The 144,179-nt window shown below is 36.3% G+C and overlaps 1 protein-coding gene and 1 long non-coding RNA gene across 4 annotated transcripts; both read right to left on the bottom strand.

The window, feature by feature from the left end:
- Positions 1-46,539: 46,539 nt before the first annotated feature.
- On the bottom strand, positions 46,540-63,580 carry LOC138328129 (protocadherin-9-like). 3 transcript variants are annotated; one of them, XM_069274775.1, is made up of 5 exons: positions 60,487-63,580; positions 52,853-52,940; positions 49,224-49,550; positions 48,457-48,617; positions 46,540-47,090 (listed from the first exon to the last, which is right to left on the bottom strand). In XM_069274775.1, exons 1-3 carry the CDS (start codon positions 63,142-63,144, stop codon positions 49,531-49,533), a joined length of 2,766 nt encoding a protein of 921 aa, XP_069130876.1. In that variant the 5' UTR covers positions 63,145-63,580; the 3' UTR covers positions 46,540-47,090; positions 48,457-48,617; positions 49,224-49,530. The 3 variants fall into 3 exon arrangements, with proteins under 3 accessions (XP_069130876.1, XP_069130874.1, XP_069130875.1); XM_069274773.1 differs by having other exon boundaries at positions 52,737-52,940; positions 60,487-63,578; XM_069274774.1 differs by having other exon boundaries at positions 46,540-47,087; positions 52,737-52,940; positions 60,487-63,578.
- A 34,229-nt stretch (positions 63,581-97,809) lies between these two features.
- LOC138328133 (uncharacterized) lies at positions 97,810-103,137 on the bottom strand. Its single transcript, XR_011209166.1, has 3 exons — positions 102,940-103,137; positions 99,941-100,606; positions 97,810-98,343 (listed from the first exon to the last, which is right to left on the bottom strand). It is a non-coding gene; the product is annotated as an uncharacterized lncRNA (long non-coding RNA).
- Positions 103,138-144,179: the final 41,042 nt, after the last annotated feature.

The following is a 144,179-nucleotide window of genomic DNA, read 5'->3' as shown; positions in this document are numbered from 1 at the left end:
CCAATTATTGACCCTTCGAATAGCGACACTGCTGTCAGAGGCCAGCTCTAACAAATACGTCTTTTTGGTATACGCCCCGGAAAGGTCAGATGAACAACACGTGTTTTTGTGACCGCAGATGTTATCAGTAAATGTTAACAAAGTCTGGACACGCCTACATTCATCTCCCGTTTGACGATAAAACAGCTAAATGCATTAAGAGATGGCAGGCGAAATATCATATTTTTGTGAACATGATAATTATTGTGTATAAAAAACTTCAATAATCAATTTCTGTTTTGAGGTCTGTTTTTATGACCACCTCTTCCATGTACATAATTAATCAACACTTTAATCCCTTGTCGCTATTGTCGAGTCCAGAAAGACCAAAACAGCTGTAGAACGATGAACTCTTATGATGCCTTTTTATATTTTTCTAAACGTTCGAATATCGCATCTTTAGTACAATCCTTTCAAACATCATTGGATGCTGGAATATATGACCAAACTGCATCCGAATGTACGCGAACCAATCTGTGCATTGTCGGTACGCGTTGTTTTATATGACCAAGGGCAGACAGGATATACATGATAACAATTTCCCATAAGTCCTGTATTACTTCAGTAATGCTTTAGGTGTCCCAAAGGTAATCTTTCCACGTCTTAGGAAATATAATCAATGGAATTACGTCGGGACCAACCGGTATTCTGGCAAGATCACGACGAATTCCATGAAAACAGTACTCCAAACGATGATTAATGAAATGAAACAGGGAGAGAATTATATCCAACCTATTTTTTTTCACATATCCTATTCAAATTAACATCGCTATTCATTCACGAATCGTAAATCATTTATATATGGTGAGCGATTTTGTGTTTATGTGCTGCTATTGTTTCCCGGCGAGTAATCATTGAACATAGTTCTGATGGAAGCTTATAAATTAACCACGTGACGTATTAATAAATCACGTGTAAATGGACGTGCTCGATTAACCTGCTGTGTGAAAAAATGATTGACGACATTTGTTTGATTCGCAATCATCCATCATACAGCGCATGCGCTGGATGAACACCATACCTTTAAAGGATCCAAACCGAGGCTGATACATCTGGATTCTGCACCAGGTAGAGAGGCCATTTTCATTCTTCGGTGTCGTAAAACTAGTATTGACATCTTATTGTCTAGATCGAGTGAAATGTTTAACACTCGTTCGGGCTGGTGTTACATAGTATAGCGTTTTAATGACCATGATCGGCGCACTTGGCACATATGGATCCCTGCTAGTTCTGGGAACACGCGCTCTTTCGTCACTCCTTCCTCGTTAGTTCATGGCTGACAATAAATTTTCTGCTTTATCACAACACATTCCTAGAAAACTAATCAATCCGAAGCGAGAGAAGATTACTCCATTTAAACATGGAATGAAGGATGCGCCGGGTGTGAAATGTTATTATGTTTTGTTTTGTTTTTTTATATAGGTGAGAAAATTACATTTATTGGGTACTGGTGTTACGTGTACACGTAGTTTGCTGCATACGAGCACAGGGATCTGAGAATTAGTTACAGATTATATAATCATGGACCCACCAGAGTGCCCTAAGACCGTTTTTAATCGTTTTAGAGGTCTAGATCAAAAAACGATAAAAATAATATTCTACATGGTACTATATATACTTTAATTGTCTTTTACGGAAACTGGCGAATGATCCGGCTAGAGAAGCGGAATGTTTACGAGGCGAGGGGTGTGGAGAGATATTGACCTTATTGAGCAGGTATAGACAGAGGTCACGGCCAGAGACGGAACAAAATAACGGAAAACAAAAGTGATCATGACATCTGACACCGCTATTGAAACTCGCACCTGATTTACATGCACTTGGGCGCGAAATATTGAGAATCGAACAGACGACCACTTCATAAAATAGTTCTCGTCGACTCGAGACCAGACGGAATTAAATGTATCAATGAATGGGGCTCGGGTAGTTGAAATACTCCACGTTTAATGACTGTATGTGTTTGAGCGGGACTCATTCACCCATACCATATGCCCGGGGTAATTAGCTTGGTGGAAATAACGCGACGAAATGGTCTGAAAACGATCTGTTGAGCGGAGCCTATTCATACAGCTTCATTGAGAATCTTAATACGACGAAAATGAAGATAAAAATCTGTGAATCACAATTCGGGAACAGCTTGACATGCGCTGAAGGAAGCGATCTTCGTTCGTTGTTGAGTGGTTCCAATTTACTCCCGCCATTGTACTCTAAGTGTATTATACTTAGAGTGCGACCGTCTCGGGAGTAAAAAAGATTTGACGTATAGTGGTCAAGTTGTGCCATATATGTATTTTTCAAATGAATTTCGGTTCCAATAGCCTCAACGGACGTGCTTAAAATTAAAGTTTAATGGGTACGTTGAATATCTAAGCTGTAAAACCAACTCCGGCTACGGAACAACGCATTGCATAATTATCCGGAACCATGTTTACATGTTCACTGACATTTTTATTGCTGAGCAAACGGTATGCGGTTTGTCCTGACAGTAAGTAAAAGCTCATGTGCTCTGCCTCACTAAGTTGTAGTCATTAGATACGCTTGTGGTGTACGGTTGTAAAGGTATGCGTTAATTTCCTGCTATTTGGTGCACTAATTTATGACCAGATCGTAGACATGCTTACAAAAGTACTGACGAAAGGATTCTGTTTTCGAAGCTTGTAGAACAAACAAACAACATGGCACTATCGCTGCAAACCCATTATAGGCATTACGAAGAGCCTTTTTTACTGTCTGTACTTTGCTGGATCAGCGACTATCTGCTGTAAAATTGTATTATTTAAGTCACAAATATTTCTTAAGCAGATTATACATGGTAGGTTGAAGTGTCGGGATTTTATCATTATTTATCAATTAAGTGAGATATGGAGTTTTTGGTCGTGTATTGCAGTAGTACATTTAAAACATAAGGTCGGTATGTAGAGGTTTCATGATCAATTATATACTGCTTATGTGGAAGGTCGATGTGTGAGGTTTTTATCAATTGTTGCTGCTTACATGGAGAGTTGTTGTTAAAATACAAGACCGAAATACAGAGGTTCCATTATCAATTACTATTTAAAAGGCGAAGGTCGAGATGATGGAGTTTCCTTATAGTCACTAACGTAGAAGGTCGAAATATACTTTTAATATAGCCAGTTTTGTAATTCATTTTTGCTAAACTAGAAAGTCGAGATGCGGGGGCATGTTTATCAATAACTGTGAACGAGGAAGGACGAGATAAAAGTTGATATTCAATCATCAAGATACGTGGAGATTTCGTTATCAATTACTGTTAAACGGGAAGGTGGAGATATAGCAGTTTTGTCAGTTTTCTACTGTGTTTATACGGCACTGCCTAATGGAACACATTTAGGTTCTGCCAATATGGCGGCGCCCATACAAAAATGCACTCGAATACATATTAAATAAAATTTCAACGAATATAAATCTATGACGTCTTGTTTTCATAAAATAAAACCCGATGACAAATGAAATACATTGGATCCGCTATCTTGGATTCAAGTAGCACGCTTCAAGAAACGAATCACTTCTACCGGTTTGGTTCGGCAGGTACAGCGCGTTCCAATACAGAATATCTGCACCGGTACATGTACAACTGGTACGAACCCGCAAGTGGAACGCACGGTAGATTGCTTGTTTTCTGGGGTTATGATCCATTTTTCAACTCACAACTTGGTAGCGTTGTATGGGTCAATGAACTCGCATAATAAAGAAATTTTAAATAAATGTCGGAGGCGATCTGCAGACGAACACCTTTAACGAATCCCACATTTAAAATTTGAACTCGAATTATCAATAGAAATGTCATGATGTTAAATATCTGCGAGAAAGTTTACCGATTTATAAGTTGACTGAAGGAATTTCTTAAATCGATGCCAAATAAAGCATGCATATCAATGTTTATATTTGTTCCCGATGTTCTGATGTGACAGATAATTGGATGTAGCTGAAAAATTGTAGCATTTTGTTGATGTTTTTGTAAGTTGTTGTTGATGACACAGAAGCTATCAAAACATCTCTGCTGTAATGGCCGTCAAATCGGCAGCTGCATTTCATTTTGTATTGCTTCCTGTGGGTCGATGGTGTGGTAGCATGTTTTTGGTGTAGGTGTTGGTTCAGTGAGTGTACGAAAATCGAAAAATAAAGTAAAGCGAACTGAATAATTGTACAAAGTCAACTGTAAATAGTTAAAATGTCTATTATCACAAATTACTATCGCTGTAGATGATTCCGTACACGACAAACGGTTTAAATTTTGAACAAAACATAATCTATGATATTACAAAGCGAAACATTGGAGCCTATATGAGTATTACGACAATGGGTTAAGAGTACACATACTTGTGTGTATGTATAATTTTAATGGTTGGTTGGTTAAATTACTTTCGTAACGGGGCTTCCCCTTAATGCAATGAGTTGACTTGAGACTTGATGCATTTGTGTTTCTTTACACTGGCTTCGGACCGGCTACGGCGGAGTTCTCTATACAATAGTGGAACGTTTATCTCTTTTATAGTAGTATCTCTCTGAAGCATAATGGCTGACACACAGAACAAAAAATACCCCACCCGGTCACATTATACCGACAACGGGCAAACCAGTCGTCCCACTCCCTTTATGCTTAGCGCTAAACAGGAGCAGAGACGACCACATTTATAGACTATGGTGTGTCTCAGCCAGAGGACAGAACCTAGATAACGTTGGATTATACCAGTTTATAATACATTAGTAGAGTGACCGATACACTAAAGTAAAATATTAACAACATGATTTGGTTTAATGTCCCCAACTAGTTCATAAATTAGATTTCAAACAATTACACGGAAACTGCTACCAATATCAAACTGTACCATAGGGATAAAAAAAAGGGAAGAAATTGCTGGAGGGTGATAAATGCTATAGCATTATCGAATCTCTTATAGCATATATCATTTTGAAGGACAAGCTCGTATCACCCATCATGGAGGGAACATTCGGACATAAAAGACCATATCAGACGTAAGGATGGAGCCAGAACGACCCCAAGGAGGTGTTAACGCTGCCGTATCTGTATAATCGTCTTGGTATCAAACTGATATATCCCTATGAATGGTATACAAAAATCAAATAAGAACAAAAACGTTTTAAAGGCATCGTCTGTTTAAGATAATTCGTAAATAAAGTCACCACTTAAATAGTTCTCTGTAGTTCACTCACCTGCCATTTATAAGTTGTTGAATTTTAATTTCTTTTTTCTTCTTCTAATTTTTGATTGGTTAAGATGTCCCGATATATCATTTCACAAACTTTCTACCTCTTACTAACAGCTGTCGATGTTTCTTTCTCCGGCCACTCAGGCTTGTCCTTACTATCTTAATCTGGCACATTCTTAAATGATTCTGGCTGTTCATAGGACATCGTCGAAATTGTCTACCGCTTAGCAGTTATCGAATGTAAGCTCTCCAGAATTGTACCTGCTGTTCTCCATTGCATAATCGTTAGAGACTCGACAAAATTTAGGATTTGATATTTTTACATCTTCCTTATATCTTTTCTTCTTCATAACGTCTCCATTGACACCGCCTTATTTCTCATTGCATGATCGTTAGAGACGCGACTAAACTTAGGATCTGGGTACCGTTTCACAAAGCATACGTAACTTTACGGGTACACGTAGGATTTACGTGCACGTATCTTTACGTGTACGTAAATTTTAAGGGCGTTTCACGACGCCGTACGTAACTTTCCGCACTTACGTGCAGGTTTACGTGCACGTAACGTAGACCGGAAGTGGATAATGTCAAAACAATCAATCTTTATTTTCTCAGATATAGATGTGAAAACAATTTGCTAGTGCCCATCATTTGCTTCTTGCTACCGTTATCCAGATTATTCTCCAAAATAATCAAAACCACACGATTTAGACGATTACATATACATGTATGTGAATAATAAACTGAGATACATACAATCTATGTGTGTAGCATTAATAAAAACAGAACGAATTAAATAATTCGATGTGTCTATATACCTATATACCGTAATTTTTAGAACGAATATACGTACCTGGCCGCCTACTACACTTTTCGGCCAGTGTTACGTTGAAAATTGACCCCCGTTGAAAACTGACCTCGGGTCATTTTTCAACGTTGAGAAATGACCCCGAAAACCATTGAAAACTGAACATTAAGCGCACTTTTTACACCGATCCGTTGAAAATAGACCCCGTTGAAAAGTGACCCCATTAGAACTCGTTTTTACACAACACGACACCACAATACCACGAAACCACACAGCACATCAACACACCAACAACACTACACAACACAACACCACACAACAACACATCACACAACACAACAAAACACAACAAAATCACACAGTAAAACATCGCACAACAACACGTCACACAACACAACAACACAAAACACAACCACACCACAACACAACACCACCTAACAACAACAATACACAATAACACAACAATACACAACAACACAACATCACACAACATAAAGCAACAACACATCACAAAAACATCACACAACAACACATTACACAAACACGGAACATCAACACAACACACAATAACACAACACAATAACATTACAAAACCACACATAACAACACGACACCCAACAACACAACATCAAGCAACACAATATAACACAACACAAAATCACGCAACAAAACATCACACAACAACACATTACACAACACAACCACACCACAACACAACAACAATACAACACCATCTAACAACAAAAGCACAACAATACACAACAACACAACACCCGACAACAACACAAGATAACGCAACAACACATCATAAACACAGAACACAACAACAACACACAACAAACAACACAATGACACACAACCACAAAACAACACAACACAACCATACGCAGAACACAACATAACTGATCCATACGCAGATATGTAATACATGTATTCTTATATTGCAGGGAATAGATATATATTAAAAATTACCGAATACCTGACAAACGTAAAATCGTCAAAACATAATAATAAAAAAATCATTAAGAAACAAATTAATTATATCACATAATTATAGTTTTGTAACACTTTCCACTGGTACTCGGAAGTGAACACCACATAGTACAAACTTTTCAAAAGACCATCCGTTGATAGTTTGCCAAGGTCATTTTTCAACGGTCATTTTTCATTTTTCAACAGACCTGCCGTTGATAATTGACCCTAGACACTGTCAATTTTCAACGGCATGTTCAATTTTCAACGGCATTCGGGGTCCGTTTTCAATGTTGAAAACTGACCCGAGGTCAATTTTTAACGGAGGTCCATTTTCAACGTTACACCGGGTATACGTACGAAATGGTGTCTATGTGTTACTGAGCACTGCCTCAGAAAATCACTCTAGTATAATGTGACCTGTGGAGTATGCTGTTTGGTGTTTTGACGGCATGATTCAGTATGATAGCACTATAACTATAAAAGTCCCACTATTCAAAGGCAACATAACATGAGTATACCACAGCTTCCCAAAATATACAAACCTTCATACCCGCAACATAATGTATACAGAGGAGGCCGCCATTAAATGATCACAGCTGTTAATAGGACGCTAAGCCTAAAGATCACCTAGTCAACCAATCTCCCCTAGACATTATCTTCCATAGCAAAGGAAGCTAAGCCTAGTAATCACCTAGTCAACCAATCTCCACTAGACATTATCTACCACAGCAAAGGACGCTAAGCCTAGTGATCACATAGTCAACCAACCTCACCTAGACATTATCTACCATAGCAAAGGACGCTAAGCCTAGTAATCACCTAATCAACCAATCTCCCCTAGACATCTTCTTTTGTTAAACAGGTATGGAATGGTGGTCTATCATTTTTAATTTCTCTGATATTTCGTCTTCGTTTTTTTGGTGTATTGCCTACCATGTATAAGTTCTTGATGGGAGGTCTTACAATGTAAGTAGAACAAGGAGAAATACTCGTGGCCGAGTAGCTATAAGACATAATAGTCTTTTGGTCACATAAAGAATCGAACCCCCGTCGACGTTCCTGGAGGGGTTTAAGTTTGTGTCAATCGATCACCGATATCAACTACAGGGGCTTCGTAAAATATGCCTTAGAAACCGCCTATGTTTAAATATGGTTGAAAAGATCATTTTTTGGGGGTTTAAATGGCCAATTGCAACACATTATGGCATTTGTGGAAAGACCGCGTGGCCATATTTTCTTTGTCACTTGAGTGTTTTTTTGTATAGAAAAGTTTAACACTAATAATATCTTATGGAAAAAACGACATCGACTCAACAATCTTCTTAATTTCTAAATTTTCCTTAGCTCAGCATCCTTAACTTTTCAAACCGAAAAAATTCGAATAACTTAGAAATTTCTGATTAATACGACTTTTCCGAGAGAAAAAACAGTGACACTTCGAGAAGAAGGAAAAAAAACAAAAGAAAACAAGGCTGATATGTTTATTTAAATTTGCATTTATAGCCGATAAAACTGTTTAACGGCCATACAAGAATTCCTCTTGGGACTCCTTAATTGTTCTATAGCGTCAACCCAGTGAAATGTTACTTTCTGACGTGTGATCATTGACCGAAAGCGCGCCGAAAAACTCGCCGAGATGTGCAATATTTAAATGTTACCAGAGGTACAACAAATATTCGGTGATCCCACGGATACCAATATAACAGAATTAAACCCCCATATATACTGTTTTCTCCACTTGGTTCTTCACGGCCGTATAAATTGTCAATTTGCAGTTTTTATGTCACGTTCCTCGTACTGGAACGAACTGTTTCAGGATAAACGAGGTTCTTGTTAGGAGTGAAACATTGCCATAAAAACGCAATTTAACGTTTTCCTTGTAAACATACAAATGATATACGTACACATACCACTGAGATATATTGTGTTGGCTCACTTAGCTTAAGTGTGCGTAATTGACAAAAAAACGCCATAAAACATCGAGTTTGAGGAAGCATTGAATTGGCCGATATTGCCATAGCTATACGTTCTACGGCCTTATCGGAACCTCGTCTCTTTTGATGGAGACCATCGAACACAACACTATTGTTTTTATGAGTCCTTAATGAAACCGAACGCGATAAGAGCGGATGTTGCTGATTGGACAACGATAGAACCTCATAGACACCGATCTGGTGCAAGCACCAAATTGAATTGGACAATATGAGACGATCATGATCACTAGCTGTATCAGAAAAGTGGGCTGGCGAACCTATCTATGACTTAATGTAAAGCGGCAGTGTGTTTATACTTTAACGTTGTTACTGTTTGCTCGCCGCTGTACTCATTTATCTCCCCTTATCTCGCTATCTTGATTTGTATTATTCTGAAGTGATGGTAACGGACAGCCATATTGGATTCGATCTAAATGGAAAATATCATAGATGTAGCGTATTTGAATGCACTGCCTGATATCAATAAGATAAAATTTTGCCGATTAAAATTTATTTCGAATAGTTAAGACGAAATAATTGTTACTATATTGAATAACATCGTTCCCTGTGGACGAGTAAGGCTTTGTATGCTGTTGAAATTGGAGCCAGCTTGCTTTCAAAACAGCCCTTATCGCTAAAGCAACAAAGAAATCTCATAAAAATATTGCCAATTTAAATAGATCGAGGTCTACAAATAAAATAATCAGATGTATAAAAAATACATTTTTCATTTCCCAATTGATCATTCCGCTTCAATCAGCTCACAGTTATATTTTGGCAATTAACAAGTAATCATGCATGCTTCAAACTCAGGATGTGTTAGATTTTGCCTTTGAGAATCCCTGCGGCGTTCGTCGTAAGTTGAAACATATAATTCTCATGATTTCACGTTTTCTCAGGAGAAAAATATGGCACAGAAAGGGATTGCTCCGAGTTAGCCTACAATGGTGATAAGAATCCTTGAAATCTAAATGAACAACTATAGTTTCCAATTAGTGTCCTACAGACTCTAGGCACGTGCAAAAATGTTTAAGATTTTAATTTTTTTTCTTAATTTTGTAAGGCTATGTAAGATCGGGCAATGCTTTCAATTCCTTCACGAACAAGTGTCATGGTGCCGGTTTTGTCTAAAAGGATAGTCGATTTGCGCTCCTGGCCACTGCAAAAAGACCGAATGTAGATCCGTATCGGGTCTGTCTATTAGTGTTAATTTCTGGACTAGTCTGTGGCCTTGCAGGCTTGGCGTGGATTTCGATCCGATTTTCAATACAATATACATTTACATCTAAGGCAAACTATTAGTTTTTGCTTTTTCGGTCTTTCAAAAGGCCAGCTAACGTACGGTAAATGTTTTAAAACCAAATGTAATGTTTTGACATATTATTTTCTTCGTCTTCAGTTTTAAACGTTTCTTGGTGGTGTTTTAAGATTCTTTTGTATCCACAAAAGAAAAAGTAATTTCGCGTATGTTACTAATTACTTTTGGCAAAAGGCACCTTTTTAAGGGTCAAGAAAAGACAAATTTGTGAATTAGCTGAACAAACAACTAGTGAACTTCTGACAACAATACCGCCAGATGGCGTTCATCACGGTTAATAAACTGCCACGGCCCCATAACGTCATCGTTTACGTTGGCGTAAACCCGTGGGGATGTCACCGGGAGCAATTGACCCCCGGGTCCGGGGTCCTAAGGGTGAAATGAGTGGCGGTTAACTGACTGGCTTAAAACCTTTCCCCTATTTATTACGTGTGAAAACCCCTGCAGGGTACGCTACCTGTCCTGACACAGCGTTAACCTCTACATAAGGGTCAATTGTGATGGCTTTCTGCACAGGTACAGTCAACGTACAGCTGTATTAGCTGCTCAAGTATTTTATTTGTTGTGTTGAACAACTGTGGTCATTTAAGGACATGCGGAATGTTTCAGTTCTGTAGAAAACTACATGATACACACTACTTATTTGTACACATTTATACACTTCCCTCCATAACGGTATGGCCCATAACATGTTCCAGTTGTTCTGGTACGTACCCAATGGATGGAAAATGACGTTCCACTCGAACGAACCGGTTCGTTTTGCACGTCTCATTTATTGTTTCCAAGTTGGAACCAATATGACGGTTTGTGAAAGATCGAGTTCAGTTTTCCAAAATGTGGTAAATATGGATTACAACATGATGTGGAGTGGTCTTTTTCGTTTACAGGCTCACAGTTTGGAATCGTAATGTTTTGCATGGCTTGGTAAATAAAAAAATGTTCAAAGGAATGACCTTCATCTTCAATCAATTCCATTCGGGTTCAAACATGCTAAAATCTTAAACAAAGTCGATAGCATTGCTTACTCGGACGATGGCCTGCTAAAAATTGTTCAAATGAATTTCCTTCACTCTCATTTACGGTTACGTGATTATGCTTAAGTCGATACATAATTTTGTGCCCATAGCATCCCATGATTGTTAGAATTACATTGACCTTCATTGAAGGTTACGAGGTTTAAACATGTTAATATATTTGAATGACCTCATCTTGCTAATCAGAAGGCCCAGATATCTGATATCTTGCCCGTAACAGACAAACGACACATCCAACGCAAACACATTTCAATATCAATTTGAATGTAAGTGATACCATATAGAATTCTGCTTTGGTCTCTGAAATCTGAATGCTGCCTGTTTTGTGCTAATAGAGAAACAAGCGATAGTAGGTATACATGCTCCACCGTCTCTCCAACGAATGTCCACGATAATGCACCGATGCCTTCCTGATAAGTTAGCATGTATACAAAGCTATGGAAATACATGTATAAACAAAATGCAACAAATGCCATTGATTTTAACTACAGTGATATTTATTCCGACATGCATAACATATATACATAACCGAAATGTTGCATGTTTAAAGTATATTTTTGGTACACGTGTACTTGTGCTTTATATAACTAATTTCATTGGCACTTGAAATTGAGTATTGCAATTTTGCAAAATTGCAAAATAATGGTTCCGGCTTTGAAATTACTTAACACACGTAATTATGCCTGGAAATTATCAAAAGAATCAATATATGATGGAAGAACTCGCGAGTATCCTCAAAGATTTATAAATACACAATTATTTCTCTAACTGTTCAAGTTGTGAAGCGGCAATCGAAAGAGATCCCTATCATAATCGGAAGTGCTTGAATGGTGCTGACGATTATTGAAGGAAGTAACTTTTTGACGCATGCGCCTTTACATTTTTTAAGCATTAAGGTAGTAAAACAATTCGTATCATTATTATCAGCGGAGGAAGCCAAGAATACCGAAAAAAGACCAATCGTCGTAATATCATTTTGATTAGCTTTATCGTAACACTCGCTATTGTTTTTTTCGTATTTCACATGGTTTGCAAATGTTATCGTTGTTCCACCAATTATAATTTCCAACCTGTTTAGATCCATGTGACCAATGATACCCAACGACTCTAGTTGGTACCGCCCTCCTTCCACAACACACATGGTCATCCCTCTCCATGTAAAATGGTATCGTCCTTCCACTTCACAAATGCTCATCCCTATCCTTGTAATTGGCTTCGTCCTCGGACCACAAAGACGGCAGTCACGTGGTGTGTATAGTTATATGGTTTTCTAGCCACAAACCGTTAATCTGTTATCGACGGGTTATCTCCGGGAACTCCGCTTTTTGTTCATCATCATTATGTCCGGAAATTACACTGTAAACATGTTTTCGCGTACGATATAATTGTGCGTATTTCGCGGATGTGTAAACTATGCGAAAAGAAAATGTAGCGAAAATGTTCAAATACAAACCAGTAGAGCTTTTTATCATATAATCCGCCTGATATCCAGTGATTTCGCCCGTGTAATATTTTTGCGTGTGTCACTAGTGTAATATGACATGTAGCGATTTTCATTGGCTGGAAATTCATTGTGAAGTCAGACAGAAACAATAAAATGACGTCAGGAAAAATGACGTGACGTCAGGATTACGATGACGGCGGGACAAAATGGCGGCCTCTGCTGGATTTTCGGAATACATTTTGACGTGAAATTCTTTGTTATGTAGGTATTTGTAGTTATTTGATATACAGTATGAAATGAACGCTCATGTAAGATCCTATATTTAACTGAAAAAATTGCAAAATCATAAAAAATGCCATTACATGTGAAAACGCGAAATTTAATATCGCTGGAAACCAATTTGTTGTACGGCAATGTGACGGAAAACAAAAGTGGATTTAGGTTTTTGCTTAAAGATACGGTACACAAGTACATATTTGTATGGAATTTGAACGAGTGAAAATAGATTTTAGAACACAGAAGTCAGAAGTCCCACGGTCCTGTTAAATCTCGTTTGTTTATTGATAGCCGAAAATGAAAAACGAATTTAAACGGTTTAACCTTGCGTTTGAACTTCATAAGTATTGATATACAACATTCAATTAAATGTTTTCTAAAAAAAATCTTTTCAACATTCACAGAGAAAAAAATGTCCCATCAAGTGTCATGATAACAACTATCAGTTTCCACCTTTGTGTGATGTTTTCCGCGAGCTTTGTGTGAAAGTAAATAAATATACATTTGTACAAAATGTAAATATTCATTTGTAAATGTCAGATAGTTATTGAAGCGAGCACGGCCGCTCTTTGTATCGACCCAGGTAAACGATTACCCTCACTTATAATGATACAAAACCAATTCAATTCTGTAGGTTTTGTTGATGGGCATATTTTTTCTGGGATATGTAAGCTTAAAAATGACAGCTTAACACGCAAAAGATGGGGGCTGATACGAGACATACAGTACCATGCCAAAAGTGGTCACAATGGCGGCGTGTTAATATGACGGCAAAAACGAAACGAATTCTAAATTAATTTTACTTATATACTAAACAGTTAATTGCAACGGTATTACACACTTACCTTCAGTATTTTGTAAGATGTCCTTTCAATCTGATTACGTTTAAAATTCGTTTAGGGATCGTGTTGTACAAGCTTTGAATGTAGCAAGGTGTGATCTCCGTCCAAATCCTCTGAATCTCGGAGAACAAGTCATTTGCCGATTTCACAGCTGCTACTCGAGACTGAAGTTTTCTTTTTATTAATAACCAAAGATTTTCAATTATGTTTAAATCTGGAAAAAATAGCCACCAGTAGGAAAATGTGATTGGACTGGTATTGTTACAAATATCCTTGTAGCGAACCTAGCTATGACATCGCAACGAGGGTTAAATATGATTAATAAGGTATGTGTCTTTGTAGTCCAGGAGACAGTTACAAACCGCCCTAAATCGCGCTAGGGATTCGTGATTCAGCAAAAGCGATTCGTCATCATTCGCGTGGAAAATATCATGACCTGGTATAAAAAAAACAACAAGTGTTATCAAACAAAAAACCTTGTAATGTCTCATAATTCACGCAATAAATCAAAAAGTTTGTATTTACAAAAACGAAGTGGTTTTTCATTTTCAATCCAGAAACAAATAAAAGAAAATGCATTTATAATATTGTCAAATTTGTAAGCGCCAAAGTGATTTGTTATGGATATTTAAGTTGATATTGAATTTGGATTTCTGTATGGGTTTTTTTACTTACATTGATACACGTTTGTGTTATCTCTTTACATACATAGATAATTGATTATCCGTATATCTCTGTATTCTATTTGTATGTTTCCTTTACATTGTATGTGTAAATTTGAACAAAGAAGGGCAAACATTCTTATCATACATATATCACACCGATCTCCAAATAATTGTAATTGTGTTATTTTTGTTCCAGAACCATCGATGGTCTATATCCTTTTTCTCAAAAGCATGTAGGTAGATAGAAATCAATAAATCGATAAGACATCATTAATTAAAATCATCACATTTATATCTATGTAACTGACGCACCTGACAATGCTCCGCCCACTTCTCGATTCGTTGCAAAGCGATCCCAATGTGGCCCCGCCCCTTTTAGCGGGAACACGAGGGCGGAGATTTACGAGCCGTTGAGAAGTCACCCCGGTACTGTAGACCAAACAGGCAGGTGATTCCATGTTTATTCCTTGGTTATAAACAGATTTAAAACAGGTTTTATTATCTGGAAAGTAGTTAGGATTCCTTGTAATGTTGCATTTGGAGCGTTGGCGTAAAAGTTTGGGAGGACAGCATGGCTTCTGGGAACAATACTGCTGTTGTAGGAAAGTCTCGTAGACAAGACTAACTTGGCAAAAACACTACTTTCTACATCTGGATAACATTTCTGCTGATGTGAAATGTTTGTGAAATATTAGTTACCGACGTATTGTTGTTCATATTGGTTCTGAGGAAATGCAAATTCAGGAAACATTCTATAACTTGTTTAATTGGATTTTAAAAGATCATAAAAATGTACATCTTAATTATGTGTTGATATTGCTATATATGTACGATATCTGTTATATTTACTGAGAGAAGGCGTCGATAACAGTTGAAATCTTTTGTGTCTCATCCCTAATTGTTGAAAATATTTTCAACTGTTATAAAAATACAATGCATGTTTTCTCCTTCTATGTGGCACTTGATGAATGTTGTAAATATTTGAAGTTTGAGCTGAATCAATGCCCCTGGTATCTGTTTCATTGTACTTTTCTCATCAATGATGATATAATTATTGAAGACTTGCGAGGAGCCAAAATTGACGTTTCACGTTTAAAAACAAGATAGATCACTCTTTCAAAAGGAAGTTTCTAGCTGGTTAGAGTAATGCTAGAATTGTAAAAGTAACGTTTCACAAACATCGTGTCGCAGTTTAAAACCCAAACATATAAAGTTATCATTGATACACTTAGAGTTCCGTTACACATGTATATAAACGCTGATGGTAGTATTAATTAAGGCAATGGAAATAAAACGATCAGTAACTGCTTAGGTGGACATGAAACTCGTGATGCTTCCTAATTTGGCATGTACATGTAGATACAATGTACAATGTACATATTTGGCCTTCAAAGTCAGATAGGCAATTCCTGTAGACAAGTTAACTGACAAAAATTGACAAAAATATCTTGTGTTCTTGACTTCATTCTTGCCCCATTCACACGAAGCGGTCTCTAAACAGTCAACTGATCTTCTTTCTTTTCGTATTATAGCTTTCAACTCTGATAGAATATCTGTATTTGCATATTACAGAGTTTTCTGCCCTTGCGGGTAGATATTGATTGTGACGTCATGTATTTACGAGTGTAACGTCATACTTTTCGGAGGAAATGACGTGAATTGCGCTCACAAAATAATGACGTAATAATCGATACCTACCCACAAGGGAACTAACTCTGTAATATGCATAGACGGAATAGTGTACCTTTTAATCGTTAAAAGTACATGCAGTATCATTTATGTAAAGGTGAAGGAGCCAGTTGGTTGGCTGAATTTTCTAAATATCCTATGGACAGCTACTGCCATTTAATAACCGCTGTACTATACATTATTTGTTGCGTATGGTGTTTTGTTTTTGAAGACTGGTAAGATCATGTTGTGTCTCCTTATGATAGTGGACATTTTTGGATATTTTATAGTGCTGTCTTACCAAAGCTTACTACCACAGACGACGAACTACTCAACCCATGCTGTGTCTGGACTCCCTTAGTGAAGACATTCACTTTACTTAAAGGAATGGAAACGGAGTTCCGGTTTCTTACATTTCCGAAGTGTCATTTAGTTTGACGGGGCCATTCGTCTTTTTCTCAATTCGGTCTGGATTGAAAATCAATGTCCACGGTAGAAGATTTTTTGTGGTTTAATCACCAGTCCAAATTGGTTTCAGTAGTATGTTATGTAAGTGTCGTTAGCTTCAAGGTCATCTGCGTCCAATTTATTTAAATGATGAATCGATTTGAGCCAAAGGTCAACGAACTTACGTGCAAAGATGTTTCATCGTGACTGTTCGACTGGGTGAAAATGAGTGACCTCGGGACCACTCTCCCAATCACAAGGTTTCAGTGTGTGTAATAGTCGAAAAACTTCTTCTAACTAACTATAAAGCCTCCAGCATACGCGAATAATGGACATTCAAATTGGGTTAAATAAACTATTCCGGCACATTTCGAAGGTAAATAAGTAAACTAAGCGAATAAACATCTAACACAGATCGATAAAGACTATCGGTGAAGAGGTTTGCTGTCGTTTTCTCGTAGCTAACATAATTCCATCTCCGCCCGATTCCGAGATGAGGGTGCGCCCTTAGCAGTATATGTTAACAGGTGAGATACGACGCCAATGCGACTGCATTGTGATTGCAGAAACACATTAACGCAGTATTCTCGTCGTTCCGGATTTATAATCCAGTTACCACTTTATGTTTAGATAACTACATGACGTCACATGCTATAATTCGGTTTTCTCGCACATGTTCCTCTAGCAGTTTTAGGAGGCCTCGGAGAATTCTTTCGGTCTTCCTTGGATTTTTTCTTTTCGGTTGCATGGAAACAGCCAAACTAATCAACTGTCAAAACTTTAAATCAAACATAATTTCTAAATAACATTGGTGACAATCTATGTAATATTTTCAAAGAGATAACAGGGAATATAACACGACCAAGAACAAACTACATCATAACATGTCTCTTTACTGTGTTTGATATACTAATTGTCAGAAAAATGAGTGACACGATATACTGTACAAAATGTAGTAAAGTGTACAGTTAAATTTCTTTCTGTTGCGACATCAACACGGAATCGTTTCCGACGTTTGAAGTATTAATAGGGAGCACGAGATATTTTATTTCCAGGCAAACTAGTCGATAAATCGATTTTAAATGACATTTCGCAAGAGTATGGCTACATTATATATATTATATATTTGAACTGTAATCCCGGCTTAGACCAATCAGTAATATTATACGATTCAGTTTAGATAACAATAGTAATTTCCATCGATTATTTACCATTCACCAACATTAAATAGAGAGCAGAAACAAAACTCCGCGTCGGTATTGGATTCTAAATGACGTGCCTTAACTCTATCTTTATAACGCCGGCGATCTTTTGTTTCTCGTCTACGTTCAAGGGAGCTGATTAAAACACCACATATTACGTCATACATATTTGTCGTAGAATGTAGGACTTTAATAGAGTCAATATTCTGTTGTATATACTTTAAATCAGCAGCTACCTGTTATAAATGCAATTTGAAAGAAAATTTGCTATGAAAGTAGCATTAAAGTCGAAAGTCTTATGCAACCAATCAGAATCAAGAAAGGCTGGAAATGACCAATGAAAGGGCCGTAGGTGGAGTACGGTATGTAAACAAATGCTTTAAACATAAACAAAAACCAACTGCTATATCGAGTTAATCACGTGATGTTTTTATGTTTTATTTACAATGGCTGCACATTGTAAGATATATATTCTTAAATCACAGATTGCATTTCTGTTTTGTTGTCAATCCTTGAGCTGTTGAGATAACTTTGAACAGAACGCCTTAGTGTAATATATTAACTAATGACAACCGCATCCCACTATAAACTCGGTGTCTACTGCATGATATTCAGAGTAAAATGCCAAGTGTTCTGAACTGAAATAAGCAGACATGTAATCATTCTCGAAATTCCAGGGGTTCCGATCACTTACGATCTCTACACAATATCCTAAGTGATCGGAACCCCTGGAGTATCGAGGATGACATGCAATGTGTAATGTGTTCAGAAAAACTTCCTTAGTGAAAACCTCTGTATGAATTTTTGGGTTCGTAAAAAGGTCAATTTTAACCATCTTTGACCTATGTATAAAGACTTGATTTCTATGTTATTTGGGTAGTCTTAATACGGAAAAGTTTAACTGTAATTGTCCATTTGAACGTTCGTTAATGAATAGTCATTTTATTTCCAGGTTTGTCCATACATTGATATATGCAATATGTTTAGATGAAAAATACGATAAAGAGAATTGATAAGATGTCAAGCTTAAAGATGCTCGACCGCTGACAAATGGTAATTTTTCACTATCAAAAACAGAAGCAGACGATTTAGTATTTTTCTTCAAATACAAAAGTTACTTACTTTACACTTATATATACATAATTGAACACCAATTATTGTTCAAATGATGAATATCATTTATGCTCTGTCGGCGGTGGAGCATCTTTAAGAATGTCTATACAATTATTAAATACATTTTACAATATTCCTTAGCATCTTTGAGAACACAAATCGTCCTGACGATAGCTTGGACTCATCTTTGCCAGACGAACGTTGTCGCTACTCCTCAATTTCGGGACAAATTCATCCATTAAAGATAGCACGATGCCACAAGAATATAAGAGTACACTGGGATGAAACCAAAAGAGCGTTAAATATTTACAGTATCCGACACTGCTTTCGGAATTAAAACTTACAGAACGCACATGATCGATTTCAGCTGCTGTTTCGGTAGGTTTTCGTCGTCTGCGACAAAGTTTTAATAACACAAAACATTCTGTAAAAAAATATTCTGGAGCGTGAAGTCGCGTGTTTGTGAAATGAATCAATGCTGACAGTGAAATATCTGTTGTTAGGAATACACTTTAGAATATGTTTCTTTCACTTGTTGATCAGATAGATAGCCGAGTCCATGTCCACTTATTTATACGATTTTAACGTTTTGTGTATACATAGTTCATTCCATCAATATGATGTTTTTGGTTGCCTTTGGTGGGCAGTTAAATAGCACTATAAAAAGGGCAAGAAACCAACATACTGCAGACTTCCAAAACGCGCACACTTATACTCACACAACACTTAACATACTTGGAATGTAGTCCTTAAAAGACCTTTAGATATCTGTTTATAAATATAGAACGTTAAGGCCAATAGGCCAAACAACCAATTCTAAATACTCTGAAATAGACGTATAGGTATCTCAGAATTTTCGATTAACTCAGAATTTTCGATTAACTGGTGTTTGTGATGATACCCTTCAACATTTTATGGAACAATCTTGAAAACGCCATTTAACCTGAACACCGTCAAACGACGTTAACATGATCAGGTGTTGCAGTTCCTAATATAGGCGCTGTGTTGCATTTAAAAACAAAACAAGAATTCTGGAATCCGGAACCGAAATAGGTCAATATACAGACTAATAGGTATTATTGATATCATTGAATCTGACAGTACAAGTTTCCTGGGGACGAAAGTTCACTTGGTGCAGTCGTCATATCTAATACTCTGTAATGACTATAGTGCGTTGTGTGTATACTGACACCAGTAGAATTGGTTGTTGAATCGTTTGATTTCGCAGATTTTCCCCGCAACAGTTACCAGATATTTTGTATAGCTGGAGTACACCAAGCAAGCTAAAATGGGTTTGTTTCCCTTCTGTTCGTTCTCTTGTTCTTTGGAATTCGTTGGTTTTCATTTGATTGTTTTGTTGTCACTCAATTGTTTGTTCATTGTTCGATCATTCGTTCGTTTGCCAGTTCATACATGTAATACAATTATATGTTCATTAATCGTTCATTGATTTGATTGAACTCTCGACTTTCGTTTGTTGAATCATTTTATATACATGTATGTATTGTATGACGTGTATGTTTGTTTTGTATTTTTTGAGGCCAATTGTGCCGTTAATATCGCGTAATTTTGAAGAATTGTTTTTAATTTCAATTTCATTGCATTGTTATGATATTTCAGCTGTGGTTGTGAGTTAAATATAAACATGAACAGAAAGCAATCGTCTTGTGGAGTCCCACATTTTGAATTCACTCCAACTAATTTACTAATGGATATACATGATTGTATACATGTATATGGAAATCTTAAGTGCATTTTCTATGGCAGATTAAACAGATCTGGCAAGTAATTAACATTTGGCCCGTACATGTACATCTATAACAACGAAAAATGAGAAAATTGAAGAAAAAAATAAGTCTGAGAGAAACTAAATATTAAAAAGTGATCAATTATTTGTGAATAGTCTTTTAAATATTCGTATTTAACAAAGCTGCTATCAAAACGGTAACGAGGACATCATAGAAACCTGCAAATAAATAAGGAAGGAATGTCTCGATTACTTAAACCGAAATTAGAAAATCGATAAAATCCACATGCTTGTGTGTATCTAATTGAAAATAAAATGTTTTTGTTTAAATACTAAAACCTCGTCTTGGATTGATCATTTCTTAACATGACTCACAACAGATATATGATTTCAAGTAGTCTATTGAAGGCACGTATCCGGCATTACAGGTTTTAAAATCAGTTTAAAAGGCACTTTTCAGCGAGGAGCTAACCAACGACTTGGCACACTGGTAGCTTTCTCGCCCTAGATTTCATTTTCGTGTATTGACCATATTATCGGGATCGGTAACGGAGCCCAATACGGCTTCTATGTACCGGAAATGAGAGAGGAAAAATAAGATGAAAGGACAGAGTCGCATACCTTTGATCAATTATCACGCTTACACTGACGAAGGGCTTCCAATCTTGCTGAAATTACCTGACGTAATTGCAGAAAGCGCGTGCCAAAGAGGAAGAATGTGTATTGTAGCTATCTTTTGTCGCCTTTTCGGTTCGATAAGTTTGTGGTTTACACGTGGTTAGGGTAGGTTATCATGGTGTAAATAAAGTAATGCGATAATTATACAAAATTATATATCATTAAACATAACACACCAGTAATGTGGCCTTCGTGTTTCGTACTTATACTTATAATCTCTATGTCTTTTAGAATAAATGCAGCTTTAATTCAACTGTTGATAGGGAAAGAAGTCTTGGTGGAATAAATTCACGTTGTATTTTCGAGAGTAAAAAGTCAACCAACAAGGTCCCAGTTCTTTGTAATTCGCATTGGTGATGACGTTACAAGTTCTGAAAGTGTTGTTTGCAATGAAATCGACAGCTTGTCGTGACAGTAAATATTAGAGAAAAGCCAGAGTTTACAGAGAGAATCCATCGACCACCGGTCAGTACTTGTAATTATTTAACATCCGCTCATGTAGTCTTGCCATACTCTTTTTAAACAATCCTAAAACTACATAGCATTAATGATAATTAAAGCATAAATATTAGGTGAGCACAGACTTACATGTAATCAGATATAAATGCGGGGATTCCAAAACAAGAAATAAATGAAAGTTATTACGTCATAAACAAAATGTGGACTTCCTGGTCTTAAAAGTACAGGCAGTATTAATTTACATCTAATAAAAAGTAGATCAAAAATACAGTTAACTTTAACAAAGACGTTATTTTATCCCTTAATTCACCCGATACCCAGTGATTCTGTCCGTGAAATACAGTATTTTTGCATATGTCACGAGTGTAATATAAACTGGAGCACTTCTGTGACAAAAAGCGTTCATTTCACTAAGTAAAATCAACAGTCACCATTATACCACTGGAAAGATCAAAATACATCACATGATGTTTTGGTGTATCAGGGGAGTTTCCATTAAAGTAAATTCATTCTAAAGTCCTCAAAATTCGTAAAGGATGTTTCGGATGGCTGCCATGACATAACGGTTGATTGTGCAGTTTTGATACCCTCCCCATATATATACTGTATATATATCCCCCACTCCTGTATTTCCCCCTATCACCACCTTCTAAAGTTCGCAGTGACAAACAGAAGTATACAGATATCAGATTAACTCAGATAAAATTGCATTTTGTTTTTTTTTCATTTAAGTATTTAATTGCTTTCTTAATCGGTATAAAACCAAGGTCGTTTTACATTTCGTGAATATTTTCAGCACGCGATCTATAGTCTAACCAATGAAAATTACACAATCACACGACAGATTTAAAAGTATCGCAGAACTTTGATTAAGATTGGAATTCAAAAGCGGGTTTTTTTCTCTAACAAATTATAATCTCCATGTTAGATGCATAGCTATTCATAACAAATAGATATACACAAAAAAATGTTAAGATTACACAACTATGAAGATCTAGAATCGGATTAAATTTAACAGGGTAGAAATGAAAAGTTGGTCAAGTATACATGATTGAAAGACATATCGGTATAGACTAACACAGCCTGTCAGTTGATCTATGCACTGATTTTTATCACGGTAGTTTGTTCACTTGTATTTCGTTGATTACAGGTGAGTCAGGGTAACCATCCCGGTGGCTTTGTCACTTATTTGTGGTTTGGTTGGCGGGAGGATAGTTAGAGGTGTCGAGAAAATCAGTCGGCGAAAATTGTCAGATAGGCATCGGTTTATAACAAAAGTCAGCCACTTCTTATCTATAATACTTCAAATATTCACGAGAAGTCAGGGAATCTTGAGATTGCGTTTCTCTATCCACGTAAATTATTTTTATCTCCTAAATTGGTTTATAGCCGATAAAACTAAGGCTATACATTAACTTTACTAATGGGTAGTCAGGACTTACAATATTATACGAAATATATATACTTACCGTTTTACCTATGTAAGGGAGATTACTCTTCTAATACTACAGGTACAAAATTTACCCACTTACATTATGTAGGCTACAACCAAGTATCCTGAAACCAGTCATAACAAAATGCATGGATTATTTTTGATGTGTAATGATGTAATCATTGTACTATGGGGTTGAAAATAAAACCATCTGGTTTTTGTTTTGTTTTGTAATTAGAGAATAACTTGAAATTTATTCGATAATGAATTACAACGAAATTGAAAATAATGTATCCCCATTTCACAACAGGGAGATAGTTAGTGTTCAAGTACTGTAGAATATGTGTTCAGAGAGGGAAATCATTTATACAGTGATGGCTGTCGGGAGGGTAAGGAAAAGAAAACTGACACCGCGGTTAACTCTATCTTACGACCTACTAAATCATTCCGCCTTCCCTATTAAAATCAATTTTGTTGTCGAAACGTACACGAGTACGCGACCTGTCGTATGACCTGGAAGCAATTATACTGTCAACAGAGTGCATGCTTACCAACCCAGTGGTCTCGCGATATTTTAGCGGTTTTCTGGCATGCAGCTATCATAGAAGCGATGTGGTTTTGAATTGTTTAGGGCTTTGTCAACAGCTATACGGTCAGCAAACGACTGTATGACACAGATGGTTGCTACCTAGACGCCAAAAAATGAGACAAGAGGGGATTTTTTTCACGTTCATTTGATTCAATAGAAATATGTATTTTAATGAAAGGTCAAAGGGTTAAATGCTCAACAAAAAAAAAAAAAAAAAAATGATAGTTAAAATTCAGAGTGGCAACCAAAAACCCCAAGTTTTTATAAGAATTTCTCAGTTGACTAATAAAACAAAGATAATCTTTCCTTAGTTTGAACATGTAAAGACAAAAAGTATCAAGAAACATCAGATCTTTGTTTTGTTAAGATAATTTATCAGGTGGATAATAGAATAAGACCATCCTTTCCTATCTTAAACATTTCGTAAAGACAAAAAAGCATCACGGGCGCCGGGCATTAGTTGCTGATAAGAAATTTAGGCTAAATTCTAATACTAGATTATCTCCCTTAGTTTGAACATACATTTGTTTTGTAGCGATCAAATTATCAAGCCAAATTTTAGTGATACTTTCATATTATAGAGACCACTGGAGACTGGTGGAGAATCTTGTTGATACTTAGCATGGTTTTTTTTTTATCTCAGACCTTCAGATACTTTATATACACTGTAGGTCAAGATCGTTCATTTAAATAAACCCATGTAACCTTATTCTAGCGCTTGCTGTACTGGTCCGTAAACATGGTTATCATGCATGGACAACACAGACAGACATATTGTTTAAAAGTAGAGAACTAGAGGAAAACAGTGGCGACATCGTATCAATGTCAACGTAAGTGATGTACCTCCTTATGTTTGTATTTTGTTAAACATGTAAGCGACCCCCACGTCTCGTCAAGATTTTCAAATCCAATTTCACTTGGAGCTTTACAAAGCAAAATCACTTTTTAGTAGCAACCTTACGGAGGTAATAAAATGAAGCAGTTCAAAACTTTACAAGAGAGTGTTATCAGCCGAAGAGTCTTCCAAAGCCTTATCCATCGTGTGCCATTTTCAACCAATGCCGAGATAAAGCCGTGATGACATTTGAGTTTTATCGTTCCACTTTTGTTTAAACTAATGCATTTCAAGTGTGCGACGGAATCTAGGATACTGTTTTGTGAATGGGGTAATAAAATAGCAAAGAAAATGATTTAAAATATTTCATAATTGATTTAAAAGATCACTTTAACAGCAAACATCAAATATTCATTTCCTGAACAACTCCAAATAGAGTGTTGGTGATATTTTCTGAATTTTTATATTTCTTTCAAAATGACATGAAGATTAAAAGAAATGGACGACATAGACGGGGACAAAAATTTACAAAAAAAGAAAATGAACACGATAAAAATTCAGGTGACACATTCATGCCCTAAGTTGTCTCTCTACTCATAAAAACGTCTGAATTATGGTGTTTAACCCCAATAAGTGAGAATTTCCCGTTTTTCAGAGGATAATAAAACCAATGTATCACTAAAGTCGCTGAGAGAGGAGTTTATGTCCACAATGATCAGTGAAGTGCGATTATCGTGATGGCTGAAAAATTACAGGGAAACACAAACCGACAGCTATTTATTTCTACAAATAACAGACCCACGATGCACGCAACAGTTTCACTTAGACGCTTACTGCAATTAATGACCTCTCTGACCAGTGACACCGGAAGTAAATGCTGTGTTAATCGTAACCGAACCATTGACCTTTAGAAAACCGGAAGAACACTGCATGATTTGATTCAAATGGAAATCTTATTGTACAACATTAGAACTGAGTAACATGTATTACGTTTTTGGGACGTGCACTTTTTATTATCTTTAATATAAATGTGCATTTTTCAAAGTGAAAGTCACAAATTAGTCAGAAGGCGGTAACCATGAAATAGCAGTTCAAAGTCAAAACATGTTGCAACCAAATGTAAACATTTTATTGTTTTTGTTGAATATTTTGATACTGTAAGCGTAATCATTTTGTCACAATTCAACTTTATCATAAACAGTATACTCTTCTCAATGGTGAATTCGGACAATACCGCTTTAACAATGTACATAAACTACAAATGCAGGTAACGTAGTCCTTCTTTGACGCAAACTTTCAAGCTCGAATTATCGCAAAATTTATTAAATGTTTACAACATAAGAATAAATGTTTAGAAATTATTTTCCTGAGTTATTGTGAGGTTATGAATAGTCTTTCCAAAACTTGTAAACATCAATTTACACCTGAACGTTTACCAATGGAGAAGTCCTTTACAACCTCTTTGGTCTTTCGTTCAGTTACAGGTACTTGGCGTAGTTGAGTTGGGACACCAGTTTTTGAAATAAGTATAATTTGGGCGGTACACTTAATGTAATATACAGTCAAATCTATACTGAAATCTAAAGTCAGTAGTATCAAGGACATGTATACCTACAGGTTATCGGACCCTAGAGAATCTGGAACCTTATGACAAAGCATACTAAGGGTCAGCTTGACCTCACGTGCTGCATTCAGGCGTTGTGATGACCAGGGGACGGAGGTCATGCCTGTTGGAGACTACAATTCTTATTTAAGGCCGGAGAGGTGCGTTTTTCCCCAAACACCGCCCATCTCGGATCAGCTTTCAAGATAAGTAACTAATTGTCACTTTCTCCGGCCATAGATCATCTCCAGACTAAACATTGGCGACGATAATCCTCGGACAGACACCAGCGTAATTTCTCACTTTTATCGTCTACTTACAAAAGTGGACAAAAACTGGACAATACTGACCACTGATCCTATTACCTATCTGTTCTATCTATAGAGATTAGATCGCCGTCGATACACTGACCCGGGTATACCTGACCTCCGGACACTGGTCAGTTCACGGGTATTAATCTGGTCACTATGATTTGTCGCTGGACCGTGGTGCTAACGAGTTGGTTTCTATAATCTCGCAATGACTAGGATAACGAGAGGAGATATGGCTTCGAGCAAGAGATAATAATACAATATTTTAATGACTTTTGAGTTTGTTGGAAATTGGAACTGATGTCTTGCATTTCTTCTGCTTCCACATAATCCCGCCTGATTATTCCACGCTAGTTTATTGACAGCTTGTTACTGAATGTTCTGATCAATGTTGTCATTTTTCAGATTTAAAACGCATCTCATACATATGTACAGTGTTGCTGTCCAATTATAACATTTTTATTGCTCACATTATTCTATAGTTAATCACGTCGTTTAGGAGTTCCGAACTATATTCTTAGATTTTTATCATATTGTTTTATCTCATTTTATAATAATGTTAACGTTAATTGTTGTTCTTATTTTTAAGGTTTCGTAGTTTTTAAATAAACTTTAGTTTTATGTATTGATGTTTGACCTCTTTTTGAATTTCCTATACAACCAGTTTGCACCATTGTTTAGGAATAGTGTTACACTGTATACAGAATACATAACACCGTGATTCCAAATCGTTTCACATTTCCGTCATTGAATTTGAGAATTTAAACTGCACCACATTGGGTGCTTTTTCTTTCCTAAGTGATTTATTTCATTAGCTTGCTTGCTCCTATGTCTGCGTTTATAAGTATAATTTCCGTTTTAAAAATCTCAGTTGATATAAAGAGTAACGTCCCCCTCCACCATCCCCATAATGTGCTATGTCTTTATCTTATTCCTCGAGGGGGCAAGGAGTAAACGGTCGAACGAAGGACCCCCAGGGGAGACGAAACGTACTCTTAAATCCACCCTTAGTTGTTTAATTCATGATTTTAATTCATTCAGGACGGCCATTTTGTTAACACATATTGCTAGCAGGTGTCAAATCTTTCTATAATACCGAAAACTGTGTCCTTTTGTCAAATAAATCTGTATCAATCGGACTCTTAAACACTTAAACTTATCAACGTGTTTGTAACAAACGTATTCGTCACGTTGTAGCTCAGTCTGGTCCCATCGTTAAATACTATGTTGACACGACACACAGATTACTCGCGGAAGGCGACATTCGTCAGCTTTAAACAAACATTTACTTTTCCTTGTGAACAAACAAACAGACAATAGGAGGTTATAAGTTACACTATTTAGTAGACAGATGTCACCAACAAATGTGTCTTCTTTTAAGTCGATAACCCTATCGGGGAGGCCAGCATCTGTACCAGGGCAAAGACATAGGTATAAAAGGGATTTATACATATATGTATTTTGTATACATGTATGTCCTATATTTAACGCAATCTTTAGTATATGGCTTCCTGAGTAAGGCAGAATTTGAATATCACGACCTATTGCATTATTTTCAAATAAAGAGGTTTTCACCGGTGAAAGTTTCACCGGATTTTGGAATAAATTTATCAAAGCGTGTTGATTTCCATCGTAAAATGAAAGACGTGCCAGAGACATTCAGATTTCGCAAGATCAGCTGCTGTAGCAATCCTTCGCCTTTACAATAACATCCATATCTTGAATGACATAGGTGTTGTATGGTTCTATGCATTATGGTCTATAGTTACTAAGTATACCTTTCGTTTTGCTCCGTCAGTACTGACGGAGTGAAATTAAGGAGAGTAACTCCGAAATCCATGTATCAGGATGGGTTCTGTGCTGCTACGTACTGTACCGTGTAATTCACACGCACAATGAACATAACCGAATGATCGTTTTGGTGGGGTTGTTGGAATACAATACTGACAGATCGCGAAGGGAAAATGTGTAATGTTAAGTAGAAATTCTTCAAAAATATGAATTTGTAACGTAGTTTGCGAAATTTACTATGTAATCGTGAATTTCGTAGCTTTGTCCAGATTCCATGATGTTATGGCGATACCCAGGTTTCACCGTTTGATTTAAACAAATTGTTTTATTACAAATGAATAGTTTAATGCATTTTCATCGATCACCTCTGATGGTGAATCTAACTGATCTGATTTCAGACAAAAACATCACGATTTCCTTCACTTAATTCGTCTCACCAAGAGCACGACTTGATATTTGTTCTTCTCGTTATAATGAACGAATGAAAGAAGAAAGCTAACGACAATTTTGGTCCAATATTGTAACCAGACGCTTACAAGGGAAGGATGCGTGGCGAGGAGTGGGCATTTAAAAGATGAATCGATACGTTCAACAGGTCGAGTTCTCCACGTTCAGCAGATCGCTAAAGTGCAGATGAATTTTGACATAAATAACGATCTTGTTTTTTTTTCTGTAAAAAAATAGATTTATTTGGTAATGCCATGGGTTTTTAATTATATTTTGTTTGTAAGACAAATTCCGTGTCATAAATAACACACTAAAACATTGCACGTGGTGATGATGATGAAGAAATATCGGGAAAAAATTCTCTGCCATACCGTACAGTACACTATCTGTAATTACATTTTCCTAATATTGATATTATTTTATGCTGAGGGACATCAATAATTTCCAAACCGGACACAGAAGTTTGTATCCGGACGGAAACAACAAGGGAACACTAAACCGAAACTCTCATTCAAATCGATGAAATTAGGATAAAATTGCCAAAATCTCCCAAAGCACGTGACCATGGGACTTCTATCTGCCGATCATAAATGTAAATTCTTTGTATGATTGTTCTCATATCGTGAATGGACAAAACTGATGTTTGTTAACATATTTAGGGGGGTGGGGAGATATAATCTCGACAGGAGTTTCAGTCCAGTCAATAATCACCATTCTCCAAAATGATGAGTCACAATCATGTAGCTTACAGTGAAGGTACATGTATTCGTTATATCTTCGCTTATTTCGTCCTTTTTCAATCGTCTCGATTTACAATTGTAAATACGCACAAAAAATATTTCAAGTGCAAATTTTACCTCTAAATTATCCTTGTTAGATGAAGACTGCCATGTTTGATAACCATTTCACGTGACGTAGATGTGTGGAGGTGGAGCTATTTGTCATGATATTTACCGACAGGTTCTGTTATGAAATTAAGTTTTAAGTGCAAACGATAAACACTAGTTTGTTGAAAAGCATTGCTCTGCAAATTCGTTAGAAAGGTCAAAAGTTAAACATGACGCGACATTTTAAAATGGTTACCCGCGGAAGTCAATTAGCTTTACAAAAAGTGATAAAATAGTTTGATATACATGGTTTGAGAAAAAGCCTTCCTGTATCGTGAGCACGTCGTTAAGCCAAAGTACGAAGGTGTTAACTTATAAAACACCCACGCGTTTTTTTCACTTTTATTTCAATTGCTAAGAGTAACGTTGGCCAAAGTAAGCCAATGATGAGTCTGTAATCATTTCTCATTCGTTCGTTCTTTTAATATAGATCTCAACTCCATTGTCTTTCTTTTCTTGTATCAGTTTGACCAAACCTCGATTTCTTGAACCAATCTTAAGTCAAGTCACCTTATGTACTTTTGAAAGAGTTTTTTTTTCGAGAAATCGGGACTTTGTCGTATTCTTTTCCCAACCCGTCCAACGCATGCACGGTCTACCATTTCCTGATACCAAATCAATTTTCCTCTCTCATTTGAACTATTTCTATTCCCTTTCTCATCTCAACCAATTCATATTCCCTGTTCATATACGATGAGCCCAAACACATTGTCCAACTCAGCAGGCACCCGTCCTAGCCCGAGATACTCTGGCCCTGACACCAGATTTAGACATTATGACAGATAGATGTCTGGTTTAGGGCCAGAGCGCAGTAGTACTCGAAAACCTGGAATAAGCCGACACCGTTTGGTATCGGGCCAGGTACTCTCCGATTCAGACAACTTACAAAATATTACCACCGAGAATCGCCACTTACCTTGGTCTTTTCAACAAATGAATAATTTATCTACTCATAGCCATCCATTTCATCACGCATGCACGTTCTATTGTGTCAACACAGTAGTTTCTTTTCCGCAACTTTAAATTTCCCTCGTCGTCGTCGCCATTTTCTCGTAGTATGCAAATCATCTTTAATCTCGACGGATTGCGATATTTGGGTAGATATGATATTCATTTGTTGTATAGACATCTATCTGTCATAATGTCCAAGTCTGGTGTAAGGGCCAGAGTATCTCGGGCTAGCAACCGTCCCTGTCCCAATGCGACCAATATCATTTCCTGTACCAACTCGACCAACTCCCATTTCGACTTGTCAGCTCCAAAATGAGCTCGCTAAACAGCAATATTCCTTGCCCGTAGTTGTTTAATTCTAATTACCATTCAACTTTGTTCCGACCATCAGACAGCTCATACAACGGATGACCATTTTGATCCGATATACTTATATCTCAACAGTATTTGGTCGTGTTGTATCCCTTGTTTGTGCTAAAACTCAGAATTTTACGTACAATTCTAGATCCCTTTGGCTTTATTTCTAAAGCTAACAACAGGGATTCACGAAATGTGTTACATATGTCTCACCATTTCCTCTTTAACCTATCATTATCATGAGTTTGATTCCATCCATACTCTCAGCCCTGTAGGCTGGGGCGTAGGAATTGCACCTGCTTTGGCAATAACGCAATTCACGAAAGATCATTAAATAACTTTTTTGTGTTTTTATTTGTTTTGTCTTTCGTAACCGTTTTTTCTCCGATCCCCGGTGATGTTGTGTCACACATTTTTCTCTGAGTGCCTTTCCTCAAGATCAGGTTTTACCCCAGAGCCAGGCCGTGACAATAAATATCGCTAACGTGTTACTTAAGGTACTTCTGGCCTAGCATCACGTACTAAAGAGATAGACAAGCAGGTTAAGATGCAGGAAAATGTCGCGTGACTAAGTCTGTTACCATAGTTATCCCATAGGCACCTCACGAAGTTTCTCAATGGATGAGACTAGAGAATAGTCTTATTACTGAAGTCACCGGTCTTTTGAAGCTTATTGCAGACTCTCTCCCAGTTTCTATTTTTGTCTATGCGACATGTGTCATTTAAGAAGTTTCGAACTATGGAGGGATGCTAGTATTAGAAGTCCTCTGATGAAATATGATCAAGAACTAAGGATCTATTATCCAGTCTAAGCGTATAAGCAGGCGATATTTTTTCGCGTAAATATTTTCACGTAAAATGTACGTATTGATGATGTGTTGAACTATCTAACACTAACTAAGCAAAGTCAATTGGGGAAATCGAAAGCGCCTACTTTTCTGGCACACCTGGTCTGTAATTGCTTGTATATTTATGATCACATTACATTTGTATTTTGTTTTAATTTCAGACTCGTTTAAAATAGTTAAATTTTATCATACTGTTATTTAAGTTAGGGTTAAAAGCCGAAAATCACCAACAGGTAGCTATAAATGTTTGATTTTTTTTGCATATATATACAACACATAAAATGTACTTAAATTTTTAGTGATTGTTAGTTCTTTTTGTGATTCCTCAACCACTTTCTCCACCTTTATTATATTTCATATGCTATGTTTATTTTCGCCTCTCTTCCCTTCGTTTTGCGTTATTCCCTGGAATACAGCATATCTTTATCATCTGTGACCAAAAGATATTTGTCATAAAAAATTCAAAATGTCCCTAAAGTGTCTTTGAGTCGACTTTTGCATTAAGTCAGATTTTGACATTTTTATGGCTCATAATTTACCATTTTATTCGACTTTCAATCGCCTTGTGGGGACATAACGTCAATCCAGAGTCCCAAGCACTACTAAGATTCTGAAGAGGACCACACATCTGCATGATTCGTTCACTAAAAAAAGCTGTTTCTCGTTCTCTGTACACACATTCACATGACACACGTGATGTACAAACGATGTTGCAAATTGTAATGTAAAAAGGGGATGAGTGTGGGTGTGTAAGAGTGGGATGGGGAGGGGACAGTGATCATATGGTTCCAGTTTCCGACATTCTTCTGACATCCCTCCACCTGGAATCTTTTGTGTTTGATGTTTTTCTCCGGGTACTCCGGCTTCATACAACAGCCAAACCCCGGAACGGCATTGAAATAAAACTAAATTGAGAATGAGAAAAAAAAACCAGACAAATAAACAAATCAAGTATACACTAAATTAGATATTTGTGCAGTTGTATTTTTTCCCATTGTACATGTTTCCATTCTCCGAATGTACTATCTGGTGTCTAAAATACATAACTCGTGTGTTTTTATTCAATCCTTGATCAAACTTGTTCTGAAAGCAAATCCAGTGTTTTCCTTGATTCCGTGCAGCGTCCTAATAAACTGTCTGAATCACAGAGAGAAGGCATGCGCGAGCAAAAATGTGTCAGTTCGTAAATGATGCTTCGTTTGGGAATGGGATTTTTGATAATTTTGCGAACATTTCAACCTTATCGCCGGCGAATTTTAACACTAGAATTTTAAACACGTGTCCTGTTCCAGTGTCATCGCATAAATCATTGCACTTATCTCTATTGCATGTTCATATGCAGGCATTTAAGTTGTGATCCGATAACACGCCAGATTCTGTGTTCCAAACCCGAAATGGACTACTAGAATCGGAGCTCTCCTGGGAGAGAGGCATTGCTATCAGCAATTACTACACTGCTACTCAAATTTACTTCTCCGGAAATCACTTTGCGTGGCTGAAATTGGTACTATGTTCTGGTATAAATTCTGTTTTATTATAAAACTTTTTTTTTAAACTAAACTCTGTATTGAAATATTTCTTTCCACAAGCATACTTTACTCGACGTACAGTACACGATAAAAGACGAATCTAAAGAACACTGTTTCAATACCGTATTAAAGGAAAAAATGGTAGAAAATTACATACTTTTTACACATTCGTATGATTACAGATTTGAAACTACATCGACAAATTACTTACAAATATATTAGATTTTCAATTCCAGTGAAAAAAAACCACTGGAATAATCCATTAGTCTTAGAGCTAGAATATGCAAATTGAATTAGGATGTATTCAGTATTTTATTTACTAGAACAATACGCCTTGTACTTTTCCTGGTGCTTAAGAATCTATCTTTCCAGTTTAGTTGCAAATTTACACATTCATTAAGAGTATTTATTCCATGGTTTTTGCGTTGTTTGCGTGCTATGTTTCCCTGTTTTACAAATACATGCATACGGACTTTCAAGATATTGAGTAATTTTGCATTCGCTGCACTTGAAATTGAATTAATCTTGAACGAACTATGTAGAATCAGGCTTTATTTTTGTTGTCCTTCTCATCATAGACCAATACTGTTTTGTTAAAACACTTCAGTTTTTTTAATCAATAAAAAGCTGCATTATTCCGAGATCTTATTTCTACTCTTGCGATTTTAATTGTTTAATTAGACAGGCTTCAGAAACAATAACGTAAAGTGAATATTTATATATATTGCTGATTATATGTGTAAAGTAAAAGTGGATGAATAAAATGCGGTTCGGATGAATAAAATGATATTGGATTGGAGTTTTTTTAAACATTTCCTTTTTCCTGTTATAATTCCAGAACTAAACAATAAAGGAATGCTTCCTATCCGCAAGGGAGCTAACTCTGTAGTATGCAAAGACGGAATAGAGTTGCAGCGTCAATTAGACTCATACAGAATTTCTAACATGTTTCCTATCTGAATCTCGAGCTGGATTTTGATATGTTGCCTAAAACGTACAAAAATGTATTATAGATAGGAGTTTTTTTCTATGGGAACAACGTCTTTCCTCGACAACGACAATATAACACGTCTTTACACCTACAAGCACATTATCAAGACCATATCACTTTGTAAGAATTTATATTTACTGTAATATGCTGTTTTGTGAAAACCTCAGAAGATCCAAACTGCGGAGTTGTTTCTGAGAAGCCATCTTTTATTAATCGATGTAACTATGATTGTCACGAAATTTCTGTATATAATATCTATTCTGTCTTCATAATTTGACAGGCGACAGATGACAAAATATCTGTATTAGGCAAGTATTATTTTCAAATTACTCATAATCTACGGAGCGAACATGAGCGTTTTTATTATTTTTATCGATTGCGTACCCCTCCATCTTCATTACTCCGCGTCCCAATCACAGGCCCCAGAGGGAGGGTCGTACTTTCTTTAAGAATATCCTCAACAGATTCGTGATTTCTTTTACACGGAAGTTTTGGTATAATTTACGCCATTCGTGCCAGACTCGAACTTTGGTTCTAGTTCCTTTCGTGACATTTTCTTATTAGTCTCGTCAGATCAGCACCACTCATGTTTTAGGCAGTTGAGACAGTCTACTTCATGTCACAATACATACTTTCTGACAAGACAATAAACAGTCTTGTTCAATTAAAAATGATTAGTTTGGCTATCCATAGATATATTTACATATACAATGAATGTGTTATAATACGTAGCAAAATTAACACATTTCGGAGTGCGAATATATGCTGAAATAAATAACGGAATGTACGAAGTACAATATTGACATCACTCGAAACCGCACACAATACATTATATATTTCTCTTATCAGATAAAAAAAGGGATCAATTAGGTAATGTTGTAGAAAGGCTGGTCGTAACCCGTTAAGACATCCTGTAGGTCTGCTTAATTTACCGATAGATATATCCGAAAGTGGCGATTACGTCACAGTTTCGTCATTGTTACGTCATCGTGAATGACGACTTAGACGGGTCTTTACGGTAAAGTGACTGATACAAAGTGTTTATTAAAATATTTAATTTGGAGATCAACGCTTATAGATATAGACTCGAATGACACCTTCGAGGATTCCATTCGGGTCCTTTACATAAATACCGACGCATAGGTTAGTCACGTAAGGGTTAATGAGCTTTGAACTAATCTTATAAGTAATGGTATACCCTACAATACTGTGCCGACTCCACTGATGATTACATTAAAAGATTAACCAGTAAGTCAGAGACTCATCGCGTGTTATAGAGCAGATTATCGGTACTTAGGCGCGCGCTAATTGTATTATATATCGCTGGATTACATACCAGAATTAGATTAAAGAAGTGACTCATTTCGTGGCATAAACAAAAACTCTATGATAAGTACTGCATAGCTTACACATTGTATAAGCTTTAAGTGATGGCTGAAATCTGCCCAAGAATCTTTGAAATTCTATTACTGATAAAAGGACACGTAGGATTTGACAAATGAGATAACAGTAGTTCAGTTTAATCTTCATTCATTAAAGAAAGAAAGGTGAAAAAGAAATTAAAAAAAAGAAGAAGAAAAAGAAAAAACAAAAGAAAAAAAGATATAAAGATGAAAAGAAAGAAAGAAAGTATGAAAGGAAGAACGATAGCAAGAAAGAAGATAAAAAACATATCTTATCTAATTATCTGCTGTTGATTCTGTTAAATTATCTGTAATTTCCTTGGTCTTGAACACAAACATGAGTATCCTGGGACCTGGCCACGGTGACCAGAGACTCGTCTGTCAGAATATCTTATTTCTGGTGCCAGGACTAGAGAAATTCATTCATTCATTCATTCATGTCTTTATTCCTCCAAAATTTGAAGAGTTACAATGAACGTATTATATTATGATGAACAGGAAAACAACAGAAACTTTAGGTAAATAAGGAGAACATTGGTACAGTGCAGAACAAACAAAATAATGAGTGATAACTATAAAATATGACAAAAAAATACCCACAAAAAAGGGAAAACATACAGAGTGTAGGATGCATTGAGACATACTCTTACTAGTTAAACGTTAGCTGTGAAGCTTTTTCAGAATAAATGCAGCATTCTTTAGCAAATGACGCAAAGCATCGGTCCTCGTCAATAAAAATATCTTTCAATGTGGCTGGTGGACTGCCGAGGAGCATTGAGATTTGAACTTCCCTTGAGGAGTTGGTTAAAAAGGTGTAAACTTGTACTGGGTAGTCATTGACTATCTTCGTGAAAAAAACGTCACGGAGAGATAGCAATGCGCGACTACGACAGTCTAGCAAAGAATGTGCCACTGCATCGTATACATAATCATTGCACTGGGCACAAGAGAGTTCGCAATTTGGTGAAATGCACCATAGCTTAGCAACATTTTTAAACGTTCTATCAAGATATGGGTAACATTTAGATAAGAACCACATCGGCGAAGGACGCATATCACACTGGAGGTTTTTAAACCTCTCAAACTCTTCACAGACAGTGAGGCGTTCACTCCACTGTGAGGTGTACTCGCCAAGAAGGACAGCCTTAATGAGATGTTTCCAATAATGCTTCACTGGGAAAATCCCATCTTGCAAGAATTGGTACAAGAAGTCTTGCAATTCATATTTGTGAAAAATGTTCCAAATGTCGATAGCAAAACCATTTTCGCTACAGTAGGTACCAAAATATACATGAAAGAGACGTAGTATGAAGAGTCTCTTTCGCAGTAAAGCGTATATCTGCTCTGCGTAATGCAGAAAAGAACCGAAGTTTCGAAAGTTCAACATTTAACCGTATGGATGTTAACCCAAGCATACTTAGGACAATATCTGATCTGGTGCGCCTTGGAAAACCTTGAATAAGCTTAGCACACAAATGGTGAACTGTTTCAAGGCGGTTCCATTCAGTTTCAGATAGTGAGAACCAGAGTTCACATCCAAAAAGGCTACCTGGTATTTCCTTATTTGTATAGACATATAGAAGTATAAGCATTCAGACATTTCCATTATCGAATGTGCATTTCAAAGAAAATAAATTCAAACGAGGGTCTTTCAGAAACACCATCCACGATACTTAAGGGGTTAATATCACTGACGTTATGACAGTAATCCCTGGAGTATCGAAGATGCAGAAAGACAAGATGACTGACTTATGGATTTGATTTTGAATAACTTATTACTTTATCTACTTAACTATATCAATTAAGTAACACTTAGAAATGGCATGTATAGACTACTTCCGGGTGACCACAATGATATAACAGACTATGGTCCTAGCTCTAATGTACCAGGTCTGCTTCTTGTCCTCGATTTGGACATATTCTTCCTGGGAGATAATTCAGGAGACAATTGACGAGCCCCGTGAAATTGGCTGGAGAGCGTAACTCTATCTTTGGTTGACACTTCGGAATTAGTTGTTCTCGGCAAGGCCATCCAAATACATTTATCAGTATTTATGTAGAGACCCTTATTTCATCCTTGTCTTCATCTCTCCCCTCCTCCCCCCCCCCCCCCTCGTTCCTAATTATTACGTAAGTGCTCATCCCCTGGGAAATCTTTCACATAAGACAATCAATCTGTTGCGACAGAATTTTTCATTTTGTCGCAGACCCCAGAACAGCACAAGGGACTTGCTGTAAGATCGATGGTGTCTTCGTCTGATTTAAGAATGCTGGTAATTTCCCGTTCAAAACGTTAACACTATAATTGATCTATCTTTTTACAATACTCAGGCCTTTATAAACTAATTTACAAGAGAAGATTTTAACAATAGGTGTTTATTTGGATGTAGTTCTCTTTCAATTCTTAGTCGTTCTCAAAATTACCATTTCTGTTATATATGTTTCCAAGAAAGCCGTCTCAAGGGGAGATGCTTGCACTGTATGTATACATGTACCATCTAATTAGTTTACATAATTGTGTAGCTGCCCGACATGAAATAAAATTACTGTATGGATATGTCCGAAACATGCATATATGGAATTATTCAGAGGAGACAATACTAGGATCAAATATGCATATGGATTACACGCTTGCTGTGTCGTGTCGGTAGATAATGCTTGAGGAATCCCAAGGGGCCACCATCCTTAGCATCAATAATTGACTCGATCCACAAATGCGCCAAACCTCGCGAAGGACATGACGCTCACAACAAAGACGCCATCAGCGTCATGTATAGTATACGGACCACCCCGGAATAATTCTCCGGATTGAGTTTCAAAAATAAACCCATCGATTCGATTTCACTTTGTCTCCAATTCAATGGCGATTTGACCCGAGTTTGTTAGCACACGGGGGTTCCTTTGATTGGGTCTGTCATTACAGGTGATCAGCGCACGTGAGTCGTCAATGTTTACCTGTTCAGGTGTGATAGAGACTGATTACATAGCGGTGTCCGGCGACTGTCCGCACCTGTCATTGACCACCTAGTGGTCAAGAGATAAGTTAATTTGCTAACGGATACCTGAAATATCTCGTCCCTTTAATCGGGTGGTGATCTCATGAAATATTTATCAAACACGATGGTTTGTGGTGATTTCTTCTCTGTCAACACGATACATAGGATGGATTTGTTTTCTTTTCATTTGAATATTAATTAAATCAGATTATATTTGTACATTTTAATAAAATTAATTGCCGCACCTGTTTTGATTGTATCAATCAAATCAAAACATCTACACCTGCATAAATTTTATTCAGAGTAGATGATTTGTTCCTAAATTTTGAAAGTATAAATCAACATATTTCAAAGTCTGAGATGAAAATATACATTAAGTTTTGAAGTACAGTTTACTGAGTTTAATTATATTCAGCACATTGAATGTTTTATAGTTGTTTTTCCCAAAGAGTAGCTATATCGAGCGTCACGTGAATCAAGAAAGCATAATGCAAATGTTTGAGCATTTAAAGTTGAAATTGGTTAAATATTCGATATCCAAAATATGATTGATGAAATATTTTAAGAATGTTTGTCACTGTGTCGATTATGACTTTAAAGAAGCGATCTCTTTCTTGAAATTATTTTACGACTGCTATCAAGGTCTTGAGGATCTTTTAATGTATAGAAGTACTGGTAGATCATTTGAATTTCGTTGTTATCATCCGCTTGTAACAGAAAAACTCAGTCACATTGTTCATACGATTTCCTATATAAGGTGTTGCATTGTTATTGCAATGTTTTATAATTGATTTTAAATATCATCATAGATTGATACACAGGTTATCAGTTATACGATTTCAAAATCTATGTTATAAAATTAGTAAGATTTTGTGTCTGGTAGAGCTCCTGTCTTGCTGCTTCGTATCAGGTGATCATGTGGATTTATCAGTGATGGAATTACCCATTTAGCATTGTAATATGGCACGCGATATATATGAATAAAACCTTGATAGACACTCGGCATTGTCTATTTAATTGTTATCAAACATTTGATAAATTCCATATTCTTAAATATGAAATATAATGAAAAATATTATTTTGAATATTAAAAGATTTATTTAATTCACATTTTCTATTAACGATGGCTATATAAACATTCGCGTACAATCTCCGGTATTTCTGTAGCACTTTCCTACCCCCTTCCCCCGACGTATTCCATATGTTTACCCTATCAACCAGTGTCATGGTTTTCCTCAAAGAATTCATTAACAAGCACTAAACCGCCATTTTACGAGGGTCAAAGTTAAATGGTGACGATAGTTGCTAGGAGGTCCAGGTCTCAAATTGATAACCCCTAAATTCTGGTCATAAGGGCCGGTTATCACGCGAGATAGGGTCAAGGGTTTTGAAAGGGAGTCACTCCTTATCCTTTCAATTCAGTTTTATATCCGTATTATCGCAGATTTTAGTACATGGTAACCTTCTGTCTCCAAGACAACTGACAAGCCGTTGGGAGTTAAGTAACTAATTATCATAATTTACAGGTAATATACTGGTAATTTGACACTCACATGTGTACACAACTACAGATAAACCGGAAGTTTAATGGATGTTTAAGTACAAAATGGAGGAGCCTTTGTAAAAAGTGACTTGGTGACATTTTTCGTGTACAGTATCATTTGTAAACGAAAGGAGCAATTACCGCCACGTAATTATACAGATAAAATTGTTCCCATCCTACCTATTTTAGTTTGCTGACTAATGTCAAATTTCACAGGGAAAATGTCAAAATATCGAAATTGACTTACTTAAGAGTTCTGTGTTCCCACATAAAGTAATCAAGATGACACTTCTCTAAGTAAGGTTTCCTGGTGTCTCGCGAAGCCGAAATGAATCTTCTATATATAGACAGTTTCAATTTCAACCAATTGTACTTTTATTATGAGAGGAGGCAATGTTCGCTTACATAGATGACGATGATTGTTTATGTATAACTGTTTGTTGTCTTTCTTTGTTCTGTTGACTGCATTGTCTTTTGTTAGAGTTGTGTCCCTTGGTGCCAGGATTCCACGGAATTGGTCCTGCTGCAAGCAGCTGTTTTAACAGTTTTAACATACACTGTATAGATATTGATGTTTTGGAGAAGAACATGTCTGAGAGCAGATTCCATAGAAACGTTAGAGTTATCGCTCTTGTTTTCTAGGAAATCTTTGTTGGAATATTCATCAGACAACAATATTGTCAACTGTGTCTACTCGGTTTGGCACATGTCCACGCCTTTGTAATTCAGAGCTGTTGGTCAATGTCTCAATTAATAAACCAATCGATATACTTGTCGGTTACTCATTACGTTCAATTCTGAACGGATTAAAATCAAAATAATAAATGAATATTTAGGAAAATATTTTGAACATACAAATTTTCTATTTATGATATATGTTTCTTTTAGTATTGATAGGTTCATGATACACGTGGGTCATTCGTTTAATTTGATGGTTTTTCTCTTGAAACTCCGACTTTCCTCTGCTACCAAAACCTAGCCATTTATCAAATTACTAGACTGTCTATAAGTAGGTTATTAAAACGCAAAATTCCAAAGCTATATCAAAATAAAAAAGTATTTGGACAAAATTCATATTTGAAAATGCGTTTTAAAATTACAACCTGTTTTAATATCAAAATTACTTTTAAAAAGTGTAATACATAATATATATAAGTAAATGCCAAGGGTCATCTCTGAAATAGCCATGTTATCTTCTTTTACTTAACCTTGCTACAGTATCTATTGAATATTGGTGCATTTTTTGCCGTATAAGGTAAAGATGTAAATTGAAATCTTGGCATATAACTTGTCTTGATTTTATAAAATATCTATACCATTACATTAAAACGCTACCGATCAATACGGCGATATAAACGACAGATTTTAATAGCACTCCATCTTTGATACATGATCTGTTGACATACATGTACACCAGTCCCCATATATCAGGACTTGTCGGCTTAATCATATCTCTTTTTAATACGCGTAACAACGTGTAAACCGGAAATTAGATGTCGGATTTTTTGCATGGTTACATCACGTGAATCGAGAACATCTGTCGCATGGAAGGGACAACTCGGGAACAATGGAGAGGGCATAACGTTATGTTGTTAACATATAGATTTTTGTTATCTGATAAAGAAGACTTGTGTTTAAAACCGTGTAGGATTGTCGTTATGTGATAACACGTCTCGGAGGAAGAGACGATGACATTTTTTCAAACATAACAAATGAAACTTTAACAAAGTCTCTCTAGAAAATCCTAGTTGCCATTTTCAGCCCTGGTCAGTGTGGAATTACAGACTGATTTGCATATTATTCAGTGATATACAAACGTCTGAAGCAGATAGGAATAAGGCAGCTTCCCATGATTACCGGGTACTCCGTTGTTATGTAAAAGAGAGAAACTTTTTTTAAAAGTTCCAAAGTTTTCATGCTGAAATTACCAACTGCGCTAATGGTCCCTTCCTCTATTTAAGTGTGTATACTACGTCATTCTTTGTGACGTCACATCGACAATGTATTCATCGTATTATCCTATCTTTTAAATTTTCTCCAAGGTTATATTTTTATTATACATTCTAGTTACACAGCGTTGACTGATATAATCGAGAATTAACTTATCGTATACATCAAGTTAGTAAGTGTTGTATTAGTAATCTTAAATAATAAATTGTGCCAAGTGTCAAGCCCATATGTCGTTGAAGTTAATATTGTTTCACTGACGCCGCTGTGATGCTGTATAGCTATTGAGTTTCCATGATCATATGATACCGTATAAATATTGGCTTTCAATGCATCTGCGGTTGCGTTTATTGTCCCCATGCCCTATGTACGTAGCTTTGCTATTGGTCCCCATGCCCTATGTACGTAGCGTTGCTATTGGTCCCCATGCCCTATGTACGTAGCGTTGCTATTGGTCCCCATGCCCTATGTACGTAGCGTTGCTATTGGTCCCCATGCCCTATGTACGTAGCGTTGCTATTGGTCCCCATGCCCTATGTACGTAGCGTTGCTATTGGTCCCCATGCCCTATGTAGTCGTAGCGTTGCTATTGGTCCCCATGCCCTATGTACGTAGCGTTGCTATTGGTCCCCATGCCCTATGTACGTAGCGTTGCTATTGGTCCCCATGCCCTATGTACGTAGCGTTGCTATTGGTCCCCATGCCCTATGTACGTAGCGTTGCTATTGGTCCCCATGCCCTATGTACGTAGCGTTGCTATTGGTCCCCATGCCCTATGTACGTAGCGTTGCTATTGGTCCCATGCCCTATGTACGTAGCGTTGCTATTGGTCCCCATGCCCTATGTACGTAGCGTTGCTATTGGTCCCATGCCCTATGTACGTAGCGTTGCTATTGGTCCCCATGCCCTATGTACGTAGCGTTGCTATTGGTCCCCATGCCCTATGTACGTAGCGTTGCTATTGGTCCCCATGCCCTATGTACGTAGCGTTGCTATTGGTCCCCATGCCCTATGTACGTAGCGTTGCTATTGGTCCCAAGCCCTATGTACGTAGCGTTGCTATTGGTCCCCATGCCCTATGTACGTAGCATTGCTATTGGTCCCCATGCCCTAAGTTACGTAGCGTTGCTATTGGTCCCCATGCCCTATGTACGTAGCGTTGCTATTGGTCCCCATGCCCTATGTACGTAGCGTTGCTATTGGTCCCCATGCCCTATGTACGTAGCGTTGCTATTGGTCCCCATGCCCTATGTACGTAGCGTTGCTATTGGTCCCCATGCCCTATGTACGTAGCGTTGCTATTGGTCCCCATGCCCTATGTACGTAGCGTTGCTATTGGTCCCCATGCCCTATGTACGTAGCGTTGCTATTGGTCCCCATGCCCTATGTACGTAGCGTTGCTATTGGTCCCCATGCCCTATGTACGTAGCGTTGCTATTGGTCCCCATGCCCTATGTACGTAGCGTTGCTATTGGTCCCCATGCCCTATGTACGTAGCGTTGCTATTGGTCCCCATGCCCTATGTACGTAGCGTTGCTATTGGTCCCATGCCCTTGTAGTAGCGTTGCTATTGGTCCCCATGCCCTATGTACGTAGCGTTGCTATTGGTCCCATGCTCTATGTACGTAGCGTTGCTATTGGTCCCCAGCCCTATGTACGAGCGTTGCTATTGGTCCCCATGCCTATGTACGTAGCGTTGCTATTGGTCCCTTGACTGCCCTATGTACGTAGCGTTGCTATTGGTCCCATGCCCTATGTAGTACGTTGCGTTGCTATTGGTCCCATGCCCTATGTAGTAGCTGCTATTGGTCCCCATGCCTATGTACGTAGCGTTGCTATTGGTCCCCCCTTGTGGTACTGCCCTCGCCTAATACTAGCGTTGCTATTGGTCCCCATGCCCTCTGTGGTAGCATTGCTATTGGTCCCCATGCCCTATGTACGTAGCGTTGCTATTGGTCCCCACGCCTATGTACGTAGCGTTGCTATTGGTCCCCATGCCCTCTGAACATTGTGTTGCATGGGTCCCTGTCCTGAACATTGCGTTACTATTGTCCAATGCCCTCTGAACATTGCGTTGCTATTGGTCCCTTTGCCCTCTGAACATGGCGTTGCTATTGGTCCCCATGCCCTCTGAACATTGCGTTGCTATGGTCCCCATGCCCTCGGCACATTGCGTTGCTTTTGGTCCCTTTGCCCTCTGAACATTGCGTTGCTATAGGTCCCAATGCCCTATGTACGTAGCGTTGCTATTGGTCCCCATGCCCTATGTACGTAGCGTTGCTATTGGTCCCCATGCTGCCCTGCTCTCTGAACATTGCGTTGCTATTGGTCCCCATGCCCTCTGAACATTGCGTTGCTATTGGTCCCCATGCCCTCTGAACATTGTTGCTATTGGTCCCCATATCTCCTGAACATGGCGTTGCTATTGGTCCCCATGCCCTCTTAACATTGCTTTGCTATTGGTCCCCATGCCCTCTGAACATTGCGTTGCTATGGATCCCCATGCCCTCTTAACATTTTATTGCTATTGGTCCACATACCCTCTGAACATGGCATTGCTATTGGTCCCCATGCCCTCTTAACATTGCTTTGCTATTGGTCCCCATGCCCTCTGAACACATTGTGTTGCTATTGGTCCACATGCCCTCTGAACATTGTGTTGCTATTGGTCCCCATGCCCCCTGAACATTGCGTTGCTATTGGTCCACATGCCTTCTGAACATTGCGTTGCTATTGGTCCCCATGCCCCCTGACCATTGCGTTGCTATTGGTCCCCATGCCCTCTGAACATTGCGTTGCTATTGGTCCCCATGCCCTCTGACCATTGTTGATATAAGCATCCGTGCTCTCTGAACGAAGTGTTGATATTGTTCCTTTAAGCCCCTCTGAACGTTGCGTTGCTTTTGGCCCTCATGCCCTTTAGACGTTACGTTGATATTTGCCCCCTTACCCTCTAGACGTTTTGTTGATATTGGTCTCCTATGCCCTCTGCATGTTGCTTTAAATTTATCATATATGTCAGAGTGGTACTCTTTATTTGTTACCATGTCCTTGTTACGTTGATATTGACCTTTGAGATTCCGTGTAGGGCGAAGCCATATTGATTCCCTATACATGTTCACTTTGTTTTTCCTGGCCTTGAAATATGCTTAACATTGATTCAGACAGCATTTTGTATGATGTTAACTTGTGATAATCATGTTCGTAGTACATACAATGTAGTTAGGAAAGATTCTCTGATTATCGAGGCCCTGTGCCACAACCTTGCTATACTCAGAAATATCCGATTAACTATGACGTTGTGCAGAGAAAATTTGTTAAGCCTTTGTTTCCTGTATCCTGAACCCGTCTTGTTAAAAAGCAATAAAGTTTAATGCGCAAATTCTTGAGGTCATACAAATGATTATCTGAACGTATCTAAGCTTCTTGCCACCGTTCTACACTCAATATAGATGTTGTATGGTGACTTTGACAATCTATGGAAAGTAACATCCCTATATATCATATTTATAATACACAATTGTGAGCTGAATCATTATTACAGGACTTACTCTTATATTCACGATTTTCATGAAAGATGACTTTTGTGTATTAAAAGAGAAATCGACAACGCAATGGTTTGGGTTATGCAAGTTAAAGAATTCTATGGGAAAGTTTTATGATCAACTGAATATGCTCATAGTAAAATATTTATGTGCTATACAAGGTGAAATACTTTGCGCTTTGTACACGTGTAGTTCGTATATGCGTTGTGGCTCTGGTGTCGTGATGGTCATCCACTGTGGAGGGACACCGACTTGACTTAAATTTATACATTACATGGTGTCGATAAAACAGAGAACGGTTACTTTTCCGGAACGCCTGGTTCTGATGCAATTGTCCTCTTTAATGTTTTAGTACAACGTCAAAAGGTCGGTATAGCAGTCGACCGCCAAATGATGGGAATAACACAACTAGGGTTAAGGAGTCTTTGCTTGTTAACCTCTCCTTATTTAATCTGTATTTACATTTCATTACGTTTTTCTTATAAATCCGTTTGGTTTGGAAAACTTTTTTTTGATCAAGGGTTTGAGTAAGCTCTGAGAATACCCTAAATATTGAATCGAACGTACAATTATATATTTTATGTAGCCTTAGATGTTTTCTGCGGACTTTCATGCTAGACTGTATTTCCAGAACAACCACACAGGAGACAGAAAGATTTTTCATTATTTTATATAACAAAAACTGACATCTAATATCATAACAAAATTAATATCAACAGCTATAGTATAAATAACAGTGTACATATATTGATCTGCAGTAACAAATATGAGCAATGAAAAAAATGAGATTTTCCATGTCAGTGAATAAATAATAAATGAATACAAATTGATTGATGAATATATCGTTGAATGTGTGTTTTCCTCCCTATTCCACGTGTAATGTTAAATAATTGTTTTGGCAGTGACTTTAGAGTGAGATCGTCTTTTGTTCTGACCCAAATAAATGGCACAGTAAACAAATGATGACGTCAGCAGTTTTTGTGCACCTGCTTACTATGCGCCTCCTTGTCTGATACTTCGATTTGACATTAACGAATTGGACCACGTCCGAGATGCTGGCGGTGTGTACTTGGTGACCTCCTGGTGACAGGAACTCTGGGAAATTTTCTTCATCTCAAAGCTTTCTGTTCAGTGACGTTGGCACTTCTTGCTCTCCTAACCTCGTGATGGCGGTAACCATGGCAACCATTGTGTTTCCTTGGCTACTGAAATTCAATGAAAATAGATAAAGATTGACGGATATTTGACGGCGAAATAATCATGTTATGTTACAAAACACCGTTGTGAGACCATTGTTTTGAAATTGTTGTAATGCATTGTTAACATAAACATAAAATGGGAATACATGCTATCACGGTTATTCAGCTCCAAGAGGGCAGTTCTTGAGACTTTCTCCAACCAAATCAAATTACCTTGACGATATAACTACCATAAATCTAGACTAACGCTTACACATTTAGTACCTTATAGCTATTAGATTATACATGATTATCTTGTGGGGAATATAAGGGCAGAACTTGTAATGTGATGAAGTTCACCAGTATGTCGTAGGGATGCACTCGTCTAAATATAAAGTTGGTTTGGACTGTTATTAATTGCGTGACGAAGAATAAAAATGTTTTCCCCCACTTCCAAATTCAAATTTTCTACTTTTAAATCCAACTGAATTCGAAAAAATGTATTCTTATTTGAAATGTATGGCTTCCGAACAATTCATCATGAAATGTTCGTTTAAACATTAATTGAACATCTCCTTACATTAATCATCTAAACGAAAAAATGATTTGAGGAAACCATAGTAATTTTTTCCATTTTGTCAAAATATTATTTGTCAACTAGTTGTGCTCACATTGTAAATAAAAAATATACGTTTTAATCATTGGAAACAAATTGCACGTACACCCTTAACAAGAAGACCGAATGTGGTTGTGACCTTAAGCTTATGACAGCTCATTTTGTCTTTCAGAAGAAGAGAAAATATACGGAATAAGAATAAAACTTCCCAAATTTAGTCGCCTTTTGCAAAGCTACATATGTCCGTGGTTTTTTTCTCACAGTAATTAAGGATACTTAGGGTCGATTTAAAGATTTTAAGACATTATTGTAATAACTTTCGTTAAACCGAGTGTGTCTCTTTAAAAACTGAAAATATAACAGGCTGCAGCACCAAGCACTGTGTGCTTGCTCTTTTGTTGTATGCTTGTTCTATTTCTGGCGGGATAGAATAAGAGTTCCAGTATTACAAAGAGTCACTACACAAACACAATGCAGTCTCCAAAACACATACGTATTTCAAACACGCAGCCCATACCAACACGGGAAAGCATCATTAAATGATCCTAGCTATTAATACCGGACGTTAATCTAATCTGCATTCAACCAACCAACAAATTTTCAGTATCTCTAGTCCATATTTGTGTCCATTTCTACTCAAAGGTAGTCATCATATGACCAGCTTTCTAACTGTCCAATATTAAATTGTCATTTAATGACCATTTTGTCAATGTTATCCTGACAAAAGAAAGATTAAAATTATGCTTGATGACATGAGGATAATTAAAGTGTCTTTACCTCGGTAACCTTGACCCTTATTCACAGCTCGGTGCGTCAATGCATCCTTGAAGCATCGTCTGACCTTGCGATGACATTGAGCGTTGTGGCCTTGGAGTTTCCTTAGCGACTTTGTAACGCCGAGCGGTGGCAGACGAGTTATTGTGTGTCATATTGTTCCCCTGTAAATTTAAACCGAAAGTCAATATTACCATCACAAAAACATAAAGTTCTATTAAAGTCCTGCCTTAAATATCGCCATAACAACCGAGTAAAGAAAGGGTTATTCATAGTTCTAAGCCAGGTTTTATCATAAATACTCAATAAAATGCCGGTATTGACACAGAAAATAATACTTGTTTTACATGATGTCAAAATTTTGCAAAAATGGAATTTACGACAAATTGTAGAATAGCAATAAGGATTCAGTTCTGCATTTATTAAATAATGTTCATATAATGACAAACGATCCAGGCTAAATGGGATATCGATATGGCGTATAAAATGCGAGGACGGATCCATAAAGGGATCGGCGGCCAATTGGGAACGCAACACGCACACAATGCCAAGTGGCGCGGTCAAAGACTGTCATATCTATTGGACTTAAACACAGATGACGGAAGTGCCTGGCAGAGCCGCTGAATGGCACTTTGGAAACAATAGGTAGTGATTTAAAGGCCTGTCATAAACATCGATATGCTTCCATTACAAACAAATACACAGTGATATTAGTATTAATCATGTATCAAAACTTTCAGTCTAGAACAACGAACACAAAAGAAGTATACCTTGGAGTTGACAGACGACATTGTAGAGTTGCCCGAGTCAAGACTCAAAATGGTCCACAAAGTCGCCATCCGGCTGAGAAACGTCATAACTACGTCATTATCGGTCCTGTTATCGACACCAGGGGGGCGCTAGCAGTAGTCCACACTACGTCATGGCATGGGTTTCGATGACGTTGCATATATGATTGTCGAAGGTTATCAATATGACGATATTGGTTATTTATATTGGTTATTTATACCAATAATCTAAGTTCAAAATATTATGCATTTTATTTGAATACGTCGAAATTTCCCTCTTTGGAGCCCTCTATTTCCTCATCACACAACCTGCAAAGACAAAATGGTGATGAATATTCATTAGCGTCGAGGCTTAGTCTCCATGGTGATGAGGTAGTTTTACTGTGACGGTTAATTTATAACTGTTTGCTTTCTTATTCCCCAACAAGTCATCAATTTCAAACTTTTTCTTCAGTGTTTAACATGAATAATTATGATTAGAAATTAAGTAACGAAACGAGATAGCCCGTAATAGCTATATCGATTAGTGTTTCTGAGCAGATCTGCACATCAATTTTCATTTCTGTTCAAATTTGAAGGACATTTGATGAAACCAGAAGGCCAGTAAATTTATCAAATTTGTGTGCCTACGAGCAGAAAACATCACAGTTGTCTCGTTTATAACATTTTCTCCTGTACTTAATTTAGAATTATTGAATTTCTTTAACTTTTTCTCCCGTATTTCGGTTTCCTAGGTAACTTTTTCAACATTTACAATGCATCCATTGTTCTAAAGTCGTGCATGGAAATCGTTTGTCTCTTCTCTTTGAAATTAAGCACCTGGTATACACTTTGATAAAACAGTTTTGTTCGAGTGACTTAATCGCTTGTTTTATGCAAAGTTGATTGCATTTTATTAAACAAGAGAATTTAGGTTTAATTGCTACCAATTTTGTTAATTAAAGTCAAATTTTCTCCAGAACAATACTTTTGATTATTTGTCTTTTTATCTCCAACATTTGCCCGAAAATCTCTCTGGGACATTGACGTTGATTGCATGCCTTCTTTTTCCTATTCCCTTAAAAATACAAACGAAATCCATGCATCGTAGCGACAACGCTAAAAATGTAGTATTTTTTTAGCTGTATTTTTTTATATCCTTCATTAATCGGAGAACAACGAGTTTTAACCACAAAGATTTCATTAAAATTGAATTATACATGTGCATCATTGTCCATTAAAGTCTGCTCATACTCAACGCTCAGCAAAAGGGAATGGGACGACTGGTTTGCCCATTGTCAGTATAGGCAACAAATCATTACCTAAAATGGCATGGCTTTGCAAACAAAGACAAAATGGGACATAATGAACGGTTACTATATGTCCCTACAAAAAATTCGTCAGTACATCTTTGAGAAATGAATAATATGGCGTCATATGAAAGCATGAATCTGCTGAATCCGCAATTTTTCATTAAAAAAATACCACAATGTTGCTGTTTAGCTTTAAGACAAGTAATCAATTTTGCTATTTCAAACCATTTGGTACAAAACCGAACACAGTACCGTCTGCAACTAAGTAAATATTCGACACTATTCGACAACCATTAGCCAAAACAGATCAAAGCTTTACGCGATTGTTCCTCGCGAGCCTCGTTCCGGGGTCTGAGGGAGCCAATATTTGTTAAACCATTACCTGTGGACGGACAAACTAATTCTGGACGCAGTATCGATCGAACGATAAAAATCTCGACAGTGTTAATATAATATCAAGGATACGGTTTCGATTCGCCACCGCGATGAATGATTATAACAAAACTTAAATTGACGTTATTAAACAAGCAATATGTGCTTTACCGATTTTTATTAGACGACCAGGCATTCTCTTGTCCCTAGGCTGTGAAGAGATTTGAAACGCACCGAGAAAATATTCAGACACAGACACAGAGCGAGTATCACACAGTACACGGCAACCATGGCAATTTCCCCCTCTCTTCCCCCAATATTAAATAAAAATGCTACGATAGCTTTCAATACAATTGTTTATATCTTAAGTTATCGTCATGTGGGCGAGTTTCATGCGCCGAGTCTCAGCTATTATCGGCTTCATTCCCTTCCTGTAATGGACGTCCACTCAAAATCAGCCTAACTTATTTTACCGTTCAGTGAGAGAACAAGACGATTTAGACCTTACGGTATCAGCATTGGGCAGGTTCTCTGGTCTCTAAACAGTTGAACGACAATTTTATCACATAAACTGTTTCAAACTCTCCGTATTGTACGGAAGCGTATTATACGGAAGCGTATTAGGCTCACGTACGACAATATTTTTCAGGATAACGAAAATGTTTTATTTGGCGGCCGCCAAATAATTATCTGGCGGCCGCCACTTAATTTATCTGGCGGCCGCCACTTAATTTATCTGGCGGCCGCCACTTAATTATCTGGCGGCCGCCACTTCATTTATCTGGCGGCCGCCAGATAAGTATATGCCAGAAATTTAAGTGGCGGCCGCCAGATAATTATTTGGCGGCCGCCAAATAAAACATTTTCGCTATCCTAAAAAATATTTTCGTACGTGAGCCTAATACGCTTCCGTAGTATTGCCATTGATTTCTCTCGCACGTTGTATAATTGTTTTTCTATAGACCATACCCACTGTATATTTTAATCGTTCATGATAAATCTTAAATGAAGCGAGGCTGTTTATTTTATCAACCTCAGAAAATCAAAATAGATGACGAATGTGTACTGTAGATTTAAGTGTAGGCCAGCGACTCGCTAAATAACAAAATAAATATAGCGCGATTAACCTGTATGAGTAACTTCCGCACAAACACAATTATGTAGTTCTACTTTTCCTATCCGTATAGGTATGTATAAAAATATGTTACACCATTAAACAGCGAGTTTAACAGCTTTAGGAAAAACAAAGTTCTTGGGGAAAAATATGATTAGATAAATAGATAATCGTATAGAATTCTGTCGTGATGGAAATGGTAGCATTATCTTCTATTGTGAACTGGTAATGATTATGACATCATTTGTGAGTGAAACGTTGCAATTTTCTGAGAAAACAACGCACTTTCTTAATAAATAAAACATTGATGTAACGTTATATGAATGCACCAAAGGGAAGATAACTCTGTGTAACAAACAACACTAATTTTCTCTTGATGCGCAAATAAAAATACTGAATTTGTCTTCGTAAAGGTCGCCAAGGTAAGATGAAGGAAGTGTTATATTCATCAAAGGAAGAACATGCAATATACTTCGTAAAGGTCGCCAAGGTAAGATGAAGGAAGTGTTATATTCATCAAAGTAAGAACATGCAATATAAAATGTAACATAATATACGATTAAAGTTGTTGTTATAAATGAAGTACAAGGTATTATAATTTTAAGCAGTATTGCCAACCCCTGTGCGGTCAACAATGAAAAAACACAGGCGAAAGCCTAGGGAAGTTATGTTGTATATGTGTGGATAGTTACAATGTAAGACGTGTTAGATATATACCTCGGCCGTCTGTTCGAAGGTTGATTGGTCAGGGTAGAGAGTGATGAATGACTGGGGTATGTGGGAGGGGTAAGCAGGCTGGGAGGGGCGGGTCTGACGAATGATTCCTCCCATACCATCAACCGGACCCTCGTGGTGTTCACTCCAATCCCATATCGCCACGGAATCCGATATGATTTCCGGCTGGGTCCGGCTCGGAGATTTCTGTAATTTAACAATATTCATATGTTTTAATTATCAGAATATTTAAGGTTGTATGTGACATTTTAAATTTAGCCCATGTAATTTCTCAACTAAGCAATAAAGAAAGAAAAATAGCACGTATAAGATTGTACGCCTCCGAACCGCCATTTATCTTCTGTACTTTCTGGGCGGATCCGGACACAGAAATGGGGTGATATTTTTGTATCCAGGATGAGAAGATTCATTGTTTCTTAGTCGACTCTTTTCTTGAAAAACGCAGACGTTTCTTAACCCAATGGCCGCGTTTCTGGTACTATGACCAACGGAACTGACTAGAATTGATCTCCATTTTCTAATGTACTTGGCGAAGGAAATGTCAATAACACGAGGTCACTAAAGCACACATTAAGAATTACAAATACTACACGGAATACTATGGCAACGCTCTTGAATTTCCCCTAGGTTGATATAACGGTACAAGTATTGTGACAAATTGCGGTATAAATTGTAGAGTAAGCCATGCGTAGTGTGAGTAATTTAACATAGACTGGTCCTAGTGTTATATCTATACGTTCTGGTGTATTTGGGTGAGAATAAACCACGCGGACAGTTCAATGGGTTCCATCCATGCGGTCAATCATGAATCCCGAGGGTGACCGAATGCGATTTCACCATCGGTGCTTTACATGCATGTTACCCCGGATGATGTTTGTGTACTCTTTACGAACTGTATTCGTAAATTCCGATATTGAACATTTATCACGAAATGAGATTGTTACACAATGCATTACATTCAATGGATATTTTTGTGGAACCAACCATTGTGACATCACACGCAACAACTGTACGGTATAACTGTGTATAACGGAATATAGTCCATCAACCTTATTTCCTTTTTCATCATCATGTAACGAGAATGGAATATTTTTCATTAAAAGTATAACTTTTTTCGAAAATTTAAAACACATTTAATTGTTATATTCACGATGTAAATAAATGAATGTATATCTAACACCACGCCAAACTCTCGTGCAATACGAGAGCTACAGGAGCTGATGTCTGCGAACGCCCCCGTTTAGAAAGCGGTTATAGTCTTAAACAAATCATTCTGTTGCAACATCAATGAGGCCCCAATACCAAAAACTAATTTTCAGGGAGAAAGATGCGAACTTGTTACTTTTTTTCTCTTTTCGTTTCCGATGTAACAGTAAATGCACAATTAGGGAACAAGTTTTAGCAAATTACCCACCATGCCAGCGTAATTACCCACAATCCACTGTATTACAAGGCCGAACCAGTTATTGATCTATTATAAGCATTTTGTTAATTAGATTAAACGCTTGTCTGTAATTTGTTCGAAAGTACAACGATTTGTTTTCTTGCGAGTCGAGACGGGAAAAATAGGAAGATCTTAACGTTGCATTGTGTTTACATGTTATCTTAATAATTTCGCGGAAGTACAGCACGAATAATTGTTTTTAAAAGGTCTATTGATCAAATCAGTATGAAAGAAAGCAATAAGTTCTGCTTTTCATTTTTGAAACGGGCGTTAAAATTTTAATTGTTCACGATGAATTGACTTCCTTTTAAGATTCAACGAAATCTAAACGACCAATCCGTAATGAAAGAATTATGGGATTTTTCTTAAAATAGTCCGTTTACTTTCTTTCAATGACAATTCTATGGAAACCCGTTATAATTTGTCGCATCCACACAAAAAATTGTCCTGTCTCTTAGACATGGTAAAGAAGACGATAATTACTGCAATTTGTCTGAAGAAAAGCTTCTGTGAAATACTGGAATAATATTCTTTAAATTAGTTTAAAGCTTTATGGATCTTTTGACTTTTCAGACTGACAATTGACGTCCCTTCAAAACGTCACAGACGAACGTAGACAGTATATACCCGGATTTTCTCACGGCAGTCTGAACTATCCTGTTGCTGACGTTTTGACATAAACGGTGACATTTCAAGTCAAACGGTTGGCTCTTACTTCTGATAATTATGCTGTTTTCGTGTATTCGGCCACTTAGGGCGGATTTCAGTCCTATTTAGGCTGACATCATTGCCACTTATCGGTGGCAGTCAAGCCTTTTGTGGCACGTCTTATCATAATAGCACAACACAATAGCTAATTCCATGCCGACTTTCAGACACGTTTAACTTTTCCAGTGTCTAATGCACCTCAAGTATTCCGATAAATAGGGTCGATAAAAAACCAAGATAAGGGATAAAGTCATTTTAAAATTGTCCAGTTTGATATCGATATATGAAATGGACAACAGTATTTATGATTTTATCAATGCTGATTTTCGGGTCGTTACTAAGATATTTTGGACCGTAGTTTTAACTTTCCATATATGTTTATATCTGATATATGTTCAACAATTTTACGGGAAGGAGCGTCTATCATGATGAATATATGTATTGATATAAAATATCAAAGCTGGATGACTTGGTTTCAAAAGAATTTAGGTGTGATGTTTAACTTGAGTCGAGTGGGGTTATTTTCATTTGTCGTGAAGGACACGGATGACCAATCACGGACTACTTTCTCTTTGAAGGAAAGGTAATTAGCATAAATCTACCCCAATATAAAAACGGTGGTGAAAAGAAATATGAAATTGATATCTCCACAAAAGCGTCAAATTACGGAAAGACGTTTTAAACAGGTACTGTTCGGTCCTTTTATATTCAGAATTATGGTCTGTCGTTCAAATTCATGATTAATTTCTAAACCATTTGAGCACCTTTATTAAATATGACTCAGAAAAGTTGAATGCAATAGTTTATCTATATGACAATCTAAAAATTGCATTTGTGCTGAAATTCGTCGTTTCGGAATATTTTTAATGAGTTTCTCGAACGAATTGCATACGGAATATAAGTACAAATGTTGTCTCCATAACGCCACACAGTAATAAAGTGCTTGTATGTGCTCAACAGTTATTATATCTGTGGATTTTGGGTGTTTTTGTATCAGAAATAATTATGACAAGTCTCTATGGATATTTATGACAGATTGACAAGAGTAATCCTCGTGATTCGAAACATAATTCCGGAAACTTGTGTCAATTAATATCTCTACTGTTACAGAACACACGTAATTTACAATTTGCCATGTATCTTACGTGTAATTTCACCAGAGTTGCAAGAAATAACAGCAAATTTTCGTATTAGTCGATCGATAGAAGACTTTTACAGACGAAATTCACTGGCGTTTAATAACGATACTCGTTATTTTCGCACGTGCGTTTTTGTTGGTAACTAAAGTACACTGCAATGTCTCTATTGAAATTGCTTCTGTGTTCCGAGTACAATATGAATCAAACATAATTTCAATACGAAACATGGAAAATGATACCACTTAAATAGGTTTACCAAGAGTTATATAAAGCTTTTGTTTTGTACATAAAACTATGTTACATATCTGTGTCAAAGCATCCTTAAAAAATATGACGGTACACATCGACTTTTACGCTTACATCGAGTTTCTGCTCAACCAGAACTATTATTATCAATACTTTTATGAATAAAGAAGTGTTAAAAGGAAATGTTTATAATGGTCAATTATTTTATACATTTCGCTTAAATTAATATTTTCATTAAAATCATGCCTATAATACGCCACTCGTATTTTGAAAAAAAAAACTGCCTATAAAGGTTACATGTATTTCATAAAACCCGCTTATAACTGTGCAGCCATACATGTATGTAGTTTACATACTTGTCCTTAATTGTCATCTGAGTTTTATAAACACCTGTCTATATATATTATACCGATAACATAGATTTAACATTCTATACACACCTGTCTATATCGGTCAGCTGAGTTTTAAAATGAATCATGCACGGCATAGGAAGAGCGAAGCTCTACTTGTTTATTTTAATTTTTATTTCATGTAGAAGAAATAATTTTGAAATGAAAGGACGTACTTCAAACTATAGAATTATATGATATAACAATTGTCCAGCATAAACTCAAAGAAATGAAAGCAAAGATTCGGATTTCTCCTGTGTCAATGCAAGACCTGGAATGCCGCGTATGCTAATTTTATTATTTCGCGCCATTTGTTGACGTGATGTGACGTCATGATGCCTTTTACTCATCTTCGCTTGATGGATTTTTGACTGCATTCCATAGCTTTTAATTTTCAAAGTATTATTATTATTATTTTAAAAAATAATGAAAAATCTTTAATTACTTCTGTAATGCATTGGCATTACATTTACTGGGGAAGCAGTACCGGGGCAGCGCACAACCGGAACAGGTTAAACCTGAAGTACGAAAATTTTTTAGCCATCCATTAATGCAAACCATTGATATCAATATGTACTTTTGCTTACGTACATGTTACCGGCACAGAGTTTCGTTTGCGCGTCGAAAGAGCATCGCTCTTACAAACACCTGTCTATAATGACCACGAGCATTTTATGTTATTGTACTTTTTATTTGTTAATTTACCGTTACTTTTCTTCTTTGTCTACTTTACGATAAGATGGCTCTACATGTAAGTAAAATATGATTGTATCAGTAAGGCTTTTTTTAGAATGCAATTGGCCGTTATAAGCAGGTGTTTATAAAACTCAGGTGACCGTGTATAGAATGCAGGTGACCTTATGGACACGTATTTCTTAAATCTATATATGTGATCGGTAAAGACATGTACAAATTAACAAATAAAAGATACAATTTCCTGACGTTCTGTCATATTTCAGAAAATGTCATAACTATACACCAACGGAACTTGTCGATACGGGATCTTTTTTATGTGAAAATACCGTCTAGACCAAGGAAACGGCTATATATTCAATTATTAGTTATAAATTGAGGCAAAGTACCCGACGTGCCATGTAAACACATGGTTGTCTGTACACATAGGCTGTCAGAATAAACCATTTCGAATATCCGTCTGGGAAGACCATTTTAATTCACCAATCATCGTATGATTTCGTCGCCACGTGCTTTTGGGCATGTTGGTAATGATAGGTACATGCGGTATATGCGGTGGTCGTTTGGCCAGTACATTTATCATGCTAATTTACCTGTCTGCAGAGGTGAAGTGTCCACAGTTCTGTTATTACCTATAATTCCGGCCAATCAAGTCTAAAGGACTGACCATTATCTGACCATTACCGTGATCGTATCTACAAGACGGTCACTAATGACCGTCTATATCATCAGTGTATATTAGAGTATATTAGAGGTATAGGAGTACAAGGGTTCAGTTCATACAGGGGACAAGTGTCTTAGGGAATCTATCATCACTTAGGAGGGGTGGGTTGTTGGTTAAATGTGGAGAGGGATGATATAGGTTTGACTTGACATTTCTTTGAATGATATGAAATGTATAAAGGTATAAAGACGTATAGTCTTTCTGATCACAAATGATAAGGCAGTCAGGAGTCCACGATAGTACCTGCTGATCAACCAGAGTTATTCCCCTTCAGAGGGAGGTAACTCTAATTATACGCGTACGGTGAGTGTCATGTAATTGACCAATAAATGGTTTGACCTGACGACGAAGAGGTAGGGGGACTACATGTAACGGTAGTGATACACTTCAATCATTGGGCCGCCGTACACTCGTAGAAGGAATTTCATTTTATTTCAATACATGTATGGCTATACATTTACATTTACACCAAAACATTTGAACTAGAATATAAATCCTGGTAGATATGAATTATTTAATCAATCTATACGGTACAGTACTGTGTATACATGTACGTAATACGCTATAGGCCATCAAAACATGTGTCTCTGTCACTAAATTGTAGTGTGCCATGTTAAGTTCAGACTGTTGGAATTTGTTTATCGTCATTTCATAGCAGAACAGAAATAAAGATATAAATTTGTAATTTTTGCGTGCAGACACGTTCTAATTCCGGATAATAACGGTCCGGCCAACCGATTTTCTAGTTACAATTTTATCGTCCTGCAGCATCAGTACCCGGCCGTATCAATCGGTAGCAGGTGCGAGTACGCATGCGCACTATCCAGAGATCAATTTAACACTAATTATGGACATCACACCTGATTACATCTGTTGTTATTTACCGTCTCAATACACAAAAAACAACAAAGCTAACCTTTGTTTCGAAACTCGCTGGGTATTGATCGTTTCGGTACAACAGGAAGGAACACTCTACGGTTTAGCCACTACGGGGCTCGTATTATTTAAGTACATCGTAAAACATAACATCATCGTATAAAAATGTTTGAACTAGTCAGTCACAAAAGACTCTTTCACATTTTGGCAAATGACGCCTTGGAGACTTAATACAGATGTTATTTTGTTAAAGTATTTTTTGTGCTTGAAAAACGCGTATGTTACTGAATTTACAATGTTCGTGTGAGGTTTTTTCATGTCCGTGACACTCGTGAGCGAGTGTGTTGGATATTATTAATATCATAAATATGTTCCACGATCATATTGTTTTTAATATACTTATACAGATGTAATTGAATATATTGTCCATTATAAAGCGTATTCCAGAAAATTTCAAAAGCTCAGTCTGTTCCCCTGGCATGTCATAAGTTGATTATACAGAAGAAATCTTCAATTAACTTTTAATGTCAGTCATTTCATGCTACTCGAAGTTAATTAAGATAAAAAAAATGAATTGCCCAAAAATATTTGAACTCAAGCTTGAAAATTTGCAATGTCTTTTTTTGTGTCCAATTAAGATAATTGTCTTGAAGTAAGCAGATGAAAATGTTGAAATTACATAAAAAAATGTCCTTCGGAAGTCGTCCAATTTGACATCCCAGTATCACATAGGTAGAACCTGATTCAAGTTCTCGGGAATTATCCGCCTTAATGCATTCTGGGATCAATTAGTCTTAATTGCTTCGCTGAAATTAAATGACTGAAGGAAATACGCGATAAAAAGCTTAAGCCATTATCTTGTCCTTGTAAAATTAGGTCTTGTTAATTAAAAGGATCATCCTATCGTTTAAATTACCGTAGTTTGTCGCCTGTTTACGAACGAATTTGAAATTGATTCTACAATTTGAACTCCTTACTAATTATATTAATCCTTAATCCCACGCAATGTCAATCTACTCGAAATTGGTGATAATGATCGAGCAATTAAAGTGTTTATGGAATAAGAACCTAAAAATATCAGCTTCAAGCCTTCAACTACTGATTTATTTCCCTTGTTTTATGTATAACAACATTTCCGCCTTCTATTGCTCATGAAGTACCGATTTTGACTGACGGGTGTGTAAGAGAGTAATCAATTTCAATTTGAAATATATTTAGATGTAGATATCAATATACCATCGGGTCTGTTGTGTAATAAATGAGCAAAAATATTCCAAGAGGATGTGTCATTCATTATTTTTACGGATTTTAAGACCAATAAAACCACGGAACTTTTATTTACTGACATACCTAACTCTAACTCTATATTGTACAACAAACACGAGCTCATTTAATTTCATCATTTACGTGACGTCAACACTTACCAACAGTTAAGAAATTATAACAAAGTGTGACACATGCTTTGCAATTGACAAGTTTTCTATAGAAATGATTGTAAAGTGATAAAACTTACCGCTTTCTTCACACGTTCCAGCGTAGCTAGTGCTCGCGGGGAGTTGTCCGCCCTTGGGAAGGTGTCATTATTACGCGGGAGGGTGTCTGTGAGCGTCTTTTGCATTGCCTCCCTTGTGTAAATCCCATTGACCTTGATATCCGGATTATTATGCTCCGGTGCCGTGTCTATTGTTGAGTTTGTAGAAACACTTTCTGGGTATTTAGAGTCCCGCTGTCTATCTTTCCTTCGGATCAGACAAATCGCAAGGATAATGAGAATTGAAAGAACTATGGTCACACATGAAATGGCAATAGCTATAGCGAAATACTTGATCTTTGTTGAAGGATCTTCGGATAAATTTCTACTCGAATCCGTGATTATAATTGTCAACGTACGATAACTTAACTTCGGGGGATTTCCACCATCTTGGACTAGAATCGATAGGTCGTAAGTACCGATATCAGATTGTGCTACATGACGAGACAATGACATTTGACCTGTGAACTTGTTTACAGTAAAAAGTTTCGTTTTGTTGCTGTTTTGTGAAAAATATGAAAGTTTAGCATTATCACCATCATCGTTGTCATAAGCTTTAATGGTGGCAATGATGGTATTGGGGAGAGTGTCAGAAGGCAAATATAACAGGTCCCCGCCAATACTGGGGAAGGTAATTATTGGTATATTATCGTTAATGTCTTGTATGGTGACCTTGACCTCGGCAGTGCTAGTCAAGGGCGGTGACCCGTGGTCATAAGCAATCACCGTGAAGTTATACTGACCAATCAGCTCTCTGTCCAGTGTCCGAGTCCCCAGGATAGTACCATTTCTTAACACATCGAAAGGTAAATAAATGTCAGCACTCGAGGTAAGTGAAAATGACACCTCGCCATTGTCCCTTGCGTCGCTGTCTTGTGCAACAAGTTTACCTACTGACACATTCGGTAACTGATTTTCCGGTATAACGAACTCGAATGACTCCGGTGTGAATTTTGGAAAATTATCGTTCATGTCAATAACGTTAACCTCCACCAGGGCGCTACCTGTCAAAGATGGCGAGCCACCGTCCTCGGCAAACACCTGGAACGTTATACGGGGGGTTGCCTCCCTGTCTAAAGAAACGACGGCCGTTATCACACCGCTATTTGCGTTTATTGTGAAAAAGTTATTATATTCCTCTGGTAACAGTAGAGAATAATTATAACTACTTGGTACAATGGTGTCACTATCTGTCGCTTGCACTTGTAATATACCGCTATAAGGAGAGTCGTTTTCTGGCACATTGACGTAATAAATTGCTTTTGTGAACTGTGGTGGGTTATCGTTGATATCCAGGACTCGAACCAAGATCCTAGAACTCGTATTCAATGGGGGTGTACCGTAATCACGACAATCTATCTCAACGGTATGCCATTCAATCATCTCGCGGTCCAAAACTCGGTTCAATACAAAATTATATTCATTTGGCCCATCAGCAACTAACCGGAAGTTAATGTCATCTATGGAGCACGTGATGACGCCATTTTGTCCATTATCGGGGTCCTTTACCGTGATGATGGCTAAGACGGTTCCAGTGGGGGCCGACTCTGAAACTTCTGCGTAGTAACTTTGAGAGAGAACGTTGATAGTGATTTTTGGCGCGTTGTTATGTGTGTCTAAGACTGTGACGTAGACTTGCGCCTGTGAGATTAGTGGCTGAGTGGCGTTATCTGAAGCTTCTACAATAATTCTATAGGAAGTAGTTCGCTCGTCAATAAGCGAACTGATAACACTTAACTCCCCTGTTGTCGGACCGACTTTGAAGAGCCTTCTGATCTCGTCCGATTGATGGGAACTAAGCCGGTATAATACCCGGCCATTTTCATTCTCGTCTGGATCTGTCGCATTGAAATTTAAAATTACACTGTTTGGTACGATATCCTCCGGTATAGTCAGATTGAAAACTGCTTTCGGAAACTTCGGCGGGTTATCGTTGGCATCAGTAATGGTGATGTTTAAGGTCACCGTACCCGTTTTGGGGTTAATCCCTCCATCAATCGCTACGATCTTTACAATATATTTATTTTCAGTTTCTCTGTCTAGTTCTTGGTCTACAACTAATCTAAGTAGAGCTCTACCGTCCGCGAAGTCAGTTGTCTCCAATATAAACGGAACGTCGCTTGTTTCTATCCTGTAACTTTGGACAGCATTCTGGCCACTGTCCTCATCCGTAGCCCCATCTAGCGGAAAGGACTTTCCCTGTCCGGAATTCTCAGATATTTCCATATCAATCTTACTTTCTGGAAATGTTGGCGCATTGTCATTTATATCGAGTAGTCTTACATGCACTTTTATCTTCTCAAAGAAATCATTGATGGGTGAAATGGCGGTGACATCAAGTTTTAGGATACATTCTGATGACGTAAAAGGGCAAAGGGCGTCACGATCAAGGACGGAAGCTGTATATAGAGCGGATGTTCTTTCGTTAATATGAAAAAGTAAGGCATCAGGATTACCTGTGGTAAGAAGGCTGTATCGTAGTTCAATATTCGTTCCGTTACCTGTAATTAACTGTGCGTCCGTGGCCACTTTCCCCAGGTAAAAATCTGTGTCTTGTTCTTCCTCCATGTTATACAGAATCTCAAAACATGACGTCACAGCGAAGACAAGCATCAGTACCAGGAGAGGCCTACGGTCCATGTTGGATGTTTAGTTTTAACTTACGGCGTCTTAGTCATGTCCATATCGCACTGACCAGCGGTCACTCACACAATGCTATATTGTTTACAAGTTGTAGTACTCACCGGAATCTCTAATTCAATTCACACCCTCTCCGTCTGGCGATAATCCCCACTAGTCTTAATCCAAAAGTTATATCAGTCAATCGTACAACAACTTAGCACAGGTGAACTTTAAGAAACTGTTTTGTTTTTCGACGTGTACACTTCATTTTAAACTGACCACTGTTGCTTTCGTCAAGTCATTTCTCCGTAACAATTTCTCCGGTACATCACTGCTGTTCAGTTTTATTTGTCGTTACCTCACATCTTGGCTGTAATGGTTTGTAAAGCTATATGTAGGTGACTCGTCTCTCCACTACACAGCACACACGACATGCTGTATTTACCTTGCGATCAATGTCAAAACCGTAAGCCACGCCCCTCTTACGACACCGACCAATCGGAACGCCTGTTGTATCGTCATGTCTACACACTCTACCGGTCTATCGGGAGAAAGCAATGTCTGATAAGCTGTCATTGTAAATAGTAAAAGGTTGACGATCTTTTTATAAATTATAAGGCTGTGGACCATTACAGGTAATTTAAGTACATAATTCGCTCATATCCCCGCTACAACACCATCTGCCTATTTACAGACCTGGCGTACCAAACCCTTATATTACATCGGCTAGCGCTGCAAACAAATACTGCCCACCACTACCACGCATCTATTCACTGCTAATATCAGCCTTTCATTTTCATTTTCATACACGCCGATAGTCGTGTTGACATTAGGCCTCACAACCGGTAACAGCCTTTTTACTGTTTTTAAAATCATATTTGATGTTCTTTTGTTAAGAGCACTTTCCTTGAAAACATTCCGCTTGTTATTAATGGATTTTTATATCCATTGCACTTGTTTGTTTTTGATATGGAAATCATGTTTTAGATTATGTAGTTTGTGTCGATAGCACAAGGTCGTGTGTTAGACGCTGAGTTGAGTAGATGAGTTGCACCAAAGCACTGTTGACTCAGGGATATACTGCTCATTAACGAGCCGTCTGACATTGCTCACTTTTGTTTAGAGTACTCACTGTCGATATCGGACCCCTTCTTCTCTGAACTCTGTCTATTGATTAAATTGTTTAATGCGATACATTCTAGACATTGAGAAATAAATGTCTTTAATTTACGATAAAAACACAAATTAAAAAAATGTAAGTTATGTGGTCGCAATGTATCTTTCCATGGTATATAATTCAGAGTATATATAATTTTCCGACGGATTAAATTATTGCATATTGGATATCCTTTATAATCTATGAAATTACATGTACAGCGTAATTAATAAAATTTCAATATCCAGGCGCATCGTGGATAAAAAAAAAATTGTATGATTAAGCATTGTAAATTATGCATTATCACACAGTATGGTTCGATATATCTAACAGATTGGATATAATTTTGGCATATATATAAATAGACATTATCAAGGTCTTAATAAAAATGGAATGATTAGGTTTGAAGTAAATTACATTTCAATATTGGTGTCTTGCTAATGGTTTGGTTTTCTTGATGTCTAACTAATATAGTTCAGTTTTCTTGATGTTTTACTAATGGTTTAGTTTTCGTCAGTATTTTCGCGGATACAGCTATATGAAAAAAAACCTATTGTTTCGTATTCAAAAGGTTACAAACACAAAAATATATACGAAATAAACAAATATATCCTTGTAAATTATAAGCTGTCAGTTAATAAATACGTAATATGAAACCTTAAAGATGCTGACAAATGGTATTTTTTCACTATCAAAAACAGTAGCAGACGAATAAGTGTTTTTCTTCAGTTACAAAAGTTACTTACTTTACACCAATACCACCATTGAAAAGTTTGAGCTTCTAATTTTACTTCAAGTTAAAAATATGAAAAAATTATTAATTGCATCCCGAAAAAATTCCGTCGCACTATATCCTAAATGGAATGAAGTACTGATTGCGCATACAACAAAGGCGAAATAAATTATTTTATATTATTTTTGTGTTAATTAGGCATATGAATACACGATTAAACACCAATTAGTTATTGTTCAAATGATGAATATCATTATGCTCTGTCGGCGGTGGAGCATCTTTTACAGACACAATAATACACAATACACATAGATCCCAGTGATAATTTAGGATTTATTAATCCAAACATTCTCATTTTATCGCTGACGAAGTGCTGTTATTCATACTAGTTATAAGTCTATTACTGAATTATCTTTCTCCCTTTGTCATTGCATCGTAGAGACAAGGGAAAGTGAAAACAAAGGAAGATTCGTTCATAGCAAAATGATATCGTATTTATTTGACGTCATGGGATTCACGAGTTGAATTCATATCGCGTTTGCACTGGTATCTTTTAAATCCAATTTGTAAGCCAGAAATAAAAGACTGCATGTACGTGGGTTGGAGTAACAATTTGCCTGTTAATTGTTGGTTATTTAGCAACATCGTTGCTGTAGTGTTGCTGTAGTACCATTTTTATGCCCCGTCACCTAGAAGTTCTATATAACGTTTTCGGAGACATTGTTACATCATTTATATTCCCGCTATCTCCTGCTTTAAGATTCATGTAAATACCGTCCATGTACATCAATTTAAATGTTTAATATCTCCTCTCAATTTTACTGATATTAAACTTTCCCAATTTTATAGCTACAACATCTCTCTCTCTCCCCATTTATTTTCATATAAAAACGATTTCCATATTTCTCTTATCTCCGGTAATTTTTGTCAAACTTTTATTTTCAAATAAAATGTTCTTCATATTGGCATGCAGGTGTTAGATTTCTTGTGCCCCCTCTCCTTTCTCCGGCGACTTCTGCTGTGTGCGGTCTTGATAAAAAATATCCCGTATTTTGATCATTACGCTTGTGTGTTAATATCATGTTACAGATAATGCATCATTAGTTTTATTGCTGGTAGTTTGAGGGGAGATTTTGTTGTGATGGGCTTTTTCATCAATCACGACCGACCACAAACGGGAGCTCCGTACAGGTACAAGAAAGCCCAGGTGAGAAGTGGAGCCCTAATGGGATTCTTTTGTATACGCCTGTCAAGGGGTCTTGTTGACATACATCCCTTTTAATGTAGGAACATAGACCCTAATGTAGACTCTTAACCATGATAATAACAAAAACAGCTGGAAGGCAATTTCATTCTCAATAAATTTCTTTGACACTGCAGTCATTCAATTGGAGTCCGTAAACGAATTGAAAACCGTATTTTTTTTAATTTAGATATTATTTTCGACGTACGCTTTGTATTCCGCTCTATAAATAATTAATTTGAGACAAAGGAACTCGTTACGTTTGTTATGAAATTGTCACCTTCTTATAAAGCCTTAAGTATAGGTTTTGAATGTGTGCGATGATTTCGTTCGAATCAATGATATACATATATGCGGAATATACCACGTTATAAAGCTATTTGCCATAACCAGACAAAACAATTGACATGGTTTTTTTCATCGGTAATGCATTGAAAACCATCAGGTTTGATGAATACAGCTGTGAAAATCAATCAAAGTCACAGAAAAACATGTATCATGCCTTATACATATTAGTGACAACACAGAATAATGCACGGCTGAAGTTTCTATCCTAATATATGTTTATAGACAAAGATATACGTGCAGAAATCACTGTAGACTTATCAATAACACTAAAAGATGTGAAATAAAATTGTATACCATAACTTGGCTGCGTGGTCTGGCCGTATGCTTAGATGTATTGAGTACTGCGAAAATTCATATTGAGTTCTATAATTTGTACGTGTAAAATTAAAAACCTACGCATTGTAAGTATTGTACTTCTGAAAACGATGGTAATTGTTGGTGGGGAATTTTAAAAGTATTAATCTTTTTGATTCGTCAGAATTGACATTAGGCCACATATAGCTTTAAACCAAACTTTACTAAAGAAATGAGGTATTATTTTATTCTGTTTTTATCCGATGTCACTTTTTCGAACTGCAAATATGTCTTTTCAATTTGTCTTAATGTAATGTTACTTCTAACTATCTCCAAAATGGGGGAAATAAAGAAAGATGATGACTTGTCCGCGATATACACGAAATATGATTGCAGACAACCAATCTAATTAAAATTAGACTTGTATTTTAATTAGATTGGCAAACAACAAAACTTAAGTTGGTCATCATTTTTCTGTCTTTGTGCAACAAAATGCAAGGCGCCTACCCTTTTACTTTAATATGCAAAAATCAGCTGATTATGTGGTGTGTATCCTTTACTTTATCCCGACCTACAAAAGATGCAGCTTTATTTAATGGGTGGTCTTTTGAGGTCTGTGGGTGACATCCTGTCCCAGGGGGCCGGGCCGGGCGGAATAAAACCGTCAATGATACCATACAAAATTAAGAATACACTTGTCGACACGGATTTCTATTAACTGAACCTTTAAGCAAGTTAAATCAGCCGGTTATCTCCAGAACAACTATCTCTCGTCCAGCGAATCCTTGTTAAATGTGGCGAGAGTAGACAGTATGTAACATAAAGCCTTAATACCATGTATTCAATACCCGAACTGGCTCTCGATCTTTGGGAATAGACCAGGACGGTGTTATCGACAAAAGGATTAGGCAAAGTCTTCCATCTAATGGAGCTTTATGTGTTCTTTAAGCAGGATTTTCAGCTTTCATTGGTTTGATAAATAGAGGAATATCTTGGAATTCGGTGTCGTGTATTGGGGTCCGCCAGGGATGTCCGTTATAGTAACGCGTGTTACGATGTGTCTGTAAAACGAACATAAAACGATGATTGCCTCGGTATCACGTAACAAACTTAAGCCAAAACTGATTTAAGTCAATTTTTAACAAAGGTTAAGTAATGGAAGTAATTTAAGTTTTGACTTAGGTCGTTGACTTTTGTTTTGAGAAATCGGAGCCAGTTTCCAATTGAAAGGAACTGATTGTTTTAAGAAGCTCCACCGCTGACAAATGTTTTTTTTTCTCTATGAAAAATACAGGCAGACAAATTCGTAATTTTCATAATTTACAAAAGTAACTTACTTTACACCATTGCCAACATTGAAAAGTTTGAATTTCTAATTTTAATTAAAATATTAAACATACTTAATTTCGTCACGAGAAAAATCCGTGTCACTATGTCCTATATGGATTGAAGAGCTAATGGCGCATGTGCGAAAAGCAAAATGAATTATTTTATATGTATTTTTGTGCTAATCAGACACATAGACACACAATTAAACATCAGTTATTGATGGGTATCGTTTATGCTCTGTCAGCAGTGGAGCATCTTTAAACGTCAATTTTAGCGGTTTGATATGTTATTTTTGCAGTAACCTAGACCCTATTTTAGCAGCAATCCTGTTTTAATGGTAACCATATTTTAGAAGTTATCTTTTTTCAGGGTGACTCGAGCCACGAGAATTTTGCACGTTGAAGAATTGCCAAAGTCCTATTAACTTTTGAAAGTCGGGCACGTGCGTTGGCGTGTAGAACTTATTATCTCATTTTTCAAAAAGACAGAAAGGTTATCAATATAAATACAACTTTACAGCACTATGGCCTCCAAGTGGACGTCAAAGTTGATTTGTAAGTTTCACTATTTCGTTACCCAACTGAGAGCCAAGGTAAAATAAGTGTTGAGTTGTCAGAATGCTGCAATATTCTCCCGTTTCGCCTCCAACCTTTCAGTGTTAAACAAATATATACATCAGATAGATCACAATATGTGTCTGTAGCTGTTCAAACACCCTGTAAATAAAACAAACGTGTATTGATGTGTCCATTTCATTCTACAGTGCGTATTCATGATCAGTTCCGGAATTTTTTTATTCTGTAGTTTCATAAAGCGAAGCCTGCATCGATACAAGGTATGTTGTAGTCGCGATATACAATGGCAGAGGAAAATACGAAGGTTACGTAATAAAAATCATCGATCTCCTTGTTCAGTGTATCCCTTCGATCTTCTGAATAGTCCAATTTCTGACCACAAACATAAAACCATAATCACTCAGTTCACTAAGATCTTAAATTAAAACGATATTGAAGTTCCTGGATAATTTGATGATTTATCCGTTTTTTAGGCAGGATGTAATTTGGCATTAGGATCCCCTGAACTCGTTTTAACAATTCTTCATGACCTTTCCTGACAGCGAATGTGGTTATGAATCTTTCATCTATGACAGAAATTTGTCTTTACGTAAAAATCGATGAGGAAAGAAAGGCGAATTATGAGGCCATGTTGCACAGATAATGGGAAAGAGCGCTCGGTTTTTTGATGTAACGATATTGCTTTAGCCTCGGTCTTGGGGTCATGACCCCATTACGGTACTGTTTGTCCAGGTGTAATCAGGTGTAAGGGGATGTCGATTACTTTGGCTGTAGTCACGTGCTAACGTCATATGGTCCGCATCAGCCCAGCCTCTGTATCAAGTACTATAAAGTCTGGTTAGCTTGACGTGACATTGTGTCCTTTGTCTGCGCCCAGCGATAATAGCAGCGTAATGGATATTGAATTAACGTCAAGAATAAAGAAACATATTAGCACGTTAAATCTTGAGTGTTACCACGTCATAATCAGCTAAAATGGCATCCGTGGCGATGACTTTTTATCCGTCCGATGCCCATTCTCCTTGCGGTCAGGTCTAGCACCTTACAAAAGAACGGCTCGCCCGACTTTTTCCAAATGGATATTCCATTCGTGTGTATTCGATACATTATTCTTACAAATTATGACACTAGTTAATTATACTATTGTGACACTTAATGGTGAAATGTTTAAAATAGTTATTTGTATCAATGTTTAATTCGCCTTCTATTTCCACACATACAATAAAACGAATATGTATTTGAAGCAATGGCAATCAATTAGTCTCCGAATCTCTTTCGTTTGTCAGAAATACGAGTAGTTTATAAGGGGCCACATGGCCTTATCATTCCTAGTTTCTTCTGACCCCCAACATCAGATATTTACTTTATGAAAGATTTATACTTGTATGTTGAAGATGCCATCTACCAGAAGGTCTAAAGTCGGTGATATGGTCAGAGGAGACTTGGGTCTATATACCGTTCTTTCTTCTTATTTTGATCGTGTAGAATCTAACCATGCATTCGCGTCTCAACAATTGCCATCCTGATTTAGTTACCAGCGGGATGCCCCAGTTATTCTAAATGGTTGGCTATTTAGCAACAGAGCATAATTCATAAATGACTGAATGGAAATGAAACGTTGTCCATACCTACTAAACAAACTCATCATCGTTTGGATATGTTTGGACATTCCGGATATATAAAACAGATTTGTCTCCCAGCCCGTTCGCTCTGACGTCATACGGTACTCGGTCGTCTTGCGCTAATGGACTCTCTGCGCGTGCCGCCGCTCGACATTTCTTGGCTGCCAGGGATGACTTACAAGATGGTACAATTTAGCTCCTGTAGATTCACACCTATCGTATTTTATTAGAACCCCCATTTCAGCTGTCATATTCGAAAAGGGACAAGCCAAAAATGCGTTTTCACAAAGCTTACAACACGGACCCGCACGGTTGAAAATTAAGGTTGTACCACGGCAAGCAATTACGTATTTTCGTCTATATGTTCTTGTTTGAACTCCAGAATTTCTTAAGTTTCGCAAACGATTTGCATCAAGGTCAATAAATAACGATTCCTGTCATGTAAAACTGCAAACAATAGTATCGAGTATTCTGCGGAGAAAGGAGTTTTAAAATGCAATCATCTTTCCTGCCACTCCATTGATATCATACTTTGTAAATCAGATGAGTAAAACAATCCTTAACAACTTCACATTAAAATTCCAAACACAAGTTAATGAGGATTTCGGTAGAAAGGCAATGGGAAAGACTTTGGGATGCCATTTGAAGATTTAATTGTTTTTCTATATTGCTGCCGAAGTGATTAGGATTAGTGCCAACCGGAGGGTTGGGAAGCTATGAGCTAGGGAGGAAGGGGAGTTATTAGCTAGAGAGGGAGGGGGAGTTATGAGCTAGGGAGGGAGGGGGAGTAATGAGCTAGGGAGGGAGGGGAGTTATGAGCTAGTTTAGGGAGTTATGAGCTAGGGTGGAGGGGGAGTTATGAGCTTATGAGCTAGGGTGGGAGGGGGAGTTATGAGCTAAAGAGGTGGGAGGGGGAGTTATGAGCTAGGGAGGTAGGGGGAGTTATGAGCTAGGAGGGAGGGGGAGTTATGAGCTAGGGAGGGAGGGGGAGTTATGAGCTAGGGAGGGAGGGGGAGTTATGAGCTAGGGAGGGAGGGGGAGTTATGAGCTAGGAGGGAGGGGGTTATGAGCTAGGGAGGGAGGGGAGTTATGAGCTAGGGAGGAGGGAGATTATGAGCTAGGGAGGGAGGGGAGTTATGAGCTAGGGAGGGGGGTTATGAGCTAGGGAGGGAGGAGAGTTATGAGCTAGGGAGGGAGGGGAGTTATGAGCTAGGAGGGAGGGGGAGTTATGAGCTAGGGGAGGGGAGGGGAGTTATGAGCTAGGGTGGGAGGGGGAGTTATGAGCTAGAGAGGGGGAGTTATGAGCTAGAGAGGGAGGGAGAGTTATGAGCTAGGGAGGGAGGGGGAGTTATGAGCTAGGGAGGGAGGGGGAGTTATGAAGAGCTAGGGAGGGAGGGGGAGTTATGAGCTAGAGAGGTAGGGGGAGTTTATGAGCTAGGGAGGGAGGGGGTTATGAGCTAGAGAGGAAGGGGAGTTATGAGCTAGAAGAGAGGGGAGTTATGAGCTAGGGAGGGAGGGGGGTTATGAGCTAGAGAGGAGGGAGGGAGTTATGAGCTAGGGTGGAGGGGGTTATGAGCTAGAGGTGGGAGGGGGTTATGAGCTAGGGGTAGGGGTTATGAGCTAGAGAGGGAGGGGAGTTATGAGCTAGGGAGGGAGGGGAGTTATGAGCTAGGGTGGAGGGGGGAGTTATGAGCTAGGAGGAGGGGAGTTATGAGCTAGGGAGGGGAGTTATGAGCTAGGAGGAGGAGGGGGAGTTATGAGCTAGGGGGGGGGTTATGAGCTAGGGTGGGGGGGGTTATGAGCTAGAGAGGATGTGGGGGGGAGTTATGAGCTAGGGAGGGAGGGGGAGTTATGAGCTAGAGAGAGGGGGAGTTATGAGCTAGGGAGGGAGGGGGGTTATGAGCTAGAGAGGAGGGGAGTTATGAGCTAGGGAGAGGGGGTTATGAGCTAGGGAGGGAGGGGAGAGTTATGAGAGGGGAGGGAGGGGAGTTATGAGCTAGGAGGAGGGGGATTATGAGCTAGAGGAGGGAGGGGAGTTATGAGCTAGAGGAGGGAGGGGGGAGTATATGAGCTAGGAGGGAGGGGGTTATGAGGGGGGGTTATGAGCTAGGGAGGAGGGGGAGTTATGAGCTAGGGAGGGAGGGGGAGTTATGAGCTAGGGAGGGAGGGGAGTTATGAGCTAGGGAGGGAGGGGGTATGAGCTAGGAGGGAAGGGGTTATGACCTAGAGAGGAGGGGGAATTATGAGCTAGGAGGGAAGGGGGTTATGAGCTAGAGAGGGAGGGGGGTTATGAGCTAGGAGGAGGGGGTTATGAGCTAGGGGAGGGGGTTATGAGCTAGGAGGGAAGGGGTTATGAGCAGAGAGGGGTTATGGCTAGAAGGGAGGGTTATGAGCTAGAGAGGGAGGGGTAGTTATGAGATAGAGAGGGAGGGGTAGTTTTGAGCTAGGGAGGGAGGGGAAGTTATGAGCTAGGGAGGGAAGGGGGTTATGAGCTTGAGAGGGAGGGGTAGTTATGAGCTAGGGAGGGAGCAGCTGACTTGGGTGATAGCAGTGATGGTTAGGTGGTTAGGCCTAACGACATATAAACAGCTAGTGTCATATAAGGACGTCCTCAGTATGAATTGTGTGAATGTCTCTATGTTCTGGGGAACTGCGGTATCGTGTTGTATTCCCTTGTTTGGATTTTGCCTTTATATAGTGCTATCTCACTGAAACACGCCTCCGAAGACACCAAACAGCACCTCACTTCGTCACATTACCGAAACTGGCAAACCAGTCGTCCCACTTCCCTTTTTATAGGATCACAGAGCCTTCCTCGCATGGTCGAGCGCTCGAAGCGAATAATGAGGTGGTGTCAAGGGAGGCGACAGGAGGAAGAAAGAAAGCTAGGAAGAAGAGAATAGATAAATATAAAAAGTAGTCGTCTTCACGATTCTAACACCCTACCTGCAGTGCTCAAATTGCTGGAGTGGGATGTTTTGAGAAGGCGTTCGGTAACGAGTATATCTGCCAAGAGGTGTACTTAAACGTCGTGGTAAGCCGAGTGTAAAGGGATTCAGAATTTCATTTTAAAATACAAGAAAAATAAACAACCATTTAATTGTAAAAACACGTTTTCAAAGAAAGACGATATAGATGTTATGACGAGGTTTTTTATTGAGCTGTGATAATGCCTGACGCCGACTCCAAATATACTTGAAGATATTTTAAATTGTGAATGTCGAGAGGAAATTGTAACCTTCACACCACTTTCTGCCCTTTTAATGACGGATCTGGGATTTCTAAGAGGTTTCAAACCGAATTCTTTCCCAAACGCATATGGTCATATCGCTCTCTTTCTGTGCCATATTAGAAACGTCGATTGTATCAGCGTGTTTCAAGCTTCTGACACTGACTCTCCTTGACATTTCGTCATGCCCTTGGAATAAGCAAAAACTCAATAGTCATTTTAAAAATTGTAAAATGAAATACCAAACAAGATTTGCAAAAACTGTTGTTATTACGTAAATTGCTAATCATGATTGCTTGTAAGAGTGATTTCTGACATGGTACCCCCGTCGTGTCTCTAATTTGAACTAGCGACAATTTGGCTTCATACACGGTAATTTTCTTTGCTCGGGGATATTGTTAATTTGTGTAAGATAATTTATATTCTTAAAAAGCTAGTTTGATGGAATAAATGAAAATAGATAATCACAGTTTTCTGTCATATACGGGGTAAAGCAGTCTAATTGACTTAAATGATGATTAATTTAGAGAAACACATTCGTTTATATTCATTAGACACCATTCATCATAATTGAATTGACTGGTCTACTGGGAAACATGGCATATATCAGAAAATTACTAATAAATTCTGGTTTATAAACTTCTTCTGAAACAGAAAATATGTCACCGATACATTTAATTATTAATCAAACGTATAAGTATTTTTAATTGTTTAATTACTGTAATTGGAAATCTATGTAATTTTCGTTTGAATTATTTTTATGCGAGAAAGATATATGGCTATCTATATGGGACAGGACTGTTTTGATTTAACAAGTGTTAGTTTTCTTTGTCCAATGAAAACCTGCGTAACAAAAACTCATCTGTTTGTATTAAGCGTTTATGTATAAGAAGCGTCACTTACGAAAGGTGTTGTAATACAAATAGATGACCAAGTTCCGGTTGACATACGCCTTTGTGTTTTCGATGTTAACTAATCGGATCACGGGGATTATGCTTGTTGAAAGTAAAGCTTGAGTAGTATAGTGGAGACTTCTGTATAAAAAACAACAACTTTTGCTGACAAACCCGTCAATCCGATAAGTGAAGTAAAACTATATGCGTGTTTGTTGATACAAAGCTTTAACCTGAAAGCTCCTGAAACACGAAAACCTTTGTGTGGATGGAGCGTCATACACCTGTCATAGTAAAGAGAGAAATCAACATAAACAGATTAGTGGACGTAATTACACCGGCCAAATTAATGGAAATATCATTAGGCAGAAAGTCTATTTCATTTGCCGTCTATGTTTATGTGGCGGATTAGTTGCAGACTTGACCCGACACCTTAGGTGTGCATGTTGATACATACCCCGGTAAAAGTATTCCCCCCGAAACATTTACAGTGTGTCGGCCCATGTGGCTTTGATATAAGGCGTTTTGTTATTTTCTACGATTAGCCTCGGTCAGTTGTCAAGTAATTAAGCCCATTATATATGCCGACTACACCTACTATATCCCCTCATATCTAGGGGGCAATTTGTCTCGACATGAAACGGATGACCTTGTCACATTTCAAAACGCTTCTGACAATCATTTTCAGGTAAAATTCAAAGACATTGTTTACTTGAAATTTGAGGAATAAGAAAACATTCACAAGGTCAGCCACGAATGTTAATTTCATTTAATTTCGGAGCGTGCAAATTACCCTATTAGAATAATCTCACCTGTACCGATAAAGGATACGGTTATTAAGACATTTCCCTAGTCATTTTGTTTCTAATTAACGGATAAGTATGTACGTATTTCGAAAATGACCTTATCAAATTTACGCCTTATCTATAATTCATCAGCGTTTTTCAGTCTACACTAATTTTTGTAACAGTTCACATAATTGCCGTGTACGTTTCTGAAGGAAAATGTTACTCACGGAAAACCCTATAATTGACTTTCCTGTTATCAAATTAATGCCGTTTTGTTTATTTGTTTACCCGTCAAGGTTTGTTAATTAAACCACGAAATGTCACGTGTCAAATACAAAGTAAACATTTGTCTACTGAAACAGGTGGATAATTAGGTCTACAGTTAAGTTTTAAAAAAAACAAATTGGTTCAATTTTGAACAACGGAAAATTAAAGTGACTTTAATTTGAAATATTTTTGCTCAATTGTGTTAGCTTTGCCGCTTCAGTGGCTCACAATCATACCATGAGTGCAGAGCGTCAAAGATTATTTGAACTTTAAAGTACATGTATATAGATAAATATCGCAACAATTATGGCGAGCTTTTGGTAAGCTATATAAGTAATACACGCGAATAATTGCTAATTGCGATATATAATGAATTGCTAATGGTATGGCAGCAACAATGACAATACTTTGACAATAACCCGATAACTCATTTGTAATACCCAACTGACCACAAGAATAGTATACTGCATAAAACCATGCCGGAATATTTAGTCCGGAAAAATTTCAAAACTTACATAATGAACCAACGATTAGAAATATCCGGATCTGTTTGAGAAAGTGATTCGATGCAATTATGAAGACACTTATAACACAACAGTGTGCATAATGCATAGGGATACATGTATTTATAGCCGGTAATCATATATAATACTTTAATATTGAAACTTCAACACGTGGAAAACAAATTTAAATCCGTGACGCCATTATCAGACGACCCGCCTAATTTCGGCGCGGCCTGGAGCTAGAATGACCGCGGCCTGGAGCTAGAATGACCACGCCTACCATTGCCCGTGACCAGTGGGTCCTGGGACAAGGTGATTTGACCGGTCGTTAGAGGAACCTTGTTAAGGCAATAGGCTAATTAACATTCTCCCCAACCTATCATCACCGCCAGGTAACGGCGTCACGCCTAGCCAGGACATTGTCGGTAAGGGATACTGTTTGTTTACCCACGGGCAGGTTGGACCCATAGCGTTCAACATTGTGAAGAATTCCTAATCAAATCAATCCGGGATGACGCGAATTTGGTTCTAGAGGACCCAATTTATACCTTTAAATGGTAGTTTGAAGACTTTCTCTATGGTACAGGATTCTTCGTAATCACCAACATTGAGGTCATAAACTGTCGTATCTGTTCTGATGGGCAACTTTCAATAGCACTGATAAGATCATTTCAAGTAAAATTCCGCATACTCACCGACAGAAATTGTATCCTAACCTTGTGAAAGTGTCCTATGTTGTATAATGTATAGGGCACATGGTAAACATGTCATTGGATTCAAATTGATTAAGGCTATTGATAAAAAAAAGTTCAAGGAAAAAAAATACAACCTTCGTTGTGATTTTTGAACATTTGACTATACGGCTATGATACCTTTAACGTCTATCAGGGAGACTCGTGCCCTGTATGTTATGTACATATGTGTTTATATACATGTGCTGTTTACGCATATATGTTGTGCGTGTATATTCGTTATAGGTGTTTTATTTTGGGTTCATATGCATTTGGACACAGGAATCTGAGAATAAATCATCTTTAGACGTTTTAGGGCTCGATGTCAAAAATCGTTAAAACTCATGTTACTTTTATACAAAATGTGGAGAAATAATTTTCATTAATTTTGACCTAGACTCTTAAAATCTGATCTATGAGCGCTAGTATAGGTCCAAATATATACAGATGTATATGTATATATTTCTCAGATTCCCAGATCCCTGTGCTTTCGATAATTAGACATTGCAGTGTAAGCCTATTGAATCATACTGTCACACATACCATACACACATACCATACAGTCATACATACCATACAGTCACATCATAGTGATGCTCCGACGTTCACAGCGATTGGTATGATTTGCATTGGTTTATTATGTTGATAACAGCCACTGTCATTCAAGGACGCCACCCTAATGTATTCAGTTTGTTGTGATGTGTGGATGTCTGGAAGGCTGCGGTATGTGTTGTGCCTCCGTGTTAAAGTCGAACTCTTGTCGTATTTATAGTACCATCTCACTGGAGCACTCTGATAAGCAGGAGTTTGAATGAATAAATCAGTTGTCAGAACCTAAAGACTTCCTTGCATTGACAAATGTTCCATTGAAAAAACCCCAACAACAAGCAGAAGATAACAAGTCATCCCAAGGTGAAGGGTATGCTTCGGTACAGAGATCTATTTCGACATCTCAGGGTCAACGTAAAATATAACGTCGTTTACATAAATGTTTTTCTTTATGACCTATGGATTAATGAGCACTGGGAATGGCTTTAACCCAGATGGATTATCGCGGAAAATAAGAACAACTCCTTAAACACTGATTAACGAATTTCGATTGGATTTTACATCGTTCATCTAAAGATCTACAGGGAATTCGTAATCTCAGTATAAATGTAGTCTCGTTTATTTACCAGGAAGGACTACACAAGGGAAATGTTGGTAGGATATTAAAACGCTATGTTTCCGTATATTAAAAAGTACTCTAACCAAATTTGAATTCCCCGGATGAATTTATTCAGTATTCCATATGTAATTATCTCCCTAAGAATTTTCTGAATGACAAGACCCAACTATAATGCGGGAAGTAGATTAAAAAAGAACTCTGTCGAAGAATATCTTTGTAATGAAATATCAAAAAATAAATAAATAATACAAAAAATAATAATAATAAATATATAGAAGCTAAGTTGGTATTGTTAGACGGAGGATGATGCTTCAATGATAATATGAAAGTTTGGACATGTCCCCTCCCCATAGGCGTCCTCGGAACCACTTTCGTTTGTCATTTCACGTAATAAAATCGAAAAAAAATTGCATGCTGACTTTTTCTTCACCTCTGTATTGCGATAACAGAAGAGCGACACTTTCTATATGACAGTTTGTCCATCTTATCATTGGCATTGGTTCTCATGTTCCGGTATGACCTTCACTCTCTTGATAACAGAAACACGCATATTGCCTAGATAACACGTGACTTGTATATCCATCAATATGAACAATCATTCTTAAACAATACATTAAAAAACATCATAATTACAGAACAAGAATACATTAATCAAACAGAAAATGGTATATTTTTTTTTTACATTTTCGTTGTATATTCTAAGATATTGCAAAGCATTGGGGTGATTTTTTCAAAGCAAGAATTCAAATATGACAAATCAAACACATATGATTTGTTTGTTTGTTTAAAATTGATCGAACACTGTGTGGTTACAGTTTGGGGCGAAGACACGAGAAATGCCGAAAGCAATATAACCGTCATTGTGATTGGTTGCTGTATGATAGCTGTGGTCCTAGGGGAGTCCCTTGTCGCACTGATAACAAATGATACTCATTAAAGGATCGCTACTGTTCGTCCTCCCTGTATCACGGTATAAGTGAGAAAGTCATTATAATATCGTCATGTTTGTATTACAACACATGGTAAATACGGAAACAAATTTGTCAACTTTTCGATGTGTTTTCTCAATGTTTTGTTTATTTGTTTATTATTTTTTTATTGTTAATGTGATTGCGTTTGTTTGTTTGCTTGCTTATGTCTTTCATATTATTCAACGGTTAAAATGTTTTCCCCAAACATAATATATTCTACCGCTACCCCTCCTTCATGGGTCAATTTTAACATTTTACAAATTTGTACGAAAAAGTTGTCATTCACTTCTATGATATCAAGAAAAAGATTGGCAAAATTATCTTTTGGTCATGCTATGAATATTTGGTCCTAGGGAAATTATTACCTCCAAGAAGAAAAATCGTTTGATTGGAATTTGAACAAAACATTTCAAAAGGATTTAAAATACAAAATATCTGCCAGAGAAGCAGTCTCAAAATAAACATTTTGGATATTTCCAGAAATGTATACTGAAAAAAACTCTCCTGATTCAGGTTTTCCCTGTGAATTAAGTATAGACATGCATATTCGATACACATATTTCACCGATCGGTATAATTCTGATGTGTATAATTTCGCGTCAAAATGCTGTTAAGAATGCCGAACCAGTGTCTGCGAAAGTGACAATATTGCCATAGTATTACTGGTAAAACATCACAGAATCGTGATACGTAAACTTATTGATCCTAACTAATTCAATGAAGTGTTTGCCAAATGTAGTTATTTGTTTTTACATATTACGTGCACCGCAATGCAGCATTTTCGACATTTGGTTATACCCTCTTGGCGTCGTGCTGTCCTCTCGGCCGTGACAGGCATAGAGGAGCACCCTAGCGTACGCCATTTATAATTGGCACCTATTATCTTATTTTTGACATTTGAATGAATCTGTAACTGTACAAATGGATAATTTAAAGTAAAAAGTAAAGTTTGATAATATGATGGATCAGCAGGAAAGGAGAACTTCAGCTGGTAAATAGATAGAAACAATTTGATTATAATTTAAACATTTGTGATGACGAAACAGTATAAATTGCAATTATTTACTGCTAAATCTTATGTTTTAATAAAGAAAAGAAAATAATCATGTCTTTTTTTTCATAAATTCTGTTGTATGTTTAGTCTTTTAAGAGTATGTATGAGATTTGTCGCAAAACGGTAACTGTTTGAGTTTTGGTATCGGGTATATTTTAAAACATAAATTAACTTATAAATGTCTTATCACACACTCCTATCACATACATGTACTACATTAATGTTCATCGACTTGAAATAATCATCACTCTTTTTCTGTTTACAATTGTATGTTTAACCCGTAGGGTCCCATCAATGTAAAATATAACTAAAGAGAAAGTATTTATCATGTATACATGTACATGTATGATAAACTAACGCACCATATGTGTTTGACCATTAGGTAGATAAATCATCGTCTTATCCTTTGTTGGCGAATCACATTAAAACGATTCTATAATATATTTACTACAAACATATACAGGTAAAAATCACTGCCCCTGGAGGTGTTGTGCGCGATATTAATTTAATCGGACGTACATGCACCTACATACATCTGACCCTTCGAGCCTATAATATGTTCATACCTATTGTTAGGCAAAAACGTTCCATTGGACCATTTTCGGACACAAATGCAATTTTTACTGTTCGTCGACCTCGAAGATCCATTCACAAAATGGTTTTGTTGTCACCGTCCTGGTCATTCAATCATTTTACGTGTACTCGCTCCAAAAAACCCTAAAAAGCCATCTACAAGGTTTCTCATTAGGACCCTGTCGTTAAAAACCACTTTCAATCAACCATACTATAAGCTAGTCGTTAACGACACCAACGTTAAGATACCAAATACGTACTCTATCCTATTATGGCAAAAACAAGAGATCGGACGCTCATTTTCGTCCTTATTCGGCCTTGTTGTCATTAGTACCACCAAAAGGCGCGTGCTGTAGTACCTAATAAGGCAATTTCTAGTGCTCGATAATTGACGGACTACAGCAAGAATTTGGTGTCGATTCTACTGAACGTTCGCTGATGAATCCGAAAATAGTCTTAGCGGAGTTCACGTGGTCTTTGTAGCCTAAGTGTGTGGGTTTACCGGAATCCTATTAGTAGACTTCAAGCGCCCTGTTGATTCAGACTATATTTTGACGTTTTCTTTAAAATCTAGGTCACCGGTGTTAGTCCCATGTGTCTGAGAGCTATATGACAATTTAATAATTCAAAAACGCGATAGTTCTGCTATAATATATTTCATCTTAAAGCTAGTGCCCAGTGGGGATATGTTTTGTCATTTATGGAACCTTTACTACCAATAAAAGTGTTCTTCTCAGGAAATAGCGTTATCAAAACTCGTATTCAAGACACTCCCTGATGATCATCATTTAATTTGAGATGTAAAATTTTATCTAAATATCGTTTTAGAATAGGACTAATTCATGTATCACGTGATACCCGATAACGTTTGTGAGGGACTAGTATCATCAGTGATGACGGAACATGATAAATTTACTTTTTGTAATTTTCCTGCTGAATGTGTTAGCGTGGGATATCATATTTTAACGTCATGCCATCACCAGCAGAAACAACCGTGCCACATTTTAACGTCATTCATTCACCGATAGAAACAATTGTCCTGTACAAACGTTATCAGGTATCACGTGGTACGTGATTTAGTCCCATTGTTCGGATTGTACTTCCGAAATAGTGATAATAACTTTACTATAACAGGCAACGACTTGTGAGATTTGTTCTGCTCTCTGTGTGACATGTTTCTTATGGCGAATGCATGTAACATTTGGGAGGCTGCGGTATGTTCATTGTCTCTTTGTAACATTATGAGAGTCTAGCTCATTTCAAAGTGCTTTTTCACTGAACCAAATATACCCATACCCAAATATACCAATTCAGTTGTCACACTCATTGAATTCTGAGATTGGAGTATCCCGAACAGGAAACACAAAACAGTGTCTTCCTCATAAGAGCGAACGCTAAGCATTAGATCGAAAATGATGCGATAGACAGGAGAAAATAAATGCAAGCTTTTTACGGAACATGCTATTGGGGATGCAGGTACCAACCCATTTTGCATTTATACATCCGATTTTTGTACAATTAAAGTTCAGAGTTCAATGTCAAAAGCGGAATATAGCCCATTGTTTTAATTCTGATTTTATATTAGAGTAAAGTAATTTGAAATGAATGAATTTCCGTCCAGAAACAGCTAAATGATCTAGTAAAGCATTTGCTCTAATTGATTTTTTTAAAAATATTTTTTTTTAGCAATTTAGACGTGTAGCTTGAGATGGATGATTCCCCACATGTGACCCAGCACAATCTGACAATTACATCCTAGTGCCGCATGGACTATCAACTTCATCCAGATTTTAAATTTGTTACGACGACTAAATTGGGATTTATCAACCTTCCAATTGTTTTGGCTGAACTTTGGCTGAACTTCGCATCAAAGGAAGTCAGTAGTAGCTTATGGTGATGTCTCTTGATTATCTTGACTGGTTGTAGCTGCAGTCGTCCCTTAGTGGATAATTTTACTACCTAATTCCTAATGCTACATGTATCCGTCATTTTGAGTAAGGCTTTGGTTCCGTACACTGGCCTAGTCACACAATTGTTTTAATGTAGTTCCTGGGAGTAAAGAGTGTGACAAACTAGTTAGCACTTTATCAGTGTAAAGTGTGAGGATGTGTTGTACTGTTCAGTGACACAACAGTATGCACTAGTATGGTCATAGCCATGTCCCACGAAATAACGAAAATATCATCCCGCGTAAAAACGACAACTAACCCCGGAGAAGCGGGATTTTCGTTCGTAGAAATTTGGATCGGCGGCTTTGAGAATATCCGACAGCACGAATCCTGTATCTTTTCCATTATACTGGATTGTGGTGTGACGGGAGGCATTGCGTAACCTATAATGGTTTTATTGTCACGCATCCCGTGACGGATCTTAGGTTACATTGTGTACAATATACAGTGGCTGTCTCTGGAATACAATCTATACATACATGTGTAGCATTACTATTATTCCACCAACAATCGTAGATATTGATACAGCATAATCAACGGCAAGCGCTTTGTCTGATTGCGGTAATGATTGAATGGGCAATGGAAAACATTACTGATATTTTCACTGGCGTAAATATTTAAAATACATATCAAAATATATCCATGTCATGAGAATTAGGGAGATATTCATAATTTTCAAAATGCATATTTTGCATTCGGGTAAGACGAAAAAAATAAAACAAACAAGAACAACTTGAAACTGAAGTTCTCATCAAATTACGGAGACCGTGGATTATACATGGTTCAGTAGTCTGTGGCTTTTCGTAGGTTAGTGGTTTTCCTCTGAGGCCATGGCCTTCTTACTCCTTCATAAACCTCAGTCAGACTGACTTGTTAGAACAAAACAAACGAATGATTTATTGATTTTAATCATGGACTTTAGAAATGGCCCGGGGTTGTAAATCGATGGATAGGACCGACATGATACGTAGGTGTGCGATTGTTCAACTTCATCATACTTAAAATTAATATTGAATCAGAGGAAATAAAACAATAGACATGATTAATCAGTACTGTGCAGACAGGGTGATGATTAAGAATCGACGAATGATGATAAGAACAAAACAAAAAAACCGGAATAGTATGAAATTTGTAGTTGGATAATCAAACATTTCTTAATCTAATTTGACTGCATATCTTCGTTTTATGTAACGTTACTTTTTATTTGATACCACTGTACTTTAATGATGATCTAATTGATTAAATGCGCAAAATTTGATTTGCTTTCTTGTTTTCCCTGGTGAAGAACTTTTGAATGATTTCGGAGGGGGTGCGTTAATAACAAGGTGAGGACAGGGGATACACTGTAAGATGAACCAAATAAGCATTTAGAACTGTTGATGGAAAAAAAGGAATGCAATGAAGATGGCTGACTCTTGCCATATGCTGCAATTGACAATATGGGAATTTGTTTGGGATTAAACATTGAATGTACATAGGACACCATCTGTATCTTAATGACCCACTCTCGTATGGAAAACAAGACTCGTGAAATGTCCGTTAAATGGTCACTCATCAACTGACCAGACCAAGAGCTTGACCGATGTTCATCAATATTCAGGACACGTATTGCCTTAACGACAGTAAAGCAATCAAAACCGAGGAACTGGTAATGGTATAACGTATTATTCTTGCATGAACATGACCTTTGACATATGTTTTTGTACACATTATACCTCTTGCCTTTTCCTTAACAACATTTTGTATAGGTTACAAGGTTAGGAGATTGAAAAATCGTCAAAAATCGCTTATAACACCATAGATGACTATTTTGGTGAAATCAAATATTAGCTCGGGTGTGAACATCTTTTTTCAAAGATTTGGTAGCAGCAACAAATCCTTTATTTTATATTAAAGTCATACATTGAGTACAAACGCATTTTATGGCAAATATTCTGACACGAAAGCTAGTGTTATATATAAAATATAAAATCATCGTCAAACTACACTAGTATATGCATTTTGCACATGCACTTTGAAAACATATATTGTTCAAAGTTAATGCATTTGTGACTCTTTTGGACTTTATATGTTGATAGATAGAGATGTGTTGCGTGTGTGGAGCGCGTGCGAGATTTCGGAGACCGTTTTGTGGCTTTTGTAATAGCGGAACTCTTTGAACACTGAACAACGAGCAGAGCAGCATGACATTCCACTCAAAAGATTACACAGTAGAGCAATAATTATGTATCAAAAAGTATTTGTTTTACATCGTCTATTGTGATTCACTGTCAGTGACTGCATTTATGGGACCACTTTTGCATTGGGATTTACCAGTAGACACACATTACATATATCTTGCTGAACCAGCACATAACATGAGGTTTGCCTGTGTCTTGCTGTCCGGTTTCTCGCCACACTAGAACATAATATGAGATTTGTCTGTGTAACGCAGGCCGATTTCTCGCCGCACTAGAACATAACATGAGATTTGTCTGTGTAACGCAGGCCGATTTCTCGCCGCACTAGAACATAACATGAGATTTGTCTGTGTTATGCAGCCGATTTCGCCAAAGTGTCTTGTCCACCATGCCTGGTAAGTTTTGGTGAGACCACACACTATGGACTATCCCCTAGCTTCTAATATATTATTTAACGACAATGTTTGAGAGTATCACAATGTAATGTTTCATTTGTCTGTTATGGTGATATGTTAGTAAAACATTCAACATTTCCTCTGCTTTGTTTAAATAATATTACTGAACACGGCGTTTAAGCTCACTTCCGTCGACGGTTTTTAGCAATCGTCGAAATGGCAAGTATACAATGACAAAACATAGCAGACTTTTAGTATCCCTTGTTTGAGATTGATGGATATATCTACATGTGTTTACATGTGACCATCAACAAATGAAATTAAGACTAAATAGCTGGTCGCAGCTGCCCCACAATCTGAACTGTAGCGCCGGTTGCGTTTTGATATAATTGGACACCATCGTTATTGTGTATGTTTATGTGTGTGACCATACCTTATACAGACCTCTATAGGATGCTGAAATGTACATTTACGCCGAATCATTAGTTATAGGATGTAAATGGTGATTGCCACACGAACAAGAAATCGTTTCTTTATCCAACAAAACATTGTGGTCTGGAATAGCACGGCTGAAACGACACCTCTGAAATGGCCTCCGCAGTAAATGGATCCAAGAGTTATGAGTGTAGGGTAGCAGCATCTCGGCCTAGGTCTGTACGGGCAAAGGCGTAAACATGGACAGACTACAATGCAATGTCGGTGTTTTATGATGTAGCGAATTCCAAGAGACCTGAAACACCGACTTTACTAAGCTGAACTGACGGACGCAGTTCTTTCTCAAGTATTCTGGTGTGTTTTGGAATTGGGTATTACTTTTGGATGCCAGTCTCAATTTCTGTTTAAATTTGTTCTTTAAATTACATCATATGTTTACAATTACATACTTACGATAGAATGGAATTTAAAAAAAAAACAACGATTATTCGTACACACGCATTTTGTTTTACTTAGCATGGTACTTACATTGATTGTCTTGCTGACAGGAAGGTATTATTGTATCTGAGCCCAGTTTCATGAACATTCCTTTTTGAGGAATCCTTTAATTTGAAATCTTCCATATGAAAGCATTACAGATATTTTCCTTTTAACATTTGTAATGCTTTTCTATCGGGAAATCTAAGTTAGGGAATTCCTTTAAAGTTAAGGGATGTTCATGAAACTGGGCCATGTTGTCGCCGTTGCATGATCGTAAAACGCGACTAATTTTGACAACTTTGTCTTTCTGTTATTTTAAAAATGATGTCCATACTCAGCCCGTCTTCCTGTGTATTGTATTGTGAGGTTTCCACGAACACCAGAGTCCACTGATATTGGTACGTTTTCGTACGTGTACGTATATTACATATTATTGTTCTGCTGTGAATACCAGAAAAAGAGGAAAGTCAATTGCATTCTCCTCGGATCGATATCACATTGTGGTTTTTGAGTATAGTCAATATAGTGCTATACCTCTACCTTAAGACCTGTTGATTTTGATAATCGATGGTGACCCATCATTGTTTCATGTTGGGAGGTTCAACCAAAGTTAAAACAGCTGTATGGTCGATCACCCTATCAGGGTCACTACTCTTTGTCAATTGGTGTCACAAAATTTGGGATGGGATGTTTGACTTAAAAAAACCCACCTTACTGAAGGTGAGATAAGTGTATTGTTAAGACTTGAGACGGTATCATAGACCCGGAAACGAAAGCATGTGCGGTCACCTATCAAAGTGATAGTATATCCTTCTGCTTTGCGTTCGGCAAAGAGTAAGGAACCACTGGTTTGCCATTTATAATGGTCAGTATAATGTTGCTGATTGGTTGGGTGTGCTGTGCGTAGTCCTTGAAGGTATGCTCTGCTCTAATAATATATGATTATAAAATGGTCAAGATATTCTACTATTTCTAGGAGACATACCACGATCATATCACAGTCTCCCAAATCACAACACACATACCGTATACAATAGCATACAGGAGAGGCCGTCCAAAAATGACATTGTAAATATGACAATAAGCACAATCATAAAATCAGCCAATCAACCAGTTACGTCATCATCGATATGCTGAAGAGTATGATTTACATTTACAATGCGGAATCTATGTTTTAAGACATGTATGCTTTGATAATCAATGGTGTCCCGCCATCTTTATTTGTTGAGATCTTCCACGAAAGTAAAATATTTGGTATAAGCGATCTTCCTGCTATCAGAGTTGCGGCTGTTTGTCAACTTTTGTCATAACATTTTATTGGATTATGAACTTTTAAGACCGCACGAAAGTGTGCGGAAATTGTACTGTTAAGAAAAGAGAGGTTTCATATCACTGATTGGAGGCGATAACTTCGGGTATGTTAACTGTCTGATACTTCGTATCCGAATATGAACCATCAAATCGGATCCCAGATGTGATGCCTGGATACATCATATCTGGTACCATACCTAGTGACAAGATATGTGTGTTTACCCTGCAACCAGCATTGGTATTGTGGGAATATACCTACCACATATATTTTGCTGTATTGAGCACTGACGGAAAACATCTGTATTTTTCCCCACATGCGCTGCTTCCATCAACCTCCTATTGGTTGATTCATAGTTTTGAAAGGTGGACACGTTTGTTGAACATTGTATTAAGAATATGTTAAAAAATGTAACACTGCTAAATATAAAAATCATATTGTGCATTTTTGTAATTTTTGCAGGATAAAAAGATACATGACCAGTGTCTTAAATTGGAAGCTGTATTTTGGCTTGCCGGTGGTTCGCCACTTTTCTCTTTCTTACCCCTCGCCAAAATACAACTTATATTTTAAGACACTAACCATGTTATCTCTATATCATACGTATGACCGTTAGATTAGATAATTGTTCCGTATATTTACCGTTGGTTGATTGGACTTGACGTCCGTCCCTTACTTCAGGAACTGACACCCAGTGGACAGATATCGAATACATCTATAATTAATACAATGGAGTTGATTAAACAATAAATAGATTCACTAAAATGATAGAAGTTTAAACCTTTCTGCCTACGGTACTGAACCAACACTTACACAATGGTATAGGAAGTAGTCTGCTAAGAATGTGGGAAGGGGAGACACGATAGTGACTAACTTTCATGAGTTGATGGGATACGATCAGAGCTACAAATGTCATGGCGCATGTTAGAGAATAAAACCATCATTGAAATGTGAGTTCAATTGTTTTCTTTGATTATGTATTTTTGCAGCATACTTATGCTGGTAAAATATGATTGAACCACACTTTATATTTGAAGGGGGCAATTTTAGTGTTGACCAAAATCTCTCATAGAACGAAACACTGTCTGTCCCTTATAAACAATACCTACTCTTCATTGGCTTTTTAGTTTGATATGTTTTCGTATATGTTCTGAGTGGTTTGAATTGTTTTGACTGGATTATTCTTAAAGAAGGGAACAAACTCCAAGTGTATTAATCTCAATCGAGTGACTTTAAATGGCCAAGTTTCCCGGGTAGGTGCACTCAGCCGTCAAGCACATGTGTGTATTATTAAATATCGTGTTTATTTCCTTTTAATGTAAATAACGTGTGAATTTCACCTTTTAAATGTCTTTGCAATATTTCAGTCACCGATGCAAATTAAAAAAGGAAAATGTTGTGTCTGAAATATTAGGTAACCAAAAAAAAAAAAAAACTTGACAGACGCCATAACTATGAGTAATTAATGTTTAAAATTTCACAGTAGCCCCGATACCATCGGGACACAAAGATTTCAAACGAGATACGGAGAGCGGTATTTATCTGTTACAGATACGGTACGCATCCGGTAACGGCGAAATAAAAGAAATAAACGTAGAACTAGTTTTGTGGGACTTCTTACTGCCGTTGTCATTTAAGCCGACAGTATCAAATGACTGGAAAATTGACCTGGTATAAATCCAGACTTGGAAATTGATTATCACATGTCAAATCTTGTTTTCGTGTAACAAAAAGAATTGATTTCACCTTTCAAAACTATTTTTATCAATACAAAAGCAATTACGTGAATATATTGATCTTTATAAAGTGAATATAAAACACTTTTAGTGTACTCTATTTCAGTTGAAGTTAGACACGAGGAGTTGATCAATTTTCTGTAAAACTTTTGTTTGCTTAACAATGCATTATGTAGCTAGCAAATTTCGATACTGAAATTTGCTTAATAAATCGCAGGATTTAGTAGTTGCATTCATGATAATGGCAGGTAAACAAATATCCAATTTTAATGTAAACACTGCACAGGTTGTTGGTTGTATTGACTGTGAAATGTTTTATGTAATATAATATCACCGGATATGTTTCAGCCCTCACAGCCCAGCCACACATTCACACACCCGACAGGTGCCCCGGTCATCGTTTTCTCAAGGAAGTTTGCAATGATTTACTTTCTCATTTTCAAATAGCATTTATGAATATGAAAATTTAAGAAAAAAAAACAATCAATTTATTCAAAACGTCAGTGTTGCTATAACCACATGCACGTAAACCGATATCTCGATCTTCCTGTTATAGCTTTGACACCACCAGACTACCATTCCAAACATCAAATACATTGGCTACTGGGGCAAATATCATATACAAAATACCGTAAACGTTCTTATTTTAGCGCTGTCAAATTTAAGCGCTGATGCGACAAATTGTAAATTATAATTTATCAGCGCGGATATAAATTAGTGCAATTCGATGGCATACATCAGCAATAACTCTCTAACAAAATTCAGCACGGTGTATGAGTAAGAGTTTCAAATACAGCGCGAAAAGCGCTAAAAAACTACCACTAAAATATGGTGACCGCCTTATATTCCTACGGCCTAATAGTCCGAAGGCCCGTTAGTCCTAGGGCCCGTTATTCCGAAGGCCCAATAGTCCGAAGGCCCGATAGTCCGAAGGCCCGATAGTCCGACAACAGATAATGTATCTGGAACTTAAATGCGAACAGTACCCAAAATGAAACAAATATTTATAACAGTTTTCCATACAAAAAAGCTCTGTAGTAAACTTTCTAAGATAAACGTATCTGCCTATTTAGATTTGACAATGAAAATGATTATAAACAACGAAATGTAACGAATTTAAAAAGAGCATAATCTTGAAATACGTATTTGATTTTAAATAGTATATACATTTCATATTTTGACACTGCAATCCTGTTTAACATATTCCCTAACAAATATTATTATGCGAACAATTTCCATCATTTAAGGAGAGAATACAAAAAAATGTAGGTCAAAAAAAGGAGGAGAAAAATGAAGAAAAATAAGTAGTCATGGACCTCAACAAGTTGTTATAACGCCTTGGTATAATTAAATAATGGCCGAGATGTAGACTGAGATCATCAATTTCTATGTTAGGTATGTAATTCCTTTGAAAAATTCCGATTTATATATTAATAACAGGTTACAGGACGTCACCCTGAAGATTTGATGATTTACTTACATCATAATGTTAACATTTGGACATCTTATTTGTACATTTGTAAGATAATTCATAGAATGTATGCTGTTTAGATATTTTATACAATGTGATTCATTTTTTTTCTTTTTATGACTTTCTAAAAAGTTTTGATGTAAGTTTGATCATGTAATACTACATAAAAAATCATAACTTGTCGTCCATATAAATTGGCTGATCAATTACTTTAATGCATTGCCAGAAAACTTGTGCATCAAACCCCATCGAAAACATACCAAACTACAAAAATGACGTGAAGTATAACAACGGTATAGCTTGCAATATTTACTTATTTTCGGACTATCGGGCCTTCGGACTATTGGGCCTTCGGACTATTGGGCCTTCGGACTATTAGGCCGTAGAGATATAAGGGTGTCACCCTAAAATAAGTATGATAACAGTAATATCCCCTTACCTTCAGTTTATTGCTATTATGTGTAAAGCCTAAGTGGAGCTTTTTACTGGTGATGCTGGAACTGGGATCCAATATTATCATTTTATAAAAAAATCAAATGCAATATTAATAATTTTGAAACTTGGAATTAGAAAACACTTATTGCTTATTACAGAATTATAAAGTTGAATTTCAGTATAGTTTCAGTATTCTGGGGATTTGGTACCGATCAAATAATGTCACTAGAGAAATTGAAACGTCTTGACAAATGGATGTCGGGCCAACACGAAAATCTGAAAAAATATATATATCTAAAATATTTGTCAGAACGTCTGAAGTCTGCTGTTGGTGACATCTATACCGTATCATGACATAGAGGTCTGTTACAGACCTATGACAACTACATAAGAAACTTTAAGTCTTTTATCAAGTGCAGACCAAACTCGGGATATCAGTGATGTTGCTGTAGTAACACTGTATTGTATAAGAAATGTTATCCAATATGATACACGTGCTGTCGTAGTAATTCGTACAATATGGGTTTAATCAAGGCTTGGGCTGACAATATTTACTCAATCAACGTTTATTACTAACAAGATAATGTACCCCGGCATTCTACACCGAGCTATAGGGGCACACACACGTACACTTTACGTAATGTGAGAATGTTTCCTTTAAAAACTTTCCACCAAACTTACATTGACTGATTCATATTACAAAAAGAAGACATTTTCATCCTTGACGTTAAGCAATGATAAGTATCCATTTCATCACCGGCATTAATAACCGAGGCGTACGATTATTAGATAACAAAAATGAAGTGTATGTATAATCAAGCGAGACAAATAAAAGAAAATTATTACCACATTTTGTTTGTTTCTTTGTTATGGGACTTAACTTGTGGGACATCGTTCTATTCAGCATACTTTTTCTGTGATGTCGTTTCTTTATGCATAACTTTATCAGATTAGACGCACTTTCAATTTCCCTACAATGTTTATAATCAAGAGACACCTAATGGCACAGAATGGTTTGTCATTAGCGCGTCCTCTCACCGTCGTCTGCTGTAAATTACAGAGTGCTCGGAACCACGTATAATGAGTCGAATGCACACTAGGGGAAGAAGGCCATCCGCTGTGCACTATCACCATGCAGCCGTGACATCTTAAGCATGCTGGGTAATAAAATGATGGAATCCTTTTCGTTTAACAGTCTCAAAACACATACTAAGAGTTTATATAAATTCCAATGATGCCTTGAAGTAGCCTGTTACCACATCTGAAGTACGTATTGTGTGGAATGTAAAAATGCTAACGACTTTTCTGAAAGCTTTTCTTCGTCTTCACGTGAACTATATAGTAAAGTAATGGCGGTCATATGGTAATTGCGAATTTTTCGGTATCAAGGGAAGTCTTAAATGAAGCAAGGGAGCGTCTCAAAATAACATGAATGTCGACCCCGGTCATATCATGGAACACAGAAGGGTACATACGCTTGCAATCTACAAAATGCACTTACTTAGGATATTCACAGTGCGAATAAGGCATAGGGGATGGGTTTTTTTAAAATTCTTTAATTTGTAGACATATTTTGCAACGTTACATTTTCCCTCTGATTTTACGAAAGTGACATCAGTATCACCCACAGACGAATTGTTTAGAATGCATAAGTTGGTTACATACCATACTTGTTATGCACATGCTTTGCTATCCTAAATAAATATGAAGCGTGGAGTCAGTTCAACTGATATTTTTTAAAAATGAGAACATGTGTTTTGTCAAAAATATCACTGCATATAAGACAACATTTTCGGTAAATATCCCTGTGTTTTATTGTGTATACGGTCAAACTGGCATGATTTCCGTAATATTGCATATTAAATGTATGTTAAATACGTATGTTTGATTGGCAATAGCTGAATAACACCTTTTTTTCATTCTCTTCAATGGTGTGGAAGCCTGTTCCAAAAATCGACATGTGGAAATAAGTTTGATAAGAACAATTTTGACATCTCAGAGTTGTACAAGTATAAATTCTTTTTAAAATATCATTTTTTATTACACAGATTTGCACATACAAAGAAAGTCGCGGTTTTGATATTGTTATATTGTGAAAGAATTGATTTTTATGTACACTGCTGTAAAATAAGTAATATGTTTTTTATGTGTTTATTATTCTGTAATATTTTAAATCACTATTTAGCGTTCATATTTAATTGCTTGAAATTTGTTAAATGTTGTAAATTATATTAAAATGACAAATTTAAGTAACTCCTTTCAGCATGAGTAAGTAATTCAGTATACAAATCTCACTCGAAGTCAAAAATTGTAAAATACCGACTAATCTTTGGATACGATGCTATAGATGCCTTTGTTCTCTAATATAAATCCATTGTGTTATATTAATGGTTCATACAATCACTGTCTATCAGTTTTATATCTTATAATAAATGTTCGGTTAATATATTTCTTTAATAATGCTAGGTTAGTACAGTACAGTGTGCAACACATAGCAACCTTCCCAAGGTCCAAAATTGGAAAAAATAAAGATCTACTCGAAGTTTAATCTTGGAATCGTTATTCTTCTTACCATTTTACCCCGGATTTGACGTGATTTGTTATTAAACAATGAGTTTCGTTTTGGATCGTATGTTCAATTGGAATTGAATTATTCTGTGCCATTGTATGCAATAAGGCAGTATACTAACATTTGAAATTGAATTCTGTTTCCCATTTTCTGTTACAACCGATATACACGCACCTATCTGGCATGCCGACCTGTTGGACTCACCACGCTGACGACTCTGACAAGAGTCTCAACAGGTTGTTTTGTATTTCTAATGATTTAAATGTTAAACTTGATAAGTCAATTAGCTTAAAGTAATATGTAATTGGAAATTATTAATTGTAGATTTTAGTTGATGAAATATTTTTAGTCTTTTCGATCTTAAAGTCATGATTGTTTATTATTTTCAAATCTATCTTTGGTATCTGAGAAATGCATTATGATTTCTGTTATGTCAGCGTTTGATAATTAGAAAGATTTTGTCATTGTAGCGATGCAATGCGGTAAATGATATTTCAATGTAATTCTTTGCCCGTCTTTGCTTATCAATGGTGTTAAATAATATATTGACATCGGTCACATTATACTGACATTGACCTAACCAGTCGTCACACTCCCTTAATGCTGAGCGTCAGACAGCCGCAAAAACTTAACTACCAAATGATCGTTAAAGGCGACTTAATTTGGGTTCTTATATTTTCTCAACTTTCGAACTGACTTTTCTAACGTCTTCCTTGACACCGTCTTACTTTTGGCCTACAGTAGAGCGATTGCCTCAGCGAGGAAGGATCTGCGTTCATTCCCCTGGCCGAGACCCACTATAATCTTCAAGTGGAAGGCCTCTGTTCCTGCTTAGCGCTCAGCATAAAGAGGATGGGATGCCCGTTGTCAGTACAATATGACCGGATGGTGGTGTGCTGCAGTGAGATAGCACTGCACAAAGGGTAAGAGTGCCACTATCATGTAAGAGTGCCACTATTATGAAGAGGCACAACACCAACATACTGCTCCCTGAATACGCCGCACACGCTTCAAGCACACATAACACATCATGTACACGGGGGCCATCCCTAATATACCCTAGCTGTTATTAGGACGTAAATCTAATCGGTTAATAACCAACGATACAACTTTGATACATTGGGTCGTGCTTGGTAGGGAAAAGAACTCAGAGCCTTCCTCACAGTAGTGAACGTTCTAATAAAGGCCAAAATGCCGGGCAGTGTCAAGGGAGACATTAGAAAGAAGAAGAAATACCTGGCTACCCTGTACTAATGGTATTCCGGAATGGTCTGTTGTATAAGATCGATACGCCGTAGTGATTTCAAATTACAAACAGTATTTTGCACAAACTACAATATACATCTTTAAATTATGTTTTAGGCTTTGGGAGTTCGTGAAAAACCATATATTGGCAAGACAAGACAAGCCAGCAGACAAATAGAAGATCCCACGCTATTCAGGCCAGCGGGAAATCTTGGAACGGTGTCTGGAAGAAATAGAACTGAGCTGACAGTCCATTTCTCAGACCGACAGTTCTCAGTCTCACCGACCACGTCCGATGACGCCGGTACGTTTGTTCTCGTGACGTAATAATGACGTGTCATTTGTCTTAATAGTTACATTTTAACAATGAGGTATATTTATTTTGTGTCTTTAGCAGCATTAAGTGTAGAAAACAGAACACATTGTGTCCATAGTGGAACACCGTGTTCGTGGTTGACTAAATCATTATGAAACACAAACTATTGTTTCTATGTATTGAATTAGGTCGCACATTTGCTTGTATGTAGTTCACTGTATAATGGTGTCAGGCCGATAACTCTTCATCTCTGAATCACAGGACCAACGCGTATATAGGTAAATGTAATTAACAAATCAAGGTACATGCGGTAGGTCGGTCAGTTATAAAAAAAATAACACATTTAAAAAAAAATAAAATGAATACAATTGTTAAGAGCTGTTAGGAGAAAACTTTTTAATACTCGTCCCTCCTTACGATTCAAGAAATATTTTTTATACTATCAACATCTCAAAGATGGCTTATTCTAATGTGATAATAATTGTGATGTCTATATAAAGACCTACATGTACCTAGAATTGTATAGATAAACGACACATAAATAAGAATGTGTCCTAGTTTTGGTGAAAGAGGATATATCTGAGTTCCCTGAAAGAATCACCGGCCTACGGAAAGTACGTATGTATTGCAACTGTCCCACGAGCCTCGAACCTTCGACCTCGAGTTGAAGAGCCGTTGGTAGTATGCTTAATTTTATCTAGTATGATGCGAGTGTTTCCCGTCAAGGCCCCATGAATTACTTACACAGTTGAAACGTTAGCTCCCTAGTAAAGTGCATTTTTAAATAAATACTACAGCGACAGATCCCTCGAGTAATGACATGAATTAAGGTACCCGATACACAAGTGTATTTTACCTATTTAGATGAATTATTTGATATCACTGCCAAATAACGTGAACGTCATGCTAACATACACGCATTTATGATACCCAAACTGCTTTGATAATATTCAATAGATTCCGTATAATACGGTTAATCCAACTCTAGCCCGAACCCGTCCTCCGCATAATGACATTAAAAATGTATGCGTGCCATGTATCGAATGTATTTACTATAATCAAGCCGAAACACCTCGACTGAAAAGTGCATCATATGCATATAACAGCCGAGTCGAAACATGTTAGCTTTACATAACCTAATTAGGTATGCATTAAATTTCAAATTGTGTTCTACTACAATCACATTTAAAACTAGATTAAAATTTTGGCTTTTGGTTTTGATTTATTTACGAATTGCTGCTAACATTGAGTTTTATTTTGATTAGAAATGAAGAAATTCTGCATTAATTAAGCTATGAAGATAGCAATGCTTTGATAATATATATCGTAAGCCTTGTCTGTAAATCAACCAGCATTTCATTAGGACACTGAGAGAGAATTTTGAAAAAGAAACAAAAAATAATTCGGCATGGGTCTCGAAAGTATTCATTTGGATAATCAACACGAAAATATCCAGTTTCTGTTTTGAAATCCAAAATCAAATGAAATAAAATTTAAAATTTCGCTCTGTGTATTTTCGGCTGATGAAGCTATATGTAAATGTATTTCTCCTACATGTACGGTGTCTGTAATATGATGCCTTCACGCAAACGGATAAAGTCATATCTTTCCTGGCGCTTAACGTAACGATCAATCGACATACTTTACATAATCTTTACATCTGTTTGTGAATTTACATTCATCTTCCTCTAATTCGGAGTTAGAATGTCATGCCAAAATCCCCAGGCCTTATTTGATACTGACAGTGCAGACGCCTTTCGAGGACTGAACCTAAGACATAATTACTAATTTCAAAGACAGCCTATTTTCATAATATGAACCCGCGTGTATACGACTCTGAATAAGGTTTGAATTATATATGTGGGTGTTTAGAAGAGTTACAGCCAAGGTTTTTGTCATTGTGCATAGCAGTTCAGGTCGTTTGACAAGTTACGTTACCATTGCATGTATTTAAACCTAAACCTAATACACAATCCATATTTATGATAAGATCTCGGTCTGTTTTATTCATAATATTTCCTCACAGCATGAAGTTAACTGAACATGATTTATGTATTTAAAAAAGGAAAACAACAAGTATGTTACGTGATAAACACACCCCAATCTGTATCCGTATAAACAACACAGTAATATATTGTGCGCTGCAGTAATGGAAGTGCATGTTTGATAGCCATTTTGTTCAGAGGGAAATTGAATACGTATATAGCGTTAAAATAAACCTAGAATCGATTTTTTTTTGTTTTGTCGCCTGTCGCGTTACAAAATCAGATGATTGAATTCAAATAATATGGTATCAGAAACATAACCGCTTTATAATCTTTTCATCGACTTGGCACATAAGTATTGAATTATTCTTAATTCGATAGCATGCATTCATAGATGAATGTAATCTGCTAAAATACCAAGAAAAATACATTATTGATCTATATATCAAATTTTATGTGTATATAGTATAACTAATTTTGATCACATTTCACAAAAACGTGCTTTCATCGCGATAAAAGGTTTATAAAAAATCTATAAATTGAGACGTAACAATAATTATTAAACAAAGGCAATAAGGAAAGGGGATAGCCTTGCCGAACACCTAAACATTGGAAACTTGACACGGATTAGTAAATGGCGTGCTGAGACTGGGCAGCCCTGCCGAATACCTAAATATATGAGAAAGAACAACATGAGTCGATTTAGTTCCGATAACATTATATTTTGATTTAACGGTAACTGAATCTAATAACATTACAAAAATAAATCATTATTATTTGGCACGTTTGGGCAGGTAGAGACAGAACAGAGGTTTGAGGCACTCTTTGAGATCGATGTCATTAATAAGATACCTGAACAGGTAGGTGATGACGTCAGAAGTATCCACTAGAGGCACGCGACAGTGTTATTAATGCTTTAAACACGTGTAACACAAACAATACAGTACTGGAACACGACCGGTCACTTCAATCCGAATGGCCGGAGTACGACAACATCGCATGTCCTTGCGGTAATGAATGACCAGTGTCCAGTGATGTTTTTGTACACGTAACAGCTGTCCGGAATCGTGTGTCCACTACGATGAGTATTTGTTTATTAATGAGCGAGTCGTGTATAAGTTAATGATGTGTACATATCGTCTTTTGTTCCGATGATCCGGACTAATGTCCATCTATTTGGATCCGTCCGGAAGATGGTCATCCATTAATGTTGACTGGTCATCCGCAATGGTCATCTGGAATCACAAGATGCAATAGTTAATAAAAATCATTCACTTAAATGAATAGCAGTATCTGTTTGTCATACAGTTACACGATATTCAGGTTCCCCCCTAACTTATCAAATTAACGATTGGTAAATCGTTTTGAATGCAAAATATGGAACAAGCTTTCGAAATTCTTTTATAAAATATCTTTTTACTTTATAGAATATGCGATACTTTTATAGAAATAGATTTATACACTAAGAGGCTGAAAGGTAAAGTGATATTTTCATTAAAAAATCCGATATAAAATGGTTTAAAGTTTACTTCAACACACTGCGTATATTCACTACTTAACATTGGTGTTCATTTCCTATAGTGCCGGGACGAGTTACATGTACCATTAGGATTATGTGTCCCTCCCGTCCCCCGGGATGGAGATATATATAACCTTGGTAACATGTAGACGCCATATAAGTACGTTAGTCCGAATTAGTTATCTCAACCCGATCCTAAGGGAATCTGTCCGTCTGATAATATATATAATCTCAATTTCAATATTCGTTATTATCGCTAAGTATCTTCAAATTAACGTTCCTGTTATCGTTTACCAGAATTGAATTTTACATTTACGTAAAACCATCCTAAGGTACAAACATATACGGTGTTTATGTATATAGATTATCGCTCATGACAAATTGATCCTAAAAACTCTTGATAAAGGTAATTGCAAACACGTGTAGGAGCCGTTATGCTAACAAAGCATCTGAGCGACCCCGATTTTTGACGGAAAGCAAATTATTAACATGGATTCTTTATCAGTTGGAGAACCCTTGTTGATTATAAGAGTTCTAGAGACGCCGAGATAAGCGGAGACATTTAGAGGTATGGTGCTTTCATGGCTAATTATCATTGAGTCCTTTGGAGACCAATATCTTGAAAATGGCCAGTACGTGTCTACAGATAATGGACAACGAGTTAGTCTGATAGCACGTGTACATGGTCTGTAGAATGTAATTAGTAATTGACGTACCTGTGCTACTGGGTAATTGGCAATTAACGAAAATAAATCGTACTGGTCAAAGCAGGGCGGTACAGTTTATGGGTGTTTTGAAATGTTGCAAGTAGACGTTTGTTTTCGTGAAGAAACTAATCGATGAAAAGATGAATTTTTGACATCATAGGGGGAAACCAATGATCGATAACGCACGTGAAGCATATGTAGGAGTGGAAAAAGCTCAAATAAGACTAAGAAAGGTCAAGGTCACTGACCCATCCTTGTAATTAAATTGATATGACACTTCTAACGTATAAGGAAACAATGGCGACATCCTGTTTGTGAGAAAACGTACTTACAACATCGATAACAATGGCTTTATGTGAGGGTATATCGTGTTAAAAACAAATAAAAAGACAACGGATGGTCAAACTTATTCCAAAATTGTTGTCCGCAATGAGCGTTTGTGGACGTCCAAACTGTATTGCGTCATGTGTATTATCACGTTTCGAAGGCTTGACAGGTATTTTTTGTTATGCTGACGTTATATAATGCACCGGTGTTCCTCGACGATGATTGGTTGAAAATTAATTCATATTGTTATATCTTAAGATTTCATTGCATAGTACTTACGTTTAAAGATATGCTGAATTTTTTTAAAATTCTCTGTCATGGCGCACTCTAAGGTCAGTTATTGGCCGCATTCTTTGGAAAATGGACAGTCTCGGATATCCTTGTTATTGACCAATCATACGTTGAGTGGCATATTTGGGCAAACCAAATTAGGAGGTGATTGGTTGACGTTGAAACCAACCAAATCAGAAGTTGATTGGTTGACGACGAAAGCAACCAAATCAGATGCTGATTGGTTGACGTTGAAATGGGCCAATCAGAAGTCGTTGTTATTGGTTTAGTAGCCTTCCAAGGATTCTTTCTGATTGGGTGCTGACAGGAGTTCAAGTGGCTGGACCATCGAGGACTGATATTGTTTAGTTTTGACCATCACTGCATCATTTCTTTCATATTTGATATTAGATCTAATCTACTCAATTGATTGTCCATATAAGTCACAACTACCTAAAACTTTCTAAATTAATCTAACTGTTAGGTAATTACTGACATTCACGTGATTATTAGTTCTCCTCCGACACTAAAGAGTTCCACATGATTCATGATTTTATGGACGGTGAAAGTATTATTATGATGACGATAACAGTTCTCATTTTGAGTCCCTCATTTTGTATGTCATAAAAATATATTTCTTCATTTCTTCTGATCCATAATCGTTCGTCAAATTGTCTAAAAGAAAATAAAAGCATAATTTGATAAAATAATTGTAAATATAATAGCTGCTAAAATAGCCCAGTCATATACCTATTAAGACATACTACATATAAACATCGTTTGTCTCCATATACTTTAATGCATCCATTTCCTTTGATGCAGTTCATATCTACGCATGCGTGTCCCCAAGTCATAAAACCATTAGAAGAAAAACAGAACATGTTCTTTCTGTCAGAATCAATGGACTGCGATATTTTATGGTTTAGACCCGGGGGTCATTGTCCAATTAAAGTCACATTAAGTATTTATCTATAATTGAATTCACATTATTCTATCTAATTGCCGAGGAAAATTCAATCCAATGCGATTTATTGATTCAACCTGGTCCATACGCACTGCTAGTCATGCGAAGAAGTAGATACCGATATCTATGAAGTTATACGTCAATTTACGAGAATATACTATGGGAAAAATGTAGATGTCGCGTTTTATATTACGAATAAATATGATATTATTGCAGAAAATGACATTTCTTGGTTTATTTATCTTAGTTTTAAGGTTGTATTTATTACTGATGTTGTAATTTAAATATCGCAAAGATGCTTTGAGCGGGATATCATTTCCTTTCCCACGTATACATTTCATTCACGTTCCCTCCGATACCTACTACGTCTGATACTTACATATTATACACATTAAATATTATTAATATTAAGCTTGAAGGTCGTGTTCAACATCATATATTATATTTTGCACTTGGTTGCATCATTATGTCTTCACAAAATTGATCACATATTTTACTATTCATCCTAAATTACCAACGACCATGACAAGACTAACATTAATGATTATCTCGTAAAACATTAATTTCTATCCTAATTACACTGGCTTGGTCATAAAGACTTATTAACATTGATGAAAAATTCCATAAAATATATTATATCAGCAGAAAAGAAGAAATACTTTAACGAGCAAATAAAAAAAAGTCCCTCGTTGTTTTCTTGTTTCATGTATTATTGGCTTGCTATAAAATTAATTTTACCTTCATAATTAACCCATGAGACGCAGCGCGTGTATTAATATTTAATTCAAACTGATGTTCCACAGACTGTTCTTGTAAATTACATTAGATTTATCGTGATATATGTATTAATATGTACCATGCATTTACAACAACGAAAACTTTAAGAGTACCAATAAAAGATATTGTAGATCACATATGTAAGCCCAATCACAACTTAGGCCTGGATAGCTATAGTCGGGGGTATTGGGAGGCCAATGTCCGAGGATAGTAGGTAAAATTAATTAAGGAATTACAGCGCGAACTTTAATATTAAATTATAGAAATCACTTTGGTGTCAAAATGGCATAAATAAATGGATTTCCAATAAACAGATTTCAACTTAATGGATTTCATGGTCTTGATATCTTTACCAATGTACTTTCTTATTCTTGTTTTTCATGTGAGAATTGAAGGCTTCAAATTCAATGTAATGAACCGTATGTTCATTTACTCCTATAAAATAGTCATTCTAATAATTCATGCTTTGTGTATACAAAGGATTTCATGTGCCTTGGCTTGTTTACAATTTTGATAAACTGCCAGGACGGCCTCATTTAAAACGAATTTATCTTATTGTTTGTTTGAGCTTTTGTCGAAATAATATTTATGAATGGCAATAAGATGCTTTCGGCGTTGAGTTTTAATTTTATAGTGCCCCCTGTCTTCGGCAAGGGTCTCTCCTTTATCCTTAATTATCATTATATGTGATTTTTTCGTATCCTGTTCCAAGTTCTGTATTGTACAAGACAGTCACCTTTGACTAACTTTTTGACAAGTACCAGAATCATTGTGTCATCATTGTGCCGTTATGACTATAAAAAGCTATAGCAAACAGAATATCGGGTCACGGTATCCGGTTTCCGATTGTTTATCTCGTTACAAAAAGCACACACACTGTATGAAATTAAAAACCAAGGTTAAAAGTGAACGGACTCTAAATTCAATAAATTTCATTTAGAAACCTTAATATTATAATTCAATATTAAGAAGCATTTCAATTCGTGTCAAAATTCAAACTTTTTATAGCGTTTGCGTCAAACATGATAGGCTTTCGGATAGTATAACCAACTCATAAATAAATTTGTTTTGTAACGTGGACAGGAAAGCGGAGGCTGTCTTGTATCAAAGAAATGGGCTTTTGTCCAAACTCAATTTTCCGTCATATTATCAACGGAATAAGCAAAAAGCGTGAATGCTCACTGCACATGCTGGTTTCGTTTGTTAAATAAATGGTTTCTATTTCGTAATTTGTATCAACAGTCACTAGGGACGCTGGCAGACTTACCAGACTTGAGTTGGAACGTTTGCAGGTTTTGATCCTGAGGAGTGACTGCTGGTACTGTAGGTTGATCAACTGGTTCCGGTGTCGTTCGTCATCATTAATCTCGCCACCAGGTGGCGACCAAACGGGATCATCACTCGGATGGATGGAACTGGGCGTTTCATGACCAATGGGTGCCTATGCAAAGGCGAAAAAATATTAATAAAATGTTTGGTAGGTATTCTTTTGTGTTTTTAGACACTCCCATTTCAAGCTTAAGTGGTGGGGGGAAGCCAGACTGCCAAAGTAAAAAACATCGCCATACAGTCAGTATCCGGCTAATAACCCAATAAGAAGAGCCTCAATCTTTATACACAAATAAAAAATTAATATCAATTTTATGTATTTGATATCAAAACTGACAGAACTAATTAATTTCATTTTGCTACAGAAAACCTAATGTTTAAAAAAAAGGTCAAATTTATCATTTATCTTAAACAAGCTTCCGGTTCCAAGTTTCCCTTGTCAGTCATCCGCACAATTAGAATTAATCGATTTCAATCCTCCATTCATATTATGATACGACAAATTTCATCAATGTATTATTTACTCTGTATCGTGTTAATGTTATCATTGGGTTTATCTGAGGCACACGGTTGCCTGATTTGACAAAAATGGAAATGTACTTTAAATCGTTTATTTTAGGAACATGGCAACATCATTATGATGTTTGCACTCTTAAATCCAGACCAGCAACATTATGCTTCTAGTGGGACCTAACATCCCGTGAAGTGTGTCAGGAATTAAACACGAAACCTCACGATTTTGTGACTCGCATAACCCAAGGGTCCGAAAAATGTTTCAAATTCCTGTGTGTTCTCCTAAAAATGTTTCATTGTACAAAAATGTAGTTATCGACAGATATCGTGTGCTCATCAAGAGAGAAAATGCATGTTAAATTCATCTTTCCTTGTAATTAAAATTAATAATTAATTAACGAAAACTGGTGTCGTGACGATCAACACATGTTGGTTACAGGGCCTTGCTATAAAAAACTTTATTTCTGTGCGAGCTTACTCAAAAGTACACACGCACGTTCGTCTGCCTACTCACAAACAATAGTTCACCTGTTGCCCACCCTCAATGCATGTGTTATTTTTCAAGACTCGTACTTGACATTTCGCGTGTCACTTCACAGAACAGCCAGTACGTACACAATGGGACGTTGTGTAAATATTATGAAATAAAACCCGCTGTTCATGTCGACTTTGATATACGTACATGTCATTTAATTTGGGCATGGTTTCAGTTAAAAACCGATGTAGGTGTTTGGCCATACGTATATACTTGGATGATTAAAATGAATTGGCTTTAGTGAAAGCCATACTACACATTTTGTACCTGTATTTGTGGGGCGAACGTTGCGCGTAATTGCCCGCATCAAATATTAACACGCACTCTATATGCTGTCGATGTTCAGCAGGCATATAGGATTTTTGGTGGGTTATAATTAAGAAAAAATAATCAAATGTTGCCCAAAAGGTACACAAGCTACCACCATTTTTCATCGCAAATTTAGCACGAATATGGCTGTTTCGACAATAATCTATCTAAGGTTTGCAAGGGTGACATTAAATTGTTAATATTATGGTGACAATTATTACATTGATCAACAACAAGATTTTTTGAGACTCTAGAATTAAATCGAAGTAGTTGAACAAGTTAAAAATAAACTACATATAACTAACAAGTTCGGATAAATACATGTATTACTCTCCTCCAAATTAACATAAAGTCAGAGTGTTTGTGTGCAAATCTTCTAAAATGAAAATTAATTCATATGCCATATACGAGATTTAGATTCCCGTAAAGTATATAGAATCTGTCAATTAGAACAATAGGATTTTGGTGAAACACGCAAATCAATAACGTGATTTCAATTTTCATTAAATTCTCAATGTCTTATGAATAACTTGTTTGCGATCAAACAAAATCTTTTGTCGTGTATGGTTTAAGCAGGACCAGTGCTGAAAATCTCTATGCATATCGCGACATGTTGGAAAAAAGGTCGTTTGAATAAAGCTCTCATATTATTTTAACGCGGTGTATCGTATTTCATTATAGCAGGCCCTATACAATGGGGAATGGTATCGCTGGCTTCCTCTAGCGGCTAGCAGAGAGCGAAATTTGTCTGAGAGTCTTTGTTCAACAGCTATTCCCTACTCACCTATACGTATATATCCGTCATAATTAAATGGCCCCAAACGGGAAATTTAGCTCCGTTGATAACATCAAATCATGAAAGTCGACAATCTAAACGTCAAAAGATTATACATGATGCACTCAGTGGTTTTAAAAAGTCTTAAAATACACGAGCGCTCGACGAGCAAAACCAGATTGATTGCTATTAATTACGCCCGGGTAAAATTTCAAACAACTTTACAAACAGCGAAAAAACCTCAAACTGTTCATGACATCAACTTCCGGTTGAAAAAAAGTAAAATCAAAACCGGAGATACAGATCTTGTAGGCGCGTGGACACGGTGTAGATGCTCTATCAGTTGTATTCATATGGAAATGTTTATGGCGTCAAGCGGATATCTAAAGCATTAACAGCTTTATGACTTATTTTATGACCAGTAAATTATGTACGATTTTTCACCGATTCGACAAATGATCTTCAAAAAAAACTGAAAATTTTCAAAATGTTCTCCGTACAAAAACGACTTTTACTTGGATTTGACGATTCATATTTTATTTAATAAAGAGTAATTCACTTGTTCCAGTACGTGTGAAAGTCTAATTCAACTCACACCGCTTTTTGAATTTAGTCCTAGCTGTCTCGTGCTTGGGTCTGCTGTATGCCGATACTGTCCGTGTGCTTAGACACAAGGGTTCGATACGGAGTCAATTATGTGTTAAAATTACACACCTGAGCGGATGTTTCGGGTCATACAGGTGCGAACCATGGAGCCTTGTACCAATCAAAGACTAAGTTAACTCCCTATGGTCTTTCCATGGGCTCCATGTATACTTCGCACGTATAACTATAAGTCGATATGTATCTTAAAACGGTTAAATCTATTTAAGAATCACGTAAATGGCTCCCTAAAGTTTCCTCGTATAACGATGTCAGGAGATCTAGAACATTACAAACAGTCTCATTTATTTTTCTCTCCACACAAAAACACGGTGTCAAATCGCAATGCCTGCAGATCTCGCAGCAATAGAATTACCCTACCCATACATTCTACAGTGACAGCCAGAACGAAATTACATTAGATTATGAAATAACAGAAAAGGCAAATTGCTAACATGTTTCTTTCTTTTGACTTTGAACGGAAGTTGAAAAATAGAAATTCCCACAGGAAAATTAAGACGAAACGAAATGGAGCACAATAAACGTGTATAATTTCCTCGGAATGAACTGGAGTACATTTGCGATAGCGCTTAAAAGATATATTTCATTGGAGAAGTTTTTAAATGTTCTTAAAGTGAATAATGGAGGGTAATCATAAAGTAAATGATTAAAGATAATCGTAGAGTGTTATTTTTCACTCAAATCTACGATGACACGCTTTGATACCTAAATAAGTAAAAAAAAATCATCCCTTTAAACGAATTAACTACATTAAAAAGCCAAAGAAAGTATAATATAATTTTAAATCCACTGAAAACGGATCGTTTATAATCATAACAAACTTCTCCACATTGGGCTAAATCTTAAATAAATCAACAATATGCCAGAAAAGCTGATTAAACCCTTATTTAGAAATGCAACTCCAGGGTGTGGATTGTTTGTTGAGAAAATCGAATATCAAATACAATTTAGCTTTAAAACCTCAAACGGGATTTAAAGTTATTAAACTCCTCCATTGTGCGTCAATATTTTGGACTTTAAAATCGATGTTGTATCTTTTCCATGACACTAATACCATTCATCCGTCTGCCACAAGTAGGAAATGTCAAAATATTAAATTCCGATATATTTTGATAAGTTTCAAGGATGACTTTTAACTCTCTTGGGAAATATGCAAGATTTTATTGAAAACTAAATTTATTTTTGATGATTTTTTCGACGCTTTTGTGATGAATTACATTTAGCCTTGGTTTGTTTTCAACAAGTTATAAACGCAAAAAACATGTCTATGTGTTTAAGCTTCATGATAGCATGAGAGATAAATGATGACTTTTCGAACAGCAAGCAATTTTATGTCAACTATAAACTTATTATATTGAATGACATGAACTCTTTTGAAACGAATAATTCGATTTGTTATATTTTAAGGGCACAATGATATTAAATTTCTAGCTGTATAAATGACAAAATTAATATTTATCCAACTATCAATCAACTGTAAAATATTATTTGATGAAATCAAATTATTTCAACACAAAACCCTCTCTTCGCTAACTGTTTTGTTTATTTTTATATTAATATAGTCAGCAATAGTTTGTAACCTACTGAAATAAATTCTATTAAATTTGAATGTCTTCCATTTTGACTTTGAATACAATTTATGTATAATCTTTTCCAATCATACAATTGTTTATTACGTCTGAAATATTAGTTGTTTTATCAATTTGATTACATAGCTGTAAATTAATGATCTCCTGTATAATTAAAGAATAAATAACATTATTTAACTTTGATATGAAACTTGGTATTTTGCGTTTATGCAAAAAAAAAAAAAAAATCCAGGCAGTGTCAATTAAATTCAGCTAAAATATTTTCTTGCCTAGGCATTTAACGAGGTAAATAATTTTGGATACTTTCTCAAGAGTGTGTAGTAGAACATGTACACTAGCAGAATATTTTACTCATAATCATATAAAACAATTTGTTTACTTTGATTGTGCTTAAAAGTATAACGGAATTGTCCTCCGCCATCTTGAAAAACATATTAAAGAAGATTATACTATGTGTTTATTAAAAATCAAAACTTGAAATTTACCATTTGATCATTTCTTATCACATTTTGAAACCCTCTTGATTAGAAACCTAACCATACCTTAAGGAGTTATGTACAACTATTAATTGATTTCCATTGAGCTTATCGTTACGACATCTGAAGACTTCATTACGAAGATCGATATGTTGTCAATCCTTCGTCTTTTAACTTTCTTCCCTCTTTCACGAGGGGAATTACACCTCAATTACCACCATCTTTATACTATATAGGGACATTCGCGGATGTATTCAGTGTATTGAACATAGGGTTTTAAGGAAGAGGAGTTGGGGAGGGGATGGTGGTAGTGTGTATGTGTGTGTGTGTGTGGGGGGGGGGGGGTCAGAGGGAGGAGTACAAGGTATTAGTTTAACTAGGAAAACTAGTTGATTGGTAAGTTATTACAAAGTTGTTGAACAAAAACATATAAAATAAAATGTTATAAAAGCGAACGAGAAGGATAAACAAACATGAAGGTAGAGGAAGGTTGAAGGGAGAGCTGCGGAGAAATATTTACAAAAATTACGTGAAAAGAGGATGAAAGAGCGGAATATAAGGAGGATAGACGAGCAAAGTAAGCGTGAGAGTGAAGTGGATATTCAGGGATGTTTCAGTGTTAGTTTGATTATAGGTGGGTGTAACCGTGTAAGCCAGAGAACCTCGGATCGAAAAAACCCCACCGATCAGCCAGTAGTAAATCTTCTTTAGCTGGATAATATTTACACATAGTTTATATAGTAAAACGCCTTAAGGTGGATGATATTTACAGGTAAACGCCTTTAGGTGGATGATATTTACAGGTGAACGCCTTTAGGTGGATGATATTTACATATAGTTTATATAGTAAAACTCATTTAGGTGGATGATATTTACATACAGTTTATATAGTAAAACTCCTTTAGGTGAATGGTATTTACAGGTAAACTCCTTTAGGTGGATGGTATTTACATAAAGAAGTTATAAGTAAACGCCTTTAAATAGGTGGATGATATTTACATATAGCTTATATACATGTAGTAAAACTCCTTTAGCTGGTTGAAATTTACAGGGAAACGCCTTTAGGTGGATGATATTTACATAAAGTTTATATAGTAAAACTCCTTTGCTGGATGAAATTTACTGGGAAACGCCTTTAGGTGGATGATATTTACATATAGTTTATATAGTAAAACGCCTTTAGGTGGATGACATTTACACATAGTTTATATAGTAAAACTCCTTTGCTGGATGAAATTTACAGGGAAACGCCTTTAGGTGGATGATATTTACATATAGTTTATATAGTAAAACTATTTTAGGTGGATGATGTTTACACATAGTTTATAAAGTGAAACTCCTTTAACTGGATGTAGTTCTTTAGCTGGATAATATTTACACATAGTTTATATAGTAAAACGCCTTTAGGTGGATGATATTTACAGGTAAACGCCTTTAGGTGGATGATATTTACAGGTAAACGCCTTTGGGTGGATGATATTGACATAGAGAAGTTATAAGTAAACGCCTTTAGGTGGATGATACTTACACATAGTTTATATAGTAAAACTTCTTTAGCTAGATGATATTTACAGGTAAACGCCTTTAGGTGGATGACATTTACATATAGTTTATATAGTAAAACTCCTTTAGCTGGATGATATTTACAGGTAAACGCCTTTAGGTGGATGACATTTACATATAGTTTATATAGTAAAACTCCTTGGATCTTCTGATCTGTTGAATGGGGAATAAATAAATGTTAATGTTTTGTTGGGTATCAGAGTTACCGTTTGTACAAGCTTTTTTTATTTGTTTTGGTGGGTTATCAGAATTACCAGCATTGTCGTTTGTACAAGCGTTTGTTTGTTTTGGTTGAATGTCAGATTTACCATTGGTTCAATCATTAGTTTGTTTTAGTGAAATGTCAGACTTTCCATTGGTACAAGCGTTTGTTTGATATGGTGGTATATCACAATTACCGGAAGTATCGTTCGTTCAAGTGTTTTTTTTATTTTGGTGGGATTTCACAATTACCACAATTACCGTTAGTGCAAGCGTTTGTTTGTTTGTTTTGGTGGTATATCAGAATTACCGTTGGAAAAAGCGTTTGTTTGCTTGTTTTGTTGGGATATCAGAATTACCGTTGGAACAAGCGTTTGTTTGTTTTGGTGGGATATCAGAGTTACAAGAATTAACGTAGGTACAAGTGTTGTTTGTTTTAGTGGGATATCAGAATTACAGTTAGAACAAGCGTTTGTTTGTTTTGGTAGGATATCAGAATTACCGTTGGTGCAAGCGTTTGTTCTTTTGTTTTGGTGGGATATCAGTATAACCAGAATTAACGTTGGTACAAGTGTTTGTTTGTTTTGGACGGATATCAGAATTACCGTTCGAACAAGCGTTTGTTTGTTTGGTGGGATATCAGAGTTACAAGAATTACCACTGGTGCAAGCGTTTGTATGACCATGTTTTGTTTTGGTGGGATGTCTCAGACACAGTTACGGCGGTATACCACCGTGTTTGATATCGATTTCTGTCCACACAGGTCACCGTCTCGGTGTTAGATGTATTACTGAGCTCTACTCTCAGACACATTACTTCAGTCTGTCCATCGAGAAGTACAGGTTATTATCACTTTGTTCTTACCACTTAAAACAAAAGTAGGGAAAACACCGAATTCTTACTCTAACCTACATTTGGTGAGACATCGTAATAGGTCTTTGGTGCGGACATAAACATACCATCGAGCATTGTTATGGTCTGTCTCGCGATATACTGATTTCGTGATTACGCCGTTACAAGGGATGTACTTGTTGGACTATGTAATTTAGTCAGTGTTCTTACGTCATATATATCATGTACGCCATAATAATAACAATAAAAACAATCAAACAACCGACAGAACTGAAAAAATGAATCAGTTTTTCCAATCAACTTTTAAATATACTTTGAAAGCATCGTTTGGAGTTGAACATATTTTCGGCGTATGTTTTGCGATGCTATATTGACGTTGAGTATCTAATGCACACATCTGTAAAAAAAACTAAACAAAAGGAAGATTGCTTCAGATTACTTTGTTAATATGCAATGCAACAGTGCATAAGGTATTCAATTCAATATTTTTGGAGACTTTTAAAAATGAAAACCAACTTATCGAATTTGCTGTGCTTAAAGACCTGGGTCTTAAATTGTGAACCGATGTTCCTAAAATACATGTATGTTCTCTATATCTGGCTTATGGCGGCTACTGTGGTTCGATTTGTTGTTCTTTTCAGTTTACAACCTAACTACAACTTAAAACCCAATTGGTATGATGCTGGACGGCAATTGTTTCTTGGGATGGTGTATAGAATTACTTTCATGGGGGCGAACGTAATTCACTGCTCTAGCTATTTTCACCATTGGAAAGATGTATCTTTCTCTCTGTACTTTATTCAAGTTCATTTGAAGTCCATAGGCAGGTGACGAAAGTTTTGTTTGAAGGATCGTACAAATGTGTAGAAGGTTTAAACATCGACCCCATGTGAATTAAGAGTTTTATGTAATAGAGCAAAACGTGGATAACAACATGTATTCGTAGATGTTTTGGCGTCCATGGGAACGTTTAAGGTACTACGGAACTTAACTTAAGGGAAAATGTGACACCGTTAGACACATAACCTTCGTTTTTATAGCAGAGCACACAACACAAAAGACAGACAAGTCATATCACTTGAGATGAACTGTAATTACATTAGAATTAGTGACGCATTGAAAAGACATACAACGCAAAATACATTTCATATTATATTTTACAAATTGTACAGTTTGTTGTTTCACAGTATCAAATATGATATTATTACCCCCCCCTCCCCCCCCCTAATTGTTGCTTTGTACGTAACATTTCATCTTCCAATTCTAATAAGATTGCAAGGCGTATATTCACTGATATATTAAAGAGTTTATTTAGCTCCTCAAGATTTTTCACATTTATTTTGACCAAGTGATTGGGGTGTCTGCCATTTCAGTCAAAACCGTCTGCCTTTGGATCGATTTGACACATAATTGTATGATATCAGCTTCCTGACAGTAGGTCTATGATTTTCCTTTCGGCCTTCCTCCACCAACAACACCAAAACGTTTTTTCGCTGGCCACAACATTAAATAGACAATTTGAACAATACAGCAAAAGAAACAATACCCCAGAGATTGACAATGTTATGTGTATCATCGTAGGATTTTCACGTAATATTCATCATCAGATGCATGTACCCTGTCGGTGTACATCACCATGGATAAAATCGTTTAACACAACTATGGATGAAATTTATGGATGATGAATCATTGAGATTATTAACAATGATTTACTTAAAAACGAAACGTTTTCGGCATTACAATTATGATATGAACCAAAATAACTACACTTTAGAGAAAATACTACCATGTTTGCTCGTTGACTTTTTCTCGTTTCCCCCTTTTTTAATTCCCGCACTCTTCACGTTCTTCACGTTCTAACATATTACCAGTACCGCTGTACCGTTGTGAAAGCAATATCAGGCTTGATGTGCTGTGATGTTGCTAATTTGTTCAAGTTTTTATTTTGGTGTGCCACAAAGTCATGAGACATTTTAGCAAGAAGGTGGCAAGGGAAAATGTCGCTGCTTGAAAATTGTATAATTAAATAGGGTGTTTCAAGAAGTATAAATTATTTTATAGCAAAAAAATATTTAAATTTCACAGAATGGCAGTTCATATTCAGCATCTCAAAATTATTTTCAGTCATCTCCATAAAAATGTCTAGTAAGAAAGTTTGATTTCACAAAATTTTGTGTGTCTTTTGGTCCAATCAAGTTTATATATAATGTATTATACTATAAAAAACAACCATGCTATTACATTTGTTGGCGAGCTACAGGGTAATGAAGACTATCAGAAATTTGTATGGTCCACATCTCCAGGGTAATGAAGACTATCAGAAATTTGTATGATCCACATCTCTTAATTTCCATTTATTTAACGAAGACATGCGGACTTGATCATTAGTCCGTTTTGTATGAGATGGAGAAATGTCGGAGTATGTGACGAAAAATCACCGATACATGGCAACTCTTCCACATGAGATTCGAACTCGCGACCCAGAAGTGAAGGGCTTGTGGTAATATGGCAAGACATCTTAAAAACCACTCGGCCACTGCGGTACAGTACAGGTATATGCTCTTGGGTAATTTAAGTTAAGATGAAACTTTGGCCTATTTCTTATCATATCGGAGGCGGTGATATGCTTCCTAACGAAGTTATAAATCAGTGTCGAGGAAAACAATAATGCCATTATTCCATAAGTGTTCTTTGTTCTTACTTACACAATGGTATCAATGTTTCAAAATAAGCCCAGCTTGTATATTATACTCTTTTAAACTGTACTTTAGACGACATTTAGTAAGATGTAATTCCAAATTAAATGTTTTTGTCTATTTAAACGAAACGCTAGGAAGTACGCGGAATTATTGATTTTTTTTCCTTGAGAGAATATAATCTCTAAAAAGTAATCCAGCGGGTTTCAACCCAATTTAATTAAATGGTCATTCTCCTCGAAAATACAAGTTGTTATCAAGCTGGTTGGTGTTTCATTGCTAGCGTAACAGACCCCCATCGACGTCTGATCGCAAGCCGGCGAGAACCCTCCAGAACTGTAATGAATACAAAATGATTTTGTTGGAGCGATTTGCCAAGAAGAGATATTTTTAAACGCATTAAGTTTCTTGAAGTTTTATGCCTCGCTAACAAATACGGTATTATTGGTTTAAAGTTATTACCCAATTCTCGAATTACTAAACCTTTTTTTGCATGATCCGACATGACTCACTTCAGAAATGATGTGTTTTCCATTCTATCCCGATACCTTCAATACCAAAAGATAAACCAGATTTTGTTTATATGCTTTACAAGATATATTTCATTTCTGCCTTTGAAGAGGAAATGTTAGTATTTGGTGTTATCTACATAAATATGATGCTTTCATAAAAGTAAATTGGCTTGTCGGATACAGAGTCATTTCGGATGACAAAACCGTTTATTCATGTTTTGTTCTGATATATACAGGAACCATTATGGCTTAGTGGTTAAGGTCATTGACCTTTCTACCATAGTCTCGGAATATCTTGGTGTCGGGGTATAACACTGTTGTGGATAGTAGATAGATACCAACTGTAGATCGGATGACGTTTATTATGGATATTAGATTTTCTCTATCACCAAAATCTTGCTTATCATACAAAATCAATAGCTTATAACTGTACTTTATTTACTCTACGGAATGTCATAACTTTAACCAACGCCAGCAAAGCCATTTTTTTTACTTCAGACACTTCTGTTGTATCATATTAATTTATTTTCAATTTCCGTAGCCAAAATTAAAACACAATACACTTTATTCACGCCATCTTGATGCTTTTCTATAAAATGCATTATTTAAAAAAAAATGCTGCTATTCTGTTTTTTTATATTATAGAACTATCTGCCCTTGTGGGTACGTATTGATTGTGACGTCATGTGTTTGCGAGTGTAACGTCATAATTTTCGGCAAAAGTGACGTAAATTGCGCTCACAAAAATAATGACGTAACAATCGATACCTTCCTGCAAGGGAGTTAACTTTGTAATGTGCAAAGACGGAATACAACAATCATGTGTAAGTCCTGAAATTTAACTATTACAAAACTAACCATTGGTTTTGTATAGTTATAGAGTGCATTGGCCTAGCCTGTATCTGTCTTTGTATCGCTGACAGAGTGTCACACAATATCGTCATACATCTGATCCGAACGTCCTGACATTCGAACACATAATGCACAGTGCTTTTCATAGCTGTAACTGAAATAAAATTTGAATACCTGATGTCGACTCACACTGTGAATATTCTGTTATTGAGTAGTTTGATAGATACATTTGGCGACTATTTTGACATTTTAGGGGGTGTATAGACTGGATGATATTATCGCTGACGGTTGTGATGCATTACAAATAAGATACATTGATAGTTTATATACCACACGTGTCAGTGAATAAAGTCTTTATAGCGTCATTCATGGCTAGACTTTTTCGTTTTGATTTTATTTGACTTTCGCTCTACTACCAGCAAGGATCATTAAATGACGTGTCAGGCTATTTGTAAATGTGAAGGAAAGCCTGAGAATCTGGCGAAAACCCTTCGACCTACTATTAGTACCTGGTAACTGCCAATTGGAAATCTTGAGCTGGCAACTCAGAGAATGACCGATAGAAGTGTAATGATGAACTACTCAGCTACTACAATCCTTATTTTGACATATCTAAAAAGGTTAAATTTTTTATCACATTCCATTGTCACAAGTATTTGTTATGAGCTTTACATTGTTATCATGATTTATTAGGTACAATATCTCAACAAAAATACCAAGTTTTGTTATAATAATTTAGAAAATCAGTCTGGCTACTTCATCAAAAATTCCATTATTTTTCATATTCACGAGTATTTGTTATGAATATTATATTTTCATCGTTAATTACTATTTACAAATTATAAATAAACAACAATTTATTATCATGTTCATAGGATCAGTCTAGCTAGTTCATTAAAAAGCGCATCATGAAAATTTTGACTTTTAGGAATAAAAAGGGGATGAAAAGTGAGCGCATTTTAGATGAGATTACACGAATCCTGTATGACGTCTTCATCAAGTGTCTGTTTCTATTCAGATCAATATTGTGTACAAAAACACTATACATCAATATGCTTACAAATCCCTCACATCTCTATTGAAGTATTTAAAACAGCGTGTACTTTCCAGGTTTAATGAATTTTAAATGTCAACTTTAAATTTAAAGTATTATATTTTACAAGTCAACGAAAAAGATATATAAATCAATGGGTTCGATTTTAAATCGATTTATGAAAACATATTTTAATATTTCTGAAAAGTTATCTTTTAAACCATTATGACAGAAACATGTATTGAAATAGCGATAACTTTGAAGTAGGGAATGAAATGACGCAGATAGCATTTATACCACGTATGTATTATATAGACCAATAAGTCAAGGTGATTCGATTCGTTTGGAAATGATTCGGACCCCCCGAGCGAACTTTTAAAAGTTCTCAAGGTTTCCCAACTACACTATCGTCCCCATTTATTGTTTTGATAGTTTAATTGGAATATATAAATTTTCCGCTCTGTCAGAAGGTCTTTGACATCTACCGTTGTTTTTTTAACACTTAGAATAAGAGATTTATATTTTTAGCGTGCAGCACGCAACTGAAACACAACACCTGTTCGACTTACCTTACCGCGATCTCTTATATCGACAGCAATAGGTCTATAAAAGGGTCTTTGTGAAAACCTTGATCTATTATTGCATAATACTGTCCTTTTTATAATAAAATCACTCCCTTGACTCGTGACTTACTTTCGTTTCCTGTTCTTTGTCGCGTTTACCAAAAGTCACCAATATTTTGTAAAAAGTCCCTTCCTTTTTAGCAGATGTTCCCTATAGGGACATTGAATTCGGTATTTAAGAGTTTCATAAAACGAATGGAGCAGGCTTAAGCTTTAATAATTTTCCTTGAAAAAAGAAGAAGAATGATTGCATAATGTTGGGCTTTATCACATTCATAACGTTTTAAGGAATAAACATTAAAACAAACAAAATAACCCAAATGAATTGTCAGTTTGCGACAAAAGTATTTAATAACTATTGAAACTACCCTTAAAATGCAAATATTTTTGCACAGTGGCCTTGGACATCACAGAAAAAGCTACCGAAACTATAATGTGTAGTACATATGATTTCAAGGATCGGGCGGGCATTGCGTGTGCAGGTCAGTGTATTATTTTGAGTTCTTGTCTTGAAGGTTGGCACATCATACACAGGTAATTCTATCTTTCCATGTATCGAGAGAACCTTCCATTTTATGTTTTGAACTAGTCTCCATGCAATGTAATGCCCATATCATGTTTAGCACGGGAAGAGTTTTTGTTTTGTTTTGTCCGGAATCCTCCTGTAGTTGAGAGGTACTACTGTATATCTATAGATGTGTATATGGAGTATATAAAATGATATATATGTATATATATATATATATAAAACAGTAAGGTTAAAATGGTATTTTAAGTAGATAAGTTTTAGTGAAAAAAGTATATGTGATTGGGTGTTGAATGAATCTCCTCCTGTGTGAGGACACTATATGTTATGTAATATTGTGATTTTTATTTTTAATACAATTTGATTTGAACCCAAATAAACACGGGGAAGTGTTGGAATTGTTTGAGTAACTCAACATCACCCCCGGGAATATCTGTAACATCATTGTTCAACAAATCACGCAAACAACGCACTTAAATAGCTTTTAAATGCCCGGCAGCTGTTGTCTAATGCTTATTTCCACCAGGACCCGTGATTTAGTGCTGATGCACTCATTAAACTCATGCGCTGTGATTATAGATCGAACACAATCTGTTAACCATATGCGGATAATCACATGACTTGTCGGTTCAGCCATGTCACAACATTATTGTGACGTATCACGTGTAATAATGACGTTATGATAAAATGTATCGTCGCTCGATTATCTCGGTAGACAGAACATCAAATCCGAGCCTGATTTCGCCATCTTAGAAAAGAAATTTCACGTTGTGCCTCTATTGTTTTATCTCATGGAGTATCAATATAAACTACCTATTGACATATCACTGGTTTATTGCTATATTTTGTGCTTTTAAAACAAATCCACATTGGTATATTAATTTAAGATGGTAATTAATGTAGTATTTATTGTTAGCATAGTGTAACGGAGTGGTATGAATATCAAGACATGATTTTATAATTGTATTATATAAATTATGTTTTCTTCGTCTTCTTATCTACCCTGTGGTTATAATGTCATTATGTTTTGAGATCAACGTTATACTTTTGAGAAAATGTCGTGATATTTATACAAACGATAATTCCTTAACAATAGATACTTCCCACTTAAACCTACAGCAGATAAATCTGTCGTAATTCCAACTCGACTGCAATCATGAATGATCAGTTTGTAATTGACATCGTACATTATGTCTTTCATTTGCAGTCTGCGTTCGTTATCTGGATATAAAAATGAATTACTTGAATTAATTTTATATATTTTGATATTTTAATCATCCGTTGGGTACAGGAATACTATTTGATAATCTGATTTTAACGACATCTTGTTTTATCGACTAGTTTCTCAAAGGACTGATAGCTTATATATAGAAAGAAAAACAAATGAAACAGATTTCAAGTTTGAAATGCTAAGTGTATAAAATTCAGATGCGTGTGATTTACATAGAGAAATAGCCTTGAGACAAATTGCACACATTGTATTTACAAACATGGTTTATCTGTTCGAAAAATATGAATTCCCATCAAGTCATTTCACTGCACTATCGCTATATCACACAGTTTCTAACGACAGACATAATTTTTCCCCTCGGCGTCTATATTTAAAAAGTGCACGAGATCGTGAAAAAATTACAAAGAGAAACATCAAAGCATTCAGTGCAAATTATTCATACAGCAAAATTAAATTTTGGCGTAGATGTTTATGATTTATAAAATTGTACAAATACATATCGGTATGTTAATTGATCATGCATCGTGAGATTCAGAGAATAGCTTGACATTTAGGATAAAGAAAGGGTTGTAGCTGGTATGCCGGCCCTTTTGGTTGGCTGACAGGGCATCCAGATTTGTCCCAATGATCTTTAGCACGCATGCGTGACCTTTAACACGTACCAGCGACTATGATTGATGTTCCCGTTGTTGATTTCAGCTTTTTGCTTTTATCAGTATATTAAAAGGTATATTTTATTAAAATGTCCAATAGAACATCATGCCCATGAAGACAGTTACAATTGACTGTCAACCTTTTCAGGAGGACAAATTACACATGAGCGCCAAAAGCCTTCCGCTCCAAATAAAATGCACACATTTAAGTTTTATATTTACGTTAATACAGCCTCAATACAGTTTAAATACATGTTCTATTTCTTGTCAATACATCAGTAGTTAGACGATGAGCGTCAAAAGGTGAATCTAACTGCATGGGGTCGAACTGAATTTAATATCATTACTTATTTATAAATATTTACAGATTAATTCGTGCGAACGTAAGCTCCAGGTAATACGGATATCAAAATGATTCCTCTTTGTTACGGAAGTGCTGTCGGCACAAACATAATACAGGCCATTTATACATCCAATATGGAAATATTGACACTGCGGATGTATTCGTATTTAATTTGTTTCTGCTTTTGATATGACTAACAATCGCTGGTGAGTTGTGGTTGCCCAAAATTTATCTTGATATCGAATATATAATCACGTTATGTTCGAATTTTTAAATCAATATGTTGTCATATGGTGCAGTGGTAGAGTTTGTTTGAATAAATAATGCTTTAGAGGCATGAATGCCACTTTATGATGGGTAGCCCAGGAATGAAAAATGACTGATACCACCACACACGTTTATGTTTGATTAATTAAATGACTAATATTTTATCCGTAAATACTCGTCTCTTTGAATCATTTCATCAATCAATATGGAACACTCTTATCACTACAGAATCGATATTACGAAGATGTCTCTTCATAAGTTTTTTTTTCAAAGACGCCGGGTATTATCGAAGTATCATCGATTAGTTTGAATGTTCCATCAAGTATCTCGGTCAATCAATCAATCAATCAATCAATCAATCAATCAATCAATCAATCAATCAATCAATCAATCAATCAATCAATCAATCAATCAATCAATCAATCAATCAATCAATCAATCAATCAATCAATCAATCAATCAATCAATCAATCAATCAATCAATCTAATTTAGCCATCAATCAATTATAATCAATTAATCAATCAATTGATTGATCTATCTAACAAGCGACCAATCAATTAACGCGATAATTTGGTTTTCACCACTTCTGAATATCCGTATGTCTTTTACACAAGACGCACACATTTAAAATTTCTCCTGACACCAAATTTCTTTCGTTTTCATGCTTATCATTACATTAGCAATCAAGGCAAGGATGGAGTTTGAATCTGTATAATTATGTGACTGAATTACAAAGAGCGAAATGTTATGGCGCCTGTCGGTACCCATTTTAATGAATAAACTCATTTTAATGAATAAACATTTCATAAAACAAAAACGTTTCTTGCTGCAAATGTAAATTTCTCAGAGAAGCATGTTTCCAAAGAGAACACAGCGTTATTCTTGTATTATCTTAACGGCCCCATCTGACACACGATTCCATTAATCAAAATTAATTACAAGGAAAACAAGTTAATATGACACATAGATATGAAGGTTGGGCTTGGTGACGATTTAATCATTTAAACTGGCCTCCGAGTGGAACTAAAATAGCTTCTAGCTATCATTTCAGGAACCTTGGATCGGATAATTGCAATGATTACTACAATTACTTCATTGGGTAGGTATATTTTGGAAATTAAGCAACCTTGAAACGTCGGCGATGATACGCTGGGCTTCGATTGGATTTTAGATACTTCTTAGGGGAAATTCGTCCCTTTTGAAAATTTCACCATAATGTTTGATATTCAAAACTAATATCTGCTTTTTTTTAATTTACGGGGTGCTGTTTTCTTCGCTACTCCTGTTAATAGATATAATTGACATATGAAGCATTTACAACTCGCTGAACATGGCGTCGTTATTTCGTATGAGAAATTCTTAGTTAATTTGCTGATATTTCACTGAACAAATATGTATATGGCTGTTAAATGAGGCATGGACCGTACTGAAAGTCTTCTCTCTTACTCATCTATAAATCTATCAACTAGGGGATATCTTCATCTTAAATCTCCATCTCGATAAGTGTAGAAAGCGTATGATCAACTGTTATTGGAAAATAATTGAGATGTTGATGGACGCCAAATTTGTACTTTCATCTCGAAGTCGCATAGGACTATATTAGCTGTATCGGATATAATAACGGTATTCCCAATATATTCTTTCATTCAAATTTCCTTGACATCTCGAAGGAACAAACACAGATGATTATTTTCCCTTATGTTGTTTGTGTTGTTAAAGGGAATATTTCCTTTATACATAAACGGTGTAATTTGAAAATTATTGAGATATTTTGTGGAGAAATAACTTTGTACTTTTCTTATTTACTTTGTACAAAACAAGATTCTGTATTACTTAAATACATAGGTCAATCAAGTGCAATGAAACAGTTTTAAAACTAATGTAATTAGTAACAAATATCAAATAGATATTGAAAGTGAAGTAGCCCACTTATAGATAATTATATATTATTATTAAAATGTTATTTGTTAAAACAGTATTTTTGACGATATGTCGCCTTGTTCAGTTATATATATATATATATATCAACAGAAGTGTCACATTCTTGGGAACGATATCACTGAAGGAAAAACTAATACAAATTAATCTAAACCAACCTATTTGCGTGTGCCATTATTTTTGCGAATCTTGCGAGCGAGAATAATTCGCGAAAATTTATCGCCGCGAATTCGGTTCAACTGCAAGATCAACACACATGATGTCGTTTTTTTAAATAGTAAAGCTAGAAATTAAATCGTTGTGAAAACGTTGTTGTGTCTGAAAACGTTGTTATGTCTGAAAACGTTGTTATGTCTGAAAACGTTGTTATGCCTGAAAACGTTATGTCTTAAAACGTTGATATTGTCTAAAAACGTTATGTCTGAAAACGTTGATATGTCTGAAAACGTTATGTCTGAAAACGTTGTTATGTCTGAAAACGCGAAATTAAGTTGGTTTACAGTAGACACAGCAGTAAACTGTATTTAGAAAGAAAAAACCCCAGAAAAGTAAAAAAAAACATCTACGTAACCCAATTCCTTTTCACCTTCAATAGGTGATAAACTCTCTTTCTGGTGGTTCTATCGAAGGATAAAGTTGAGTAGGGTATCGATATTTGGAATGGACCGCGAAGCGGTCCATGAAACAAATATCGATACCCTACTCAACTTTATCCTTCGATAGAACCACCAGAAAGAGACTTTAATCCTTATATTTACAGTCTTAACTATTATTTTCATAGCTCAAAATTTACCCTTGATAGTGTTTATGGCATTTATAAGACTAAAATTGAATTATATCGTTTAGGTCCGACAGGTATTTGGAACAGCCACTCGAAGTGGCGGAAATTCCCGCCACTTTATCAATGAACATACAAATAAAATGAGTTCCGTCTGATGAAGCATTTATCTGGGGTTTCCCGGTATGAAACTATAAATCGTTTTATTTATCTGTTGTTAAAAACACCATGGTGCAAAGCACTTTGGTTTTAATCTTTTACTTCGTATGATTACACACGCTTACACAATTCATAACGTGGCAGGATATTTAACGTAGTTGTGACGCGGCGTCCGATTCAAACTGCCTGTGTCAAGGAGGTGTGACAAACAGAAAGTTTCTTCAATTTTGTGATAACTTGAGTTCTACTTTATCAGTTTGAAATTACTTGAATACACGGATGTTTACATAGTTCCATGTCATTATTTCCGGATTTTGGAGATTTTCAAATGTATCGGACGTCGTTTCGAGGAACATGTACAAACACAGGTAGGCCCACTAGGTAAAAGTTTACCGCTCTCAAAATGGTAGCTTATATTGATATTGTTGTTTCAATCACTTCAATAAATATTAGAGATATCTATTACAAGTATTGTAAAGCTATAATTGTAGGATTCCGTTTCATTGATATTTCGAAACACCCAAACGTACATTGTGTATGTAAGGCCTACTCTCTTCACAGTAGATAACGTACAGGACTTTTCTGTCCCCCGAGGCGAACAAAAATGCATTATCGTACTAGGTCGTTTTGGTTAAACTTATGCAACTCAAAGACTGATGTTGTCCTGACATATCTTATCCATTTGCGTACAACCAAAGATGTTAAAAATACAAATAGGATGTAGATCTACATGTTGTAGCGAACAACACAGCCTCACCGACACACAACATGTAAACATTGCGACGTCATCGGAATGTGCAAAACTGTACATTGTACAACATTGTTTATTTATCATACGCACGGAAGCATTGCTCAAAGAGGTACGGTAGTAACATAAACAATGTAGCTTTTCTACATTTGTATTTACACACGTACATGTATATGTGTTCTAAAACCTATTTTGATACATGTACATGTTCATCGAACGTACGTTCGGTCCTGAAAACACCAAAAGTTTCTGATTTGGACCATCATAAATTCATCCGCGCGGCTCCAAATTGCGCGTGACATACTCAATCTATCGAGAAATAAAGTTGAGTAGCCTTTGGTTGAAATCAACGGGGTTTATACTATCAATTCACCACTGACCTTCAATAGGTGATAAATCGAAGATAATATGTATTTACGGTAACCAGTATCAAACCGTAAAACGATTAACTAAAGAAACAGTAGGAAATAAGTAGATTTAGTTGGTCGGTCGGTTGGTTGGCCTAACCTTTTAACAACAGACAGGATCATTGGAGGACTACCTCCTCTGTATACGATGTGCCAACATTCTAAAACGAATATCAAAATTAATAATACTAGGTATTCGACAAAAACAGCAGCAATATTGTTTATCAAAGTGTTATAAATCACATTACAGTGCTTGTGATATTCCGCCTGTGTGGGCTACACCAGTTATCGTATGATTCATATGCAGAGATGTATCTTTATGTTTTGAAATCATTGCCTTTTCTTGGTATCATTAGCAGCTAAATAAAAGTCTGCCAATTGATAAACTGTCGTTTGTGATTAGGATAGATTAACGAAGCTAATGATGTATTATTGGAGCCTTTGACCCGTTTTGATGAGGTAATAAAAACGTGTTAGTTTCTAAAGATAATAAAGTTACACGAACAAAATGATATTTAACTAAAAATCCGAACAATTAATTCGGTGTTACCTTGGCAACGATATCTTTATTGCGGAGGAAGGTGAAATGGAGGAACATTACATAACAGCTACCTCAGTATTATTGAACCATGATAGCATTCCTATCGTCAATATATAACGTAGCTACCTCCACCATGCATCCTCGATACTCCAGGGGTTACTGTAACTGACGCTATATCCACTTCTGGTCTATCTCATAGTAAAACTGGAGACAGGGCAAAACAGGTAATTTAGTCCTTTGATGTACATTTGATGGTACATTGTAGATGACTTTGAAGTTGGGCGTCGCTCTCTCTGTAGTCTTCCAAGTAAACAAGGAAATCTTTGCAGGCCAGTGTTTGGTTCAGAGTTTTTAACTTCAGTTTCACTATGAGGTAATCTAAAGATGGATTTAACGTCAGTTAAAATAACCCCTGGAGTATCGAGGATGTCCACCATAAAGCGCATAGGAACTGTTCTTGATTTCTTTCAATATAAACAACGACAAAAACAGAGCGAACAATGACAGAAAAGTATCATTGCCCCGATCCTCAGAGCCTCTGATTTGCTAGTCAATATCCAATTACTAAAGATTTATTTCGTTTTAGGGTTTGTACGCCCTCGCAATATTCAGGGATATAAAGGACGATTATTAATGAATCACAGAGAAAAATACAAATTAAGAATAGACGGGTCTCTACCATAGAGGTAGTAAACGTTTTGTCTCTTCTATCTTTTTGAAAGGATTCTAATAAGAGCATGCCTGATAGGCGAATCCATTTCATGATTCTAACGAAATAAGTATAAGCGTGCATGTTCCACGACTCTTACTAAAAGAGGCACCAGTCATATTCTGTTCCAATTCAATTCAATTCAGTTCAGTGTATTTCCCTGCAGACACACCGTCCGTGTGTAACAGAAGATCATTAAAACAAATACATGGTCCATACTTGGACGGAGGGTGCATGTCTACTTGAATGGCACTTAATGTTAAATCTTACACGGTTAGGTTTTATTTGTCACATCACAGGATACGTCAGGCTGTGATTTCTTCTATAATACAGACTTTAGATTTGATCCCACGCCGTACTGCTACTATTCATTGTGTTTTAAATGTTGGGTCTTCTTATGACATTTACTTAATGATATTAATACAATTCCGTTTGGACCAATATGTAGTAATCATTCCATAATGCGCACTGACGCATGACGTTCCTCTGAGAGACATCATGGTATACTGGTGACTTACGTTTAGCTATCCTCTGAGACAAACTTTGATAGAGATGGCCTTATGACGTAAATAAAGACAGATAAATCGCCTTATATGGCTTTTTGATTGATAACGCTAGAATTGCGTTAGTTCAACAACAGAATGTCGAAAAACAAAGAAAACAAACCGTAGTGCAATTTTTAACAGCAAAACAACTACATTTGTTAGAGCAATTTTTGTTGCCTATCAGTCCCCCCTGCTAGATTCGCACATCATTATTTTACCTGTCACGATTCCTCCACCAAGAGGATGTAAACAAGGAAACAAATTCATTACATTTCTAAACAACATCCCCTCTGAATGTTCCTGCTAAATGCACCTTGAGAGTCATTAACAGACTGTGTTTTAGTCATTAAAGAATGTGACCTGTTTTTTTGTCGCTTAAGTGCATCGTATTAAACCGTTCAGTTCTGTGTTTCCATGTCATCATTACACTATAATCGCCAGGATTGTGTCTTCAGAAATGTGGAAGAGAGCAATTACAAAATCGAAAAATATCAGAAACATACTGTACGGCGCATGTCTTGCTCGATGATTAATGTCAGTTTTCTTACAGTATATAAAAGGATATACGACAAACATTATAATGACTTCGACCAAGACTGATGATGTCTGTGTTGCAGTTGGTTGATAAACACAGTACACTAAACACAATTCATTTGTTAAGCGTCAAAACAATGCAGTAATCACTTCATCGGTCATCCATTTCAAGTCAACTCTACATGCATCCTTGTGAAACATTAATTTGGAGTCACTGCACAAACAATGGGTAGAGCAATTATTTATAACTGTTTTCCCATCACACCCGGATGAGCTATCTGGGACAAATATACCTGTATTTACATGTTAGTTTGTAGCAGGTCGTATACCGTATATCTGTTAATTGTCGCGGAAATAAAATTTCACGATTTACTCTTTGGAACTTATTTGTGAGGTTTTTCACGCGAATTATCGTGGTATCCGTTAAATGCGTCATTTTTATGAGAGGCTTTAAAACGCGAAACCACGATTTTGATAAATTTTGCGAGATATTTATTTCGTGAAATGAATCCGCGAATTTAGCGAAATAAACCACCAAATTCCCACCCCCGCGAATATAAGCAACTATACAGTATTACAATACTTAAATACCTACATTTACCGCTACATTTATTTATACAATTGCCATCGAATGAAAAAAATTACTTATCCTTTGAGTTAAAGTTATATGTGCCATACTTTTCATACTCACGAATCAAAATAAGCTTTTAACATCTTATTCATCACCAAAAGTTACACATTTTTTAAATTTACAGTACTTTCAATGTATTGTTTTTTTTTATTTTACAAGTACAAAATAAAAGCAGAAAATGATTTTTAGCCGTACTGCCACTGCCAAAAAGCATTATACATTATGTATGTACATCTATAGTGAAGTGAAATGAGTACCTATGGTCAGACCATGAAGCCAAATTGTAGTCTACAATTTCATTTCAAATTTTTACAGTGTTATTAGTAATAGTAAAGTGACTTCTGCAGGGAAGTTTCCATCTAAACATACATAAGGCATAAAAAGCATGAATTTTACAATACATAATTTCTGTGTTGTAACTAACGTTTATAAGGCATCTGAAGCCATTTAAATGATTTTCACGGCTTAATTAATCAAACCTTAGGTTTTCAATAGAAAAATTAGCATGCCAAAAGTTTCGCCCAGTTACGGCATACGACACATATAACTTAAACCATTTCTGTTATTCTCATACACTATGTACATGTTTGTTTTATGGACCTGCCTACATCACCAGCAATAACTAGATTACATTTTAACAACTTTTTGGAAACAATAGTTACTGGCAATTTGTCTCTACGTTTTATAAGATGTCAATTTCTGCTTCATTTTGTACAAATTCTCATTTCAATTTTTTTTTTGTTTTACCGTTTTAAAATGATCTACATTTCCATTTCTGTATGCTGTCAATTTCAATACTGCTGGGATAATATAGCCTTGGTTGTCAGTTCTATTTGTCTATAAGGTAAACAATGTCTGGGCTTATAGATTTTAGACTAATGTCATAAATGTCTCTCTGGAAAATATTTTTTTATTCTTTTATTTATTATTCTTTTATCTTTCCTTTTTGCACTGACATTTCAAAACATTGTCAACCTAAACATGGCCATTTTGAAATATTGTTTTAAAAATTGAACCGTGTATTATTTTACAAGCACAATAACGTGTAATTGATGTTGCTATGATTGCGAAAATTTGACTCTCGTAATATAAAGAAATAGTTGAATCATATGTTATAGTCTTAAAGCCATATTGCGAAAATTAAAACTGCTAAAACTGGGTTTTCTCGTTTTTAGAACACGTCGCGTAAACATTTACCTGCGAAAAATAACCGTCCACTTGGTATCAAGACTCGAGACTTGATAATAATTGATACATACATAAATGATGAGCAAAATGATGAGTTCCATTTGATCGAAATACTTTAATGTTTCCGAAACAAAATTCACGGTTCTTTAAACCTTTTTTAAACTAAACCTTACACATAATATATTGTGAAATTACTAAACACATGATTACGATTTACAATAGGTGTCAGAAATGTTAAGGACATATATATTCAATTTGGTACAATGATACACATTCTGACAGTTGTCTCGCCTTTTAACCATTTCCTCAAATGGACTGGATTGTTTAAGAGCACACTACTGGACAAGCCTGCTTCTTGTGTTTAGTGTTTGGTCAGCTTACAAACATGTTCCATTAACTTTGTTTGATGCTTGAAAACAAGATATTTCCAGTTGTAATTATTTAATGCTTGTGCTAATATGAAGACCAAATTATTATTGATTTTAAATTCAAATATATTTTTTTAACTAAACAGTCATCTATTGTTTGTTTTTGCTTTAGAATTCAGACAAGCCTACACAAAATGTCAAAACAGATCACGTGATCTGTTCAAAAGGCTGAGATGGCCTTGGGCTAACACTTTAACTCATTAATATCATTAGAACGTCAAAATATGATGTATAAATTCTTTTTTTAAATTGGATAAGCTAAATATAGTTTATCACTGATGTTCAGATCAATATATAGGCATAAATCGAAATATCTAGTGTCTATAGAAACAAATTGATGATAAATGAGAGACGCAGATGATTTTGGAATTCTTAAGCGCCATCGGCAATTCGCAAAAGATTTTAGAGAATACATGAAAACAGATTTGAATTCGGGAAAAACAAGACAATAATAAAATCTCACCAATCGTATTTTTGCTTTTAAGTCATAAACACGATTAGATTCTTAATGCACTTACCTAAAACCAATATTCAAAAATGATATAAAATTCTTTTTACGCTATTCTCTTTTAATGTTAATTGAAATATCTTTATAGTTGAATTGCGATTCTACAAATGCAGTAGTCGTTGCTATTTTAAATCATCGTTCTTGCGAATAGGGTTTTGGATAACGATCGCAGGAACTGAAATGGAAAGTAACACACATGTATAGTGTTACATTAACACCTTTCCTCGCGTGATAGAATTCTATATGTTTTAGTGAACAAGATAACAGAAACAAGGTAAACTTTAACATGCGATACTGGGTGGTCGGCTGGTGTAGTGGTGACGGCATTCGCCTTTCACCTAACCGGCCTAGGTTTGCTATCCGGCGGGGACATGTCAAGGCCATGCAGGCGCATTTGCTCAATTTCGTCTGTTTTTCTCGTTACTTTAGTTTCTTGTTCGCTTGCTTACATCTGAGTTGCTGAAGTGAATTCTACACATTCAAATTGTATACATTTTAATTTCTTTATAGTTCTACTATATTTATGTAATGGTCTCGAAGCCAATCCTTATTTAGATATCCTTAACTTGATTCCTCGTTTGTATGGATATTACAATAGTTTATTTGGTTTCATTTGCTATGACTTTTTCCAGGTTGATATTTACAGCATCAGGGGACAACTGTAAATCCATCTCTTTGACCTTTGAACTTCCGAAACCAACAGGGATCATGTCTGGACATTGCACTAGTAGACAGATATACAGACTTAAAACAAACACCCAGCCAACTCATTAAATATTCATGAAATCACTTGATATATATTGTCCAATTCAGTTGTCTTTTGGCAACATTGGTGACCATTATGGGTTTCTTCTTCTCCGATCTGTAAGACATCCGGAAAAAACAACGAATATATTACAGTGGGCAGACTTTGGCTAATATACAATTAAATCGTCTGATCCCTCGACGGCAATGTTCGCGGCGTAAAGATAACCGAATCACTTTCATGTGGTCATATTTTGTGGCTTATGTGAATGCTGTGTTTAACAATATTGACAGTAACGGTTAATCATTGCGTTTAAAATTGTCTGACCGACATCTCTTCAAGAACTATAGCATGGACAGTGTATATTGATTAGCGGACTATAAGAATACGTTGAAAAGATAAAAATACGCTTTTTATGCAAACCTCAAATGTAAGCAAGAAGAGAAAATGTTCACGTGATAAGAATCCATTGCTATAGGATATTCCGGAAGTGACGCAACTTGCTACTTAGGCAGAATACAATTAAAAAAAAAATATGTGACAGGCACTGAGATTGATAAAACATATCATAGGATAATGCTAAATCAATATTAATATCTTGATATGCATTATTAAATGTGATAAACTTTGCATTAAACTTAAGCAATTGCGAACAAACAAATACTAGCACAGAAATAACATTTTGCATATAAATCGCGATTGAAAAACTGGAGCTAGAAAATTACAGTTTCACAAAAGTGGGCGTGAGACACTTGCCGTATATGTGTTATTTTGTATGTTTTCATCGCAACGTTACTATTACCTGTGTAGTAGCTGGTACCTAACGCGTTGTTGTCTAATCAATCGGTATAACGTAATTATTTCAATTAAAAAAGTCACAACGACATTTTGATAAAAACCACTACATTGATGGACTGGATTGTACAAGTCATTTTGCATTTTCTGAAGTTATATCATTACGTGAATGCTTCTACTAAGACAAGCTTGTTCGTGTCACAACGGGATGAAAATCTTTAATCTTCGGTCGCAACGGTCCGGAACTAATGATCACAGAGGAAATCATTGAACGATAATGCAACCGAAAATGGAAGTTATTAGGCAACTAGGTCACATAAAAGGGACATTCACTTAGCTGATTCAAATAAAGAATGTTCCCCAAAGGATTGAAAGCTATCTCTTTTTCAGAGCCCCTTTTCGATGTTTGCATTAATTTTCATGCGACATATTTTATTGAATTGTATAAAAACGACGCATTATTGTGAGAGTATTTTGGTTACATATTATTTCTCAAATAGCTGATATCTGAAACCTATCGTATGTGCATAGCACTATGATAGTTTTGGAAACATATCGTGTATTGGATTGTTGACAAAAAATCATAATGCATATTTCAGCGAATCAAAAAGCAATTCATTGCCCTAGGGATTGTATACACCGTTTATAGAAACTATTTATACAATCCCAGTACAACTTTTCTTAACCTTAACTAAAAATTGGTTTCTATCCAAAAATAAATGGAATTTTCTGTAATTTTAAGTCAAGCAGAATCTATTTCCTTATGCATTCACACGGATCTATCTTTTTGTATGTAGCTATCTGAGGAAGAGTACCATTATTATATTAATGAACATAGTCATATTGTGATAGAGACAATGTAATAGACTATGTACGTGCGAAGTTTTGCAATTTATAATGGTGAATGGGTAGATGGCACAATCGGTTGGAGGTTTTGTAAAGGATAAATTCCAGGTGTTTGCTATGGGTAGAACAAACGCAGAAATGCATATGTAATTTGGGGTTCTGACACTCGGATCATGATCTTGAATCATAAGATTGTTTCATGATTTGATTTGATTCATAATTGGATCGAGGCTACCATGGAATGGCACTGAAGGCTTGGTTTGGCTTATGCTTAGTTTAGTCTAAGTGTAATCGTTTTTTAATCGTAAAACAAAATACCAAATTTTGCCAAACGATAGAGTCGATAACCTTATGGCGATATTTCATAGTGAGTGCAGCATGGTATAACCTTTGACCCGTGGTGTGTTTGTCAACTGATAGATGTTGACAGACGACGCAAACGCATTATCATTTTATTTTCGTCATATTTATAAATAAGTCTCTGTAAATGCAACTTAGAATCTTTAAATCCTTTAAAAACTAATATCAGAGATTAATGTTATGAAAAAGTAAAAGTAGGGAGGTCAATTACTTGGAAATAAGCAAGTACATGTATTAAGCGAACTATAATTTTTGCACGAGACCATGCACTCTACACAGGTAAGGGCTAAGCGACTACACGGGCTCGAGTAAGAGACAACTAAGGGGTATTCTCTACTTAGTAATACTTCTCTCTTTTGTAGTAGTTGCGTACAAATGGGTGCTTAAAGCCGTCAAAATTGAGTGTATAATTCAACTGAATTAGTGTTTTTATTTTGGAAAGAGAACCAGTTTTGTAAGAATGAACAGTGTAAAACATTGAATAAATCTAAACATGTTCTAAATTTCCCGTGGTGTCGCTGAGATTTTCTTGGTGATCATTCAGGTACGCACAGTTACATTGGCTTTTTCAGACAAACACATTTACGTGTTCTATTTATATATATTTCTAATATGTATTTTTGTCGAAACTGTACATATTTGAACAAAATTAAGTAAAGATAAATTCATATGGATCATCGATGTTTAGTTTGTAAAACAATCATAAAAATATAATGTGATTTAAAGGGTTATGGAAACTTATTTTGAGAGCATATACATTGGGTTCAGGCTCTGTGAAATTGGCTTGGGCTAAATGGGAGAACTGGAAGAAGGCTAGTTTAATAAGTAAATGTTTGTCCAGAGTTCCCTGATCACAATATGATTACTATCCCCCTGAAGGCCTGATTAATTTGCTATGTGTAATACGACAATCAAATTACTTTGCTACTTCTCTAACACCTACTATTTACCCGTTTTGTCTGTATAATTCTCATTCGAATTCCGAATGACCTTTAAAAATCAATTAATGAAAAAAGAAACATCATTAAGATGGCACCTAGGAGTCTCTCCGACAAATTACTGGAAACATTTTCTCATTATCACAAAGATAACGAGATGAAAACGAGAAAGTGATCCAAATCTAAATGAACAAGTTGCCTTTTCTTCACTAACATGGGTTCTTTAGCTTTTTTCGTAATTTTGCGTTCTGCATGTTTAATAAAGGAGATGGTCTTTCCCATCATTATGAGTTTTATTTTGCAATGTTTTCATATACAATTGGATTGGTAAGGTTTTGTTAGTTTTTGACGTCCTATTAACAACCAGGGTCATGTTAGGACGTGTCAGGTTTGTTGGTGAAGGAGATAAACCATCGTCCAGCGGTCAGTACTTGGCAACTGCCCAACATGGGATTCAAACTCGCGACCCAGAGGTGGAGGGCTTGTGGTAATATGTCGAGGCATCTCAAACATTCGGCCACCGTTGCCCCTTTTCATATACAAAGGACATGGGCCCTAAACTGCTTAATTTAAATTTGAATTTCGTCTTCCTTCAGGATTTACACCAAACAGGTTTCATAGTACGTGTCTGGTGTTTATTTGGCGTTAAAACACAATGAATATTACCCAATCTTCGGTTAAATTATTTACTAACATTTATTTTTCAAATTAAACAGACAGTGGCGCAAAACCTATAAAACAACTTTCTTTAAAGGCCAACGCGCGACAGGTTATATATTATCTGCCTTGCGTACCCATGCTGTACATTTTATAATAGGAATAAAATATATACATTGAAAGAAACGTTAAGAAATAAGTCATGTGCTTGCTCTGTGTCCCTATACTGTAGAATTAAATATGATATACATGTTATGGATATGATACTTAACATGCGCATGCGTGAAAATGTCACTTACAGTGTTAGTATGGCACACAATGTCACATAAGGGCGACAGGTCTTAATCGCAGTAATACATCGCTGCTATAATTGGTGGTGAAATTGGCATGAAATTCATAATAATTGCTCAAAAGACATATCACCATGATTGATCCTGACAAAGGTTCATACAGTCCAAAAAAAAAAGAAACCAAACGTCGTGTAACTTGAGCCATACAGATAGCCAGTAAATTTTAAGACTACATTGAGGAGAGACCTTGATCGGCGGCACCATCTTACTAGTCAAATAACAGTAATTATCAACAAGTACATTAATCTTCTGCTTTGAAACTTTATATATCTTAGTATATAGGGGTAAGTCCTTAATTGGTTGACAAACTTTGCAGATGAAATCCGACAGTCATCGTGATCTTAACTTTCCTTGATGTCGACATAGAAATCGTCAACAACCTTACATGTCTGATGTATTTATAGAAATAAGATATAACAAATGGCATATCGATTTTATAACGACCTATATTGTAAGCTCTATTCCTGTATTCAGTAGAAAAACCCGTCTTAATTCAGTTACTGACAGATATGGGGAATTGTTTAAATCTTAATGAATTTTTGTTTTTCACTTGATCCGGTAATATGATATTTTTATCGTATAGGATCGTTGACTGGTGGATTTGACTTTACATCCTATCCACAGCAAGGCTAACCCCTATATACCCCTGTATACGATGTGTCACGAGGGTTGTGTGTAGTATGTTTTAGGAGGCTGTTGTACAAGTGTATGTTCGTGTTTGCGTCTGCTGGTAATAGTGGAAGACATGCTTATTTTATAGTGTTGTCTTACTGCCGGATACTGTAGAGCACCAAACACCACATCCAATCCGCTCACATTACATTTTGTTGTATATTGACAACATTGTATATTGTCCCACTCTTTCTGAGCAGGAGTAGAGATTTTTATAGACTAATATGGGTATCGACCAGGGAAACAAACAGATGAGCTAAATTAAATATGATCGAATAATAATTACATTCAGCAATCTGAACTCCTCCCTAACTAAAGGTTGTGATATCGACGTGTTCGAAAATATTTTTACGGTAGATGAAAGCATTACATGTACGTAAGATTGGATGTGGGACTATTACATATGCTGGTATTAATCTTTCAAGTGCTCTATTTAAGTTATATGTACGTATTTTTCATACTCACGAATCAAGATGAGCTTTTAATATGTTATTCATCACCAAAAATAACCATTATAATTGCAGTGTTTTCAATGCATAGGTATTAATTTTACATGTACAAATACGAGCTGAAAATGATTTTTGGCAATACTGCCAAAAATCATTTATTTACATCAATAGTGAAGTGAAATGAGTACATACGGTACATTCATTACACATTTTTACAATGTTTTTAGTAATTGTAAAGTGACTTCTGCAGGTATGTCCTCATTTAAACATATTTAAGGCAAAAAAACAACAATTTTTCAGTACATAATTTCTGTGTTATAACTAACGTTTATAAGTCATCTGAAGCCATTTGAATGATTTTTACAGCTTTATTTATCAAACCTAATGGTTTTTAATAAATCAATGATTGAAAATAGCATATCAAAATTATCGCCCAGTTACGGCACATATAACTTTAATCATCGGTCATGGTGAACTTGTGCAATGTAAGATCAGCGGTGTCCGATGTTCTATGATGTACTTTGTGGTCACTCTGGGTTACTTCAACACTAACCTACAAACTATTTCCACAAATGGATATTTGGATTGGGAACATTGTGATGGGTTTTACTGCAGTTGTGATATGCCAGAAGCGTACACTTATTTCCCTGGTATATTTTCAATATTATTTGGTATTTGTAAGACGAAATTACGTTTAAATGGTTGAACACAACATGCATCAAAATAATATAAAATAGAATACAGATGGTCATGGTGAATTTAGGTCAGAACATCCCCTTCTGAAAATGGATAAGTAAAATTCGTTTTCAACCGTATTATTGCATTAAACTGTTGAAAAGAAATGTCTTCAAAAGGCAGTTACATGTCGATTTATTTGGCTATTTCTAGAATGATGTGTAGTCCAATATCTAACGCAATATAGCGTTAATAGTATTTCCTCTGCTGAGTTACTTCCAAGGCACAGGTTTCACCAACAGTACATAGTGTCTTCTCTCTTACTGCAGCCCATGTGGGCTGTCTTGTTTTGTCTCGAATAAAAAGGACTAGATTTACGTCCGTGGCATGTCGAAAACTAGACAATGTGAACCCATACACACACTGAAAAGGTCGTGGTTCGAGCTATAAAGTGTTGGGATAGTCTGTCTCAAATGTTTTCTACGAGAAACTGGGTTATTGACCGAAGCGAAAGACCTCCGAAGGTTTATGATAATGGCTTCATCCCATTCCACACTAGTTAGACTGTAGATGCTAATTGGTTGGACTTTTAGTCATAGGCACCACTATGTTAGCTTGAGCATGGGTAAAATACATATGTCACAATACAAAAGCAATTAGGCGCAGGTAATGGAGTAATTTCGCGGTAGCGTTAATGAAGATGTCGGTTTTGCAAGAACTCATGGGAATATTGAAAAGACATTTTACTCTTTTCTGCACAACGGTAATTCCTTTCATTAACGTGTCATGTAAAAAATGTTTTATATCATGAATTAACTTGACACTTTTGAAATTTGTATCTAAAAGGATTTTTTATGTATTTGGAAAATGGCATAAAACTAACTATGCATTCTAATAGACAAGCAATTATCTTGACGACATCCCGGACTATCCAGAACATATAAGGAGAATTTGATAAACACGCTGGTCTCTCACGTTCTTCGGAATGTAATGATAAATGTGAGTAACAGGCGAGTAATGTTCCATGATGTTCGGATGTGACGATGAAGCTCGCCTTCCTAGACATCTGTAACACCAAGGACACTTGTCAAGAGTTATCGTTCTTGGGTGCACAGGTGTGATGAGGCTTTTTGGTCATCCGCGAGGAAATGTAGGGCGGCGTCCGGCGTCCATGATAAATGTTAGTCTGCTAACGTGACGTTTGGCATTATGTAGTCTAGAGGAGATATCTGACATTAATGCATCATCACACGCCACTGTCTAGATCGGTATTCGTTCGGAAATGTATATATAATTCTCCAGCTCATTTATAGTAAGTAATCAGAGGATGGGAATCTGTAGACAAATTATAAAAGTGTGAATGTCTAAATTGGACTGTCCAGATAAATGAATTCTTAGACTTACGTCTTTGCAAAAACAATAGGAAAATTGCATCAGTTTCTGGTTGAAGATAAGGTTTCATTCTCGTTTTGGTTTGGGCTCCCTTTTGCGCTAAATGTAAGGGTAAAAGAAGGAAAAACTTACTGGAATGGTCCCATTGTGATAGCATCTACTATCAAAAAGTGTGAATGTCTAAATTGGACTGTCCAGATAAATGAATTCTTAGACTTACGTCTTTGCAAAAACAATAGGAAAATTGCATCAGTTTCTGGTTGAAGATAAGGTTTCATTCTCGTTTTGGTTTGGGCTCCCTTTTGCGCTAAATGTAAGGGTAAAAGAAGGAAAAACTTACTGGAATGGTCCCATTGTGATAGCATCTACTAACTTTTTATATTGTTATAACTCTGAAACAACGCTTAGTTTTTAGTTTTGGACAAGATAAATTTTAAAGTTGATATAATTACGAAAATATCCTATAGGTACATGTAGTACTTTAACGTTCACCATATACATGACACTGATTGCTAATCGATAGGATGTTACAATCCCGTAAATATCTAAGCTACATTTATGCTTTTCTTTATAATTACAAACGGTCGTTTTTGTCACATCGCAAACCTTTGTATTTGTCTAGCCCAATTCCCAAAACACCGTGCATGTACTAATTCGCCGTTACGTGGGGACGGAATGAACCGTTACAGGAAAGGTCCCGGTGTGACTCTAAAACAATGAAATTTGCTAATCTCGCAATTTCCAAGAGCGATAATTTATAAACGTCTGTCATACGAATTTGTGTTATTTACACATTAAACCAATGATATTTAAGTTAATTATCAGGACAATGTAAAATAACGTCGGTATCAGTGTATGAATAATCACTTCTAATCATTATTGTGTTTCTGGTACATATATATCTATAAATCACATTAGATCCTAATATATGATTCGGTTTTTAATTGACTGTTGTATACGCAACCTTTCATTCGTTGAGTCCGTTCTATTGCCCTCTTAAATTACATTTCTGTAAATGCCATCTTGTGCCGAGATTTAAATGGCAGTCTATAAAAACAATTACCAAATGGCAAGTTGTCTGACGAACGTACCTTAATCGAGTAAATCTGTTAATAAGTGTGTCCTTTTGTTTTCATTGTGGCGAAACCAGTTGCGTTTTTGTCCCAGTCTCGTTAAAGGAACAATTCAGTCTAAGAGTACATTAAAATTTGCACATATTTTAGAAACAAACCAGTTCTAATAGAAAATAGATTAGTTGATTTTATTGTGATATGCCAGAAAAGCCAACTGTTTTGAAATGTGTGTATGTGAACTGTTCAAACTCGCTTGCTGTCCGCCATTAAACATTGTGGTCGGATGTCTTATATGCCGAACCATGACCCTTGCCAGTGTACTGTAAAAATATTGTCAAGGAACTCAATCGCTCTTACAGTAGTGTGTTTACCTTTTTAGATGCATGTTCTGGTCTAAAAATAATTTCATCAACTCCTTAGTGGTTATGTATTGCATTTGTTTAACGTACGTGACTTTGGCTCGGGTATGGGTACAGAGTACATACTGTACCTGCTCAATAGTATTGGTCAACGATTTGGAATTTCAAGGGTATCAATCAAAATACTTAAAAAAGTCGTGATATTTTGTCAATATTCCTTGTTATATGTTTTATAAGTAACGTAGAACCATGCATTTTTTTGCTTCGTGGTTATGTAACAGAACTAGCCTCACTGAATCGTCCCTTTAACAACTATCAACTAATAGGTTGCGATAGTGCAATGGTTAAGGTGTTTGACATTTGGGTCGCAACTTTTAGACTCTCGTTAGGTAATTTTTCAGTTACGAGTTACCCTGAATGTTTAATATTCTATTAATTATAGTCAAGAAAATCAATAGATGATTTTAATTGGTTTAAAAAATAAAAGTGCAATGACTGTTTTCAATAGCATTTCTTTCTAGTTCCGCTTTCCCAGGGTGTCAACATTCGTACACTCCTCACTCAAATCTCGATTTGAAGCTTTAAGGTTTCAAGAACTTAACTTTGACGACTTTTCGCGTAATATTTTTCTTAACATTTGAGGAGTTTCATACGCTTTAAAAAGGAAATCGACAGAATAAAATGCCGATCTTGCGACTGTTTGACACTTATCTTCATGGAATTAATGACGGCCGGAATTATTCGGGAGATAACTGAAAAATTGTCAATAAAAAGTGAACATTGCAAGCGTCGCATCATATAGCAAATCAAAGTAATTTCCAGCTATACAAAAACAAAGTTCCTGCTCTTCCCGACTCTTGCAAATTCTATGTTGTTTCAGCAAGCAATCATTATAAAATGTTGTCCCTTTGAAATTGAAAAAAACGTCACTGTGATGTCTACACATGAGCTTTTAGGGTAGGTTGTTGAGATTTAATAGACATATACATATATACATAAGCAGGTTTCAACACACAAGAGTACATAGTATAATCTAATAACTGGCTTTTATAACAAGATGAAAAACCATGATTTACATTGTTTTCGACATTTGACGGATTCAATAGCTTTCCTGACAGCCGATTCTTTTGTTTTAATGTTCGACCATTTCCTGCGCATGCCATGTTGTATTGATTTTTATTTCAGAATTTGTCCTCGTGTGAAAATAATATGATACTTAATTTCAAATAACTCCTACTGTTACGGTGTGTTTGGTGGCAGGTATTTCCTAATCGAGAAAGGTGTTAGTTCATGTTATCTCACAACAAAATTAAAGTACAGTCACCTAATGTCTCGTTCACCTCCACGAGATTTCAGTAGGCGAGATTTGAATGCCTGTTATCACTACATATCCCAATATGTGTGCGATAAAGTTTAAATAGCGGTGATTCGGGATTCAATTCTTCTAACAAATGGCGGTAGTAACTACAAACAGTTTTTGTGCTTACAGCATGATTTAGAAACGGGATTGAGGCCTTCATGAAAGTCATAAACAACGCCTTCTTCGCATCGAATATTCTGGTGCATTTTTTTTTGCATAGAAATATCGCCCTTTGCCAGAATTTCAGTGATTTGATGGCTTTGACAAAACCGGAAGTGGCAAACCGGAAATAAGCCTCCATTATCCCTGTTGGATGCTGCTCAATTCCTATTGAAATGGATTAGAATTTGTCCTCTATAAACTTAGAAAAAGAGACACTTCAAAAGGATTTCATACGGAAACAATGTGATGGTCGTGTGTTTCAGATGATTTGTTTGTTTGTGTTTTTCTGTTATGAGCTAGATTGATCGAAGGTTAGTGCGAAAAACTAACTAGATTTCTCAAGGAGGAATGGTATTAGAAAACAGCATGGTAGCATACAATTATAGTGCTTATAAGTTTTGTTTATTAATTAAAAAAACCCAAATACATTGTTTCTATCGTTATATTTCTTCACAAATAATTCTGATCATACATATGTGTATGTCATGATAATTTATAGTTTTATGAAACTTATACATGTATCGTTGAAACCAGGTAAACATAAAAAAATACAGGTGTTTTGGGTATCTGTAGTGATAACTGAAAGTTTATGATCATTGTAAAGGTATAGCGGGTTCATTGGTTATAAAATGGGCCTAATATTTACCAGGGACAACTGAAGTTCTCCCTCTAATATCGCTTACCGTTTCGCAATCTCCTTAGACACATATCTGAACAGTTGTTGGAGTTAGAAACATGTACATTTGTGCGTTAAAGCTACTGGTACATCAATAGTTATTTTGATTCAACAAAATGTGTTTGCACTTAAGCAGTGTTATGTAAATGGCTAGAATTAACAAATCTACCCTAACAAATACAAACAAACATATATTTTTGTCCATAGTACGAATAGTTTCTATGAAGAAAGTACCAGAGACTACATCAGATTTACCCATCGGTTCACTTGGGCGATGTACCGTAAGGTTTAATAGTAAAAGTTGTTTTTCTATGACACATCACTGTGTGACAGGCTATTGAGAATTTAATGTCGGGTAATAACAGGTTTTTAGAAGTAAACGAAGGGTCAGTGGCGATTGTGGCTGACCTATGGTCAAAGGGAACATAACTGATAAGTATCTCCATCGCATGCTCGCCGTATCTGTACAAAATGGCTGATAAAACATTTATATGAAGGGTAATGGAGCAAAGGATGCACATGATTGCGCACGGATTTCAATTACCTTGACACGCATGGGTGAGCAGAGGTGACGACAATGGCGACTTGTACATGTGCAATTTCACTTAACAAGGAAAACATTCAATCTTGAGTGTCAGAACGCCACGTACAATGTAGTTTGTGATTTATTACACATCTGTGTCGACCGTTTATTTCAAACATTTATTAAGATTTACAGTACGTACACTGTAAAGGGTGGTATCAAAGAGATTCGACACCAGCTGTTACTCTGTCTGAAGGGAAGCGTCAGCGATTCACCTTGTGACTTTGTTCTTAGTTCTCGTAGTATCACTACCACGTCCTTATTTCATGTGATACCTTAAAAAAGTCGAGAGAAGAATATTTCAAACAAATCGAGAGGTGATGATTTTAAAACAAATCAGGTTGGTGACTTCAAACTAAATTGAGAGGTGATGATTTTAAAACAAATCTTGAAAGATGGGTTTAAAACAAATCTATGGTAATAATTTTAAAACAAATCTAGGTATGATATGACTTAAAGATAAATCGGGAGGTGCGGATTTCAAACACATCGAAAAGTGACCATGTATGGTTGAAAAACAAATTGAAAGGGGGAGATTTATAAACAACTCGAGAGGAAATTATTGTAAAACCATTGGAGTGGTTCGCTAGTGGTATCCATTTCATTCTCGATTGATATTGATAGCAAAATTCTCTATGTGCACTTCCTTGAATATTTTGATGGGATGATTTAAACATTTTGCAATATCCGCGATATCTTCTTTCAGATTAAAATTATGAATATAATGACATTTGCTAATCCCAACTGGGATTTTAAAATCACTTGGCCTTCTCTTAAATGTTTTTCATTGTCATTCGACGCTGGTTAATTAAATTATTTGTCAATAATGTAACGTGAAACTGGTGAAACGTCCACCAACGAACTAAGTTAGGGGAGAAGTCTTTAAAAGGGTATATTTGGTGAGCTCTTCTTGACAGCATATGTGGTGAAGTTGAAGAAATATCGAGTGAAGTTAAACATGTTATCCCTTTTTCTCATCATACCAGATGCTTCTATTTTACTTCAAACCGCATTGAACTGGTTGTCAATACTTCAAATCAATGAAGATACTATAAGTATATTCAATGAAAAAGCAGTAGACACCCATTACGGCGTCACCGCTTGGTCAAAGAGGAGGGCTCAAGGTAAAATGGTATTTTTAGTAATTTTTATCAGAACTGTATCATTCATAATAAAAAGCATGTGGTCAAATTTGTAGTTTTCATATAAAACTTCTAAACCTCAAAGGATCATATACGAAGCATGAAATGGTGATAATAATGGTATTCTGTTCTCAAGAGCAGTTTTTGCTTTCTCTTTCAAATTGGCTAGTTGCTATTTATAATGCGGTTTCATTAATTTAGAATGCATTGAAACGTGTGTTATCAAAGTTGCATATATTTCTTGCACCTGACTATCACATCACGCATCACATATAATTGAAGAAAGACGTGCTTATTTCTTGAATGTAACCTCTAATCGATCAGGGTTACATAAAAACAACATGTTGCTAGTATTGATTAATGATAGAGAGAGTTAAACAAAAACATACGTAAAAGATGCTTCTTGATATATATCTTGTAATACTGTACATATATGATACCTCAAGGTACTATATAATATTATCTTTAGGTATAATATTGATAAAAACATGCTTTTATCTCATAACATATGTTGTAGTTGACAAAGACATCTGGTTGGAAAACATACTTATACTCTTGGATGCCTGTCTAAGGGAGGGAACTCTTACTGTAAAAAAATATTCGAATAAGATATAATGTGTACACAAATCTCTGAGGAACCATTCACATGAAACACTGCATACTTGCTGAATATTTTACTTTATAGATGCTTCAGCCATGCACACGTTACTTAAAAACATCTTCGTTAGCACCACGTGACGCTGCATCACGTGACACTGACTCGTTTGATTAATGAAAGCTTTATTTCCTTGAAAAGTGATTCTTCATTCTGTTTAACGACGAGCGTTTCACCACCGTCTTTCCTATAAGATCTGTAGTATCTGTGATGTGGTATTTCTAGAAATGCTCTTAAACGCTTCAAATTCCACATTGTGTCCTGAAACGGCCTCGTATAACCCATCAATACCCAGAAAAACACACTTGCTTTCCTTTTGAGGTAGAGGCTGTTTTTAGATCTATTATTCACGCCGGACCAGAACAACTATAATAGGTTTTAATTGTGATCGTGAAGACAGAAAATAACTAGTTTGTAATGCTGTGTCAATGGAAAGGCAGAGAAATACTCCATGTCCTAAATTAGCCAAAAAGACTGGAAAAGTCGGTAAAGAAGCATATCCATCTGGCTCCAATTTCTCGAAACAAAAGTTCAGACTGAAATCAAAACCGAAGTTGTTTACCTTATATACACTAACTTGAATATTTTTGATTTAAGGACAGTTTTTTTCCGTTTGTTTCGAGAAATCGAGGCCTGGTCGTCATAATAATATGATGAATTTAAATAAAACAATAGTAATTTTTGCTTCAGATTGAAAAATGGGGGGAAATTGCAATATGGATATCAGCAATTAAAATTAATGTGACCAATATGCACCATTATTACAATCTATAGGAATACCCGATAAAACCACTTCTGAGGTTAAGTTCTGAACAAACTACCGACCTGAACTGGTTTACACCTCTTTGATCCAAAACAGTTACGTAGGCTAGTTTATACAAATGTAGCATGGCTTGAAATGGAAGAAGAGAAAATAATAAACATCTAGTAAAGACACTCTACGTTAGATGGTCTGTCCTAGAAACCAAATAATTTGCAATAGTTTTGACTAACAGATAAATATGGGTAATTGATTAAATCATTAACTGTTTAATACAATTACATAGCTAATTTAAGCGTTTATTATGAAGATTTAGTCATTCATTTGTTTCTCGTGTTGAACTGTCTGAAGGCAAACTAAATCTAACTGCTACCATTGATTCTATATATAACTTCCGACAATTTCACACTGCTTCAACTCTCTCTCCCTCAAACCTATAACTTCATCAATTTAGTACAGAGAGGCTTTTATGTTGGATATACCAAATGCATCATGTCGAAAAGCCAATAAATTTTTATTTTTTTTTGTTCGACGATCGCTACGCCATATAATTATCTCACGTGTCACAGATATAAGTCGTAAGATTGGTATTCTCTTGGTATTTGTTTTTTATGAAGAGGTATACAGTAAAACTTGATTCTTTATATCCGTATTCTGATTTTACAACCCGCTTTAATCACAGCTGAAACCTTGGCAATGTTAGTGGCAATGGCTGACACAAATTAAGTAAGATCAGTTCTATACTGTGGTTACCCCTGGGTACTCAAATAAATGTTATTACTCAACTATAATGCTGACACAAATTAAGTAAGATCAGTTCTATACTGTGTTACCCCTGGGTACTCAAATAAATGTTATTACTCAACTATAATGCTGACACAAATTAAGTAAGATCAGTTCTATACTGTGTTACCCCTGGGTACTCAAATAAATGTTATTACTCAACTATAATGCTGACACAAATTAAGTAAGATCAGTTCTATACTGTGTTACCCCTGGGTACTCAAATAAATGTTATTACTCAACTATAATGCTGACACAAATTAAGTAAGATCAGTTCTATACTGTGTTACCCCTGTGTACTCAAATAAATGTTATTACTCAACTATAATGCTGACACAAATTAAGTAAGATCAGTTCTATACTGTGTTACCCCTGGGTACTCAAATAAATGTTATTACTCAACTATAATGCTGACACAA

The sequence above is a fragment of the Argopecten irradians genome, chromosome 7 (assembly GCF_041381155.1).
Source record: "Argopecten irradians isolate NY chromosome 7, Ai_NY, whole genome shotgun sequence".
Taxonomy (NCBI): domain Eukaryota; kingdom Metazoa; phylum Mollusca; class Bivalvia; order Pectinida; family Pectinidae; genus Argopecten; species Argopecten irradians.
Note: the sequence above shows the minus strand (reverse complement) of the source record. Positions and strands in the feature narration are given on the sequence as shown.

What these genes read in the sequence shown, in the direction of transcription:
- LOC138328129 (XM_069274773.1), bottom strand. Translation starts at nt 63,144, where the DNA reads ATGGACCGTAGGCCTCTCCTGGTACTGATGCTTGTCTTCGCTGTGACG. An exon ending in TGGAACGTGTGAAGAAAGCG is followed by an intron (nt 52,941 to 60,486) that starts GTAAGTTTTATC and finishes GTTAAATTACAG; the next exon opens with AAATCTCCGAGCCGGACCCA.